This window comes from Carica papaya, chromosome 5 (assembly GCF_054855325.1).
Source record: "Carica papaya isolate Zhongbai chromosome 5, ASM5485532v1, whole genome shotgun sequence".
Lineage (NCBI taxonomy): Eukaryota > Viridiplantae > Streptophyta > Magnoliopsida > Brassicales > Caricaceae > Carica > Carica papaya.
In genome coordinates, this window is record NC_142313.1 from 8,418,873 (window position 1) to 8,551,422 (window position 132,550).

At 37.0% G+C, this 132,550-nt stretch overlaps 7 protein-coding genes across 13 annotated transcripts; 3 read left to right on the forward strand and 4 right to left on the reverse strand.

Annotated features, from left to right (window-relative positions):
* Window positions 1-790: 790 nt before the first annotated feature.
* LOC110826154 (alpha/beta-Hydrolases superfamily protein) lies at window positions 791-17,982 on the forward strand. 3 transcript variants are annotated; one of them, XM_088220682.1, is made up of 7 exons: window positions 791-1,160; window positions 14,898-14,966; window positions 15,050-15,809; window positions 15,895-16,416; window positions 16,600-16,659; window positions 16,783-17,199; window positions 17,358-17,982. In XM_088220682.1, exons 3-7 carry the CDS (start codon window positions 15,129-15,131, stop codon window positions 17,775-17,777), a joined length of 2,100 nt encoding a protein of 699 aa, XP_088076808.1. In that variant the 5' UTR covers window positions 791-1,160; window positions 14,898-14,966; window positions 15,050-15,128; the 3' UTR covers window positions 17,778-17,982. The 3 variants fall into 3 exon arrangements, with proteins under 3 accessions (XP_088076808.1, XP_088076809.1, XP_088076810.1); XM_088220683.1 differs by having other exon boundaries at window positions 14,937-14,966; XM_088220684.1 differs by lacking the exon at window positions 14,898-14,966.
* Window positions 17,983-18,148: 166 nt separating this feature from the next.
* Window positions 18,149-28,049, reverse strand: LOC110826153 (RING/U-box superfamily protein). Its single transcript, XM_022056752.2, has 4 exons — window positions 27,374-28,049; window positions 19,918-20,022; window positions 18,968-19,791; window positions 18,149-18,606 (listed from the first exon to the last, which is right to left on the reverse strand). The coding sequence occupies exons 2-4, from the start codon at window positions 19,973-19,975 to the stop codon at window positions 18,499-18,501; spliced, it is 990 nt and encodes a 329-aa protein (XP_021912444.1). The 5' UTR covers window positions 19,976-20,022; window positions 27,374-28,049; the 3' UTR covers window positions 18,149-18,498.
* Window positions 28,050-28,481: 432 nt separating this feature from the next.
* LOC110824964 (nucleotidyltransferase) lies at window positions 28,482-38,196 on the forward strand. Of its 5 annotated transcripts, XM_088220648.1 has the most exons (10): window positions 28,482-29,652; window positions 30,381-30,569; window positions 30,824-30,916; window positions 31,011-31,193; window positions 31,274-31,376; window positions 31,516-31,701; window positions 32,761-35,225; window positions 36,360-36,696; window positions 36,784-36,952; window positions 37,613-38,196. In XM_088220648.1, exons 1-10 carry the CDS (start codon window positions 29,404-29,406, stop codon window positions 37,752-37,754), a joined length of 4,116 nt encoding a protein of 1,371 aa, XP_088076774.1. In that variant the 5' UTR covers window positions 28,482-29,403; the 3' UTR covers window positions 37,755-38,196. The 5 variants fall into 5 exon arrangements, with proteins under 5 accessions (XP_088076774.1, XP_088076776.1, XP_088076775.1 ...); XM_088220650.1 differs by lacking the exon at window positions 37,613-38,196 and having other exon boundaries at window positions 36,789-36,888; XM_088220649.1 differs by having other exon boundaries at window positions 28,483-29,652; window positions 36,360-36,952; window positions 37,591-38,196.
* A 433-nt stretch (window positions 38,197-38,629) lies between these two features.
* LOC110826159 (DEAD-box ATP-dependent RNA helicase 31) lies at window positions 38,630-43,341 on the reverse strand. Its single transcript, XM_088220652.1, has 10 exons — window positions 42,148-43,341; window positions 41,772-41,878; window positions 41,472-41,527; window positions 40,915-41,139; window positions 40,318-40,524; window positions 40,150-40,236; window positions 39,978-40,073; window positions 39,466-39,681; window positions 39,184-39,366; window positions 38,630-39,042 (listed from the first exon to the last, which is right to left on the reverse strand). Exons 1-10 carry the CDS (start codon window positions 43,161-43,163, stop codon window positions 38,815-38,817), a joined length of 2,421 nt encoding a protein of 806 aa, XP_088076778.1. The 5' UTR covers window positions 43,164-43,341; the 3' UTR covers window positions 38,630-38,814.
* Window positions 43,342-44,280: 939 nt separating this feature from the next.
* LOC110826157 (putative trehalose-phosphate phosphatase C) lies at window positions 44,281-54,460 on the reverse strand. Its single transcript, XM_022056756.2, has 11 exons — window positions 54,395-54,460; window positions 53,663-53,954; window positions 46,508-46,638; window positions 46,257-46,397; window positions 45,799-45,870; window positions 45,552-45,677; window positions 45,360-45,416; window positions 45,135-45,236; window positions 44,938-45,015; window positions 44,646-44,786; window positions 44,281-44,545 (listed from the first exon to the last, which is right to left on the reverse strand). Exons 1-11 carry the CDS (start codon window positions 54,458-54,460, stop codon window positions 44,366-44,368), a joined length of 1,386 nt encoding a protein of 461 aa, XP_021912448.2. The 3' UTR covers window positions 44,281-44,365.
* A 33,687-nt stretch (window positions 54,461-88,147) lies between these two features.
* On the forward strand, window positions 88,148-90,534 carry LOC110826118 (small ribosomal subunit protein uS4y). Its single transcript, XM_088220087.1, has 3 exons — window positions 88,148-88,306; window positions 88,965-89,346; window positions 90,139-90,534. The coding sequence occupies exons 1-3, from the start codon at window positions 88,279-88,281 to the stop codon at window positions 90,320-90,322; spliced, it is 594 nt and encodes a 197-aa protein (XP_088076213.1). The 5' UTR covers window positions 88,148-88,278; the 3' UTR covers window positions 90,323-90,534.
* Window positions 90,535-110,441: 19,907 nt separating this feature from the next.
* LOC110826119 (alcohol dehydrogenase 1) lies at window positions 110,442-113,596 on the reverse strand. The gene is made up of 10 exons (XM_022056716.2): window positions 113,273-113,596; window positions 112,657-112,793; window positions 112,325-112,371; window positions 111,909-112,234; window positions 111,736-111,818; window positions 111,556-111,631; window positions 111,357-111,418; window positions 111,170-111,265; window positions 110,919-111,080; window positions 110,442-110,815 (listed from the first exon to the last, which is right to left on the reverse strand). The coding sequence occupies exons 1-10, from the start codon at window positions 113,307-113,309 to the stop codon at window positions 110,699-110,701; spliced, it is 1,143 nt and encodes a 380-aa protein (XP_021912408.1). The 5' UTR covers window positions 113,310-113,596; the 3' UTR covers window positions 110,442-110,698.
* Window positions 113,597-132,550: the final 18,954 nt, after the last annotated feature.

Below are 132,550 nucleotides of genomic sequence, written 5' to 3' on the forward strand. Positions count from 1 at the left end.
CAAAAGATTTTTAGATATTAATCCAATCATAAATTAAATATTTCAATTAAATATATATATGATTGGAGATGAATAAAATTTTTGTTTATACGTGAAAATATTATATATTATATATTTATATATGACCTATTTATAAAAATATATGTCAAATTTCTCAATATTTTTATACTTTAGGTTTAGATAGAACTGATTTAATAATTTTTTATATAAATTATTGATCCAAAAATTTAAACTTAAATTATCAATAATGTGTTGCCCTAAGTGTATATGAAGTTTAATAATTACATTATTTTTAAAAATAATTTTATTATTTTATTCCTATTATATCTTAATTTATCTTGATGTTTAAAAGCAATCAAAACTCCTACGAATATATCTTATTTGAATAATTCCAAAATTTAGGACCATGATTATGGATTTTGTTTATAGAATTTATTTAAAGATATATTTATTTCAGTAACAAAGAGGTGAAAATTCATTAAAATAATAAAAGTTAAATTTTAAGATAATTTTAAATCAAAGTAAAATAATATGTTTAATTTTTTAAAAATGAATTTAAATTAACAGATATTATTTCAAATATATCTGATAATATTATTTAAGAACTTCACTTCTATAATTTCCTTTTTTTAAAAAAAAAATTATTATCTTATTAATTAAAATATGTATTCAGAATTATCGTCCAAAATAAGTAAATAAATATATAGAGTAAGGACATTTACGTCCGAGAGGAAAAGGAGTTAGTTTTGAAGTTGAGAAGGTTTTATTACACTCTGTAACGTCCAAGTCATAAATTCTCTGGACCCTTCCTCCCAACCTTGATCGATTCAACTTTCTTATTTTACACCTACACCAACACACTACTCTCTTTCCAGTTTCCACCACCAGATCTCACTCCTTTTTCCTTTTCTTCTTTTTCTACACATTCACACACGATCCTCGATAATTTAGAATCTCTGTCCAGAAAAAATAAGCAATCGAATTTGATTGCATTAATCGATATCGCTCTCTTCTCTCGTTTATTTTCTCCATCGCATTTCCGGTTTTCTGTTCGGCATTCGGTGATGTGACTCTCGCAGAGGCAGTGTTTTGTCTTCTGGCGTTCCGGTGCGGTCTCCTCCGTCTGGTTCGTCGACTACAATCGTTGATGAACATCGCAGGTATTGCCATTTTAAAGCAGCGAATCTTTTTTTTTTTTTAATTTTTATTTGGTTTTGATTCTTTGAATTTTTCTTCTTATATTAAGTCGATTGCTCGATCCTTTCTCTTCTTTTTCTCTTTTGCTAGCTAGATAATATCGTCGTTTAAGTTAGAGGTAGATTTTTAAGGCTTTTTTTTTTTAAAAGTTTTAATTTCCTTAACAGCATTGAGTATCCGCCGCTAAATTCCATGTTTAGTTACGAAAATTTATTAGCCTGTTTCTTAGATTAGATCTTTGTGAGGCGCGTATCCTGGTGGTATATCCATTTTCAGTGATGATAGGTACATATAACATAATTAGGTATAAATTTAGGTTTTTGTAATAAGTTTTCTTTCATTATATGCTCGTACAGTTAAATCACCCATCCGAAAAAGCACTTCTTAATTCATAAAATTCAAAGCAACACGAATTAGTAGGAACCTTTTGTCAGAAAATTACATTATTTTAGCATATTCTTTTGGTTTAAAAAAATTAATTCGAATAATTAATTATTTTTTTAAAAAATATAGTCCTGCCGACCAATTTATTTGAGTAAGTTGTTGAAGTTTTAATTTAATTTGATAGTAATTTACAATCATTAATTTAAACTTTTATTATTTTATAAATATATTATATCCCAATTAAAATGGATGATTCAGTTTTGAAACACAATAACAAATATGAAATCATGTTTTGTTTTTTGTTTTTCATTATCCTTTTTGACAACTACAAAGTAGGTTGCACATCACGTTTAGCTCTGCTGAATCCACCTGGCGCACGTGAGGGTAGTAGGGCTTTATTACATGCCTCACGAACCCAATTTGGACTGACCCTCAACCTTTTTTTTTTTTTTGACCAACCTTCAACTTGAAACCTACTGAATTAATAAGGTCTCTTCAACATAAAATTCACTACTTAACTTTAAAAGTATGATAATGAATGTACTTTGACATTGTGATTATCCGATTCATAATTTAGGATGAAAATTTCAATTCTTTTTTAAATTAAAATTGACATACATTGCAATATAATTAAAAAAACCCCCTTAAAAGTATGATTAAATTATTGGCAGTATTCTCATGAAACTTTAAATTTATTTTAAAGAAAAATATTGAATATGCTTGAAATTGTTTATACTAACTATAAGGAACTTCCAGTTTTTTTTTTTTTCTTTTTTAATTTATGTTTAGTAACATAGAATAGGATCAGGATTTTTATTATATTTTAAAATAAGTTTTAAAAGAGAGAAAGTAAGTGCTATATTCTTAAATTTTTAGGTTGTTAGATTTTAAGTTTTATGATTGAAGTAAGAGAAAAGTTTAATTTATTTATGTTTTAAAAGAATTTTTTAGATTTTCATTTATTATGTAATGTTATCTTAAGATTAATAATACACATAAGTAAACTTAATTTTTATTATGTGATAAATTTTTCATTTATTATGTGATAAGGATATATATTTTTATTAATTTTATTTGGAAAAAGTAAATTTCTTTTTTACTATCAATAGTTTATCTAAATGGGTAATCATATTTTTTTTTAAAAAAATAAGAATTTAGATACTTTAATTAATTTAAAATTTTACAATATTTTAAGCATACTCCTTTTAATAATTTTAAATATGCCTGACTAATTTTTTTTTCAAAAACTTTGTATAAAAGTGTTGTACTAATTGATTGAATAAAAAATTAAATAACTTATTGAAGGTGCATAATTTTTTTTTTAAATAAATCCCTTATTCTCGGTGTGAATGGTCTTTTGACAGAAGAAAGAGAAGATCTACTCTCATATACAAAAACTGTAGAATTATGTATAATAATATTATAAAAATCAAGAAATTAAATGTATTTTCTAATAGATAACCATAAAATTATAAATTTATTAAATGTTTTTAAAGGAGTTTGCTTGTACTATTATTAAAATATAAGTAATAGTTTATTATTTCTTAAATTATCAAACCAGTTTAGATTAAAAAATTTATCAAGTTCAGGTATTATTTTCTCTCGGGCTGTAATATTAGTTTTTGAATATTAGGCAACAATATTATATAAGATATTATTATTGTATTAGACATTGGTACATCCGATAACAAGTGTTCTCATTTCCAAATTCCAATGTCCAAGGAGCTTTTTATTTCAACAACGTTGGTTCCAAGTTTTTATTTATTTGTTTAAAAATTTCGGTTATGTCAAGGTGTGGTGGTGTTTCTTAAAACTTGAGAAGATAAACATGAATCGTAACCATTACCGAAAAAGAACATGAATTGTTTACTGTAATGTCCAAGTTTAAGGGTTTTTTTTTTTTTAATTAAGGGTCATAATCTTTTTCGTAAATCAATATCGAATTTAAAACTTTGACCCACCTGTAGGAACACATACCACTAGAGTAAAAAATTATTATAGATTTTTCTTTTTTTTAATTAAGAGTTATAACCTTTGTCGAAAATGAATATTGAACACAAAATTTTGATCCCACATAGAGGAAAACATACCATTAAAGTCAAAACTATTTGTGTCCCAGCTTATAGGTTTAGTGTAGCTGCGACTGGGACAAGAAATTGATCACTAACCTTTTGAAGATTTTTCTTGGTACGGAATTAATTGATTTAGGTTTTTAAGGCATTAAAATGCTATTAAATTACGGTTTGGTTTAGTACAAAAAACTAGTAATAAATTTTATTTATGTTTTCAATGACCTATAAACATATGGTACTTTTAACTAAAAATTAAAAATAATTTTTTCAAATTCAGAAATAATATTTCATTTAGTAAATAAAAAGTTCCTTTTTCAACAACTTATATTTATATAAAAACATGCATATCAGTGTCATACTATATATGTATTATTATAAATATACTTTCAAATATAACCAAACACAAGTAACTATAAAATATTGAAAATATAAATTCTTGTTATTTTTAAATTCATATATTTTTATTTATATTTTCTATTATTTTTTGTTTTCAACTAGTAAACATATTAAGTATTCTTTATAACAAATTGTGATTTGTTTGGATAGTTAGAACATTCATTAAAAAAAAGAAGAATGTATTTTAGTGTAAAATTTTCTCCATTCTTTATATATATATATATATGCACATAGATTACCGTAATAATAATAATAACTGATTTTTTTTTTTCCAATCTTAAAAAATCATATTTGACCGTAGAAAATAACAAATATTTCTGATATTAAAGATAGTTTAATTTTTTATTTTTAATCTCATACTATACTTTTCATTTTGACTTTTAAACATATTTTGTACATATTTATGTGTATTAAATGTGAATTAAAGAATTTGAGTATTTTTCAATATCGCAATGGCAATGTAAAACTATAATTTAGATTATGTTTGAAATAAATATATATATATTTTTATAAAATTCATTTAGAAATTCACAACTACTTAAATTGGAAGGATAAAATCAGTTCGAAGATAATTAGAGAATAAGTTTATAAAAAATTAAATAATATGAGAAGAATATATCCTAAATTGTATTTAATTAAAAATTAGAAAATTTTAAAAAATTATGCCTGAGATTGGCAACATGCTAGGCGGCCTATGGTTATTATACGGTTGGCATTACAAAAAGTTATCATCGTATCACTTGTATAAAGTTAACAAAATATTCTTAATTATTAGTAGAAGACAACTCCATACTCCAAAGTATCATCAGGCATGTCTTGTAATTAATGGTAACGGTAACATGCCCCCACGTGAGGTCTCAAAATAGGATCTTAATCCTAAAAGCATTATTGTGTTTTCCTAAAGATTAGGCTAAATGCATCGTTTGATCAAGTGTTTTATTTTTTATTTTGAGCAATTAAATACATAATGTTTAAATTTTATCCAATGAAATGGTCATACTAACAATTCAATCAACTGTGTTATATCTGGTACTACGTGACAAAAGCATTTGGTAACAGTATTTTTAACATATGAGAAAAATTTTCTATGATGACTTCATAAAGAAAAGAAAAATAAGTTATTCTGTAACGATCCCGGAAATGTGAAAATGAAATGAGTATTTAAACACATAAAATGCGGAAGCGAGATCAAAATTTCAGTTAACATCCCTTACACGAAAACAAAAAACGTACTTAAAATATAAAAGATTAAACTAACTAAAAGAGAAACTCGAAAATAAAACTATGAGTATGACTACAGAGTCTCTAGGCATCCCCTTCGTCGTCCTCCTGCGAAACGGGCTCGGGAACCATGTCTTCCTGATATGAAATGGTTAAATAAGGAGTGAGCTACACTAGCCCAGTAAGAACATCACGATATCTCACCGTCACGGAGGTAAATGTGGGAAGAAAAAACACAAAAGACCAATGGAGCATGATTTACAACAAATCCTTTTATTTATGATAAAACCTTTACCATCCACTTACCTCGGTGGAATTCATGAAAACAATATAAGAAAACAATAACATTATCACAATCATGGAATAATATAAGCTGTAAAACATAGCACTTATCACGCCTTTTGTAATTCAATCATTATACCACATATCCTTTTCTCATTTACCAGCCTACACTATCCATGGGGGTCCCTAAGGGGTCCCGCTACCCGTTAACCTTTAACATTCATAATCAGTTTCCAGGGCCGTCCCCATACCCCGTCCGGTATGAGGGTGAAACGGGCCGTCCCCATACCCCGTCCGGTATGGGCACCAAAACCATAAGATCTCCATACCCCGTCCGGCATGTGAGACCACAATCCCGGTAGGGTTCCCTACGGACCCGGTCCGTCCACCATCTCCCAGGATATCTAGTCAGGCTGACCCCATCATACAATTATCAGTCTACACAATCTTTCATTTTCCTTTTCCTCAATAAGCATCATCAATTCACATTTAAACAAGCAAATCGTAATTCATGTCAAACAGACAACATACAGTATCAGTTCTTCAGTCTTTCAACCCATAATTAATAAAACAGTAATATATGCACTCGAAACTATAAAATGAACACATCAAACCTCATAATGCATTTAAAGCTGTAAAACAGGCCAAATAACAGTAAATCATCAATCACACTAGACTCGGGCTCCATTAGCAAACTTAAGCAATTTCACACATGCGTTAATTCAAGAAATACCGTTTTATCATTTTGAACTTTAATACCGTGATAGGAAATAGGGTGAGGGGTCCTTACTTGTTTTCGGGATCCGAATACGATTCACAGTGCGCCTACAGGCCGTCCCTAATTTTTCCTGAATTTTTCTCGGGGAACTGAAACACACTAACGGTACCTGCACGTGTTCCAAAAAATCTCAAATTAGGCTCAGGGCCCCTTTTTGGCCAATACCACAACTCCGGCACGGCGGCTCCGCCGTGCTCCGGCGACGGCGGCGCCGCTTGCGGCGGCGATTCGCCTCGGGTTGGCTATTTTCGGCCGTTTTCGGCCGAATTCGGCCACACTCGCATCGGTCCCCGCGAGAAAATAACCCTAGGGCCCTCGGGGGGGGGGGGGGGGGGGTAAAAAATCACGGAGAAGCGGAGCTTACCGGCGGCGACGCTCTCGGGTGCGGCGGCTCTCCGGCGAGGTTCGTGGTTTGGTGATTCGTCTCCGGTCAACCTGTAGAGAAAAGAATGGTGATCACGGTTATATAAAAATTGCATCAAACGGAGGCCGGGAAGGGCCTCGTCGGAGGCAAAAACCGAGAGGGGGCATGGCGGCGCCGCTGGTATTCGGCCGCGTATTCCGGCCGTTTGGCCGGGATTTTGGCTTCGATTTGGCCACAGGAGGAATCAGCGTGGAAAAACGAGTCGGGGGTATGAAATATACCTCGATCGGCGGTTGGAAATTTCCCCGGTGCGGCGGCGGGTGGCGGCGGTCGGCCTCTGGTTCGTCTTCTCCGGCGAGCGGCAGGCGGCTAGGGTTTGTGGTCTGGTGTGGGGGTTCTATTTATAACCCCTTGCCTTTTGATCTCAGCCGTCCATTTTGTTTTAATCTGGGCCGTTCGTTTTTGATTGAATCTGGGCCGTCCGTGCGATTGTATCTGGGCCGTCCGATCGCGCGATTGATCTGGGCCGTCCGATCGCGCCCACGCGGATCGCCAACGTGGCCCGTTCCGGAGCGACGTGGTCTTGCCACGTGGCTTCTTTTTTTTTTTTTTTTTTTTTTCCTCCTCGGTCCGGGCGCTACAACTCTCCCCCCCATAAAGAAATTTGGTCCCCAAATTTGCCTCATTACTCTTGATCAAACAGATGGGGATATTGGACCCTAAATTCTGATTCCAGTTCCCAAGTCGCCTCCTTGGGTGTGTGGTTCTGCCACATGACTTTTACAAATGATATTTCCCGGTTGCGGAGTATTCTGCTTTCTCGGTCCGTGATACTGACCGGTACTTCTTCATAAGACAAGTCCTCTCGGAGTGGAAGCGGTTCGTGAGCCAAGACATGAGAAGGGTCCGGATTGTACTTACGTAGCATAGATACATGAAACACATTATGAACCCGGGAGAGCTCAGGAGGCAGTGCAAGTCTGTAGGCAGTGGTACCAATCTTGTCTAAGATTTCAAAGGGTCCAATATATCTGGGGTTTAATTTTCCCCTCCTGCCGAACCTACTAATTCCCTTGAAGGGGGTGACTTTAAGAAACACCCGGTCGCCTTTCTCAAAGGCCAGGTCTCTTCTTCGGGTATCGGCTTAACTCTTCTGCCTACTCTGAGCTGTCTGGATGTTCTTCTTGATCTTAACTATCTTGGACGTGGTTTCTTCTACCAAATCCGGGCCAAACAATCTTCTATCGCCCACTTCCTCCCAACAGATCGGCGACCTGCACGGACGTCCGTATAACGCCTCGTATGGGGCCATGCCGATGCTTGCTTGGTAGCTGTTGTTGTAAGCAAACTCTATCGTACAAATTGTCCTCTCTGATTGTCCATCGGTTTGGGGGTGGAAGGCAGTACTAAGAGACAGCTTTGTTCCCATAGCTTGCTGGAAACTATTCCAAAACCGAGAAGTGAATCTGGGATCCCTGTCGGATACCACTGTTACTGGAACTCCATGTAGTCTGACTACCTCCCGGATATACATTCTTGCCAACTTGTCCAAGGGATCAGTCATTTTGATGGCCAAGAAGTGGGAAGACTTAGTGAGTCGGTCAACAATTACCCATATAGCATCATGTCCCGATCGTGCCTTGGGTAGTCCCGATACGAAGTCCATGGTGATATGTTCCCACTTCCACTCTGGAATCGGTAAAGGCTGAAGTAACCCGCCCGGGCGTTGATGTTCTGCTTTGACCTGCTGACATACCAAGCATTTAGATACAAAGTCAGCTATATCTCTCTTCATCCCATTCCACCAGAACCGAGGTCGCATAGTTTGGTACATTTTCGTACTTCCTGGATGCATGGCGAACCTTGAACTATGGGACTCTGTCATGATGTCTCTTCTTAACTCACTGTCGTCTGGGACACACACTCTGTCCCTGAAACGAATCAATCCGTCGGCGGAGATCTGAAATTCTGAGTTCACTCCCTGTTCTGCATCCTTCTTGCGGGTTACTAGGGCGGGGTCGATTGACTGGGCTTCCTTTATTCTTTGGATTAACTCGGGTTGGACCGCTAGATGGCTCAAACATGTGGCCCTCTTCAGATCTCGCAGTCAAACCTGCTGCGTGGCCCCAATGGACCTGCATTCTGAAACCATCAGATGGGCCAGGGTGCCTGCACTTTTCCTGCTGAGGGCATCGGCTACTACGTTGCCCTTACCTGGATGGTATAGGATGTCACAATCATAGTCCTTGAGGAGTTCCATCAACCTTCTCTGACGCATGTTGAGATCCTTCTGAGTGAAGATGTGCTTCAAACTCTTATGATCGGTGTAGATCTGAAAGGTCTCTCCATACAAATAATGGCGCCAGATTTTCAGGGCGTGTATGATTGCAGCAAGCTCCAAGTCATGGGTAGGATAGTTCTTCTCATGATTCTTTAGCTGTCTAGACCCATATGCTATAACCTTTCCATGCTGCATCAGAACACAACCCAGCCCCAGATAGGAGGCATCGCTATAAACTGTATACCCTCTTGGTCCACTCGGTAGAGCCAGCACGGGTGCAGTAGTCAGTCGCTTCTTCAATTCTGAAAAACTCCTTTCGCAGTTCTCATTCCAATCAAACATTGCATTCTTCTTTGTGAGTTGGGTTAGAGGAGCCGCTAGATTGGAGAACCCTTCGACAAACCGGCGGTAATAACCTGCCATCCCTAGGAAACTGCGAATTTCCTTAACTGTTGTCAGTCTTTCCCAACCAAGTACCGCTTCAACCTTTTCGGGGTTCACTGACACCCCTTCCTTCGATATAACATGTCCTAGGAAGGCGGTTTGCTCGAGCCAAAATCTACACTTGCTCAACTTTGCATACAACTTCTTTTCCCTGAGTACCTGTAGGACTTGGGCAAGATGACGAGCATGTTCTTCTCTACTTTTTGAGTAGACTAAGATATCATCGATGAACACGATGACAAATTGATCCAAGAACTCTCTGAAGATTCTGTTCATTAGATCCATAAAGATGGTCGGGGCGTTGGTTAGCCCAAACGGCATAACCAGGAACTCGTAGTGTCCGTACCTGGTTCGGAATGCCGTCTTGAGGATATCCTCTGCTCTTACCTTTACCTGATGGTAACCTGATCGTAGATCTATTTTAGAAAAGATCTGTGCACCCTGCAACTGATCGAAAAGGTCATCAATCCGAGGAAGAGGATATTTGTTCTTGATTGTTACCTTGTTTATCCTTCTGTAATCAATGCACAGTCTCAACGTTCCATCTCCCTTCCTTGCAAAAGTAACCCCGGCACCCCATGGGGAAACACTGTGCCTAATGAAGCCACTGTCTTGTAGCTCAGTGATCTGTTTCCTTAGTTCTTCCATCTCGATGCGACTCATTCGGTAAGGAGCTACTGAGATGGGATTGGTACCTGGCTGTAAGTCTATGGTGAACTCGACCTCCCTGTCCCTTGGTAGACCGAGCAGTTCATCCGAAAATACGTCTGGAAAGTCTCGGACTACTGGAATCTCTTGGATACAAACTTCTTTCTTGGGTTTACCTAGTTAGAGAAAATACAAGATTAAGGCACTGGAAATCAAGAAAAACTTGCCATTCGGGAAATCAGTACTGAATAATTTTATTAACTTGTAAAAGGCTCCTCGTTGGGAGGATTAAATACAATCTTTTTGTTAAAGCAGTCTATGGTGGCGTGATACGCCGCTAGCCAATCCATTCCTAGGATTACATCAAAATCCCCCGTGTCTAAACTTATCAGGTCTACCCTCAATTCCCTATCTGCTATCTCCACGGCACATGCCCTGTAGACAACCTCTCCTAGCAATGTCTCCCCCCCAGCGGTAGATACAAGCAATAATGAATCAAGTCTATCAGGTGATACACAAATTTTGGAAGCAAGAACATGTGAAATAAAAGAATGTGATGCACCAGTATCAAACAAAACATGAGCAATATGGCCAGAGATAGTATACATACCATGTACCACGTCCGGGTCTGCGTCGGCATCCTTCTGCGTAAGGTTGTAAACTCTGCCCTGGATTGGAGGCATTCTCTGATTCTGGTTCCTGGGGCATTCCCTTGCAAAGTGCTGGGCACTGCCGCATATGCGACAGGTGTTGTTGAGGCGGTAGCAGGGTCGGTCAAGGAAGGAGCGGGGTCCCGAGGTAGAGGGACTGGGGCCGGCTGAGGGTGAACTGGGGGACCCTGTGGTGGCACCTGCTGATGTGGTGGGGGCACTGGAATGTGCTGTGGCGGCACCTGTTGGTACTATGGCTGTGGTACTGGGTCGTACCGCGGCTGTGGTGCCGGGTGGTACTGCGGCTGTGGTACCGGGTGGTACTGTGGAGGAACAGGCTCCTGCCGGGGTGGCTCGGGATCAGCCTGCTGTAGCGGGGGCTCAACCTGCGCTAGCGGAGGAGGTCCGGGTAACTCCCTTCTCTCCTCTTGCCTTTGCTAGGCAGCTACGAGAGCCTCCACCATCTCAAATAGTATGTCTAAATCCTCCCGAAGCGAATTATCTTGGGCCGTTCGGTTTAGTGGGGGCTTTCCTCTCCTCATTCTCGTGTACTTACATTCACAAGAAATGATTGAGTAACGATATAGTGGTGAGTATTACTCTAAGGCACTATTGTGTAAGGGATGGGTCCGAGGAAACGCGGCTCTGATACCAACTGTAACGACCCCGGAAATGTGAAAATGAAATGAGTATTTAAACACATAAAATGCGGAAGCGAGATCAAAATTTCAGTTAACATCCCTTACACGAAAACCAAAAACGTACTTAAAATATAAAGGATTAAACTAACTAAAAGAGAAACTCGAAAATAAAACTATGAGTATGACTACAGAGTCTCTAGGCATCCCCTTCGTCGTCCTCATGCGGAACGGGCTCGGGAACCATGTCTTCCTGATATGAAATGGTTAAATAAGGAGTGAGCTACACTAGCCCAGTAAGAACATCACGATATCTCACCGTCACGAGGTAAATGTGGGTAGAAAAAACACAAAAGACCAATGGAGCATGATTTACAACAAATCCTTTTATTTATGATAAAACCTTTACCATCCACTTACCTCGGTGGAATTCATGAAACAATATAAGAAAACAATAACATTATCACAATCATGGAATAATATAAGCTGTAAAACATAGCACTTATCACGCCTTTTGTAATTCAATCATTATACCACATATCCTTTTCTCATTTACCAGCCTACTAGTATCCATGGGGGTCCCTAAGGGGTCCCGCTACCCGTTAACCTTTAACATTCATAATCAGTTTCCAGGGCCGTCCCCATACCCCGTCCGGTATGGGCGCCAAAACCATAAACCTCAATACCCCGTCCGGTATGAGGGTGAAACGGGCCGTCCCCATACCCCGTCCGGTATGGGCGCCAAAACCATAAGATCTCCATACCCCGTCCGGCATGTGAGACCACAATCCCGGTAGGGTTCCCTACGGACCCGGTCCGTCCACCATCTCCCAGGATATCTAGTCAGGCTGACCCCATCATACAATTATCAGTCTACACAATCTTTCATTTTCCTTTTCCTCAATAAGCATCATCAATTCACATTTAAACAAGCAAATCGTAATTCATGTCAAACAGACAACATACAGTATCAGTTCTTAAGTCTTTCAACCCATAATTAATAAAACAGTAATATATGCACTTGAAACTATAAAATGAACACATCAAACCTCATAATGCATTTAAAGCTGTAAAACAGGCCAAATAACAGTAAATCATCAATCACACTAGACTCGGGCTCCATTAGCAAGCTTAAGCAATTTCACACATGCGTTAATTCAAGAAATACCGTGATAGGAAATAGGGTGAGGGGTCCTTACTTGTTTTCGGGATCCGAATACGATTCACAGTGCGCCTACAGGCCGTCCCTAATTTTTTCTGAATTTTTCCCGGGGAACTGAAACACACTAACGGTACCTGCACGTGTTCCAAAAAATTTCAAATTAGGCTCAGGGCCCCTTTTTGGCCAATACCGCAACTCCGGCACGGCGGCTCCGCCGTGCTCCGGCGACGGCGCCGCCGCTTGCGGCGGCGATTCGCCTCGGGTTGGCTGTTTTCGGCCGAATTCGGCCACACTCGCATCGGTCCCTGCGAGAAAACAACCCTAGGGCCCTCGGGGGGGGGGGGGGGGGGGCAAAAAATCACGGAGAAGCGGAGCTTACCGGCGGCGGCGCTCTCGGGTGCGGCGGCTCTCCGGCGAGGTTCGTGGTTTGGTGATTCGGCTCCGGTCAACCTGTAGAGAAAAGAATGGTGATCACGGTGATATAAAAATTGCATCAAACGGAGGCCGGGAAGGGCCTCGTCGGAGGCAAAAACCGAGAGGGGGCGCGACGGCGCCGCTGGTATTCGGCCGCGTATTCCGGCCGTTTGGCCGGGATTTTGGCTTCGATTTGGCCACAGCAGGAATCAGTGTGGAAAAACGAGTCGGGGGTATGAAATTTACCTCGATCGGCGGTCGGAAATTTCCCCGGTTCGGCGGCGGGTGGCGGCGGTCGGCCTCTGGTTCGTCTTCTCCGGCGAGCGGCAGGCGGCTAGGGTTTGTGGTCTGGTGTGGGGGTTCTATTTATAACCCCTTGCCTTTTGATCTCAGCCGTCCATTTTGTTTTAATCTGGGCCGTTCGTTTTTGATTGAATCTGGGCCGTCCGATCGCGCCCACGCGGATCACCAACGTGGCCCGTTCCGGAGCGACGTGGTCTTGCCACGTGGCAGGCCCCGGTTGGCCGGGACTGCTGACCGGGCCTGCTGACGTGGCTGCCGACGTGGCTTTTTTTTTTTTTTCCTCCTCGGTCCGGGCGCTACATATTCTCTAATTGTCAAAATAAAATGCTAAAATAAAAATGCTTCTGAGTTTATTAAAATCAACTTTAATAAATAAAAAAAAAATTCAAATAATATATTGATATCTTGATACTGCCTGTATATAGTAATAATTTAAAACTTTTGGTATATGAATTCATAAATTTATTTGTACTTTTTCAGCATTCTTACTATAGTGATCAAGAACATAAATTTAATTTTTTAAGATGCTGAAATTGATTTTTTTTTTTTTTTGCCACATGATATACAAAAACCCATCTTGCATGCCATATAGTACCAAATTTAACATCATTAACATGGACAGTTGGTTGAAAATAATCTAAGATATTTAGTACTTAATTGTTCAAAATAAAAAATGAAACAGCCACCTGAATTAAAAAAAAAAAAGTTGATATTTACTAGTACATTTGGCCTAATATATTGCTATATCTAAGGCTTATCCATTACCCATCTTACTTGCATTTTTTCCAACTGGAAACGTGATGATATAAAGTCGTATTAGGCTTGCCAAATCTTGGAATGTATCTCGGATATCTAATCCAAATTACTTGGAAAAAATATTATTATTTCGACTATTGTAAGAAACGTACGGGACATAAGAAACGATTTTGTTGCACATAAAGCAGGACAATTTGCGGCAGATAGGAAAAGCGGACATTCCCAAGAACGTTAAGATACTCATTTTCAAAAATTAAAATATTTGAAAATGAGCACTCCTCTCGAGATCAACAACCAAATTAATTTTACCTTCCTCCCCCCCCCCCCCCCCCCCCAAGGAACCGGTACCAACCAAAATTTTGTTTATATTTTAGACTTGCACCAATTTTGCTCATCATAAAAATCAATCTCGCAGAGATAGATAATATACTTGTAAAAGAGTATATTAATAAATATCATAAATATATTTGATGATTTTATTTTTGCTTCAACTTTGTTAGTAGAATAACTAGTAAATTCTAAAGGATATTCACCAGGTCAAACTTGACGCTACTTTATTTGATGCACTGCCCTAAAATTAATTTAATTCCATACTATAATTAAGTGATAGGTTTATGACCTAAGATCACGGTCACTTCTGGTAAAGAAAACTAGTAACATTACCAAACACTCCAAACATTAAGTTTAATGACCTAAACATCCTTGCTTAGCCTTGTAATCACGTTGCGATGAAGAGCTATTTAAGTAATTTGACTGGTAGAAATCCCTTTGGTGGCACCTTTATGTTATCGTTGTTACCTAGGGAGGTTTAATGTCCTTTACGAAGTTACATGTCCTTTATAAAGTTACTTGTCATATTTTGATTTCTTTATAAGAGCCTTTTGCTGCCTTTTACGTTTGTTTTCAGAAATCCCCCCAAGTTTTTGGTTTACACTTTTTTCCGCAGATTCAAGGAACCACCAAGGAAAAAGTGAAGGTGAGGTTGCATATTTTTCACCAACTCCTCCTAAGTTGGTTATCCCTATTATATATTGACTACCGGGATTTGTTGCTTTTCAGGCCAGCACAGGTGTTATGAAGCCTACCTCTTTTCTATCAGCAACTTTGCTTGGATTTTTATAGCAAAGATCTTACTGCCATGGCATGCACAACAGTAAGTGTTGCTGCAACCCCAGTTGCCACATCAACCAAAGACATCTCCAAAGAACAGAAGGGTCTCCAACAATCCCAGTCTGCCAAAAACCTTGGCAAACAAGCTCGTATTCAGAGGTCTTATTCAGACAACCACCTGTGTCATTCTTTCAATGCTATACGTGCTGAGTCATCAAAACCAAAGCTGAAGAACAGCCATTCAGTTGGGAACTTCCCCTTCCAAATATCTAGTTCCATAATCCCAAACTCACTTAAATCATTCTTGTTCGATCCAGAGATTAGTAAGGATTTGAATCTTGCAGATAAAACAATGAATATTGTGGTAAGCTCAGATGAGGTCGATGAAGAAGATAAGGAGGTGAAAAGGGCAAATTGGGTGGAGAGGTTGCTGGAGATTCGCAGCCATTGGAAGAACAGACAGCCAAAAGGAAATACAGATGCTGATACAGTTTGTGATGAGCAAGATGAAACTGTATATTGTGGTTGTGATGGAGAAGAGAGTGGTGAGTGTGCCGTAGAATATGATTCGGGAGAAGAGACTGGAGAAGAGACATTTGATCTTGAATCGTTCTCCAGGTTATTGGTTCAGGTACCATGGTCTGATACCAAGCAATTTTCTCAGCTGGCCTTCCTATGCAACATGGCCTACGTTATACCAGAGATCAAGGTATGGTGAAGGCAGATTTCACTTACAATGCGAGTCCCTACACTTATCACTAGTTGACATCTAATCTCTTCTTAACCATATGCAGGCTGGTGATCTAAGAAGATACTATGGTCTACATTATGTAACATCTTCCTTGGAAAAGAAAGCAGAGGCTGCCATAACCAAAGCAAAGTTTGATCAGGACTCTACTTCTGTACCTGCTGTCAGTCCAAAGGGAACTGAATCCAGTTCAAAGAAAACCATAGAATCCAAGCAGAAACGTCCAATCCGTTCCTCTGCTGCTTACGAGATAGCTGCTTCAGCTGCATCATACATCCATTCACATGCAAAAGATCTTCTATCCAGCCGCACCGAGCCAGCAAAGGAAAATGGTGTAGATTCCTGTAGGAGAGGAACAGAGCCAAGAGGAGAGGATGAAAATCCAACCCGAGTGCACAAATCAGTGGTTGCGGCTCATGCAGCAGCATCCACAATGACTGCAGTGGTTGCAGCAGGAGAGGAAGAAAAGCAGAAGGCGGCAAAGGACCTTCAGTCACTTCACTCTGCACCCTGTGAGTGGTTTGTGTGTGATGAGACAAGCACCTACACTCGCTGCTTTGTGATCCAGGTAATTCTTTCTAGGCCAAGTAAATTCATGAAGACTCTAATTTTATCTAGCAAATGGAAAACACTCATATGGCAAGCAGTTAATGGAAAAATCAAATCACCTTACAACATTCAGATTTCATTTCTGATCCAAAATGAATAAAGTAGTGATTCTGAATGTGTTCAACTATGTTTCGGGTTACAGGGATCAGATTCTCTGGCATCTTGGCAGGCAAACCTCTTTTTTGAACCCACAAAATTTGAGGTAGGCATTTAGGTTCAATTCCTCAAAATGCACGTACGAATTCCGTAATTCTGAATCTGCATTATATAAAGTGAGAGGAAAAATGAAAAGCAAAACCACTGAGGATATGTTTTTGACTTGCAGGGAACAGATGTAATCGTTCATAGAGGAATCTATGAAGCTGCTAAAGGTATATATGAGCAATTCATACCAGAAATTTTAGACCATCTGAACAAATATGGTGATCTCGCAAGGTTTCAGTTCACTGGTCATTCCCTTGGTGGTAGTCTTTCCCTTCTAGTTAACTTGATGCTTCTGTCTAGGAAGGTTCTAAAGCCTTCAGCAGTTCAGCCAGTTGTCACTTTCGGCTCTCCCTCTGTTTTTTGTGGAGGCCAAAAAATACTCAAAGACCTAGGGCTAGATGAAGATCATGTTCACTGTGTGATGATGCATAGAGACATTGTGCCAAGAGCCTTCTCCTGCAACTATCCTAGCCATGTGGCTCTAGTCCTCAAGCGTTTGAATGGCTCCTTCAGAACACACTCTTGTCTAATTAAAAATGTAAGTATTTGGAAGAATACTTCATCTTTGAAGCTGAAGTTTTAGGTTCTAACTATCAGGCTCACAAAGTAGTGCTATATGCCCACTGAGCCATATGGTTCAGTCATCGTAAGTTTTTGTAATGCTATCTCATCGGTCATGTTCTTTCTTATATGCAGAAACTTTTGTACTCTCCACTCGGAAGACTATTTATTCTCCAACCTAATGAAAAATCATCTCCTCCGCACCCTTTACTTCCTCCAGGAAACGCTCTCTATGTGCTAGACAAGACAAAACGTGGGTACTCAACAGCTGCCCTTCGAGCATTTCTTAATAATCCCCACCCACTAGAAACCCTGAGTGATCCTACAGCCTATGGCTCAGATGGTTCAATTCTGAGAGACCATGACTCAAGCAACTATTTAAAAGCAGTGAATGGGGTCCTAAGGCAGCATACAAAAATGGTAGTAAGAAAAGTGAGAAAACAGAGAAGCATGCTGTGGCCATTACTCACTTCACCATCTCCACACTCGTGGACATATGATAGGAGCTTAGACAGTAGCAGGTTAGCAAGAAAGGAGATGATGACTGGTGTCTAGGGTCTTTCTTGGTACTTCTCTGCAAAAACAGAGAGGATGCTCACAAGACAATAAGTGATGAATGTAAAACATTATAATCTGTCTTTTGCACATCCTTTTCTTGTAAATTGTTGTTATTTCTGTTTATATCTACGCTATTCATTATAATGCTGTCAATAAAATGTCAATGGTTCTGGTAAAATCACAAGTAACTCATTCTTTCGTTCCTACATGGATTAACTCTAACCTAACAATCAAATAGAGTTAAAAACAATCAACTTATTCCAACAGATTTAGTAGAATTATTGATAGCATTTGCTTCCATGATATAGAATCATCTCCTTTCATTTATAGCCAAAACAAAATCATGACTACCAGAGGAGCAGAAACAATTCTGTCAGATAAATATAAAACTTTTCATTTTGAACCAAGGGCCTAATATTACTTCAATATGGCTGTTGGAAGTGTCTGCCAGCACAACATACTACTGAACAAAATCATTTTACACGAACAAACAAGGAAACAAAAGCAAAAAGGACAGCATGAGATAAATCCATATTCCAAAAAATATAATCTACTCATGACTGTAGCCAAGTCCCTCAACCCTCTGAACATTATGCAAGTTATCATAAATATGAAACGGGCACCATGGGTTTAGCTCAAAAACTTCAACTCTACTCCAAATGAATGAGAAAAGTTTTCTGTCTGTGAGATTAGAAAAGATAGTAAAGAAGCAATTGACTTATCGGTTTCGCTCTTCGGCCATCCTTTTCCGTATCTCGTGAGCTGTGTTGAATATGCCAAGAGTAGGTTTGTTGCATACAAAGCACTTTTTGTTCTTTGCGTGGTGCTAAGAACCAAGAAATACAAAACATTACCATTAGCATAAAATAAAAGATAAAATAATTGTAAAGATCTAAAGTTCGGAGCTACACCTAATAAAAAATATCACTATCAAGCTACGTGTATTTTTGAACCCAACTTTCATTGTTAAGATTTCCACGAGAAGTCTGAAAAGAAGTTACAAGAGGGCACAAGTAAACTAGGGTTAACACTAGGAGGTTGCAGCAGCCCCATTGTTTTTGTAAACAATGTGAAATGGAACTCTGATCTTCACTCATTTTGACAGAAATTAAACTTCATTATAGTGAAAATTAACACAATCATTAAACTGATTAGAATAGCAAAAAAATAAGGCATGCGAAGACTACCTTCAAAGCACAATGCTCGCAGAAGTAGTGATTGCATTTAGTCACAACAGGATCCACAAAAGGCTGCCTACAAATGAAACACGCGAAGGGCAAAGAATCATCATCATCATCTTCATCACTCTGTTCTGCACCCTCTTCATTGCCATCATCACCTCCAAAAGCCAAATTTCTCTTCCTTGCCTTCTCTGCTTCATCCCACTCCTTCTCTAACTGCCATCCAGATTTATAGTCCCCTCGATCATGCATAAACTTACATGAATCTCCATATCCACAATATCCAGTCTCTTTGTAATCCTTACATATGTCTGGCTGATAATCGAACCTTGCTGATACTCTAATGTGAGCAGAAGCTCTAAGGGGCCCATGTGCACCACCCGCTTTCTCACTAGAAATTGTTTGTTCCCTCCTGAATCCAGCCTTGTGATCGGTATACCCATGGATTCCCGTATACAACTTTTCCTCAGAGCTCTTATTCTTCCCCTTCAAAGACTCCTCTGCTCGCTTAAGAACTCTCTCACGGATGGCTCGAGAGTCTTTGGTAAACTCTGTCTCAGTCTCCAATGTAGCTGTTGCTTTGCTATCATGTTGAACTTGAATTTCTTTTGATGACTCAAATTGGAAGATTGGTTTATTAATCTCTGGGTCGGTTGAGGAAGAGCTCTTGGATGGTCCAGTAGAAAAATATAGCTTGCTGTCGTGCTTTGGTGCCTTCTTTTGACTATGAAGCAAAGAGCTTTCACTTTTTGAATCTTCATCATCATCTTCATCGACAGTTCTTTTCCTAATGTTCTTGTTCTTTGATGGCTTTCTAAAGAAATTGCAGACTGAGAACGAAAACAGATAGAAAAATGAATTCAATAATGGACATGTAATATTAAAAAGGGAAAAAGGAGGACAAAAAGAGAAGGATGCCAATAAAGAGCAGATTGTACACCAGAAAATATTTTAACCTTGATCAGAAGGTTTAGGTTCCTGCTGCTCAGACTGTTGAGGTTCACCTGAATCCATCAATTTACTTCCAACAGAAACAGAATTTACAGGTTTGTGGTGTGAACCTAGAATTAAAGGACGAAACTCTTAATTAATTTAAACATAGAAGAGAAATCCAAGGTTAAATTATCATTTTAAGTAACAAAACATTAAGTGCAGGAAATACAACCAAAAATTTGGATACTACTAAGAAGATGATCACATAACATAAACTGTGCAACAATTTCAAGGTGGACATATAATTCAGAGCTCCCTAAACTGGAAAGATAAACAGAATAAAAATAGAAAATTGAGGATTGAAATCTACAAAGAGCTTAAAAGAGGAACCCTAGAAATCAAACTATTGCTACAATAGGTCAGCTGAAGTCATGGTCACATTTTAACAAGATCAAATAGACAAAAGTAAAACCAAAATAGAATATAATCCAAGCAAACAATCAGGTAGACTCAAACTAAAACACAGTCATCATGTTAGGTATGATTTTTGATGTAAAAGAAAAAACTAATGTGTTGATCTAAATGAAAAACCAAAACAACAGGCTTTTATGGATCACAAATGTGTCAAGATGACCCAAACAAACCATTTGCCAGGGCAAAAATGTAACCTGAGAGTCTTCAAGAAAACGGAGTAACCTTAGAACAGAATGAATTATCAAGTTCATGAGCAGGTCATGAAAGAAAAATCGAGTAATATTATACAAATACTTCAAATTGGATCAAACATCAGTAACAAATATGTAGAACACATAAACCCAGAGTTTAAAAAATTAACCAGGAAATACAAAAACCTAAAGAATAAAAACAGTAGTTGGTAAAAGTTTGATAGCTATAATATAAAAAATAAAACCATTAAGTGCCATCAAAAGCTGAGAAAACAATCATCTAACCAAAATCCAACTCATGAAACAAGGAGTATCAATACTAAATAAATCTGATATGAGATTAATGTAAAGGAAATATAAATTTTTCAAAACAGCACATAAACCAGAAGTGAGAATATAATTAACAGTGAAACAACAGATGAGCTAAATATTTATATGATAAAGCAGATTGAAAACAAACAGTTAGGCATCAGAATAAATCTGTAAGGCTCATATCCATCATATGAGAATACAAAATAAGATGAAAACTAAGTGGAAGTCAATTGGATAATTAGAAGTGACAGAATCAGAAACATAATAACCAAAAACCCACCTTAATGTGAATGCAAATCCTAGATGAAGATGGGTTAACAATAGCAAGCCCAAATTAATAGATAGTAAACCAGTACATTTAATCCATATGCTTTAGATCACAATTAAAAGCAGAATCAACTTGTAGGTAAAGAGTTCAAGCAGAAGATGCAAGGTGCATAGAATTTTTTGATGTTTTCGTTTGGCCTCTAAGGGTCATTATATGCTGTTTTACATTCAGTGGTTACTAATGATGTTCTTTTCTCTACCTAACAAAATGTATGTTCCTCTATATATATAAATTTATGCTCTTCTCTCTTAGTTCTTTCTATCCTCCTTTCTACCCTCTCCAACTTCACCCTGAATTTATTGAAATCATCTTTGCTTCTACTCTTGATGGTTCTTAAAAATTTCAAGGACGACCGAGCTTTCTCGCTGTCACAACCGTGATGCGAGGGAGCTCAGAAAAATATAATCAAAATTTAGGAGTCACTACCAATTCTATTAAATGCCAAAAAGACAAATATCAAAGTCAAAATGTTTATCAGGTGAGAAGGTATGTTAGGCTCCCACCTTCTGACATCGGCTTATGGCTAAATATTCTCATTAACGTCAAATTTGAAATCATTGTTTCTGTAAAGAGTTAGGAAAGAAAAATACTACATATTTATTATATTTCATTCCATAAGTTTAAGGATATGTATACGTAGGAGAAAAATCTATATATGAAAACATAAATTACCATATTAATACTAGAAAATTAACTAATAATTACATAAAAATATTACTAATATATTTTGTAATATTCTAATATTCTCCCTTAAGCCAAAACATAAATATTAATCATGTCTACCTTGTTACGAAAATATTCAATTCGGATTTCATCTAAAGTCTTTATGAATATATCACCTAATTGTTCCTTTGTTTTCGCATAATTGGTAGAAATCAAGGTCTTCTGAATTTTCTCACGAATGGAGTGACAATCAATCTCGATATGTTTGGTTTTTTTATGGTGCACTGGATTTGAGATAATATGAAGAATAACTTGATTATCACACCAGAAGTTTGCAGGTAGTATGAGATTCAAACTCACTTTCGTTAAAAGATATTGTATTCATAAGATTTTACATGTGAACTGGGTCATAACTTTGTATTCAGACTCTACACTGGAACAGAACACAATAGTCTGCTTCTTACTCCTCCATGATACTAAGTTCTCACTAACAAAAACACAATAACCTGTAATGAATATTCTATCAATTTTAAATCGAGTCCAATCAACATTTACAAAACATTCAATGTGAGTGTGCCAATGATAGCTAAACAATATACCAAGTGCTGAAGCACCTTTTAGATAGTACAAGATCTGTTCCAAAACTTTCCAATGTTTGACTGTAAGTGCAGACATAAATTGACTAACAACACTGACAGGATATGCAATATCTGGACGATTCACTGTGAGATAATTTAGTTTTCCAACAATCATCTGTACCTTTCTGCATCATCAAGGAGGTCACCATCATCTTTAGTAACGTGTACATTAGGTACCATTGGTTTGTTACATGGTTCAACTCCCAACTTTTCAGTTTCTATAAGTAGATCAAGTACATACTTCCTCTGTGACAAGAAAATCCATTTCTTATTTCTTATTACTTATACTCTCAAGAAGTATTTTAACTAATTCAAGTCTTTAGTGTGAAACTTAATATGTAAGAATGATTTGAGAGAGGATATTCCTGCACAGTCATCTCCTGTAATGACAATATCATCAATATAAACAACAAGAAATATAAAACTAATTGCTGACTGTCTATAAAACACTGAGTGGTCACACTTTCTCTTCTTCCACCCAAATTCCAGAGCTACTTTACTAAATTTGCCAAATTACGCATGGGAACTCTGCTTCAAAGCATACAAAGATTTCTTTAAATAACAGACTTTCTCATACTCCCCCTGAGCAACAAATTCAGGTGGTTGCTCTATATGTACTTCTAGGAGATCGCCAGAAAGGAATGCATTTTTGATGTCCGACTGGTGTAAGAACCAATTTTGAGATGTCGCAATAGAGATGAATAAACGGACAAATGTAAATTTAGCCACCAGAGATAAAGTATCAGAATAATCAACTCTATAAATTTGAGCATTACTTTTTGTTGCAAGTCTGTTTTTCAATCTTGCTACTAAGCCATTTGGGTTTACTTTGACTGAAAAGACCCATTTGCACCACACAACCTTTTTTTCTTTGGGTAAATTCACCGAATCCCAAGTATGATTTTCATTAAAAGTACTTATCTCCTCAAGCATCGGATTATGCTAGCTAGGATGATTCAAAATTTTTTTAACTGTCTTGAAAATATAAATCAAATCTATATAAGCAATGAAAGAGGTAGATGAAGAAGACAACTGATCATACGAAGCAAAATTAGCAACGAGATAAGTTGGTTTAGCAATGTTGCACTGACATTTACCTTTACAAAGACCAATAGAAAGATCGAGATCCTGTGAGGTAGAATCAGATGACGATGGATCTGGTGCAATCTGTTGTCTTTTATAATAAACATGAACAATTGGTAGTGGTACTTGGGTCAGAGGCACACTAACATTATCATCAACTTGCTCAAATAGGGCTGGATGTACACCATCTGGAGAAATATTATTATCTGTTTGTTCAGTGGAGGTATTTGGTGTGAAACTATAGATGACCCACTCATCGTCCACCCATTGACTTGTAAACTTGGACAATGAAGAGAAAAACAATGTATTTTTTGAAAAAACATATTAGTTGATATTAAATATTTATTAAGATTTGGAAAGTAGCACTGATATCATTTTTCAATGCGAGAATATCACAAAAATACGCACTTCAAGGCATTTGGGTCTAATTTTGTCATACTAGATTGCACATCTCGAACATAACAGGTGCTACCAAATATCTTAACTTGTACCGAAAATAAAAACTTGTTTGAGAACAGAAGACTGTAAGGAACATCTCCATTAACTACTATAAATGAATACGATTAATCAAGAAACAAGTCGTAAAAATAGCATCGACCCATAATTGCTTAGGGACTTACGTTTGCAACAAGAGGGCTCGAGCTATCTCAAGTAAATGTCTGTTCTTCTTTTTACTGACTCTATTTTGAGATGGTGTATCAACACACGAGTATTGGTGAAGGATCCTATGTTGAGTCATATAGTTCTAAAATGAATCTGACATATATTTCTTGCCATTATCACTCCTCAATACATGCACAGAAACATTGAATTGTGTCTTGACTTCAGCACAAAAAGCACAAAAGTGAAACAATACTTCAAAACAATTCTTCGTAAGATAAATCTAAGTCATTCGAGAGAAATTATCCACAAAGGTAACAAAATACTTAAAATCTGCTTTACACGGAACTGGATAAGAGCCCCAAACATCATAATGAACTAACTCAAAAGGTGACTCAGCTCGTCTATTGACCCTTGGACTGGACAGACTACGATGATGTTTTGCAAACCGACGTGACTCGAAATCCAGTGAAGGTATATCATGAAACTGAGAACATAACTTATTTAACACAAGTAGAAAAGGGTATTCTAATTGACAATGTACTTCAAAAAAAGAGATAACACTATAACAGACAACCGATCGAGATACCCAAGTATCAAGAATATAGAGATCATTTGATATATTTTTTTACCAATAATTTGTTTCGCCATAAGATCTTGAAGAACACAGTGATCAGGAAAGAATGTAATACACAATTCAAATCTTTAGTCAGTTTACTCACAAAAATCAGAATGAAAGCAAGTTTAAATAGACTTAATACAAATGACAGAGTAATAGATGAAGTTGATTTTAGGGTTCTAGAACCCACAACGTTATAGGTCGACCCATCAGTAATGGTTACAGGAAAAGGTGCTTTATGTGATTGAAAACTAGAGAAAATATTATAATTACTTGTCATGTGATATGTAGCACAAGAATCATTACTCATCTGTTCGAGAAGAAGATAAAGAATCATTATTCTCTAATTTAGTAAGAGGAAACAATTTATTTAAAGATCCCTAATACTAAGTGAATTTAGCATATTCGTCAGCTAAAATCATCACAATTCTCTCAAAAGATGAGCTAGTAACAGCAATAACAATATTAATGGTCTATGTCATCCAACTGCGATTTTATAATTTTTTACAATATCGTTTTATATGCCCTCGTTCACGACAGTAACAACAGACAATGTTATCACTCATTTTAATGTGAGAATTACAAAAATGCCACCAAGAATAACCAACACACAGAAGCAAAGACACATGAAAAACATAGCAAATAAATAAGAAATTATGAGAAAACAGAGTATCTCTTATCACACGGAAACCCAAAGAACCACATTGTCACCACTGGAGATTGATCGTCGTTGCATGCGCCGCCGCTGCACGCCAAACAACTTTCCTTCGGCTAGAAATCACCACAGAACCAGAATACACACCTAAATCTGGAATGTAGCTCCCCAAACCGCACTAGAGAATCGTAAAAGGCTTCATGTCACACGATCCACTTAGCCTCGGTTTCCTTTGCTCCGGCCTTTTGGTTTCGTGCTCAGAACCGGCTGATTAAGCTTCCCTTCACCTTCTGACTTCACACAGGACAGACACGATGTCGCGGCTTCAAATTGCGGCGCAAACAATAGGCAAACTCAACTTCGCAACTCCAAATAGCTGCGCAAACTCTTCTTTTGCGTACACCACCATGTTGGCCGCACTCTGAACTGGTCGGAGATCGGTGGTTGACTTCCTCCGGCACTGGAAATGGGTTGTTTAACCCTTCATTGGTATGATGTATTCTGATCCCTAAAACCCTAACCCTAATTCTAACTCTGATATCATGTAAAGAGTTAGGGAAGAAGAATACTAGATATTTCTTGTATTTCATTCTATAAGTTTAGACAATATATTCATACGAGAGAGATTTATATATGAAAATATAAATCACTCTATTAATGTCAGGAAATCAACTAATAATTATATAAAAATATTTTGTAATATATTTTATAATATTTTAATAGTTTCTAATAAATAAAACATATTGCCCAGTGAACCCATGTCAACATAAAAGTTTATAACTTCTTGAAGTCTGTGATTTTGGCATATATGACCATAACGTTTATTCGTGAGAACACTTACAAATGATATAAGAAATGAAAATATGACCAAAAGAAAAACAAGAAGTACAATGGTGAAAACCATAGGGAATGAGGCACCTACCTAGTGGTGTAGACCAATTTAACTAACTTGTGTTCAAGTCTACATGAAATGTGTGATTTTGGCATATATTCACCATAAAGTTTATTTGTGACAACCTTTACAAATCATGTAAAAAATTAAAATATGATCAAAAGAAAAATAAGAAGTAAACCAAAAAAGAGGATAAAACAAAAATCCTATCTAGCTTCTTGCATTTTCCTACTTTCCTTTGTCGGTAAATTTTATGATCAGTTCATCTAATCTATTAATTTACAGCCAGCTAATTTGAGCTACTTTTAATGCTACTACTATCACTGTTTATCCATTTCTGTGATTATTAATACCATCATACTCCGTGTTTTCAATGAATATAAAATTAAACACGTGTAAATGATGCTTATTTATCTCCATCTAAGTTGAATCCCAATACCCAAATAGTAAGCCAAGATTAAATTAACTCTCATTTCTGAATTGATTGCAGTCAAAACAGTAACAGAAATGTGCAGGACTAAACCTCAGTGATCATCAAAGCAGTAGCAGAGTTACCAAATTAACAATTATTCTTTACTTGAAGCAAATCAGCACAGTAAGGAAATGAAGAAAATAAACCTTACTGAAACAGTAAACTAAGAGGAAGAAGAATGTTGCTAGTTAATCCACATTTGACCCAATCAATAACATCAGCATCCAACAGACTACAGCAAGCACAGCGAAGTCCTAAATCGCAAATACAAGTCCTGACTTATAATTATTCTACTCCATAGTTAAGGATGCATGATTCCCAGAGGATAGTGTTTGGGAGAACAATGAACAATCCATACAACATACAACACATACCAATTGTACCCAAAGACCTAAAGAACCTAAATCATCTTGACAATATATAAGTTGGCAATCCTAAAACTTTTCATTCATCCCATGAGTACAACACTGAAAAAAGAAAAAAAAAAGAAACAATTCATTAATTTAAAAAAGTTATACTACTTAGAAAACTAATCCTGAGTGAAAGACATACCTAAGAACCGAAAACCTTGAATGCAGGTTTCTCGAGCTCGTCCTCCCTTTCTCTCTTCGGCCTCTCCCTCTGAAACTCTTCCTCTGCTCTCTCGCTCTTTCCTCTTCTATTTCCCCTCTCAACCTCGTCCGCAGCCGCAATTTTCCTCACGAATCTCCAAAAAAAAATGAAGCTCTCTCCCCTCTCACTCTCTAATCTTCCTCTCGGCTTCAATCTCCCTTCTCTCGGAAGCTCGCCACTCGCCCTCTCTCTCTCAAATGTCTACTGTTTTCCCCCTGTTTCTCTCTCTCCAGGCCCGGATTTAATTACCCTAGCTCTTCTTCCGGTCCGTGTCTTTGGCTCGCGCCTTTTATCCCACGACATCAATCTAAAACCAGGTCCTCAAGTCAACCCTTTTTTTCTCTTTAACTAAGAAGCGTTTCGTCTCCCTCAGTTTCTCTGCTTTCCTCGATCTCCTTAAAGATAAGTCATAGAAACAGCCCTTTTGTTCAAAATATCGTTACTTCCTCTTCTCTTTCTTCCCTCTTCGATGAAAAAGGGCCCGTGAAAAAATCAGAAGTCTGGTCTCTCAGCTTTCCTTTGGTCTGTCTCCACCATCACTCTGCCTGAAGCTCACCTCTCTCTTCCTTCCCTTGCCGCTGCCAGGTTCAGCATCTCTCCCCCTTTTGTTCACATCGTCAAATGGGAAAGTAGAAAATTCTCCCGAAAACGATGACGTATTGCATAAGATGTTTTTTGGGCTGTTTTAGTTTGGGCCGATTAGAGGTTTTTTTGTTTGGGTCAATTTGGGCTATGTTAGTTTATTTGAGGGTTGAAATAATTAAGATTAATGGGTTTTATGGCCTTTTAAAAATATTGCTTTTATGGGTTTTTAACAAAATAAACTTTTTAAACAAAAAATTTGGATTTTGGTTTTAACTACAGACATGGTGCTTTAGTCACGTTCACATTCATGGGCCAGACTTGATCTCAAAAATGAATCGATTTAGCAAGAAGAATGGGAAATGAAACAAGGGTTATCCCAGCAACTAACCAAACAAGGCTTAGCCCAGAAAATTAAAAAAATATTTATATAAAATAATGTTTAATCGCGTACACTCTCTCCTCTCTCTCTCTCTCTCTCTCTCTCTGTGTCTGTCTCTCTCTTTTTCTCTCGCTCGCTCGCTCGCTGTGTTGCCCAGATTCTATCTATTCTCTCTCAATAAATTAAGAAATTCAAAAATCAAAAACCCCTCTATTGCCCAACTCTCTTAACGTCAAGCCTTTCTTTGTCGCCTCCACAATCTTCTTTTCTCATCAGCCAAACCAAACTCTCCCCCTACTCTCTCTGTCGTCAAAAAAACCTAATATTCATTCCGAACCCTCTCCTTCCACTCTATTTAATTTAATGCCCTCAATCTTTCCTCTTCGCATTTGCTATCTGCTCCCTCTTCTGATTTGCCGACATCTTCTCTCCTGGGTTTTTGATTATCTGACTCTTTTCATCGCCTCTCTTGTATTCCTTCTATAGGGTCTTTTTTTTTATCTTATTTATTTTTTCAATCATTTTCTAGGGTTTTTTTCCCCTCTTTGTTAGGTTGCGATTTTCATTTGTCAATTTCAAATCTGTCTTTCGTTTTAGTTGGGGAATTTACGAATTATAAAGTGCCACCTTGAAAATCGTCTGTGTTTTCTGTGATCGTTTTCTGAACATCCAGATTTTTGTAGTACTTGTTGCACTTCCCATTTGTTATTTAAGGGCGGTAATATACTTTTATCATCTCAGATAGTTTCAAAGTTCCCCTCTTCCGCGACAGATTCGGCATAAACCTGCAAATATTGAATTTTTGTTGGAATTCGAATACCCCTATTAACTAAACGACTCTCCATATTTTTGGGTTTTGTTTTTATCTTCTTTAATCCTTGTTTTTGCAATTTTTTTTTTCTTTAGCAGTGGATGGTAGATTATATTTACTTTGAAGTGTTTATTTGGGGACCAGGTGTTTGGGGGTTTTGTTTAAGGGGTTAGTGAAGGGAAAGCCTGGGATTGCATGGGCGAGCATGAGGGGTGGGCGCAGCCACCAAGTGGGCTATTGCCAAATGGACTATTGCCCAACGGACTATTGCCCAACGAAGCCGCTTCTGTGATCCGGGCGCTTGATTCGGAGCGATGGGCAAAGGCAGAGGAGAGAACCGCAGAGCTTATAGCCTGCATTCAGCCCAACCCACCCTCCGAAGACCGTCGGAATGCCGTTGCCGATTATGTACAGCGGCTCATCATGAAGTGTTTTCCGTGTCAGGTGGGGGTTATATGGACGCATATATGTATGTGGATATGGATTTACATGAACTTTCCTTACTGATACTAGTGTTGCCTATGTTTTTAAGTTGGAGACTATTGTTGTGCACGTTAAATATGTGGGTGTACTTTTGTTTGTAGATATTAGTAAAGAGCTTTACCATTAGTTTTGCGAATATACTGTTGGCTGCACCAGTGTATTTTTAGTTTTTAGTGAGTGAAGTGCTCAGCAACGAGTGGTGGTGCGATTATTCAGGCAGGGAAACTTAAAAGATCTTTAGGACTTTAAGGTGAAAGTAGGGAATGATAATGTTTTGACCTATGATTGGATGTACTTGAAATTTTGCATTAAAAGAAGAATAAACTACCGTATCAATTACCTCAGTTTGTAGAAACTGATTTTGATCAAAGATGGCAGTCAAAGGAAATTTTTTTTTATGAATGATTGGTAAAATGATAGACCCATTCCTTATTGGATTTTTTTTTTGCTGTAGTTATAATCATTGGAGGAGAAAGGGAGTCCTACTTGAGAAGAAAGTTTAGATCATGGTTTAACAGATTAATGGGTTGTTGTTTTCTTTCCATTGTACTGCTAGAAAACCAATTACAATTAAGAAATATTCCATACTTTACATGCTTTATTAGTTCAGAACTATTGTTGTTTGTTCCTCAAAAAAGGACGCATTTTGTCTTTATTTATGGCTATCAACTTATTATCTTTATTTGTAGGTGTTTACTTTTGGGTCCGTGCCTCTCAAGACGTATTTGCCTGATGGAGATATTGACTTAACTGCCTTCAGTAAGAATCAAAATTTAAAGGAAACATGGGCTCACCAGGTTCGCGATATGTTAGAAAATGAAGAAAAGAATGAACATGCTGAATTTCATGTGAAAGAAGTTCAGTACATTCAGGCAGAAGTAGGTCCTTCTTGTTTTATTACCCATAAAATGTTTCATATACAAGAGGATCTTTGTCAGTTTTGAACTTTTTTTTTTTGGTTTCTGACTGAGAACATGGTTCAGAAAGTTTGTCTTTCTTTTATATTTTAGGTACTAACATATTCTTTTATTTATCTTACCCTACTATTCAGTTTATTTCCAGCACCTCTATTTTATTTAATTGGTTGGTAAATCTGGTTGGCCATTTTTGCTTGCCTTTCATTTATTTCCAGGTCAAGATAATAAAGTGTCTTGTGGAGAATATTGTCGTAGACATATCATTCAACCAGCTTGGTGGGTTGTGTACCCTTTGTTTTCTCGAGGAGGTTAGTGGCAAATGAGTAACCTTTCATTATCTTCTAAATGATAAGCATGATAATATTGGCTTATCTTTGCCTGAGTGAGCTTTTGCTTTTGTAGGTCGATCATTTAATAAATCAAAATCATTTATTCAAGCGCAGCATCATATTGATAAAAGCCTGGTGTTATTATGAGAGCCGAATATTGGGTGCTCACCATGGACTTATTTCAACTTATGCTCTGGAAACCTTGGTTCTTTACATATTCCATGTTTTCAATAATTCCTTCTTTGGACCACTTGAGGTGGCTACTTTGATCTTTCTCAACTTCATGTTTTGCATTCCGTTATCTATCATTCGTAAGAGTTTTCTTTTGAATTATAGGTTCTCTATCGCTTTCTAGAGTTTTTCAGTAAGTTTGACTGGGACAATTTTTGTGTTAGCCTGTGGGGTCCAGTGCCGATTAGTTCACTTCCAGATGTAACAGGTACAACAAATCACTTGAAGATTTCATGCTAATCCTTGACTTCTCTTTTGAGACAATAATCCGTGAATATTTTGACTTTTATTTTGCTGCTATTTTGCTTCTTTTCTGGTATTAATTATTATTCTTGAAATATATGCAGCGGAACCTCCTCGAAAAGATGCTGGTGAACTACTACTTAGCAAATTGTTTCTTGATGCTTGTAGTTCTGTATATGCCGTTTTCCCTGGTGGCCAAGAAAATCAGGGGCAACCTTTTGTTTCCAAGCACTTCAATGTTATTGATCCTTTGCGTGTAAACAACAACCTTGGACGTAGTGTCAGTAAAGGTACTTGCATTTCTAACTGTGAAGTGGTCAATTTTGGTATTCGGGATGATTTATGTCAATCACTGCTCAGGTTTTCCTATATTTTTTGTAATTTTAGATTTTGTTATTAAATTTTTTCATACTTATCTTGTGACATATATGCTGTTCCTTTTGTTGATTTATTGCCTGGTAGGAATAATAGTTCCTTCTGAACATCCTTTCCCTTTTGATGATAATAAGTTCTCAATCCATGGCAATGGTTTCCATGCAGTTGCAATGCTTTTCATTTAGATTGTTCTCCTAGCATATCATGTAGTTTGTGTTTGTCAGAAACTGCTTCCAGTGAATTTCTTTAATATATGGCTTTAACATGTATTCTAGCTTATATGGGATCATCTAAATAGAAAAAGAGGCAAGTAGGAGACAGTAAGGTAATTTTGTCCCCACTTTAAGTATGTTTGGGAGGTTAACAGGGATTTCTCAGCAAGTAGATTTTCTTTCTTTTGGTCTGCATATCGACCAAATTCATAAATAGACGGCAATTGAAGTTCTTACATGGAGAAGTTGTTCTAGGAATCTAAGAAACATGTACATAAAAAGATTGATGAGCTATATAAAGAGTTCATGCTGTTTGGACTTTGAGAAGTAGTTTTTGTATTTAGAAATTAGGCATATAGATGCAACTATGTGTTTTTGGGTGCAGATCAATGGATAAGAATGTGAGGTTCTTTGATGTATGTTTTGTGTCTCTGATGTGTTTTGTCCTTTTTTGCTTTAGACTCATATTTATGGTCACAAAGCCCAGGGCATGATTTGAACTCACTCTCTTGGAGGGAGGAAAACCAACACCCTGTGCTAGGAGTGGTTGGTGGCTTTTGCTGTGTGCATTTGATGTCATGAGTTTGTTGGCAATAATGTCCTTTATCCACATGCAGTACACCTTATTTTGAATAGCTTTATCTTCATATATAGGCATGGGTGCTTCTTTGATGTATATTTAGTGCCTCTGGTGTGCATTTGATGGCATGAGTTTTTTTGCCAATAATTTCTGTTATCTATATGTAATATACATTATTTCAGGCAACTTCTTTAGGATAAGAAGTGCATTTGCCTTCGGTGCCAAGAAGCTGGCAAGGTTACTTGACTGTCCCAAGGAGGACTTGTATTATGAAGTAAATCAGTTTTTCCTGAATACTTGGGATAGACATGGCAGTGGCCACCGTCCTGATGCACCTAGGAATGACTTGTGGCGTTTGAGATTGTCAAATCCTGAACAACCACATGGGTCCGAAAATCTGAAGAATGCTTCAAGTATTAAAAGGAATGATAATTCTTCTGGCCATGAAATTCAAGGCGAGGGGTTACATAGTTCCCGTAGTGTTCTTCCTCCACATGGTAATTATCCTCTGGGAAGCACATCTAGAGGTAGTGATGTTTCTACCGTGCCCCGTACTCAAAGCCAAAAGAGTTATGTTAATCTGACCAACTCAAGGCCCATTGATCAGACCAGACGGAATATCAGTTCCATTCAGGGTGTTCACAGTGATAGAGGCCAAAAAAGTTCTAAACCAGAGAATGTAGTTAGTGATCTTCAGGGAAGATATCCTTTTGCGAGGACACGTTCAAGTCCTGAGCTTACTGAAACATATGGTGAAGGTCTTTCTCAAACAAGGCGCAATAGAGCCCCCGAAAGTGGAAAAGGACAAAATATTTCTACACGGTTGGATAACAATAGAAGGAAGAACCTGGAATCTGAAACTTTGGCTAGCCACAGTGCCAGGGCTCCAACTGATGATCCTTCACCTGTTGGGCAAACTGTGTCTCGCCAAAGCTGTGACACAAGTGTTGATTCAAATAATGCATTTAATAGTTACCATGATGATTTGGGCTTGAGTCCTATAGGTGAAGATTTTTCTGTTGTGGGAGCACAGGGCATGCTTCAGGAGGAGCAGGATCTTGTCAACATGATGCCAGCTTCGGCAACTCTTGGTTTTAATGGGCAGGTTCATGTTCCACTAAACTTTCCTTCGAGTCATTTACCTCTTCCACTCTCACCTTCAATTCTGGCATCAATGGGATATTCTCAGAGAAAATTGGGGGGAATGGTTCCCACAAGCATCCCCTTAATTGAGACTCCCTGGGGGCCAAATATGCCCTTTCCCCCAGGTTTGGTTCCACCACCATTAAGTCATTATTTCCCTGGTGTCACTTTGGGCTCTAATCCAGAAGATCAAATTGAACATAGTAATGACAATTTTGGCTCTGCTGAAATGAACACAGAGGAGGTTGAACAAGATTTTTGGCATGAACAAGAAAGGGTCTCCCCTGGTAGTTTTGATCTTGAAAACGGCAGTTTTGACATGATTCAGAATGATGAAAAGCAGCAATCAACTTCAGCGGGTTATAACTTTGTTCCTTCATCTCAGGTTGGTGTTACTGGCAGTTCTATGAGAGTGCAACAGAAGTTCAAAGAAGTGCAATCAACTAGAGAAGACCATGGAGATACTTTTCAATACCAAGACAACAGAGCTAACGAGGTATTTTTAGATGAGAGAATGGGGAGTTCAAGGTCCACTACTGCTTTGCATTCTAATTCTCTAAGAAGTAAAACTTCGTCAGAAAGCTCTTGGGAAGGATCCACGGCAAAGGTCTCAAAGTCAAATAGGGAAAAACGTGGTAGGAAAACTGCTTCTTCTGGAGTAGCCCCTGCTGTGCAGGGTAAAGGTAAAAGCATGTCCGAACATTTGCCCTCTCAGACAGATGAAGACAACAGAGATTTGAATCCATCATCAGGTAACGAAATGGCAGAAAGGGGAACAGGACCTCAACCTGTTGCATCTTTGCATTTTCAAAGGCATCAACTACCTGGACTTGAACCGGCTCAGACAAGTGGATCAGATTCACTGATACCCATTGCTCCAGTGTTCTTAGATCCTGGTTCACAGCAAAGAGCTGTGGATAATTCAGGCGTTGTTCCTCTAACATTTTATGCAACTGGGCCGCCCATTCCGTATTTTGTGCTTCCAGTGTACAACTTCCAAGCTGACGCAGGAAACTCAGATGCATCAACCAGTCATTTTTCTGGTGATGACAGGTTGGAGAATAATGATTCTGGTCAAAATTTTGAATTATCGGAAGGAATTGATCAGTCCGAGGTGTTTGCTGCTAATTTGGCAAGAAGAGCTGTTGCTGTTGAGCCACCAGAGCACAAACCTGACATCCTTAACAGTGATTTTGCTAGCCATTGGCAGAATTTGCAATATGGTCGTTTTTGCCAAAACTCAAGATATCCTGCACCCTTGATTTATCCTTCACCGGTTGTAGTTCCACCAGTTTATTTACAGGGTCGTGTTCCATGGGACGGTCCTGGAAGACCTATTTCAGCGAACATGAACCTCTTCTCTCAGCTTATGGGCTATGGGCCTCGACTTGTGCCATTTGCTCCTCTCCAGTCAGTTTCTAATAGACCACCCAATATTTTTCAACGATATGTCGACGACATGCCTAGATATCGTAGTGGGACTGGAACCTACCTGCCAAATCCTGTAAGATGCATCTTATCATGTGTATTCTCTTTTTTCCTCTGTTAATTATCATCATAACTTTCATATTTTTCTTGCATCCCTTATAAGGGGTTCAAGTTCTTTTTCTCCAGTTAGTGTTCCTTGCCTGTTTGGTGTTGAATAATCTCTAGGGTGTTTCTTCTCATGAGCATATGCTCTTTTTCCTTTTTGTTAATTTTCTTCGTTAGTTTACTCATTTGTCTTGAATTTCATAATAAGAAGGATTCAAATTATTTTTCTCTGTTTGTTAGTGTTTGCCTGTTTACTTGTGCCCCTGCTTTAGTTCATCAGCTGGACAATTATTTCCCACAATTGTTCCACAATCGTTCATTTGTCTTTGTATCTGGTGCATTTAAGTGCATCATTGAGTAAATGCCTCCAGGCACAATCCTTTATTTTTCTTTGTATCTGGTGCATTTAAGTGCATCGTTGAGTGAATACTACCTTCAGGCACAGGCTTGATGCAACAGAAATGTTCTCCGATATGTTTTTATTGATACAATGATTCATGAGTTGCTAGTGTAAAGAACCTGTCTCGCAACGGTTATTCTTTTGTAATATAGAGTTTTCACCTAACATTATATCTCACAAACTGCAAATGTAATTTTTTTTTTGTTAGTCCTGATGACTTGCGGTAGTCATGTGATGATCTAATGGTATGCATGTTTATCTGAGGTATACTAATTTCAGACTGTGGTTCACATGTTTTGAACATGTGACCAACGGAACAATTATATTTTCTTTGATGGGTGTCTTGTCATAACTATTTCCCACCTTAACCAAAAAAAAAAAGAAATGTTTTATGAAAGATTTCCTCCATTTAGTTTATGTTTGTCAAACAATACAATTGAACTGTCTGCTCTTTGGTTCTTCTGAATAAAATTTTGGTTTGTATTAGTGGCTATTAGTCTTCAAGTTTTTCCTTTTTTGGCAAAAACCACTCCCCCTCTTGCTGAACAGCATTCAGAAGTTGGTGTTCCTTTTTTTCTTCAATTTTGATAATATTTACTGTTCCTATTGACATTTATTGAGCTGTGCTTGTGGTTTGATTTCTACCTTGTGGAAATCTTATCAGGCATTAAGTATCAATATTTACATTTAGTTTGATTTCTTCAGAAGGTTTCTCTTAGGGAACGGCATTCCACTGGGACAAGGAGGAACTATAACTATGATAGAAGTGATCACCATGGTGATAGAGAAGGGAACTGGAATATCAATTCAAAGGCACGAGCTGGTGGGCGCAGTCACAACCGTGGCCAGGCTGAGAAACCTAGCTATAGGCAGGAGCGCTTGGCAGCCAGTGAGAGTCGAGCTGACAGGCCTTGGGGATCACATAGACATGACTCCTATACTTCGTACCAGTCCCAAAATGGTCCAGTACGGTCAAATCCTTCACAGGGTGGTTCTGCCAATGTGGCTTATAGCATGTATCCGATACCAGCCGTGAACCCCGGTGGGGTGTCTTCAAATGGACCTATCGCTTCATCTGTTGTGATGCTTTATCCTTATGATCATAATACTGGTTATGGTTCTGCTGCAGAACAGCTTGAGTTTGGGTCTCTAGGACCCGTGGGTTTCTCAGCTGCAACTGAAGTATCACATCTGAGTGAGGGAAACAGATCGTGTGGGGCGTTTGAAGAACAAAGATGTCATGGAACCCCTGCTCAACACTCTTCACCAGATCAGCCTTCTTCGCCGCACCTTCAAAGGTAATTAATCATTCCTTACCTCCAAAAGTTTAGCTTTCTAGGTGTAGTAAATCTAAACACTAAGTTTTCTACTGATTGAAGCCAGAGAGCTCCTTGTTCCTTTTTATGTACGCCAGCGCTCCTACCAATTGCTGGTTTTTACTATCGTATAGGTAAAATGGGAATGTCTCATGGGCCACGTGCCCCTGAACCTTAAGTGTTCAATCTGGGACTTCCCTCCCTTGGACTTGCTCTGTCCGTATCAGGAGTGAGATGCTGTTGCTCAAGTTTCATTGGGTTATTTTTGAGAAGAAGAAATTTGACTGGGATTTTGTGTTTTGTTTGGTAAAGAAACTGATTATATGAAACAAAAATGGCGATTATCATTTTAGTTCTGGAAAAAAAATTTGCCATTTTAAATTTACATAGCTTCTGTTAATCTATATTAACAGTATTCTTAATCAGTAACTCTTAATAGAGTGGTTAGTAACTTTTTTCTTGTACCTTGTGGAAATGGGTTCAAGTGATGTCATGTAGCTATGTGCCACTGTAATGAGCTTGGAGCAAAAAGACAACTTATTTGTACTGCTAGTACTTACACTGCTTTTGCTTTTTAAGTGGGATTGGTTCATGATGCTGTTAATTTATTATCTTAACAGGGGGATTTGATTTTATTGCCAGATCAATGGCCAGGAATTATCAATTGAAAGATGAGGATTTCCCACCACTTGCATCTCCAAACCAGGGAGGGGATGATGGTGGGAGAAATTATAATGAGAAAACCTCTCGATACCAGCCTTTTATGTTCTCATCTCACCGATAAAAGAAAAAATGTACTTTCTGATTATTCTTAATGGTTTTCTCGTTCTAAACTCATCTACTCATGCTGGGTTGATTGTATGTATACTACGAAGTTCATCCAAGCTGCTCTCTTTCAAGGGTCCAACAGGGCGGCAGTCAAGGGGAGATGCAGAGTGCAGACTCGGTGATTAGTTTTTGTTTAGGTTGAAAACACATGTAGCCCTTACTGAAGTAGAAAGTACTTTTAGTTGTAGAGTTTAGGGTCCATGTTATTAAACTTTTGCACCAGGAAATTTCGTCCATACAATGTATTAGGGTTTTTGTTTCTCCCTTATTCATTAGCTCATTGTATTATTTTCTTTATGAATTCTCTTGTTTAAAGAAGTCAACAGTGTACCAATAACAAAGCAAAAGATAGAATCTGATGATGCTCTCGCGGAATGAATTTGATACAAACTTTCACATGTTTGTTCCATTATTGATTTTTAAGTTTTGATCACATATTAATGTATATATATGTTCTTTTTCATCCAAGAACATATAAGCTTGCTAACTATACCAGTTGTTTAAATTTTTTTGATAAAATAATTATTACTACGAGTCAGTTAACTTGTTCATGCCGATTATACTGAATGATCTGATATGTATTTTTTTCCTTTGGGTAGAGAGTGATCCAACACAGTTATTAACTCTAAACTGGAACTTCGATTTTGGAAAGGCTTTTGATAAGTTCAGTTTTAACGGTTCTTACATATGCACTTAAGTTATGCATCAACTTGAGCCACATTCTCCAATGAGTTGATAAATCTTGATCAATTAAAAGAAAATAAATGTGAATCTGTCCGTTGCCAAAGATGAGTTGATATGAGAGAAAAAAGTGATGCGGCAGATAGCAGCTTCCTTGGAACAAATCTTAATTTAAATCACTATTTTGTTTAAAATAAGCATCAATATAAAAACTTATCAAAATTCATGCTTGACGATGCAAATTGACTTCCTTGACTATGGTAGCTTTTCCTTTTTCTTTTTGAAAGATAAATACTATAAGAAAAGATGCTTTGAAGCGATAAATGAGGTTGGGTCTATTTGGAACGAAGACCAGGGATATTTCTCAGTCCCATCTTACCAAGAACGAGTTTTGGGATTGCAGGAGGGTTGTCAAGCCCCATGCTGCGGCTGAACTCATTGGCAAGCTCTACAAGCCTATACTTGTCCTTGCCCACAGTCTTGTTAGAATTATAGTAACCAAGCCAGGCCTGGTATGCTGCTTCTTTGTTCTTCATCTCCACATGACAAAGCGCACGTTCCACCTATTAAACAGATGTTAGCACTTGGTATCACTTAAAGAATTTTCATTTCGCATGTATATCATAAGAGATTCACAAGAAAACCACAAATAGGAAAACCTAAAGCAGAAGAATTATTATATGGAAGGGATGAATCAAGCTGACCTTCTTCTCTGTATCTGGATCAATTGAAGGTGCTGGAGTCTTTGATATTGGTAAATCCTTAATGGCAGATAAAAAGAATTCTTCCCATGGTGACAGCAACAGTACTCCTTCCCCTTCTTTACCTTTGCGTCCAGTTCTCCCAAGTCGATGTATATACTGTTGTCTGTCAGCTGGCAAGCCCACCTGGGATTGCAAAGAAACATTTTGTGACAAAAAATTCACAACTGCAAAGAAGTTGCACGCTCACTATGCAAAAATATACAATAGACATTAACCTATTACCTGTATGACAAGGGTAACATCAGGATAGTCAACTCCACGTGCAGATACATCAGAAGTAACAAGAATCAGACCTTTTGATTTCCGGAATTCATCAGAAACCCGAGTCCTGTAACTCTGTGGCTTTCTGGAATGGATCTCCCTAACATTTGAGTTCAGCTCACCAAGAAAGTCAGCAACCAATCTTGTAACCATCGCAGTTGTACAGAATACAAGAACCTGCACAGACCAATGCCTATATCACATATGTTGCATTAAGAATGTTACCAGGTTAAGGAACAAAAGACATTAAGTATTGACTCTTACAGAAACACAAGGAACCAAAAATTCACATGTAAACATTTGAAATCAATATGGAGCAGCATTCCCCAGTTGTTTAGCTACATGTTATATGCATCTGCACGTGACTGTCACGTACTGATTTCAAATAAAGCATTTGAAAGAGCAAAGAAGTCTAAATCAAACAACTTTACAGTAGGTATCTAAAATGCAAGCGTCTGGTCCACAGTGCTTACCTTATAATCAACATCATCAGCTATGTGCTCCTTAAGAAGAACATATAACAGGGAGAAGTGTTTGTCTAGAGGTGCAACAATATGCATTTGTCTGACCTGAAAATACCAAACAGTTTGAGATACCAAGAACATATATCATCAAGCACGTAAGAAACATTAGAATAAGCCATACCTGTGAGTGTGTTTCCCCAGTACCCTCTTGAACAGTATTGATAAATTCATGATCCCTTTTCAAAGCAATATGACATATTTGACGGACCTTGAGACATAGAAATAGATGTCACAATTTCTTCTCTATTCATATGACATGTGAATACAGGCTGAGGAAAAAGAATCAAACCTCCTCAGGAATTGTGGCTGAAAATAGAAGTGTTTGTCGTTGTTTTGGTACTGCAGCAATTATTTTCTCAATGTCTTTACGAAATCCCATGTCCAATAAATGATCAGCCTCATCCAGTACAAGCACTTTTACACCCGTCAACCTTGTTGCAAATCCTGCAGTATTCTCAACATGGTCTCTAAGCCTTCCAGGCGTGGCGACAAGAATCTGAGAGTGTCAGAGTGAAGTTATAGCAATAATCTACAGTAACCAAGTATTGCAGATAAAGTAGGAACCAGCATATCAATGAACACTAGCTGAATTTCCTAGGAAATTAATGGTTGTGGAAGGAACCAACCGATAACCCACTTGATTGAATTAAGAAAATTCCCTTCTTTGGAGCTCAAATCAAGAAGGTAGTTGTGACTAAAATGTTTACTGAAGAAGATAGTAATGACTAATCCAGTAAGTATTCGTAAGAAGATTCAAAACTTCAGCAGCCAACCCCACACCAATCAAAAAGCATCATAAAGGATAGAACAAGATTCTTAAGGGGGTTCATCTAAGATTAAGATGTGTATATATAATGATATTTGCCTTCGATGGTAAGAACCACACCTGACAAGGGTTTGCTTGCATGCGTTTTTGCTCCAATGCAAGTCTGGTGCCTCCTATCACAACTTGAACACCGATAGAAGGATGATACTTCAATAAGGTATTAGCTTCAGCGGCAGCTTGACAAGCAAGCTCTCTAGTTGGGCATATTACAAGCACAAGAATCGGAGGTCGCTTATTATCCCGGCTCACTGGAGGCGACTTCACAACAACTTCAATTGATGGAAGCTGGAAAACAGAATGGCAATATAAGGGCATATCTAACAGTAATGCAGTCAACCTAAAAAAAATGAGTGCTTCCATTTTCCCAACCAAACTAAGAGATTGACAAGCTGCCCACATTAGATTACCTGTAAAAACAATATCCTTTCTAAATAAACAATAAGCTCAATAAGGAGAGAAACTATTAATGACTTTTATCATTTGAGAACCAAAATGCATGCAGAGGGCATTGGCAAACGCCTACAACCCTGAAGGCCCCTTGTAAAGGAAGGCATTCAACAACCATGTTAACAGGCCAAAATGCAATGATGAAATTGTAGAAATGTCAAGAGTCTTACCAAAAATGCTACAGTTTTCCCAGTGCCTGTTTTAGCCTTTGCTAGGACATCCTTACCTGGAATGAAACTAATTATAATATGCATTGCCATTACATTATAGAGCAACATGTGTTAAATACAGTCAACAGAAAAAATCCATTACAAAGAAAAAACTGTAGAGAAAAAACAATCAGTAGAATTCTTCAGGCTTGTGGCAGGCAAAAAACTAAAACACATAATGCCCCTCTTGGTTGGGTAAAGAAACCAGGATATAACAAGGTTATATTTTTATGTCATTAAGGATGTTGGAGAGAAACATACCTTTGAGGATCACAGGAAGAGTTGATTCCTGTACCACTGTCATTTTCTCATAACCAGCATCCTTGATTCCTTTTAATGATAAGGGAGAGATAGGACATTGATCGAAGCTGTAGGCATCACATAACCCAAATGTTTTATAGGAACAACGCCAAAAAGAAACAAAAAGCTATTTACAGAAAACTAGCAATTGAAAAAGAAAGACTCTGTTAAAGTGAAGAATTACAATCCTCTCCTTTTACCTTGTAGTTGTGTGCTTCAACTTTTTCTCTCTATTATAATTCCAAAGAACAACATAAAATATGAAGAAAAAGAGTACTCATAACAAGGTGAAATGAACGTCAACCATATTAAAAGAAAAACCAGAGCAACAAAATACCTGATCTCACTCAAATAAGAATCAGATTTTCCCGGAGAACTTCTAGAGGCATCCTTCTTGTTAACTTCCTTATCCAACCCAAGTGCAGAACTCGCTTTACTTTTAAAGAGAGAATCGTCGCCATCCTCGTCACTCCCTTCTTCACTAAGCAAATCGCCAATGTCACCCATTACTCTTCTTCTCTCCTCATCAAAATCAATAACATCAGCATCATTGTCGTCATGCTCGACATCTTCCTCCTCTATAAAGCGTGTTTCTTTTCTCGAATTGTTCCATTGCTTCTTTAAACCCTCTTGTCTTCCTCCACCTCTCCTAAACCCAGAATACAAATTCTTCTCATTTCTCTTCCCCATCAACGAACCGGCATTCTTCTTCTGATTCTCACGATTCTTCCTGCGTGATAAGAATCCTTCCTCATCCTCCTCCTCTTTCTCCAATTCACCAGCAAATCCCTTACTAAACCGTGAATTCCTCGAGAATAACTCGCCCGAGCTCCGAGTTCTCCTTCTGCTCGACTCATCGAGCTCTTCCACGTCCCTCTCCCTTCTCCTCTTCATTTTATAGGATTCTCTTCTCCTGTCAGTATCTCTATCACGACCTCCATATCTGTCCCTATCCCGATTACGGCCCCTATTTAAGTTCAGTTCCTCGTCGTCACTAGTGAGTCGGCCACGGAACTTGTCAGTTCTCAGCCCACTGACCCAGTCATTGAGTTCAGCCTCGTCCTCGACGAGACTCTTCGAGCCAGGAACCTCTTCTCTGTCGCGGTTACTAGTAAATTCAGAGCTTGTTCCCAGTCTGGATCGAAACGAGCGCGTCGAGAATCTGCGTACACCAAGCTGTTGGGTTACTCGAGAACCCAAGACTACGTATTTGAGCCTGAAAGGAAAGACATGACAGAGACCGGGCCTTGTCCGAGAGGAGTGAAGAAGAGGTCCGGGTTCCATGAGAGGGAAACAGGAGACCCGGAGAGAAGGGCCGAGGAGACGGAAGTGTGGAAAAAGCTTAACGGGCATAGCAAAGCTGTAATCACCGGTTCCCTTTTGCCGTTGTCGGAACGTTAAATAACCCAGAAAATGCGCGGTTATAGCAGTGTAAATTTTTAAGGGTTTATGGTTTCATTCCGGATGCAAGTGCAACGAACAAGATAGGGTTTTAGCAATAAAACACCAACAGTCCCAAAAATTCTCCAATGCGCCTCTTCTTTTTATTACTCTGTGTAAAGTAGCAAAATGGGCGGCTTGCCTGTTGGCCCGCTTATCCATCCAACTAGGTGGAGCTCGGTCTAGCATAGTCAAGATCATTAACGGATTGGATCGGGCCTCAGTCTAAACCTAAAATGATTAAAAGTTAACATAGATAATAAATATAACTAACAATGGAAATAATTATGGAATTAAAATAGAGCTATTAAAATATAATAATAAAATAAAAAATTATTAATTATTAATTATTAATAAAATTAATTAAAAGAATCTAGTCTACAAGTCCAAAAGACCCATCAAGCTTAACACAAGCCTGCTCCCCCATGGTCTGGCCTTTGACCAATGTTGTCTGAGAATTAAAATTTTCTATAAGTATTGGTTCGGCGGTCTGCTCATTCATTTTTATATATATAATTTTTATGTATACATACATACTCTAAAAATATAGTAATGTTATATTTTCCACGTCTTATTGAAAGAAAAAAATATTTAACCTTACTAATGTAAAGTGCAATAATCAAACTGAATCTTGGAGGAGGATTAGATTCTTCAGCTTGACTTAAGGTAGAAAATATGGAAAAGAGAGTATGATGTGTTAAAAAAAATATATATATACATATGCATATATCATATTAATATTTACATAATATAAATCAATCAAAATATCAGAAAACAGAAAATTGACAAAAGGTGTATATAATTAAACTCCAATGTTCAAAGCATCATCAACTATCTCTAATTTTTCACAAAACATAGAGTAGGGATTTAGGGTTTAACCATCCTCATACATACATACATACATACATACATACATATATATATATGGGACTAACAACTCTCCTAGTCATCACATATATTATAAGCTACAGATGCAAGTTTGATCATGCTAATTTCAACAGTAAAACGACTAATTGAGAAAATCCTAGTTGACCATCAACAATGGTGCGGACTCTGAAAGGGAAACAAACTTTTTATTTATACACATATATATTTTTGAATTATAGTTAAGCTAGCTAGTTCTTCTTTTCCATGTCGGAAAGACCATTTGGAGCAGAAGAGCTCTTTCCCCAGTTCGCAAGCTCCATCAGAAAATTCATCACCTCATCTGTGTCCTGCAGCGAGTATAAAGCATTGGTCTCTTTTGGAGTTGAGGAGACGACTATGGGATAACCTCGTCCGATGCTTTTTATAACCTATAATTATCAAACACCAATTCATTTAATAATAATAATAATAAATATTAATTATTTAGCAAAATTTTAAAAAAATATTATATAAAACAAATAAAATTACCTTAAAAGCATCTTCATCAGTTTTGTCATCCCCTATGTACATTGGGAGAAAGTACGTTGAGTTACCGAACCCTAAAGTATCAAGTATATAATCCAAAGCACGACCTTTGTCCCAATCAATCATTGGACGCACCTCCACTACCTATGTATATATACAGAGAATACTGTTATATATATAATGTAAACTTATTTGAGAATTAACCAAGTTTGAAAATATAAAAATAGGTATTAATTAATTGATTGATTGATTACTTAATTAATCAATCAAAAGAGTCAAAATATTTTTGAAGTACCTTTTTACCCTCACTTCTGCAGAAGTTTGGATAAGCATCCATAGTAGATTTCACAATCTCTTTCAAGTTGTCCACCTCCTGAAATTTTTTAAGATCTATTAAAATCAATATATAAAGAATTTGATTAAGCCATATTTTAAGCATGTATATTGATAGGTTTTTTAAGCGATGAAACTAAAATATAGCTCATGTTTTACCTCTTGGTGTACACGACGGTAGTGCACAGAAATGCAAAACTTGTTGTCTTCAATACTAGCTCCTTTTATGTCTTTGATTTTTTCTTGTAAGACCTCCTTGATCTGTACAATATACATGAATGTATCACTGTATATAACAAGAATAAATATATATTAACTGAAACATCTATAATCTACCAATATGCAAAATGCTATTACTTATAAGTGATGATATATATGTAATACCTCTTGAATTTTTGGGAGAAAATCGTGTGCTGGTTGAAAGTTGAAAACTTCGTTACCCTGTAAAATAAAAGTGATCACCATATCCATATATATATATGTATGTCAAGTCAAGTTAATAATATACTAAAATATTAATGTCGTAATGCAATAACTGTAAATGAAGTAAAGAAAAAATTATACAAAGTAATAAACCTTTTCATTGACAGTTTTAGTTTGATTCTTATCATCTCCATACTTCAGAGAGCCTGACGGAGTTGATATATCCATTCCATGACTACCAGCATATATCACATTATCCAGTTGAACGAATCCCTTTACCTATAAATGAAATTTAACAGAATTAAGTATGATAAATACATATATATATACATAAACATATACATACGACGTACATACATACATATACATTAACATATAACATTATGTTTAATGAATTCACCTTCGCCAGGCTTCTTCCGCTAACAATGGCAGTAGGAAAGATTTTAGCAATTTCATGCACTGCAATACGCATCTGTATATATATATATGTTTCAGTTCACAAGACTTAAGTTACTAAACTTGCAAAATACTCACAAAACTAGATAATAGAATTTCCATAATCAAATGCATACGACGTAGCTTTTATGATGAAGACATTAGATGCAATTTTTAAGAGTAAGTAAGACATAATATATTAAATAATTTTTTCAAAAACAATTTATTAGTATTGAAAAAAATGAATTAGTAACCAAATATTTACTCATAATAGATAGTAGGTAGAAAATATTTCAAAATATATAAAGGGTATTTGCGCATAAACACTGCCTTTCATAAGTACGTCACTTCTAAATATATAATATGGATTATTTTACCCATGTAAACATATACATATATATATATGCTTGGTTGACTTTATACCTTTTCAGACATGTAAGCTCGATCCGGGTCCTCTACAATAGGTGAAAGGGTTCCATCATAATCCAAAAACACGACTATTTGTTTGCCTTTTGCTTTTTCCATCATCACTTCAAATGTTGCAATTGCAGATGCATGCTTTTCCTTTAGAAAAATAGTGGCCAACATAAAATTAATTAAACAATTAACTTAGAAGATATATATACATATATATATACACACATATGGATGTGAGTGAGACATGATGAGGTTACCAGCCATGCAATGTAGGAAGGTGAAATAGCATCTCCATTTTGGGCCCAGACTAAAATTGAGATATCAGTACTAGCTGGTTTCTGAGACGATGGTTGATAACCCATTTTTTGAACTTCTTCTTTTTTCTCACCTGCAGATCTATTACCTATAATTACTAATTAACTTCCCTAACAAATAAAGGTACAGTAACTATTGGTAATTATGTATAATTAATAATAATTATATCAATAAGCTACAAACATATTCATTATTAAGCAAACCGTTGAGGAACAAACTAAATTTTTAAGAACTGAAAAGCTTATTAGGCCTACTACAAAATTAGGTCAAATTATAGGTGTTCGTACATCAAAAAGGAAAATCCTCATCGTACAAAATGAAGTAATGGTTTTGTTTTATACCTGATTGGCCTTCAAAACTCTGCTAGGAAGGGAAACATGGCTTTTACTTCCATAATATACATGTATATATGTGTAGAGAGAGAGAGAGAGATGTGCACGTGGAGTCCATCAAATTTTTTCATACGAGACTCACGCAAAGTGTGAAGGCGAAAAAAATATATTAAATTTTTTGTAATATATAATGACTATAATACCCTTAAAATCCAATTCTTTTTTCCTGACAAATCTAGTTAGATAAACTAGTATGTACTACCTAAATTAAATATTTTGAAGCATTTAATTTTTTTCTTTTTAGCGAATCAACTTGTGTTAAAACCCAAGGTAAATAATTAATTATGTTTTAGAAATTAAGAAAAAAGAAAAAGAAAGTCCGTATGTGAGTACTATAGATTGTGATGTAAAGAACCGTTAAAATACAAGGAGCGAAAAAAGGGTACTATTTCGCATTTGCCCTTCTTATTCCCCAATGGTAGAGTCGTGTTAACGTCACGTGTAGGCTAACAGAGAAGTGGCCACTATTAATTTTTTAAAAAAACTTTTGAACGCGACTGTTCTTATTTTTTTTGTCGCATATGGTTTCTCGATTAGTAAAAATCTATTATTTTTACAGCATGTAGAGTTTTCCTCCTCCACTATCATGTCGGTCTCTAGTCTGGTCACCACAAACAATCGATACATGCTCAACACAGAAGAAATCAATGGAAAAAAACAACATACACGAACACAGATAAAGCCGATCGGATTAAAATCATTAAGTAAAAAAATCAGATCACGTTCGAGAAGTGAATAATCATATATCGAGGAAAAAATCAAATTAAACCAGTAAAACAATTCAAAGAGCAACAAGGAAAAGAAAACAAGTAGATACAAACAGATATGTAGTGCATTGAATAGAGAAATCTAAAAGGATTTGAAGAAGAAAAAATCTAGATATGAAAGTAAAGAGAAATGGGATTTATGAATATGCCACGAATGAGTTGTTGAGGAAGGAGTGAAAGAAAAGTTTACCTTTGGATGGAAAGTTAGTAGGAGAAATTGAAGTAGACTTTGGTGCCTGGAGCGAGTGAATTAAGGAAAATTTGTGAGAAATGATTGAGAGAGCTGGAGGGGTTATTTATAGATCTTAGAGATACAGGTTTTAGCAAAAGTAGTCACATTATGCTCGCCCCTCTTTCAAATATAATAATATAATATTAAATATATTGTTAAAACCCCACCATAAAAAAGAACCTTAATTGGTTTTTATTTGTAATTTTTGTTTGGGCAATTACAATAATACTGAAAGATATTGTTGTTTGTAATTAATTGAAAATAAAAAGAAAAAAGTTATAGAAATAATAAGAAAATTTGATATTGTATCAATCGATCAATCATATGTGTATGAGATGTACAGACAAAAATATCAATCGATCGATTATTAGAATTAGTTACCAAAAATTTCTTAAAGGGCCCATGTATCACAACATTCTACATATGGCTATACGACAAATTCTAAAAATTAATGCATACATGAATATTTAATTATTTGATACGTACGGAGAATGCGAATCATATGTACATAATAGGTACGGACAATAATATCAATCGATGAATTATTAGAAATTAGTAATCAAAGTATCAATTATTTGATAAGCAGTAATAATTACAATTTCAACATTATATATCTAACAATTTCAAATAATTGATTAGAAATAATAAAAATTAAAGCAACACATGATTATTAATGTATGTGCCTACCACAAAATAATTTCTCCTGCATTAAATATGATGCAAATATTGAAATAATATGCTTCCATTTTTGTGTAATTACATTAAATTGCATATCCAATTTTAGAAGATTAATTTCCTCATTAATTACTTGCAAATGAATAGTTAATGATTTATATGGGTTAGTAATTAATAATTCAGAATTAAAGAGTAACTTTCAATTTCATTAAATTCTTGGAAAGCAGTTTCCTCGTGGCACTCCATTTACCTACCCACTTAGCAGTTATACAAAATAAACTTCCACGCTGGATAATAAAAAATTTATTTTATTAGTTTCTTTCTACTTTAAAAAATCAAAAAACGTTAAGGCGGTGGTAGACGCCGGAAAAATGTGTTTCGAGAATAAATTAGTAATTTAAGTGGCCTCGAAGAGTGGACAGAGCTTACACTGCCACGAACATTATTCGTCAGGAGTGTTATAACTTCCGCCGGCCGTTACTTATGTTTGTTATTTGTTGTAATTATTATTATTATGTTTTTTCTTCAGTTAACTTATGTTGTTATTTCATTCGTGGGTCAAAACTTATTAAAAATAATAATTACAATTAAAATCAATTTTAGCTAAAATTAAATTTTGATAAATTTAAATAAAAATATTAAAAATCAGCTTCTACTTTTTTACATTATATATTTTTTATATATGATATATATTATTACATATAACAATCACAATGTTTACATTCTTATTAATGTTTTTTTATAATATAACGTTGTATATTATATATGGTTATATACTAAATTCTTGTAAAATATATGTAATTTCGGTATTTATAACTATTTTAATTTAAAGACAATTGTTTTTGCATCAGTTTGTTCTTCTCTTATATTTTGTTTAGTAATTTTATTATTAACCATTAGTTCTATAAAATATAATTTTTATTCTTTAAAATAATAATACATTTTATAATTATTTTTATCAAACACATAATAATATTTTATTAAAAATATTTTCACTAAAAAAATATTTTAACCGTACTTTACAACTACAACATAAGCTACAAACAATTACATTAAATGCACTTAGTTTTTTTTTTTTTTTAGGATTGCATAAATTATTTATTTAATATAATAAAATAATGCTTCACACATATATAAGTTTACAATTATTATTATATGAAGATTACTAATTATACTAGATACTCCTATCTATTTCTATAAATAAATAACAAATTATCAATGTACTATATAAAACTTCTTCACTGTTTTATATGTTTATTATATATTTGTACAAGTATGTTCATCCTTAGATATTAAAGTATCATAATTTAAGTTTGATCCAATTCGAACTTAGCATCTTCATAACTTCAACTTAGTGTCACCTAGATTATAGGCTCTAATTCTAAATAAAATTATAAAGTCAAAGTGATACAAATATATCTAGAAATTAGGTTATCATCTCTAATTTAAAATAATTTTTATTTGGTCAGTAATAATAACATATGTAGATTTTAGACTCCAACATTGAAATATATACTATGTAGATTTTATGTAATTCGTAACTAGTAAAGGAAATAAAATAAGAAAGTAATAAGGAGGACTGAGAACAAATTAATAGAGATAAGAACATGCAAATAAAGATATATGAGAAGAGTATTAGAATACTTAACAAGTTTTCTTGAACTTATTATATGATTGGAATTACTGTATTTTATTGAGTTTTGTTTGCAAATGTTATAACGTTAGGGTAACTTTTATAAATATTGAAAATATTATTTCCCTCTGTATAAATAGCGAAGCTCCTTATTAATAAAGATTGATCGACATTTTCGTTTTTCAATTCCTCTCATCAGCCTATTTTTCCCTTTGAGCTCTTATTCTTGTTTCAAAAATTTCCTTTACATATTTGGCTAAATCTCTCTAAGTTTTTATTCTAGCTTGCATATTTTTAGTTCCTCAGTAAGTTTATGAAAATTACCATGGTATCAGAGCAATGAAGAGATCTTTTAACTTTATATCAATAAATCTTAGAGTTGCGGATCAGCTTGTTTTGTTCGTTCGTGATCTTCGCAGTAGTAATTTCTTTGAAATTTACAAAAATAAAGATGGAGATGACATTCGTGAACTCATAATCTTCGAAGATTGAAGAGATCCTAGCTAATCGTTTCTATCTTCACTCGAACGAGAGTTCGTCCTTGATGCTCACTTCTGTTGTCTTGACAGGTAACAATTTCTATTCCTAGTCAAGATCGATGCGTATGGCATTAATTTTTAAAAAAGAAGTTAAAGTTTGTGAACGGATCAATTCCTGTTCCGAGCGAGGAAGATTCAAATTATGGAGCGTGCGAGCGTTGTAACACCATTGTTCCGTCCTAGATTATGGGAACACTGTCTCCTTCCATAGCTCAGTCCGTCATTTGAATTGATTATGCGAAGGACCTCTGAAAGGATATCCAGGATAGGTTTTCTCAAGGAGATTTGGTAAGGATTCCTGATCTACAAGAGGAGATTTGTTCATTAAAGCAAGGTATGCATTCCGTAAACAAATATTTTACCCAACTGAAGATTTTATGGGATGAGCTGTTAAATTTTAGACCATTTCCTACATGTGAATATAAACCAAACTGTGCATGTAATGTAGTTGCTGTTACAAAGAGACATCAGGAGGAGGACAAAGTGATTAGGTTTCTTAGAGGGTTCAATGAATCTTTTAATGTTGTATGTTATTTATGTCTATATAAATTGTTTCAATTAAATTCTTATAAATTATATAAATTTCAGCATACTATTTAGTTTCAACATAACAATTTTTATATTAGTTTTATTTTCTTTTTTATATTTTGTTTAGAGATTTCACTATCAACTACTAGTTATATATAAATATAACTTTTGTTTTTTATATTGATATCACATTTTATAATTATTTTTATTTAATACATAATTGTTTTTTATTAAAAAATATTTTATCAATATTTTACAACTCACAACAGAAACTATAATTATATTAAATGTACTCTAATTTATTTTTCTGGTTTAGAATTACATAAAATTTTAATTTATATTGTAATAAAATTATCCCCAAAATATAGATAAATATCGTCAAAATTCAAAATATATCAACAAATTTTTCCATTATGTCACGCTCCGATACTCAATATGAGACGTAATTCTTACTCATGTTATTTTCATGCAGTAGGCTCATAAAATATATACATGCGTAGATAAAAAATATAATACAACCTAATGTCCCTTGTGATATGCACAGTAACTATATATACAAAACATTATGTCAGAATTTAAAGTTTAACATAACAAAATAAAACTTTTCAAATATAAAAAAATAAGAACTCTTTTTATAGGTTCTATGCGTCTAGCAACAGTGATGGCTCTTCATTCTCATCTAAAAAAATATTATAGTAAAATTTAATGAGGTTCACCAACTCAATAAGTATTCTCGTTCTCTCAACCCAGATAAAATTTTATATAAAAAATACAATAAGAAACAAAAGTAATTAAAAATGTTTCAGTGAAAAATTCGTATTCTTATTTTCACTATTTCACATGTGTCTGATCAATATTCTGAATTTTATCAAATATCATATACAAATATCAAATGTATATTTTCATATTCTCAAAAGTCATAAATGCACTCAAATATTAATCATAATCTCAAAACATAATCACACACACACACACACAAAAGATTAGAGATATACTTGAACAGTCATTTCTATAGTTTCATCGCGCGATGTCGTTTACGTCATCATAGAAAAAATACGAAATGGACCCCATCGCATGGATAACACACTTACAAATCACACAATGGCTACAGCAGGTATGTTTGCTAAGTAACCCACACTCACACGAATGCCTATTCACGTCTGAATTAGGTTTCAGACTCTATCCTATGCAGGTTCACCATGCCCGCTAAACTTAAGCCACACACACACACTCTCCTCCTCAATTCAGACTAAACGAGAAGGTATTCAGGGTCCTTACCATATTCACTCCTACCCTCTCATTCCAAAATTCTTAATTTGTTTAAATGATAATTTCTTAATCTCAATTATTTCTTTTCCTTTCTATTTTTACCTTTTTTATTTTATTTCTTTTTCCTTTTAAATTTTTCCTTAATTGGAAATTTTTCTTTTCAATTTCATATTTTATCAGTCCAAATAACTCTCAATCCATTGGGTCTGTTTTCTGGTTTCGTCTCCTCATAGGTTTTCAATTGTTTATGTTTACTAATCATAATTTGGATTTTTTTTTTCCATTGAAATTAAGCAAATGTCCGTTCAATTTCAAAGTTCATAATTTTTATAAAATAAATGCACATTTTGAAATTTTACTCAGTTGAAATTTAGAAATACTTACTCTCTTACGTGTCTTTCCGAATCTGTCTTAATATCCAAATTTTTCTGTACACAAGACATAATTAATTAATATACTTCAAAATACTAAAAATTAATTTAATCAAATTATGGGTTCCAACGACCACCCAATGGAATACTTAAAATTATCAGAATCCGTATCCGAAATTCCTTTTGGCTCCCCGTTCGGTGAATTGGATTCGTATTTTTTGAGAAAAATTTTTTAGCTTTCCAGACGACCAACTAATTTTTTATTTCCAGAGGAAGACCTTTCAGCTTTTCAGACGGTGAATCGAAATCCCAAAATGGTGGATTTGGTTCCCATGTTTGGGGAAGACCCTTCGGCTTCCTGAATGGGTCAGCTTTTTCCATTCTCGAGGAAGCCTTCTTGGTCCCCGCGTGGGCAGGTGGCCTGGTCGAGCTCGCGCGACAAACCCAACATCGACCCCATTCCCCGACGCTCAACAACCAACCAAAACACACAAAAAAGCTTTACCTTTCTGGTGTGGGGCGATTCAACCTCGATTTGGATCCCGGTGCTCTCTTCTCAGCCACCCCGCAGCTCTTTAACTTCTTTCGAAGTTTGGACAATGAATTTCACACCTACATGCTGGTTAGTGTGAAATAGGAAAAGGGATTTTCGGAAAATAGAGACGAAAAGGATGAAAAAAACGAAACTTACCGTATTTCTTTTCAGATTCTTCCGTCACACGGTGCTCCTCGGCCGTGATTTCCTTTCTTTCCCCTTCCCTTCGGCTTTCGCCTCCACGATACCTCCTCATATCTTCTTTGGCCGTGTTTCCTTCTCTCCTTCTAGTTCCCTTGCTTGTCTCTCCCTCACGCAGCGTCCCTTCTCCTTCTCGACCTGAATCCTCCTCAATCTCGGCCTCTTCTCTCACTCGATCAGCTCCTCTCCTCTCTCTCTCATTTTTGGCTTCTCTTTCCAAAATGAACAAGGAAACCCTAATTGTTTCCTTAAATACCCACCTTTTTTGCCATTAGATCTTGGAAGGTTCAATCTGAGCCGTCCGTTTCTTTTAAATCTCCTCCATCTTATCTCCTCCATCGGTCCGATCTGTGCTGTCCATTCTCTTAATTTTCTTTGCCCCCTTTCATTTCTTCTTATTTATGTTTTTACCTCCTTTTTTATCCACTTTTATTTAGGTCCCTAAGATTAATTAAAAGCCTCAAATTTTAAAAATTCTGTTCATTTACATCCAAACTCTAAATTTTATTTATTTTTTTATAAACATTTCTTTTGTTTTCTTTAGGTGGATATTACAATTCTCTCATCCTTACAAAAATTTGGTCCTCCAAATTTGATATATCTCTAAAGCAGGTGAGGAAATCGAGTTCGTATCAAATCTTCAGTTTTTCAAGTAGCTTCCGCTAGCAAATGATGTCGCCAGAGTACCTTGACCATCAGAATAGTCTTATTCCTCAATACCAGTTCCTGTTTGTCCAATATTTCTATGGTCATTTCCTGATAGGACATATCTCCTTTAATAAGAATCTCCTCATACTGAATTATATGTGATGGATCAGGATGGTATTTATGTAACATGAACACATCAAATAACATCATAAACGTCAGTCAATTCTGGTAGCAATGTCAATCAATAAACAATAGATCCAATTCTCTCTAATATTTCGAACAGTCCAATGAAGCGATGGCTCAATTTGCCTTTCTTCCCAAATCTCATAAGGCCCATCATTGATGATACTTTCAAGAACACATGATCCCCTGTTTTAAATTCCAAACTCCTTTAACGGTTATCTACATAACTCTTATGTGTACTTTGGGTGGTTTGAAGATTTTTCTTAATTAGGATAATCTTGGAGGTAGTTTCTTCAATTAATTTGGGTCCAATTAATTTCATGTCCCCAATTTCTTCCCAACACATAGGAGATCTACAAGGTCTGCCACAAAGTGTTTCATATGGAGCTGCACTAATACTGGATTGATAGTTATTGTTATAGGCGAATCCAATCCATGGTAGATAGTCGTCCCAATTTCCTCCAATCTCTAGTGCATAAGCTCTAAACATATTTTTTAATGTCTGGATGGTTCTTTCTATTTGGCCATCCATTTATGAGTGAAATGTTGTACTGGATGATAAGGTGGTGCCTAAAGCCTGTTGAAGGTTTGTCCAAAACATAGAGGTAAAACGAGCATCTTGATCTGAAACTACTGATAACGGGATTCCATGAAGTCTAATAACTTCATTAATGTACAATCTGACAAGTTTATCTAGAAGATTTGTGGCTTTTATTGGTAGAAAATGGGTTGACTTTGTTAATAAATCTACTATCACCCAAATAGTATCATGGTTCAATCTAGTCCTAGGCAAACCCATCACAAAGTCCATAGTGATATGTTCCCACTTTCACTCTAAACTTGGTAGAGGTCAGAGTAATTCCCTTAGCCTTTGTGTGATCGACTTTAATCCTCTAACATGTGAGACATTTACTAATAAATTCGGAGATATCTTTCTTCATCCCAATCCACTAATACCGAGGTCATAAACTCCAATATATTTTGGTGATACCTAGGTGTATGCTAAACCTAGAATTATGTGTTTCCTCTAATATGAGTCTCTTCAAGTTAGGGTCATCCGGAACGCATAATTTTCCTCTGGATCGAAGCAACCCATCATTATGAACTCTGAAATCAGACCTTAAACCCTATTCAGTTTCTTTCTTCAAGGTCCCTATAGCAGTGTCAATTTCTTGAGCATCTTTAATTTTTTGAATTAATATTGGCTCGATTCTCAAGCTAGCTATATACATTTTTCGTTTGTGAATACCCCATTATAATTCTTGTAAGGTCTCTAGAGTCTTGCATTCAGAAGCTACTAGTTTTGCAATCATGTCAGAAGTACTGCTACTCAGTGTATCAACCACCACATTTCCTTTTCTCGGATGGTAGGATATCTTGCAATCATAGTCCTTAAGAAGATCCATTCATCTACGCTGATGCATGTTCATTTTCCTCTGCGCGAAGAGATATTTTAGACGCTTGTGATTAGTATAAATCTCAAACATCTCTCCATACAGATAATGACGTTAGATCTTAAGCGCATGAACAATTGCAGCTAATTCTAAGCCATGGGTCGGGTCATTTTGTTCATGATTCCTCAATTGCCTTGACCCGTAGGCGATGACTCTGCTATTTTGCATTAACACACATCCTAAAACCTGGCATGACGCATCAGTATATATTGCATAACCCCCCAATCCACTAGGTAGTGTTAGTATTGAAGCCGTCACAAGTCGGTCTTTGAGTTCTCTAAGCTATTTTCATAGTCTGAGGTCCATTCAAACTTAACATCCTTATTAGTAAGTCGAGTAAGAGGGTTTGCAATCTTAGAGAATCCTTTCACAAATCAGCAGTAGTACCAAGTCATACCCAAAAATTTTCGAACACCTTTTACCGTAGTGGGATGTTCCAATCCCATTATAGGTTCAACTTTTACTGGATCTACAGATACTCTATCTTTAGAAACCACATGACTCAAGAAAGTGATCTATTCGAGCCAGAATGTACATTTATTTCATTTTGCATAAAACTTTTCTTTTCTAAGAGTTTTCATAACTTTCCTTAAGTGTTCAATATGTTTTTCTCGACTCTTTGAGTAAATCAATATATCATCGATGAACACAATAACAAATTGATCTAACCAAGGCTCAAACATCCAATTCATCATGTCCATAAATACCGCCCGGGCATTCGTCAATCTAAAAGCTAAGACCAAGAATTCGTAATGACCATACTTGGTTTTAAAAGCGGTGTTTGAAATATCCTCGGGTTTAATCTTCACTTGATAGTAATCAGATCATAAATCGATCTTGAAAAAAATCTATGCCTCTAGCATTGGTCGGATAGATCATCAATTCTGGACAAAATGTATTTATTCTTGATGGTGACCTGATTTAGTTGTCTATAATCAATACACATTCACTTGGTTCTATCTTTCTTATTGGAAAATGTTATAGGAGCAGCCCAAGGAGAAATACTAGGGCGAATGAATCATTTCTCTCAGAGTTCTATTAATTTCTTCCTTAATTCTTTCATTTAAGCTCTCACTAATCTGTAAGGAGCAATGGGGATTGGTTGGATGCCTAGTTGTAAATCAATGGAAAATTTTATTTTATGGTCCGGAGGTAATCCTAAAAGTTCGTCAGGGAATACATCTAGATACTCATGGACCACCAACACATCATAAAAATCAATCTTCTTATCTTTATCACCTTGAACCACGTCTGGATTTGCTTCAGTATCTACTGCAGTAAGTGTGTACACTCGTCACTGTCTCTGAGTTTCTGGCTGTTCCTTCATAAGTGGGCAGTTACGGATCAGATGTTGTTGGCTACCACACTTAAAATAGGATCGAGTGACATGATGACACGACTAATTACTATGATTCTTACCACAAGTACGGCAGGTCGGTATCTTATCAGGAGTTGATGGTGGTCTAGGAGATACCTCTGTTACCATTTTGGGTCTCTTATCTTGTGAACTAAACCTTGGAATCTATCTTCTCGAAGGTACTGGGGATCTAGAACTGTCTACTCCAGAGTATAAACTCCTCAGTCTACTTTCTACTATTCTGCTTTCGCTTAAACCTCATTATAGGTCTTCAATTCTAGAACTGCAAGAGCATCCTAGATCTTTGGATGTAGCCCTCGCTGAAGTTTTCTCGCCCTCTGCCTTTCATCAGTCAAAATGGCTGGAGCAAAATAGGTCAACTCATTGAATCTTCGAGCATATTCAACCACTAACAAGTTTTCCTTAGTGAGCTACATGAAATCCAACTCTTTTTTGTGTCGGAGTCGTGCTGGAAAGTACTCAGCATTGAACGCCCCCAAAAATCTCTCTCAGGTGATGGGAATAGTTAAGGTAGTCTGTCTTAAGTCCCACCAACGGTCAGCTTCACACACAAGCAAGTACGTAGTTAGGATCACTTTCTGTTCAGAAGTCACCCCCAAAACTCAGAATGTCTTTTCAATTTATTTCAAGCATCCTTCAACTTAAATAAAGTTTTTGATACAAGCAAATGTAGGAGGATGGAGTCTCAGGAAATTTCTGTGACAGTCTGGATCCATAACGACTGGTTCTAGATTGTATAGAGCCGATACTAGAGGAGGGCCAAGTACCCCTTCTCTAGGTTGGTTAACAAGCTTATCTACCATGTGGTATAACCGGTCAATATACTCCTATAAGGACATGTAATCGGGAGGTTGCTCTAGTGGAGTCCGTTCACATCTCATCTTACAACCCTTCATTCAAAAAAGAATGAATTAGAACATTTCAAAATAATGTTTCCTACTTCTCAACACCCAAATAGTTGTAAGATATCATATTTAAACTCTAAATCCTCATGCACAAGGGATGATTCTACGAATGTGGGCTCTGATACCACTTGTCATGCCCCAATACTCGATATGAGGTGCAATTGCTGCTCATGTCATTTTCATGCAGTGGATCCATAAAATATATACATGTGTTGATAAAAAATATAATACAACCTACCATCTAATATGATATGTACAGTAACTGTATATACAAAACATGATATCAGAATTTAGAGTTTAATAAAACAAAATAAATTTTTTTGAATATGCATAAAATATAGAAAAAATAAGAACATTTTTTACAGGTTTTACTCATTTGGCAGTGATGCTGCCTTTTCATTCTCTTCTGAAAAATATCAAGGTAAAATTTAATGAGCTTCATCAACTCAATAAGTATTCTCGTTCTCTCAATTCAGATAAAATTTCATGCAAAACACACAGTAAGAAACAAAAACAATTAAAAATGCTTCAGTGCAAAATTCATATTCTTATTGTCACTATTTCACATGTTTATGATCGTCTTCTGAATTCTCTCAAATATCATATACAAACTTCATATATATATTCTTATACTCTCGAAAGTCATAAATACACTCGAATATCAATTATAATATCAAAACATAATCACACACATAAAAAATCACAGATACACTCGAACAGTCATTTCTGTGATTTCATCGCGTAATGCCATTTATGTTATCATCTAGGAAAGGCGAAATGTATCCCCCCATCGCATAGATAGCACACACACAAATCACATAATGGCCACAGTAGGTACGTTTGCTAGGTGACCCACACTCACACGAATATCTATCCATGTCTGAATTAGGTTTCAGGCTCTATCCATGTGCAGGTTCACCATGCCCGCTGAACTTCAGCCACACACGCACACTCCCCTCCTCGATTCAGACTAAATGAGAAGGTATTCAGGGTTCTTACCCTATTCACTCCTACTATCTCATTTAAAAATTCTTAATTTGTTTAAATGATCATTTCTTAACCTCAATTATTTCTTTTCCTTTCTATTTTTACTTTTTTATTTTATTTTATTTTTTTAAATTTTTCCTTAATTGGGAATTTTTCTTTTCAATTTCATATTTCATCACTCCAAATAACTCTCAGTCCATTGGGCTTGCTTTTTGATTTCGTCTCCTCATAGCATTCCAATTGCTTAGGTTTGCTTATCATAATTTGTGTTCTGTTTTTCCATCAAAATTAGGCCAATGTCCATTTAATTTTAAAATTCATAATTTTTATAAAATGAATGCACATTTCAAAATTTAACCCGATTGAGATTTAAAAATACTTGCATTTTTTCGGATTTGTCTGAACATCCAAATTTTTCTGTATACATGACTAATTAATTAATATACTTCAAAATATTAAAAATTAATTTAATCAAATTACGAGTTCCAATGACCACCCAACAGAATACCCGAATTTATCAAAATCTGTATCCGAAAAACCTTTCGGTTTTCCGTTCGGCGAATTGGATTTACATTTTTTGAGAATAATTTTTCAACTTTCCGGACAGCAAACCGGATTCATGTTTCCCCGAGGAAGACTTTTCAGCTTCCCGGATGACGAATCGAAACCCCAAAATGGTGGATCGGGTTTCCATGCTTGAGGAAGACCCTTCGACTTCCCGAATGGGTTGGCTTTCTCCATTCCCGAGGAAGCATCCTCGGTTCCCGAGTGGGTAGGTGGCCCGGTTGAGCTCGCACGGCCAGCCCAACACTGGTCCTATTCCCCGACGCTCAACAACAAACCAAAACACACAAAAGAAAGCTTTACCTTTCCGGCATGGGCTGATTCGACCTCGGTTTAGATCCCGGTGGTCTCCTCTCAGCCACCCTGCAGCTCTCTAGCTTGCTTCAAAGTTTTGTTAGCGGATTTCACACCTACATGCTGGTTAGTGTGAAATAGGAAAACGGATTTTCAAAAAATAGAGACGAAAAGGATGAAAAGGGCGAAACTTACCGTATTTCTTTTCAGATTTTGCCGTCACACAGTACTCCTTGACTGCGATTTTCTTTTCTTTCCCTTCCTTTCAACTTCCACCTCTGCGATACCTCCTCCTCTCTTCTTTGGCCATGTTTCCTTCTCTCCTTCTAGTTTCCTTCTCCTTCTCGGCCCGAATCCTCCTCAATCTCGGGTTCCTCTCTCACCCGATCAGCTTTTCTTTTCAAAATGAAAAAGGAAACCCTAATTGTTTCCTTAAATACCCACCTTCTTGGACATTGAATCTTGCAAGGTTCAATCTAGGCCATCCATTTTTTTTTTAAATCTCCTTCATCCGATCTCAAGCAATCCGATCTGGGCCGTCCATTCTCCTGATTTCTTTTGCCCTCTCCACTTCTCATTATTTATGTTTTTGCTCCCTTTTTTCCTACCCACTTTCATTTAGGTCTCTGAAATTAATTAAAAATCCCAAAATTTGAAAATTTCTTTCATTTACATCCAAACTTCAAATTTTATTTATTTTATTTATTTACATTTCTTTTGTTTTCTTTAGGTAGATGTTATACATTGGCTTGAATTTTCTCTATCATCAATGGAGCTAACCATCTTGTTGCATTATCTTGTTAACATGCCCCAACTGGGCGCTATTGAGTATCACATACTCTAGCCAAGTTTAGACTGCACTTAAACTTGTTATCTGATCCCTGAACAAAGCGACATTTACCATCAAGTTCTTCACACACAAGACCAATCATATGATCAGCTTCTGAACTCCCTAGTTCCTATAAATCAACTAGTCCTGCAACTGATAAGTTATATGCAACTAGATTCTCATACCCATGTGGTCGTCTAATCTGTCTTCTCTCACTGCCTGTTGCAATACTATATGGTTTTTGTTGATTAGGTGCACTATCACCTTCTTGATTTAGATCATGCACTTCATTCTTTGGACTATTGGACTGAACTTCTAACTTTGTTTGTTCTCTGACACTGTGATTTGATTCTACTATTGTCTTTCTCTTCTAATTGTCTAATGAAGCAAACTCATTAAATGTCACATCTCTGTTGATGATCAACTCTGGAGACTTGGGATCACTACACCATAATCTATAACCTTTCACTCCAAATGCATACCCTAGAAATATGCACTTCTTTGCCTTCGGCTCAAGCTTATCATTCCTAATATGAGCATAAGTAGGACAACCAAACACTCTCAATTAAGAGTAATCAGCATGTGACCCAAACCATATCTCAAAAAGAGTCTTACTCTCAATAGTTGTGGATGGAGATCTATTAACTAAGAAACTAACAGTATTCACAGCTTCCACCTAAAATTCCTGTCCCAAACCTGAATGAGACAACGTGCTTCGTGCCCTATCACAAAGCGTTCTATTCATACATTTTGCAATACCATTCTTTTGTGGTGTCCCAACACAAGTGTGGTATCTCACTATACCTTTCGTACTGTAGAAATCATCAAACTCATTATTGCAAACTTCTAACTCATTGTCAATCCTAAGACACTTGATCTTCCTTTCTGTTTGCTTCTCAATCATGGTCTTCTATATGACAAATATTGAAAATGCCTCTTCCTTGGATTTTAGAAAATACACGCATACCTTTCTAGAGTAATCATCAATCAATGTTATAAAGTACCTGGCACCACTCTTGGAGGAAACTCTATATGGACCCCATAAGTTAGAATGAATATAATGCAACTTAACTCTGGTCTTGTGCATTGCCTTTTGTTGAACTTCACTCTGGTCTGCTTGTCAAACATACAGTGTTCACAGAAACCCAAAACTCCTTTTTTATACCCATTCGACAAACTTTTTCTGCTCAAAACAGATAACCCCTTGTCACTCATATGACCCAAACATAGATGCCACCACTAATTCTGATTACTACTCCCTGATGCTACAACAGCTTCCCCTGAAACTACATTTTCCTAAAGAACAGGCAATCTAGATTCTAAACTACTTTTCATGAGTACCTCAAAGCTTTTACACACTTTAAGAGTACCATTCTCTACATGATATTTGCAACCCTGAGTCGCCAATATAGAGAGAGAAATCAGATTCCTCTTTATCTGAGGAACATGCCAACACTCAATAGTCCTGATGATACCATCAAACATTCTTAATATGATATTACCAATCTCAGGTATAGATAACGAACTATCATCTCCTATATACATGGTACCACTCATCCGCTTGTAAGTAGCAAATCAATGTCTATGTGGATACATGTGGAATATAGCACCAAAATCAAGAATCCAGGAGTTCTTTCTATAATTCGAATTCACAGATAGAAGTACCTCAATACTACTATTATCACTATCATTAGAATTATCTCTGTCAACTATATTAGCAGAACTCTCCTACTCCTTTCCTCTCTTCAGCATAGGACAATCTCTCCTAAAGTAGCCTTTCTCCCTACACTCAAAATAGTTTTCATTTTTACCTATAGATTTTGATTTTCCCTTTCTCTGTGTATTTCCCCTACTTACCAAACATTCTCCTTTTGTTCTATATTCAGTAAAGTTCTTTTGTAACTCTTTCGATTTTAGTACGTTGCTAACATCATCTAGTGAAACACTAGTTTTCCTATACAATAGAGTATCAACAAAAGTTTTATAAGAAGATGGTAATAAACACAGAACAATTAATGTCTGATCTTCATTTTTAATCTTAATATTTATCTTATTCAGGTCCATAATTAAAGAATTAAACTCATTAAGGTGTTGTTTAATGGGCATAGCTTCATTCATTCTGAAATTATATAGCCTTTTCTTCAGATAAAGGCGGTTCGTCAGTGATTTTACGGAGTACAAATCTTCCAGTTTCTTCCACGCAGTTGAAGCTGAAATTTCTTCAGCAATCTCTCGCAAAAGATTTTATCATGCATAATTGCCTTTTTCGACTCTCTTATACCCTCATGATATCTTTCTTCCATTGCCCTCATAAACCTTGTAGTTCCAGAGACGATCTCATTTTAATCTTCCACAAATTAAAATTCGTACCACCATCAAACTTTTTTATCTTATACTTTATAAATGTCATCCCGAATCCCTGGATTGTGCACCAAAAAAACTAAATAGAGAGAAAAAAATACCATAAGAAAGAAAAAACACTCACAAAGAGTCACCACTACACAGAAAACCACCAAACACAACCACCAAAACATAACACGGACCTCTACGCACTGACACACGTGCAACTATCGGAGATGTCACGTGTGACTGCCGGCCGCCTCTTGCAACCGCTGGAAAACACCAAAAGACAGAAATGTGCAGCTCTACAAATTCGCACGGATCTAATGAAAACACATCAAAACATTGTCGGGAACGCAGCAAAATAGGCCTCGAATGAACTGGATGCCCTCGTACTGGTTTGTCTTCTCCAATGTGCGCTCTCCTTATCAGGCCCTAGTTTCATGCACAGACCAGGCTAGACATCGCGAATCTGCCTTCGGTTTCTCTTCTCTGGCCCTCATCTTTGAGCATGTCAGTTTTCTTCGTGTGAGTCGCCGCGCATCTGAGCTTCTCCATTTCAGGTCTGATTTTACCGGTCGCCACTCGCACAACCCAGCTTTCTCCCCTGTCGATCTAGTCAAATGGATCTGACCACGGACCATTTCGTCCATTCAAGTCGTGTCGTCCATCATCTCGGCCTCTCTGCATGGTTCACCTTCTTCAGGTAACAAAAAAAAAATCATATTTAATTTAATTTTTTTTCACTGAGTGACTTGTTTTCTCTCTCTAACCTAGCTGAAACCCGAGCTTTGATACCACTTGTTGGAAAAATTAATCCCTGAAGCATGCACAATCACACCAAGGTAAAAACAGAAAGAAAAGAACACAAGTATTTTACATGATTCGACAGTGTGCCTACATCCACGGGCAAGACCGGTAAGAAAGAATTTCAAAATATAATATGAGAGTACATCACCAATAGATTAGCAAACTTATTTATCGAGAGACTAGCAGAGTTCTTAACAAATAAAAATTCTATAAGATATATATCAAATATTCTCCAAAATAAATACAAAAAAATTCAAATAAATTACCTGTAACACCCCAATTTTTATTATTTTTATTTCTATTTAATTAAATTAAACTAAATTAAAACTATATATTATTACATAATAAATCATTATATTCATATAAAAATTACAAAAAATTAAAATAAAATAATACTAATAATAATAATAAGAATTGGGGTGTTACAACTCTCTCTCCCTTAAAGAAATTTGGTCCCTCAAATTTGTCTCTTACTCTTGATCGAACAAATGGGGGTACTGGGCCCTAAAGTCTGATTCTAGCTCCATGTGGCCTCCCTTGGCGTGTGGTTCTGCCACACGACCTTTACTAAGGATATTTTCCGGTTGCGGAGTAATCTGCTCTTTCAGTCCGTAATACCAACTGATACTTCCTCATAAGATAAGTCATCCAAGAGTGGAAGCAGTTCATGAGTCAAGACATGAGAGGGGTCTGGGTTGTACTTACGTAGCATGGATACATTGAATACATTGTGGACCTTGGAGAGCTCTGGAGGCAGTGCTAGTCTGTAGGTCGCAGTACCGATCCTGTCTAAGACTTCAAATGGTTCAATAAATCGGGAGTTCAGTTTTTTCCTCCTGCCGAACCTACTAATTCTCTTAAAATGGGTGACCTTAAGGAACACCCGGTTGCCTTTCTCAAATGCTAAATCTCTCCTCTGGGTGTTTGCGTAACTCTTCTGCCTGCTCTGAGCCGTCTGAATGTTCCTTCTTATCTTAACTATCTTGGATGTGGTCTCCTCTATTAGTTCCAGGCCGAACAATTTTCTATCGCCCACTTCTTCCCAACAAATCGGCAATCTGCATAGATGCCCATATAACGCCTCATACGGAGCCATACCAATGTTCGCTTGGTAGCTGTTGTTGTAGGCAAATTCTATTAGGGGCAGATGGTCATCCCAATGGCCCCCAGAGTCAAGGACACAAGCTCGAAGCATATCTTCAAGCGTACGGATTGTCCTTTCTGATTGTCCATCAGTATGAGGGTGGAAGGGAGTACTGAGGGACAGCTTCGTTCCCATGACTTGCTGAAAGCTACTCCAAAATTGAGAAGTGAACAGGTCCCTGTCGGACACCACTGTCACTGAAACTCCATGTAATCTGACTATTTTTTGGATATACATTCTTGCCAACTTGTTCAAGGGATCGGTCATTCTAATGGCTAAGAAGAGGAAAGACTTGGTAAGCCGGTCAACAATTACCCAAATGACGTCATGTCCTGCGTGTGCCTTAGGTAACCCTGTCACGAAGTCCATGGCGATATGTTCCCACTTCCAATCCGGAATCGGTAAAGGCTGAAGTAACCCGCCTGGGCGCTGATGCTCTACCTTGACCTGCTGACATATCAAGCACTTAGACACAAAGTCAACTATGTCCCTTTTCATCCCATTCCACCAAAATCGGGGTCACATGCTTTGGTACATTTTGGTACTTTCAGGATGCATGGAAAACTTTGAGCTATGAGGCTCAGTCATAATGTCTCTCTTTAACTCACTGTTATTCGGAATGTACACCCTGTCCTGAAATCGGAGTAACCCATCAGTAGAGACTCAAAATTCTGAACTAACTCCATGTTCTACATTGTTCTTGAGGGCTACTATGGCGGGATCAGCTGACTGAGTTTCACTTATTCTCTGGATCAGCTTAGGCTGGACGGTCAAATGGCTCAAACATGTGGCTCTCCTTAAGTCCTGAAGTTGAACCTGTTATGTAGCCCCAATTGGCATGCATTCTAAGACCATCAAATAGGCTAAGATACCTGCACTTTTCCTACTGAATGCATCGGCTACCACGTTGCCCTTACCCGAGTGGTACAAGATATCACAATCATAGTCTTTAAGAAGTTCTATCCACCTTCTCTAACACATGTTGAGATCCTTCTGAATGAATATATGTTTCAAACTTTTATGATCGGTATAGATTTGAAAGGTCTCTCCGTATAAATAATGACGACAGGTCTTCAAGGCGTGTATGATTGCGGCAAGCTCTAAGTCATGGGTGGGATAATTTTTTTCATGGCTCTTTAACTGTCTAGACCCATTAGCTATGACCTTCCCATGCTGCATTAGGACACAACCCAGGCCTAGATAGGAGGTATCACTGTAAACCGTATATCCCCCCGATCCACTCGGTAAGGCCAGCATAGGTGCAGTAGTCAGGTGCTTCTTCAGTTTTGAAAAACTTCTTTCACAATCCTCATTCCACTCAAACTTGGCATTGTTCTTTGTGAGTCGGGTTAGGGGAGCCGCTAGGCTAGAAAATCCTTCGACGAACCTACGGTAATAGCCTGCCATTCCTAGAAAGCTACGAATTTCTTTAACTGATGTTAATTTCTCCCAGCCGAGCACCGCTTCAACCTTTTTAGGATTCACTGATACTCCATCCTTTGATATGATGTGCCCTAGGAAGGCGGTCTGCTTAAGCCAGAATCCACATTTACTCAACTTTGCATACAATTTCTTTCTTTTGAGAACCTGCAAAACCTGGGCTAGATGGTGAGCATGTTCTTCTCTGCTCTTTGAGTAGACAAGGATGTCATCGATGAATACGATAACAAATTGATCTAGGAATTCTCTGAAGACCCTATTCATCATATCCATGAAGATGGCTGGGGCGTTGGTTAGCCCAAATGGCATGACCAGGAACTCATAGTGTCCATACCTGCTTCGAAAGGCCGTCCTGGGGATGTCTTCTGTTCTTATTTTCACCTTATGGTAACCTGATCACAGGTCTATTTTGGAGAAGACATGTGCATCCTACAACTGATCAAAGAGGTCATCAATTATGGGAAGGGGATACTTGTTCTTGATTGTGACCCTGTTCAATCCTCTGTAATCAATACATAGCCTCAACGTTCCATCTCCCTTCCTGGAAAAAGTGACTCCGGCACCCCAAAGGGACACATTGTGTCTGATAAAACCACTGTCTCGCAATTTAATGATCTGCTTCCTCAGCTCCTCCATCTTAACGCGACTCATGTGGTAAGGAGCAACCGAAATAGGTTAGGTGTCAGGCTGTAGGTCTATGGTGAACTCGACTTCCCTGTCTACTGGTAGTCCGGGCAGCTCATCTAGAAATACATCTGAAAAGTCTCAATCTACCGGGATCTCTTGAATGTAATTCTTTTTCTTGGATTTGCCTAGTTAGAGAAAATAACAAGGTTAAGGCACTCGACAAGTAAGAAAATTGCCATTAAGTAATAAGTACTAAATGATTTTATTCATTTGTAAATGGCTCCTCATTTGAAGGATTGAATACAACCTTTTTTGCTAAAACAATCTATGGTGGCGTGATACGCCGCTAGCCAATTCATCCCTAAAATTACATCAAAATTCCTTGTATCTAATTCTATCAGGTCTACACTCAGTTTCCTATTTACTATCTCTACGGCACAAGTCTTGTATATAACTTCTCCTAGTAATATTGCACTCACAGCAGTAGATACAATTAACATCAAATCAAGTTTATCAAACAATACATTAAATTTGGATGCAAAAACAGGTGAAACAAATGAATGCGATGCACCAGTATCAAACAAAATATGAGCAAAATAGTTACAGATAGTGTACATACCCTGTACTACGTCCAGGTCAGCATTGGCATCCTGTTGGGTGAGATTGTAAACCCTACCCTGGATAGGAGGTCTTTCCTGGTTCTGGTTACTTGAGCACTCTCTCGCATAGTGTTGGGCACTACCACATATACGACAAGTATTGTTGAGGCGGTAACATGGTCGGTCCCCGTGATCTCTGCCGCAATGCTGACAGATCTTACCACACCCTACCACCGGAGCCTGAGGGGGAGCCTGTATCACCGGTCTGGGCCTCTTGTTATGTTGGACAAGCACAGTAGGTGCTGGTCTGCGGAGTGGAGCTGAGGGTCTGTGGTTCCCTGCTGACTGAGGGAAGGTGTGGAGTCTCCTCTCCACTAACTGTGCCTTGGCCAGAACGGCTGAGTATGTCTTGAGCTCCATTACAAATAGGTGCTGTTTGATCTCTAAGCGGAGGCCCCACTGGAACATCCTAGCCTTCTTGCCCTCGTCCATCAATATCTCAGGGGAATATCGGCCCAACTCCAGGAACTTATGGACATATTCTGACACCATCATGTTCCCCTGAACCAACTGAACAAACTCCATCTCTTTAAGATGTCGGATGTGCTCTAGGAGGTACTCTACATGGAAGGCTACTAAGAACTGTTCCCAAGTAACTGGAACAGGTAGGGTGGTCTACTTGAGTTCCCTCCAACGATCTACTTCTCCCACCAGCATGTAGGTAGCAAGTGTGACCCTCTGCTCGGAAGCCACTCCTAAGGTATTGAAAGCCTTCTCTGTCTCCGCCAACCAATACTCGGCATCTTCAAAGGAGGATTCTCCTGCAAAAGTGGATGGGTTTAGTCTCCTGTACCTCTCTACGTAGCCTGGGTCAATCATGGAAGGAGCTGGGTCCCGTGGAAGAGGTACTGGGCCAGGCTGTGGATAAACTAGAGGGCCTTGTGGTGGTACTAGCTTGTATGGTGGGGGCACCGAATTATACTGTGGCGGTGCTGGGCAGTACTGCAGCTGGGGCACCGAATTATACTATGGTGGTGGCACCGGGTGGTACTGTGGAGGAGCAGACTCGTACCAGGGTTGTTTTAGAATTCTCTTGCTGCAGTGGTGGCTCAACTTGTGGTAGTGGGGGAGGGTTGGGTAGTTCCCTTCTCTCCTCTCGACCATGCTGGGCAGCAATGAGCCTCTCCAGCATCTCAAATATTCTGTCAACGTCCTCCCGAAGCGAACCATCCCGAGCTGTTCGATTTAGTGGGGGTCTTCTTCTTCCCATCTCTCTGCACTTGCATTTCACAAGGAATGGTTTAGCAATGATTCATTGGTTTGGTGTTTCTCTAAGTATCATTGTGTAAGGGATGAGTTCGAGGAATGCGGCTCTGATACCAACTGTAACGACCCCGGAAATTTAAAAAGGAAATGTATATAAAGAATATAAGTGCGGAAGCGAAATAAAAGGTTCTGGTTAATATCCTTTATACAATAACTTAAACGTACTAACAATACCGAAAATAAGTCATCTAAAGGAAAATACTGGAAATGAAAGACTTTAAAAGAAATTAATAAACATCTAGGTATCTACTCGCCGTCTTCTTGTAGATCGGGCTCGGGAAGCAAGCCCTCCTGATCTAAAATAGTTAAGTAAGGAATGAGCTACACTAGCCCAGTAAAGACATCACACTATATCACTGTCACAGAAATAAAGGTTGGTAGAAAACCAAAAATAATCAATAGAGCACAAGTTTCAAGTAAATTTATTTATCAATAATCAAACCATTTACCGTCCACTTACCTCAGTGGGATTTATAAAAACGACCCATGAAAACAATAACATCATAGATATCATAAGTTCATACATAATCTGTAACATAGTACATGTCATACTTTTATATTTCAATCATCAAACAACAGTTGCCCATTTTTATCAGCCTACCAGTATCCGTGGGGATCCATAGGGGTCCCCGCTACACGTGAACCATTCTTTTAACAAACTTAATTCTCAAGGTCGTCCCCATACCCCGTCCGGCATGGGTGCCAAATAATAAAATCTCAATACCCCATCCGGTATGAGGGTAAAGCGGGTCGTCCGCATACCCCGTCCGGTATGAGCGCCAAAATATTGAAAGTCTCCATACCCTGTCTGGTATGAGATAACGTTCTCGGTAGGGTTCCCTATGGACTCGATCCGTCCACTATCTCCTAGGATATCTAGTGAGACTGTCAATTTATCCATTTATCAATTCACATACCTTTTCTATTTTTTCCTTAGTTTTCCATTTTTCACATAAACATGAATACTTAAACAAGTAACGAGCATCCAACAAGACAAGCATATCATCGAATTCACAAAATAAAGGCATAATGAAGTAAACAGTGATTCATGCATTCAAAACCATAGAATAAATAAATCAGATACCATACTGCATTTAAACTATAAAATAAATCAAACAGGAACTGACAGAGAAATATGTCCGGTTTGGGCTCTATTAGCAACCGTAATAATTATGTATATCTATTTAATTCATACAAATATAGTTTTTATCATTTATTAGACTTTAACCCCTGTGATAGGAAATTGGGTGAGGGGTTATTACCTGATTTGAAGCCGAATGCTGGATTTTCACTGCACCTACGGGCAGTCCCTAGGTTCTCTAATTCTTTTTTCGGGAACTGAAACGCGCTTACGGTACCTACACATGTCCCAAATAACTCAAAAATCACACCCAAGGCCTATTCGGCCAATTTTGGGATTCCGACACGGCGGCTCTGCCGTTCTCCAGCGATGGCACCGCCGCTTGCAGTGGCGATCCACCTTGGGTTGGCCGTTTTTCGCCGTATTCGGCCAAACTTGCATTGGTTCCTGTGAGAAAACACCCCTAGGGCCCTCAGTGGGTCAAAAAAATACCGAAAATCAAAACTTACCGACGACTCCTCCGGCTCGAGTCGCGATTTGGTGTTTTGCTCTGGTCAACCTGTAGAGGAAGGAACGGTGGTCACAATGGTGTAAAAATTACATCGAACGAGAATCAAGAAGGGCCTCATCGGAAGCAAAAACTGAGAAAACTCGCGACGGCGCCGATGGGCTTCGGCAGCATTTTTCGGCTAATTGACCGGTGTTTTGACACCCCAATTCTTATTAGTATTATTTTATTTTAATTTTTTGTAATTTTTATATGAATATAATGATTTATTATGTAATAATATATAGTTTTAATTTAGTTTAATTTAATTAAATAGAAATAAAAATAAAAATAATAACAAAAAAGGGTAAAATTATTTTAGGGATTTAATTAAAAATAATTTTGGAAAAAAAGGGTGAAAATTTGGGTTATGGGGGTGTTTTTGAAAAGAAAATTGAAAACTGAAGGTCAAAACGCAATTTAGAAAAATTGTGCCACGTTAGCAGCTCGATCAACAGCCCCAGCCAACCAGGACATGCCGCGTGGCAGAGACATTGATGTGGGAGGCCACGTGGAAGAGAGCCACGTGGGCGATCCGCGTGCGCGCGATCAAACAGCTGAGATCCGTTTCCGCGTAAACGGACAACCCAGATCAAAAACGCGAACAGACGGCCCAGATCGTACGCGCATGGACGGCCCAGATTAAATTGTGCACGGACGGCCCATATTAAATCGCGATGGACGGCTCAGATTAAAAGCGGAATGTTATAAATAATCTCATCCACACCCAAACCCTAACCATAGCCACCAGAGGCCTCGCCGGATAAAATAGCCCAGCCACCGGGGAGCTAATCGCCGCCACACTGGAGAACTTTCTGGCCGCCAAACGAGGTAAAAAAAATTTCCCCTTGGCTCAGAATTCGATTCTAAACTCACCTGTGGCCAAATCGGAGCCAAAACACTGGCCAATTGGCCGAAAAAAGCCGTTGAAGCCCAGTGGCGCCGCCGTGAGTTTTCTCGATTTTTTCCTCTCATGAGGCCCTTCCTGATTCCCGTTCGTTGTAATTTTTACACCATTGTGATTACCGTTCCTTCCTCTACAGGTTGAACGGAGCAAAACACCAAATCGCGACTCGAGCCAGAGGAGCTGCTGTACCAGAGAGCCTACTGCCGGTAAGTTTCGATTTTTGGTATTTTTTCGGCCCACCGAGGGCCCTAGGGTATTTTCTCACAGGAACCGATGCAAGTTTAGCTAAATTCGGCCAAAAATACCGTAAACGGCCAACCCGAGGTGGATCGCCGCTGCAAGCGGCGACGCCGTCGCCGGAGCACGGGGAAGCCGCCATGCCAGAATCCCGAAATATGGCCGAATAGGCCTTGGGACTGATTTTTGAGTTATTTGGGACATGTGTAGGTACCGTAAGCGCATTTCAGTTCCCATAAAAAAATTCAGAGAACCCAAGGACTGCCTGTAGGCGCAGTGAAAATCCGACCTTCGGCGTCGAATCAGGTAAGAACCCCTCACCCTATTTCCTCTCACGGGGTTAAAGTCTAATAAATGATAAAAACTGTATTTGTATGAATTAAATTGATATAAATAATAATTACGGTTGCTAATGGAGCCCAAACCGGACATATTTCTCTGTCAGTTCCTGTTTAATTTATTTTATAGTCTAAATGCAGTATGATATCTGATTTATTTATTCTATGATTTTGAATGCATGAATCACTGTTTACTTCATTATGACTTGATTTTGTGAATTCGATGATATGCTTACTTTGTTGGATGCTCGTTACTTGTTTAAGTATTCATGTTTATGTGGGAAACGGAAAACTAAGGAAAAGATAGAAAAGGTATGTGAATTGACAAATGGATAAGTTGACAGCCTCACTAGATATCCTGAGAAATGGTGGACGGACCGGGTCCATAGAGAACCCTATCGAAAACGTTATCTCATACCGGACAGGGTATGGAGACTTTCAATAATTTGGTGTTCATACCGGACGGGGTATGGGGATGGTTCACTTCACCCTCATACCGGACGGGGTATTGAGGTTTTATTAGTTAGCGCACATGCTGGACAGGGTTTGGGGACGACCCTGGGAATTAAGTTTGTTAAAAGAATGGTTCACGTGTAACGGGGGATCCCCACAGATATTGGTAGGCTGATAAAAAGGGGGCAACTATTGTTTGATGATTGAAATATAAAAGTATGACATGTATTATGTTACAGATTATGTATGAACTTATGATATTTATGATGTCATAGTTTCCATGGGTCGTTTTTATAAATCCCACTGAGCTAAGTGGACAGTAAATGGTTTAATTATTGATAAATAAATATACTTGAAACTTATGCTCTATTGGTTGTTTTTGATTTTCTACAAACATTTACTGTAACAGCCCCGGAAATTTATAATGGAATGTATATTAAAAATATCAAAAGCGGAAGCGAAGTCAAAATTTGAATAACATCCCTTACACCAAAACCAAAAACGTTCTCACAAAATATAAAGGATCAAACTACCTAAGGGAGAAAACTCGAAAGTAAAAACTACGAATGTGACTATGGAGTCTTTAGGCGTCCCCTTCGTCGTCCTCCTGCGAAACCGGCTCGGGAACGATGTCCTCTTGATCTGAAATGATTAAATAAGGAATGAGCTACACTAGCCCAGTAAAGACATCACGATATCTCACCGTCACGGAGGTAAAGGTGGGTAGAAAACACAAAAAGACCAATGGAGCATAATTTACAACAAATCCTTTTATCGATAATAAAACCTTTACCATTCACTTACCTCGGTGAAATTCATAAAACAATATACGAAAGCAATAACATCATCATCATCATGAAAACATATATATGAACTGTATAACGTAATACCTATCACACTTTTCGTAATTCAATCGTTACACAACATATTTTCCTAATTCACCAGCCCACTAGTATCCATGGGGATCCATAGGGGTCCCGCTACCCGTTAATCCTTAACACTTGAAATCATATTCCAGGGCCGTCCCCATACCCCGTCCGGTATGGGCGCCAAACCATAGACCTCACTACCCCGTCCGGTATGAGGGTGAAACGGGCCGTCCCCATACCCCGTCCGGTATGGGCGCCAAAACAATAAACCTCATTACCCCGTCTGGTATGAGGGTGAAACGGGCCGTCCCCATACCCCGTCCGGTATGGGCACCAAAACACATAAGATCTCTATACCCCGTCCAGTATGGGAGACCACAATCCCGGTAGGGTTCCCTACGGACCCGGTCCGTCCACCATCTCCCAGGATATCTAGTCAGGCTGAACACATTATACAATTTCCATTCACATAATCTTTCATTCTCCTTTTTCCCTCAGTCAGCATTATCAATCACATACAAACACGCAAAACGATAATTTATGCCAAATAAACAACATACAGCACCAATATCCCGGTCATTCAATCCATAATCAATAAAACAGTAAAATATGCACACGAAACTATAAAACGAAAACATTGAACCTCATGCTGCATTTAAAACTGTAAAACAGGCCAAATAACAGTTAACCGACAAACACACTAGACTCGGGCTCCATTAGCGACCTTAAGCAATTTCACACATTCGTTAGTTCATGAAATACCGTTTTATCATTTATTGAACTTTAATACCGTGATAGGAAATAGGGTGAGGAGTCCTTACTCGTTTCGGGGTCCGAACACGGCTTCACAGTGCGCTTGCAGGCTGTCCCTAATTTTTCCTGAATTTTCCTCGGGGAACTGAAACGCACTACTGGTACCTGCACGTGTTCCAAAAAAAACCCAAATTAGGCCCAGGGCCTCTTTCGGCCCAAATCGCAACTCCGGCGCGGCGGCTCCGCCGTGCTCCGGCGACGGCGCCGCCGCTGGCGGCGGCGAGTCGCCTCGGGTTGGCTGTTTTTGGCCGTTTTCGGCCGAATTCGGCCACACTCGCATCGGTCCTTGTGAGAAAACAACCCTAGGGCCCTCGGGGGGCCAAAAAATCACAGAAAAACGGAGCTTACCGGCGGCGACGCTCTCGGGTGCGGCGGCTCTCCGGCGAGGTTCGTGTTTTGGTGATTCGGCTCCGGTCAACCTGTAGAGAAAAGAATGGTGATCACAGTGATATAAAAATTGCATCAAACGGAGGCCGGGAAGGGCCTCATCGGAGGCAAAAACTGAGAAGGGGCGGGGCGACGCCGCTGGGCTTCGGCTGTTTGGCCGGGATTTTGGCTCCGATTTGGCCACAGGAGGAATCAGCGTGGAAAAACGAGTCGGGGGTACGAAATTTACCTCGATCGGCGGTCAGAAGTTCCTCCGGTGCGGCGGCGGGTGGCGGCGGCCGGCTTCTGGTTCGTCTTCTCCGGCGAGCGGCTGGCGGCTAGGGTTTGTGGTCTGGTGTGGGGGTTCTATTTATAACCCCTTGCCCTTTGATCTCAGCCGTCCATTTTGTTTTAATCTGGGCCGTCCGTTTTTGATTAAATCTGGGCTGTCCGTGCGATTAAATCTGGGCCGTCCGATCGCGCCCACACGGATCGCCAACGTGGCCCTTTTTGAAACGACGTGGTATTGCCACGTGGCAGGTCCTGGTTGGCCGGGACTGCTGACGTGCCTGCTGACGTGACATTTTTATTTTTATTTTTTTTATTATTTTTTTTTTATTTTTTTTATTTTTTTTTATTTTTTTCCTCCTCCTTTCCGGGTGCTACATTTACTTTTGTGACAGTATTATAGTATGATATCTTTACTAGGATAGTGTAGCTCATTCCTTACTTAACTATTTCATATCAGGAGAACTTGGTTCTCGAGTCCGATCTACAAGAAGATGGCGAGTAGATACCTAGATGTTTATTAGTTTCTTTTAAAGTCTTTCATTTTCAGTATTTTTCTTTAGATGACTTATTTTCGGTATTGTTAGTACGTTTAAGTTATTATGTAATGGATATTAACCAGAACCTTTTATTTCGCTTTCGCACTTATATTCTTTATATACATTTCCTTTTTAAATTTACGGGGTCGTTACATTATCCCTAAAATATAGATAAATATCGCCAAAATTTAAGACACATTAACAAATATATATAATTATGAATAAAAATAAGTATAATGCATTTGTCATATAGAACAATCACAATGTTTATATTCTGATTTATATAACATAATGTTGTATGTTATTTATGTCTATATAAATTGTTTCAATTAAATTCTTATAAAATATATAAATTTCGGCATCCATAACTATTTAGTTTCAACATAACAACTTTTATATTGGTTTTATTTTCTTTTTATATTTTGTTTAGAGATTTCAGTATCAACAAATAGTTATATATAAATATAACTTTTGTTTTTTTATATTGATATCACATTTTATAATTATTTTTATTTAATACATAATTTTTTTATTAAAAAATATTTTTTAGTAAAAAATATTTTATCAATATTTTACAACTCACAACAGAAACTATAATTATGTTAAATGTACTCTAATTTACTTTTCTGGTTTAGAATTAAATAAAATTATGTCTATACATATTTTAAGTTTACAATTAATATCATATGAAGATTATTAATTATTTTTTGGTTGAATAATTGATATTTCTAGTTATTTTTATAAATAAATAATAAATTATCAATATAATATATAAAATATTTTTACCGTTTCGTATGTTTATTATATATTTATACAAGTATGGCCGTGTTAGACTAATAAAGTATCATAACTTAAAATTGATTCAACTTGAATTTAACATCTTTATAAACTTAACTAAGTGTCACCCAAATCTTAATTAGATTATTATCTTTAATTTAGAGTCGCTTTTATTTTATGAGTAATAATAGACCACTAAATTTAACATATGTATATTTTAGACTCCAACATTGACATGTATAGCGTGTAGATTTTATTAACTCATAACTAGCAAATGAATAAATAATAAAATAATGATAACTTATTACAAATTAATAAAATTAAGAATATGTAAATAACGATATTAGGGAAGAGACTATTATCAACTAATGAACAATATTCACATGGGTGTTTTCTCACTCGTTATATTTTCTTAATGTATCAAGGATCTAATTTAAAAATAAAGTATATATCTCTCAGTGCAATTATCTAATTTTAAAAAATAATTTGAAATCACAAAAAAATTCAACAAGCAAAAATAACTTATATGAGAGGAATTAATATAAATAAGTGAGATAATAATTTAAAATAATTGATCCACGAATTTTATAATCTATTAATTTGCTTGAAAATTAATATAAATAAGTGAGATAATAATTTAAAATAATTGATCCACGAATTTTATAATCTATTAATTTGCTTGAAAATTGATGACTCTTGGTTGTGATTTGTATTTAGTGATAAACAATATATATTTAAGTATAAAAGTATTTAGTATTTGAGTACAGAAATAATAAACCTGTGATAATATTTGGTTGAACTTTAAATCTCTAAATTTTATCATCTAAAATGAGATTAAGAACTTTATTTATAGAATTAGTAGTTGCTGCAAAATGACCAAATGGTTTCACGATAGATAGATGAGTAAAGATCCTCATAGAATAGTTTGAGTCATAAGTATGTAATCATGAATTTTATGACGAGTAGCATTTGAATTTCTATTATTACTTGGCATGCAGAGTAATTAAATGGTAAAGACCTAAAAAAACATTAATTTCTATAACTATTGAAAAAGTTTATGATTATATGAAAATATATATTTTTTTTTAATAAACAAAAACCCTTAATTAAACAAAAAATTATAAATATAATTAAATCAAAATTTTAAATTTGTGGCACCTAAGTTGTGGTATTATCATTCACAACATTTCATAAGAGTGTTCGATTTCAAACTTTAAAAATAGAGAATTTCTAATTAAATAAAAAACATAATATTACTAGTAAAGAATCCTAATTTTGGAAGCACAAAAAAACAAACATACAAAAACACTTAAAAGGAAGAAACAAAGCCCTCCACTGATAATGATACAAAATGAGGTCTCCCACACGTTGAAACAACTTTTCCTTTTAAAAAAATGGAGACACCACATGGAAGACTTTTGATCTCCTTATTTTCCTTTTGCTCTAATTATAAGGCTTTGAAGCAATAAAGTCCCATAAATAGAAGAAAGCTTGAAGATCTTATATGAAGAATTTTTTGTTTTTACTTTTATGTTTATTTAATTAAGACACTAAAAAAGCTACTATAAATTATTTTCTTATTCCTCTCTTTTCGAACAAACAAATGATATTAATTTTTTTTTTTTTTTGCTATGTGTAACGCCCGGAACTGAAAATGAGATAAAAACATAAAATTGAATGCAGATGCAAAATAATAGAGTCAGAATTTACATTCCTTACACAATAATTTAGAATACCCAATAGGGTTACGGGAATGACCATTCTAAAAGAACAAAAGAAAAATTAAGAAATCAATGAAAAGTAAATAATTACATATCCTAGAACGACCTTCACTAGCCTTTTAAGGGAGTTCAGGTGGTGAACTATTCACAACCCCCTTGTTGATCGGGATTTAGATCTTACTCCTCTTGATCTGAAATGGTTAATAAAAAGGTGAGCTATAATAACCCAGTAAGAATATCACACTACTCACCGATACATAAATGAATGTTGGTAAAAATTATAAAAACAACTAATAGAACTCTTAAATTAAGTAAATTCATTTATATAAATAAAATTATTTATTGCATACTTACCGTAACGAGATTTTTAAAACTGATCTATAGAGGTAATAACACAAACAACATCATAATCTCATATTCAATTAGTCAGAAAAATAACTTTCTCTTTTTATTTATTTATTTGTATCTTTGGGGGTCCATAGGGATGTCCCACCACGTGTGAACCCATAACAAAACTTGTCAACTAACCGGCCATCCCTATACTCCCTCCGGTATGAGCACCAAAAGTATCATCCCTCAATACCACGTCCAGTATGAGGGTGAATCGGGTCGTCTCCATATCCCGTTTGGTATGAGTGTCAAATGTACCATCCCTCAATATCCCGTCTGGTATGAGGGTGAATCAGGCCGTCCCCATGCCCCATCCGATATGAGTGTCAAAAATATCATTCCTCGATACCCCATCCGGTAAGAGGTAACGTTCACGGTAAGATTCTCTATGCACCCGGTCCGTCAACCATCTCCCAAGATATCCAGTAAGACAACTCTTTTATTAATTCACTTAACCAAGCAATTTTCCGTTTACATTTAATTTTCAGTTTCACAATTTAACTGTAAATCACACAAGACAAGCAATTCATGCATCAAGAAAACACAACTGAATCATCTTACCAATTTCAGTATATTATTTAAAATTGCAAACTCAAACAATCAGTTAAAACAAGACAAACATTAATAAATAACTGGTTCCGACTCCATTAGTAACCTGTAATTAATTATCAAAAAGTTTTAAATTATGCAAAATACCGTATTATTTATAATTAGACTTTAATTCCATAATAGAAAATAAGATGAAGGATTCTTACCCGAATCGTTGTTCGAAATACTGAACTTTCTACTGCACCTATTGATGGTCCCCGAGTTTCTTGAATTTTTCTGCGGAGATAAAAACACACTTTATGTAGTTAAAAATAGCCCAAAAAACTCAAAATCGATGTTAAAAATATTTTCTGGCTAATTTTGAAATTCTGGCACAGCGGCATCGCCATGCTCCGGCAACGACACTGTCACCCGCGACAACGATTTGCCTCGGACTGGCTGTTTTCAGCCAGTTTTAGCTAGTTCGATTGGTTTTATACCCATCCCTACAAGAAAACATGTTAAGGGGTCTCGATTGGCAAAAAAAATAAAAAAATAAAAACTTACTAGCGGCAAAATTTTTCGGTGCGACGGCTCCGCTGGCTCAGCGTCGTCGGGCTTTACCCCCAGTTTCTGGCTCATCCACCATTCTTTTTGCTCTGATTTGGCTATGAGGGTGTTCAAAATCAAATTTTGAGCAAATAGAATAATTTTTACTCTTTTTTACGGTCAAGGGTGGCTCCGGAGCGACGACAGGAGGTGGTCGGCTCCTTTATCTGGCAACTGGTTATTATTCTCCAGTGGGGGACTAACGGCTGGGGTTCGGATTCGATGTGAAGTGAGATATTTATACCCGACTCCCTTAAATATGAACCATTCATCGCATTTGATCTCGACCATCCGATTGCGTTTGATCTCGACTGTCCGATCACGTTTAAAGAAAAAATGAATTTAGACCATTCATCGCGATTTGATCTCGACCGCACGATCGTGTTTAAAGAATGAATGAATTTAGACCGTTCATCGCGTTTAATCACGACCGTCTGATCGCCCCTGAGAAGGGAATGAATTTGGCTTGTCTATGCGCGTGGGAACGCATCTGGGCCATCCAATCGCGGGCACACAGATTGTCAGCGTGGCCTCGCACATAGTACCGAGATAGCGTGCCTTGCCACGCAGCGCGCTCCGATTTATCGGAACTGCTGATTGGGCGATCCTACGTGGCACATTTTTTCTTAATTATTTTTTGACCCCCAGTTCTAATTTTTCTTTTAAAAATACCCCCCAAACTTAAATTTTTACCCATTTTTTTCAAAATTATTTTCAATTTCATTCTTTACTTATTTTTTTCTAATTTTACATTAAATAAAAATTTATAAATTTTAAAATTATATTTTTATTAAAATTAATCTCATGCCAAATTTCGGGCTCGAGTATTATAACTCTCCCCCCTAAAAGAAATTTGGTCAGTCAAATTTGTCTCTCTCTCACTCAGTCAAACAGTTGGAGATACTAGCATCTGAAGTTTGATTCTATCTCTCATGTTGCCTTTCTCTGTGTGTAATTCTGCCATAACACCTTAACAAAGGAAATTTTCCATTTGCGGAGTATTTTGCTCTTTCGGTTCATAATGCCTACCGATACCTCCTCATAGGACAGATCCTCCTGAAGTGAGAGGGGCTCATGGGCCAAGATGTGAGAGAGGTCTGAGTTGTACTTGCGTAGCATGGACACATGAAACACATTATGGATCTGAATAGTTCTAGAAGTAATTTCAGTCTGTAGACAGCGGTACCAATTTTGTCTAAGATTTCAAATGACTCAATAAACTGAGAATTTAGTTTCCCCCCCTTGCCAAGTCTACTGATTCTCTTGAAATGAGTGACCTTAAGGAACACTCGATCACCTTTCTCAAATTCTAAATCCCTCCTTTAGGGGTCTGCATAACTCTTCTACCTGCTCTGAGTCATCTGGATGTTTCATTGTAGTCTCCTCCACAAGATATGGGTCGAACAATTTTCTATCACCCACCTCTTCCCAACAGATCGGTGATTTGCATGGGTGACCATATAACACCTCGTATGGAGCCATGCCAATATTTACTTAGTAGCTGTTATTGTAGACGAACTCTATTAAGGGTAAATGATTATCCCAATGGCCCCCGAAGTCAAGAACACAAGCTTGGAGCATATCCTCCAGTGTGCAGATCGTCCTTTCTGATTATTCATCAGTCTGAGGGTGGAATGTGGTACTAAGGGATAGTTTCCTTCTCACAGCTTGCTGAAAACTAGACCAGAACCGAGAAGTGAACCTGGAGACCCTGTCAGATACTATTGTCACTGGCACTCCATGTAACCTTACTATTTTCTGAATATACATTCTTGTTAGCTTGTCCAATGGATCGGTCATCTTGATAGCCAAAAAGTGAAAAGATTTGGTGAGGCAGTCAACAATTACCCAAATGGCATCATGTCCCGAGCATGCCCTAGGCAATCATGTTACGAAATCCATTGTGATATGTTCCCACTTCCACTTCGGAATTGATAATGGCTGAAGTAGCCCGTTTGGACGTTGATACTCTGCCTTGACTTTCTAACATATTAGACAATTAGAAATAAAGTCGGTCACCTCTCTTTTCAGCCCGTTCCACCAAAATTGGGGTCGTATAATTTGATATATCTTAGTGCTTCCGAGATGCATGAAAAACTTTGATTTATAAGCATCTGTCATGATGTCCCTTTTTAGCTCACTGTTAAATAGAACACACACTTTGTCCTAAAATTTGAGCAACCCCTCGATAGAGATTCGAAATTCTAAATTTACTCTCTATTCTACATATTTCTTGAGGGTTGCTAGGGTGGAATCAATGGATTGAACTTCCTTTATTCTCTGAATCAACTCAAGTTGAACAGTCAGGTGGGCCAAGTGTGTAACTCTCTTCAGGTCTTGAAGTCGTACCTGCTGTGCAACCTCTATTATCCTACATTCTGAAACTATTAAGTGAGTTAATATACCTGCACTTTTTCTCCTGAGTGTGTCGACTACCACGTTGTTCTTGCCTGGGTGATATAAGATCTTGCAATCGTAGTCCTTGAGGAGTTATATCCATTGTATCTGATGCATGTTGATATCTTTTTGAGTGAATATATGTTTCAAGCTCTTGTGGTCGGTATAAATCTGAAAACTCTCCTCATACAAGCAATGGCGCCAAGTCTTCAAGACGTGGATAATTACGGCAAGTTTTAAGTCATTGGTAGGGTAGTTTTTCTCATGACTCTTCAACTGTCTGGACCTATAGGCTATGACCTTCCCATACTGTATCAGAACACAACCCAACATAGGTAGGGGGCATCATTATAAATTGTATATCCACCTGTCCCGCTCGGTAAGGCCAACACAGGTGCAGTAGTCAACTGCTTCTTTAGTTCTGAAAAACTCATTTCACAGTTCTCGTTCCACTCAAACTTGACGTTCTTCTTTGTGAGTCAAGTTAAAAGAGCAGCTAGGCTAGAAAATCCTTTCACAAACTTGTGGTAATAACCTATCCCCAGAAAGTTACGAATCTCCTTAACCGAAGTCAATTTTTTCCAGTTAAGAACTGCCTCAACTTTTTCGGAGTTCACTAACACTCCATCCCTTGATATGATGTGCCCTAAGAAGTTATTATGCTCGAGCCAGAATCCACACTCACTCAACTTTGTATACAATTTCTTTTCTCTAAGAACCTGCAAAACCTGATTCAGATGGTGAGCGTGTTCCTCTCTGTTTTTTGAATAGACCAGGATATCATCAATAAATACAATACCGAATTGATCCAGGAATTGTCTGAAAACCCTGTTCATCAAATCCATAAAGATGGTTGGTACATTGATTAGCCCAAATGGCATGATCAGAAACTCATAATGTCCGTACCTAGTTCAAAAAACTATTTTAGAAATGTCTTCTGTCTTGATCTTTACCTGATGGTAACCTGAACGCAGGTTTATTTTGGAGAAGACCTGGGCACGCTACAACTAATCAAAAAGGTCATCAATCATGCGGAGAGAGTACTTGTTCTTGACCATGACGCTATTCAGTCCTCTATAGTCAATACATAACCTTAACATCCCATTCCACTTTCTTGCAAATGTGACTTCAGCACCCCAATAGAACACACTATGTCAGATGAATCCACTATTCAACAATTTTTTGATCTATTTCTTCAACTCTTCTATCTCCACATGACTCATGCAGTAAGAAAAAACTAAGATAGGCTGTATGTCAAACTGAAGGTCTATGGTGAACTCAACTTTCTTGTTCATTGGTAGTCTAGAAAGTTCATCAGGAAACACATTCGGGAAGTCTCAGACTACTAGGATCTCTTGGATGCAAATTTTTTTCTTAAATTTGCCTAGTTAGAGAAAACAACCGAGTTAAAGTGCTATGTAATAAGGAAATTACTATGAGGGAATAATATTCAAAAATTTTATTGGTTTGTAAATGACTCTTCGTTATGAGGCTTAAATATAATTTTTCTTGTAGGAACAATCCATGGTGGCGTGATATGTCGCTAACAAGTTCATCCTTAAAAATACATTAGGGTCCCCCATGTCAATCTCTATCAGGTCCCATGGGTGAAACCGAGTCCCATGGAAGAGTGGCCAGATATTGTTGGGGAGGAACCAGGCGGCCCTGTAACGGTGTCGGATTATACGATGGGGGCTCCGAATTGTATTGTGACGGTGTCAGATGATACGACGGAGGAGCAGGGTTACATCAAGGTAGCGTTAGATCCTCTTGTTGTAGGAGTGGCTCATATTGTGGAAGTGGTAGAGGGTCAAACAGTTCCCTCCTATCTTCTCTAGCCTACTGGGTAGAGATGAGTATCTCTAAAATCTAGACGAGCTGATCGACTTCCTCTCGAAGTGACCCGTATCAGGCTACCTTGTTCAGTAAAAGACATCATCTCCTCGTGTCTTTGTATTCATTTTTCACAAGAAATCATTGGATGATAGTTTGCATTTGGTGTTTTTAAGTTTTTGTGTAAGGAATAGTTACGAGGAACGCGGCTCTGATACCAACTGTAATGTCTGAAACTGAAAAGGAGATAAAGATATAGAATTGAATACAGAAGCGAAATAGTAGAGTTAGAGTTTACATTCCTTACACAATAATTTAGAATAACCAATAGGGTTACAAGAATGACAATTCTAAAAGAACAAGCGAAAAATCAAGAAATAAATGAAAAGTAAATAATTAGATATCCTAGGACGACCTTCACTTCACTAGCCTTTTAAGGGAGTCCGGGTAGTGAACTATTCACAACCCCCTTATTGATCGGGATCTGAATCTTAGTTCTCTTGATCTGAAATGGTGAGCTACACTAGTCTAGTAAGAATATCACACTACTCACTAATACAGAAATGAAGTTTGGTAAAAATCATAAAAACAACTAATTAAGTTTTTAAATTAAGTAAATTCATTTATCATAAATAAAATCATTTATTACATACTTACTGTAACGAAATTTTCAAAACCGATCTATAGAGGCAATAACACAAATAACTTTTTCTTTTTATTTGCTTACTGGTATCCCTGGGGGTCCATAGGAATATCCCACCACGCGTGAACCTATAACAAAATTTGTTCAATTAGCTAGAACAACAACTTTTCCTTTTTATTTGCTTACTGGTATCCCTTGGGATCCATAGGAATATCCCACCACGCATGAACCCATAACAAAATTTGTCAACTAACCGGCCATCCCCATACCCCGTCTAGTATGAGCTCCAAAAGTACTATCCCTCAATACCCCGTCTGGTATGACGGTGAATCAGGTAATCCCCATATTCCATCCGGTATGAGCGCCAAAGATACCATTCCTCAATACCCCATCCGGTATTAGTGTGAATTGGGTCATCCCATATCCCGTCCGGTATGAGTGCCAAAAATATCATTCATCGATACTCCGTCTGGTATGAGGTAACATTCACGGTAGGGTTCTCTATGTACCTGGTCCGTTAGCCATCTCCTAGGATATCCAGTAAGACAACCGTTTTATTAATTCACTTAACCAAGTAATTTTTCATTTACATTTAATTTTTAATTTCATAATTTAACTGTAAATCACGCAAGACAAGCAATACATGCATCAAGGAAATACAACTGAATCATCTTAACAATTCCAGTATATTATCATGCATTTAAAACTGTAAAATCAAACAATCAGTTAAAACAAGACAAACAGTAATAAATAACCAGTTCTGATTCCACTAGTAACATGTAATTAATTATTAAAGTTTTTTAAATTACACAAAATACTGTATTATTTATAATTAGATTTCAATTCCATAATAGGGAATAAAATGAGGGATTCTTATCCAAATCGGTGTCTGAAATACTGAACTTTCTACTGCGCCTACTGGGGATCCTCGAGTTTCCTGAATTTTTCTGTGGAGGTAAAAACACGCTTCACATACCTAAAAATACTCATAAAAATCTAAAATCGGTGTTAAAAACTTTTTCTAGCTAATTTTGGAATTCCAGCACTGTGGCACTGTCACGCTCTTGCGACAACATTGCCACCCACGGCAGCGATTTGTCTCAGCCGGTTTTGGTCGGTTTTATACCCATCCCTACGAAAAAACATGTTAAGGGGCCTCGGTTGGCCGAAAAAAGTCAAAAAATAAAAACTTACCAGCAACAGAATTTTTCGAGGCAGCAGCTCTGCCGATTACCTTCGTGACTGGGCATTTTTCTTCGGTAACCTATAGAAAACAGAATGATGAACAAAATGGTGGAAAAATTATACGAAACGGAAAACGATAAGGGGCTCATTTGAGGAATTTTTTATTTTTTTTTGCGGCGGTGGCGCCATGCTTTACCTACAGTTTCAGCTCATCCATCGTTCCTTTTGCTTCGATTTGGCCATGGGGGTGTTCAAAATCAAATTCCGAGCGAATAGGAGAATTTTTATATTTTTTGGCGGTCGGAGATGGCTCCGGCGCGGGCGGGGGGAGGCGATCGGCTCCCTTCTTTGGCAACTAGTTATTCTTCTTCGGTGGGGGCCTTGTGGCTAAGGTTTGGGTTCAGTGTAAAGTGAGATATTTATACCCGCCTCTCTTAAATATGGGTCGTTCATCGCATTTGATCTCGACCATCTGATCGCATTTAAAGAGAAAATAAATCTGAACCATTCTTCACTATTTGATCTCGATCGTACGATCGCGTTTAAAGATGAAATAAATCTAAACTGTTCATTGCGTTTAATCACGACCGTCAATCACGCCTGAGGAGATAACGGATTCGAACCGTCCACGCGCGCAGGAATGCATCTAGGCTATCCGATTACGGGCACGCGGATTGCCAGTGTGGCCTCTCACGTGGCGCTGAGTCAGCGTGCTTTGCTACGCGGTGCGCTCCGGTTCGTCGGGGCTGCTAATTGGGCAGTCTTACGTGGCACATTTCTTCTTAATTGCGTTTTCACCCTCAGTTTTCGATTTTTTTTTTCAAAAATACCATCGAACCCAAATTTTCACCCATTTTTTATAAAATTATTTTTAATTTCATCATTTACCTATTTTTTTCTAATTTTATATTAAATAAAAATTTATAAATTTTAAAATTATCTATATATATTTATTTAATTTTAAAATTAATTCTGAACTAAATTCTGGATCCGATTATTATATTATGTCTCAGTTATTAACAAAATATTCGTAATCCTCGCTATTCTTAATGAAGTACAATCATATCTTAAATACACACGCGCGCATGCATATTTATAAAGCTGGATATTAGTGTTATTGCATTGAGTCACATTAAATAATTAATACTTGATATTCTTATTTATTTATATAAGATAATATATATTTAAATTTAGAATAATTAATATATACATTTTATATAATCTGAATTATTAGATGTCTAATAATAATTACAATAAATTATTGCAATTGATAATGTTTTAATTTATATAATTTGTTTAGTTGTTGTATAGAAGAACTTGCATTTGGACACATGACTATTAGTAAATCCATCATATATGATATTTTTCACAAAATATTGTATACACAATGGTCTAATTCACGTGATTATTTTTATTTATTCGTATTGAAGGTTTGTGGTTATTGATACATGATATGAAGAAGATGTTTAATAATATTATAAAACTAATTACAGCATTTTAATTTCTTGTATAAAATAACATGAATTTGGATTTGTGAGCACATTATATACAATTATAAATATTTTATAATTAAAAAAATATATTCAATGCCGTGTTGTTAATTACTATTTTAATTATCTCTATAAATTAGAGCTAAGAAGCTCTGTTTAAAAATACCTTTTCTTACAAATAATTTGAATTTATTCCAACAAAAAAGATCCATTATTGAGATATCTTTCTATTTTAAGTTTTATTTATTTATTTATTTATTTATTTAAGAATATAAATAAGTTTTTCTATTTTTATTCAACTACTTTTTGAATTCTTTTTTTTTTCCCTCATAAAAGTATGTAAAATAATTCAAGAGTATGTATTTTTGGTAATTTTAGTATATAATATTTATTCTTTTAATATATATATATATTAATGTAGATGTTAGTCTTATATATTATTGTTTCGAATATGGACTTTGTTACGTACACAATTTAATATCCATTGGCATATAATATAATTGTTTGAAAACTTCTCATCAAACTATTTCTTTAAGCCCCGGCATGGCTATGATAGAACTATAAAATTGATGATTAACTTATATTAGTGATATATATATGTATATTTATTTAATTTTTTGGGAAATTATTTTTTTGAATATTTGACTAATAATTACATTAATGATATATTTCATAAATGTACAAAGAACACACGCATTGCATGTTCGTACAAATTATTATTATTATTATTTTACCTATTAGTATAAATTTCAGAAATATATTAAGAATTTATCTTTAATTAAATCGTATTTACTTTTTTTAAAATCAGGCCGCCAGGGCCTCTTTACGCCCTAAGAAATGCACTTCTCCTGGGCTTCAAATACATTTTAGCTTCATCAGTGGGCTCTGGGCCGCTCTTTAACGCTTTTTATTTTTTATTTTTGAAAATAAATATTTAAGAGCGGTTTTAGGGTTAGAGTTATACGATCTATTTATTGCCTCTTTCTGCTGCATACAACAGCACAACGCTGGGACTGCGAGTGGAGCCGCATCATGGTGAACGTCTCCTTTTACCGCAACCGTAAGCTCAGTTTCTCCTTCTCTGTATGCGATATTGGCTACTTTCTGCTAATGATATATGGATGTGGGTTTTCCATTGGTTATGTTCTTATATGTTGTTGATCTGAACAACGTGATTAGGTTGAACTTATTCTTTGTGTGGCTCGTTCACGATCTTTTAGGAATTTTAGTACTTTTCAATACTTTGACGAATAAATCCGTGTCCTTGATCTGTTTTTTTTTCGGTAGGTTTCTTGCTTGGTACTGTGAAAATCTTAGTATATGGTAGATATTATGGACAACAAGATTTATTTGCGATACCTTTTGAGGAAAAAAAACCTCTTTTTTAATGCTGTTTTTGGTTGCTGGGAAAACTGAGGTTCTGAGTTCTTTGGTTGAGCTTTTAGGTTCTGTTTCGTTGATTTTCTACTAGTCAAGAGATGCATTGAAGAGAGTATAATAGCTGATAACCTCAGTCAGTTATCTTTTCTTATTTGACAGGAATGACTAGTTATTTAGTTTTGTCCATCTGGACCTTTAATTTATAGTGTTCTACTTTCTTTAATGCTATGTGTATCATATAGCTAAATGATGTTTGAACGTGTTCTTTTTTTATCAAATGAAAAAACTGGCTTCTTGTCTGACCTTTGCTCTGTGCTATGAATTCTGAACAAATATAGATGGGAAGACGTTCAAGAAGCCCCGTCGCCCTTATGAGAAGGAACGTTTGGATGCCGAGTTGAAGCTGGTTGGAGAGTACGGGCTGCGATGCAAGAGAGAGCTGTGGAGGGTTCAGTATGCTCTGAGCCGCATCCGGAATGCTGCAAGAGAGCTTCTCACCTTGGATGAGAAGAACCCACGCCGGATCTTTGAAGGTGAGGCACTTCTTCGGAGGATGAACCGCTATGGGCTTTTGGATGAGAGCCAGAACAAGCTTGATTACGTCTTGGCATTGACTGTGGAGAACTTCCTTGAGCGCCGCTTGCAAACCCTTGTTTTCAAGTCTGGTATGGCTAAGTCCATTCATCATGCCCGAGTTCTCATCAGGCAGAAGCATATCAGGTAAGGAACTCTAATTTGCTGCCTGCTGTAGGGATATTTGTAGCTTCTAATTTGATGCTTTTCCACAATAGCGTGTGCTGATTTCAGTAATTTACTTTTGTAAGTTCTAGACATGTTTCAATCAAAATGAAGCGTGTTCCACTTAAAACTACTTAGCCCAAACTTGCATTAGGATGGAACTTGAAAAGACAGAAATTAAGATAAATTTAAGCTGCAAGGCTTCTGAGTTTTAAATGGTACAATTGATAGTGTTTCTATTAATGTAGTCATTTTGTGGAAACATATTAACTATTCAGTAAGTCAATATAGATGGACTTTACTGTGAGATTGGTTGTTGTATTTAACAATTTCTATCACTTGATTTTTGTAAAACCTTCCTGGTTAGTATTGATACAGTCGTGGTAGTTGTACTTCTGAAGGAATGGAAGTGGTTCTTTTGCATCATACCTTTGCCTGCCTTAAGTGTTGATATGGAGAAATGGGTCTGATAAAGGTTACTGGTGTATTGATGTATCAATGCATTTTCTATCTGAACAAATGCTTATCTTTTCACGAAAAAATCATCCACGATAAGAGTTTTTTTCTTTTTTTTTTTTTAATTTTTAATCCTTGGTATAATTTCTGTGAGGAATGGTTTCTGTCTACAACAATCAACCTGTGAATTACGCTGATTTTTTTATGTGATTCCTCCTCTGAAATATGGGCTTCTGAGTTTGCCTTGGTGTCTGAAATTACTATTTTCTACAAAAGATAAGTTTTTTCTTGATACATTGATTTCTCTTGGGTTGGCAGGGTTGGGAGACAGGTTGTGAACGTCCCATCTTTTCTGGTGAGGATTGATTCACAGAAGCATATTGATTTCTCACTCACTAGTCCATTTGGTGGTGGGCGCCCTGGAAGGGTGAAGAGAAAGAACATGAGAGCAGCTGCCAAGAAGGCTGCTGGTGGTGATGGAGATGAAGAGGACGAGGAATGAGTGAGTAGTTTTGATGTTTTGCTGATGAGTAATAGGACTGTGCTCATAATTAGTTTTCAAAACAATTCTATCAACCTAGTTCTGGAATGTGTTCACTGCATTTTAATTTTCTTGGTTTTGATGTTGAAATGTTTTAGAGAAATTTTCTTTGTTATATGATATGGACATGATATGAAGAATTCTATTACATTGAGCTCCAAATGAGGCTGTTACCTGCTGGTCTTTTGTTGTTTTGTTTACACATTCACACTGGTGTTAGTAGTAAAGGGGTGGATTAAATGTTTGCTCACTTTCCTATAAAGTGAGAAATTAAGAATGCACTCAGAAGGATTTACCACTTTTAGAGTTCATGAGAATTGATGGATGATGAATTGACTGATCTGTATAGCCAGAAGAAGGGAAGAAATTGGAAAGCCGAAATTGAATTGGAGAATGAATATATATGGCTCTAGTATAGTGGTTGTCTGGCGGGAGTTGAAGGATTCGTACTACAATATGTTGGGGCAGGTGGCGGAGTAATTCGAGTTTATTTGATTCTTTTCAGAATGGTTAGCAAATTTTTAGTGGGTGATAGAACGCACGTGAGTTCAATAGGTGATAGCGAATCTGCCCGGGACCATCTGCAGGGTCTCATTGGGGTGCTGCGATGAGCTTATGGAGAATTGTGTGTATATACTTATTAATAAACATGCTTGAAGTAAGAATATAGGAAACATAAAAAGAGCATATCCGTTATTATTACTACTGTAGTAAATGATTTTCTAACTTTGGTTTTGAGTTTATTTAAACTACATTTGTACTTATTAGTGGGAAATTGTTATTATGTTTCTAGAAGTGAAAACTGTAGTTGTACCAGACAGTAGGGAAAAATCTTATATTATAAAAAATATAATACAGACTTGAAAAATAAAACAGGAAACTGAAACAAGATGACTCTATAATTATTCCATTAAATAAAAGATTAAAAAAGTAGTAGAATACTTTGAGAAAAGTAAGAAGCAATAACATTTTATGAAATCGCAAAAAAGATCAACTCAACATTCCTATTTACAGGGCTTAAGATTTCATTATTGCCTCATGAATTTCCTCAACCACCTCAGCGTTGTTTTCAATCCACCAGAAATCAAACTGACCGACATCACATCAAGATTTTCAGTCTTTTGAATCGATTTTCACCATTTTTTTTTAAGCCAGTTGATAAATAGTCTTTTTATTACAGTTAAAGAGAAAGAACCACAAGATGATCAAGTGCTTGTTTCAGTATAATTTTCTTCTCTTCATTGTTCTTTTTTTTTTTATTGTTTCAGTTTCCTAATGAGTAGGATAAAGTTGTTTTGGACTCAAATTACAGATATATTTTTAATATTAAATATTACTGTTAGAGAATTATATTATGAAAATAAAAAAATAATAAGTTAAAATGTAATAAAAAAAATAAAACTAACGAAATTATATTATTAAAAAGTAAAACCCATTATTTTTAATTTTCTTTTTTTCAATATATTTTTAACTATTTATATGTCTCATTTAGAGTTTAAATATATATTTAATTATCTATAAAAAAAACCATTATTATAAAAATAAATAAATTTTAATTTAACATGAACTTATTAATAAATGTTTATTTAGAAAGACATTGAATTGCTTATAATTAGGTACATAAAGTATTAATTTGTTTATAATTTTTATGTGAAAATATTAGTATTAACAGAAATAAAATAATATACTAAATCTTTTTTTGGTTAATTGTCAAACTCGTACATATACTTTACACGTCTGTATATTGAATACTAAAATTAATTAAAGAAATACACAACTGTTGATCACTATCCTAATAAAAGACAGAAGTGTGTTGGCTGTTGTTAAATAATATTGAATGAAAAATTAAAATAAACTAAAACACTTGGTAAATTGCAAAGGATGATCTATACGTGTAAATATTATTTAGGGGGTATTTGTTTATTAAGATATTAATAGAAATTATTATATAAAATGATTTCTTTTTTTTTTTCGGCTTTTTAATTGGGATAATTAACTCCGTATTAGCCAATTATAACAAACACATTTCCACTTAATTAATTTTATTTAATTTTAAAAAAGTTAAAGATAAAATTATAATATGAACTATTTTATTATTATTATTATATTAAAATAATTATAGTTGCTTTTCTTTTCACTCATAAAAAGTAATGGCAATATTTTCTTTTTGGTCATTAACATATATATATATATATATATATACACTTTATTTTCATCTTTTAATATTGCAAAGAGAATAAAGGGTTAAAAACATAAAATGTTTATAGATTCTTTTCCTTCTACTGTAAAGAGAACGAGGGAGATTAAGCATAAAATATTTAATGTAACACTCCGGCCTGAAAAAAATAAAATCAAATCCATCCACTTCTTAGAATACGGAAAAGCCAAAACGACGTCTTTTTTATATAAAAAAAATAAAAAGGGAAGGACATCAAACCAACATCGATTTAAGAGCATCAAAACAATGCCATAAACTCAGAGAGCATAAAAATGTCGGATTTAGAGGAGAGCATAAACCCGGACCAATAAGGATTCTAACACTTTTTGATTTGACTGTATGTAAGGGATTGTGTTAGTCTCATTCAGAAACACTCATATTTTTATAAAACTTTATTTTTTAATTTATTTACGGACCTCATAGATTATTTAAGTTTTCTATTGTGATTTCCATGAACTCATAATGTGCGCGCATAAAACCGCATGTGACTGGAGAATTATAAGATATTGTGTATAATTTACAATTATGTATGCATATTGCTACTGATGTGTACACACAGGTCTTATGCATGTCAGCTTATTGACTTGTATTTGTGCATTTATATATATATATATACATTGTACGTACTATAAAGGTATTATATACAATTTGATACTTAGGTGAATGTACGTTGTGGATATGCATGTATATAAAATCACAGGTTTATGAGTGTTTGCATATAGGTATATAGTTATGGATAAATGATGTTTATTTGTGCAAGAAAATAGTGCAGAGTTACTATGTGGTGCATCTTACATTAAATATAGGTAAACAAGTTGTTGAATGTGTGTTGTAGGTATTAGAGTGATGAAATTGATTTACAAAATAATAATAAAAGGATACTTAAAAGATGTAAAAATATGTTAACCAGTATCAATGAGGGAAGGATGTGTGTAGCTATTTTGGCAAATGAAGTATGGTGAACCCTACATGTAGATACGGTCTCAGCCAGACGTGGTTGGAAAGTCTCATACATAACTGTTCTGTGTTCGAGTGTATATGAAAAGTGATAAGTGATACCTAATGCATAGCGGTTCCGTGTTCGGGTGCATTGAAAAAATAATAAATGATAAGTAACAAGTAATAAGTGATGTATCCGCATGGTAGAGGAGATCCTTAGTGCCTTTGTTGATGCTGACGGAAACAACGTCACGTGATGAAACTCTTAAAAGATGTAAAAATGGTAATTGTTAACCTTAATGAAAATATAACTGAAAATAAAAGAGTAACTGAAAAGTGATAAGTGACATTGACATGTATAATGATAAGTGATTTGATGACATGTGTAAGTGCAAGTGTTACAAAATCAATGAATGATATTATTGTGAAATTCTTTGTTTATATGAAGGTGATGTTAGAATATTCGTGATGTTTGGGAACATGTGTGAATGAGGGAATTTTTGAGATTTGTGATATTGTTGTTATCATATTGCTTAAGAATTGGTTTTAAAGAAAATATACATTTATTTGTAAATCTTGTGTGATTAAGTGTGTGCATGTTTTTACTTTGGGCACTGCCCCTCTTTTTTATTGAGTCCGTGAAACTCACTTTAATTCACACCCCCCCCCCCCCCCCCCCACAGTGCATATTAATCTAGATAAAGAACAAGTTCAAGGTCGAGGAAAGATTTTGAATAATCTTTAGTGACAGTGAGAGTTTTGTATTGTAAAGTCGGTTTAATTATATTATAGTGATGTAATGTAAAGAATTTTATAAGCCTCATGATTTAAAATTATGTATAAGAGATGATTGAATCTTAAGTTTTTGCTTGTTGTTGTATAAATTTATCAGGTTATGTGTGTGGAATAACGTTCATATCTCAACAAAGAAAATAGGTCATTACAATTAGTATCATAGCCCTCGTTCCTCGAAACAATCCCTTATATCATGAGGTTTAGGATTCTTATGAGATTTAAAGTCAAAAGAAATTAGTTAATACACTCCTTAAGAAATGTTTTGGAACTTCCTCTAAAATAGCTGCAGGTATGAAGAAGTTATATTATAGTTCCAAAAGCCTAAAAATTTAGAAGTTATAGGGGTTGGAATGTGATAAATCTAGAGATCAAAGAATTAGGGTTTCACTCCAAAGCCAACTGGAGATGGCGAATGAGCAACATGTAACACCCAAAATTTTTATTTTATTTTATTTTAATTTTTATTGGAATTTTATTTAATTTTATTCTATTTTAATATTTAGTTTATAAGGTTTTAATTTAATTTAATTTAATTTAATTTAATTTAATAGAAATAAAAATAAAAATAATAATAAAATAGAATAAAATTATTTTTGGGATTTAATTGAAATTGATTTTGGAAAAAAGAGGTAAAAATTTGGATTCTGGAGGTGTTTTTGAAAAGAAAATCGAAAATCGGGGGTCAAAATGTAATTTAGAAAAAATAGTGCCACGTCGACAGCCCGGTCAGCAGCCCCGGCCAACTAGGACACGCCGCGTGGCAGGGATGCTGACGCGGGAAGCCGCGCAGGACGGAGACACGTGGGCGATCTGCGTGCGCGCGATCAGAAGGCCCAGATCCATTCCCGCGCGCACGGACGGCCTAGATCAAAGGCGCGCGTGGACACCCAGATCTCACGTGTGCGGACGGTCTAAATATGATCACGCACGGACGACCCAGATTTATTTTCAATTTAATCGCGATCGAACGACCCATATTAAATCATGATGGACGGTTCAGATTAAAAGGAAAGGGTTATAAATAATCGCATCCACACCCAACCCCAAACCCTAGCCGCCAGAACCCTCGCCGGAGAAGACGACCCAGCCACCGGAGGAACCTGCCGCCGCCACCCGCCGCCACACCGGAGGATTTTTCGGCTGCCAAACGAGGTAAAATTTCTCTCTTTGGCTCATTTTTCGATGTCGAACCTCCCTGTGGCCAAATCAGAGCCAAACCACTAGCTGATTGGCTGAAAAACACCGCCGAAGTCCAGCAGCGTCGCCGCGAGTTTCCTCAATTTTTGCCTCTGATGAGGCCCTTCCCGTTTCCCATTCGATGTAATTTTTATACCACTGTGACCACCATCGTTTTCTCTACAGGTTGACCAGAGCAAAACACCGAATCGCAACTCGCGCCGGAGGAGCCGCCGTACCCGAGAGCTTCGCCGCCGGTAAGTCTTAGTTTTCTAAAATTTTTTAGCCCACCGAGGGCCCTAGGGGTGTTTTATCACAGGAACTAATGCAAGTTTAGCCAAATTCGGTCGAAAATGGCCAACTGGAGGCGAATCGCCGCCGTCGGTGGAGCCGCCGTGCCGGAATTTTGAAATTGGCCGAAAGGGCCCTGGGTCTAATTTGGGATTTTTTTGGGGCCATGTGCAGGTACTGAAAGTGTGTTTCAATTTTCAGGAAAAAATTCAGGGAATCTAAGGACTGCCCGTAGGTGCAGTGAGAACCCGATTTCAGACTCCGAAACAAGTAAAGATCCCTCACCCTATTTCCTATCACGGTATTAAAGCTTAATAAATGATTAATAGATATGTAATGAATTAATAGATATGTATAATTAATTAAGATTGCTAATGGGGCTCGAACCTGATATATTTGTCGGTCTATTCCTGCTTGATGTATTTTACAGTCTAAATGCAGTATAGTATTTGATTGTTTATTCTGTGGTTACGTGTGCATGAATCACTATTTAATCTATTATAGTTTGAATTATTGTGAACCCGATGTTGTGTTGCCTTGTTTGGTGTTCGTTACTGGTTTACGTATTCATGTTGATTGGGTAATTGAGACTAAGAAAAATAAGGATGGTATATAGATTTATGAACGGATAAGTCGACAGCCTCACTAGATATTCTGGGAGATGGTGGACGGACCAGGTCCATAGGGAACCCTACTAGGAACGTAGTTTCTCATATCGGACGAGGTATGGAGACTTTATGTATTTTGGCGCCCATACTGGACGGGGTATGGGGACGGCCCTAGAATTAAGTTATTAATGTGAATGGTTTACGTGTAGCGGGGACCCCCTATGAATCCCCATGGATACTAATAGGCTAATAAAAGAGGAAAATTGTTGCCTGATGATTGAAATACAAAAGTATGATATGTGTTATGTTACAGAGTGTGCGTGATCTTATGATATTTATGATGTAATTGTATTCATAAATTGTTTTCATGAATCTCACCGAGGTAGGTGGACAGTAAAAGGTTTTATTATTGATAAATGAGTTTGTTATAAATTATGCTCCATTGGTCGTTTTCGTTTTCTACCAACCTTTACTTTTGTGACAGTGAGATAGTGTGATGTCTTTACTAGACTAGTGTAGCTCATTTCTTACTTAACCATTTCAGATCAGGAGGACTTGGTTCCCGAGCCCGTTCTGCAGGAAGATGGCGAGTAGAAGCCAAAGAATTTATTAGTTTTCCTTACAGCATTCATTCATAGTATTTTCTTTAAGTTAGTTTATTCTTTCGTACTTTAATTCATTTTGGTTATTGTGTAAGGGATGTTAATCATAATCTATTTTATTTCGCTTCCGCACTTAGAATAAATATGTATACATTTTCTTTTAATTTCTGGGTCCGTTACAATTGGTATCAGAGCCGCGCTCCTCGGATCTGTCCCTTATACAATAATACTTAGAGGAATACCAAACTGAGAATTATTACTCAACCATTTCTTGTGAAATGCAGGTGCAGAGAGATGAAGAGAGGGAGACCCCCACTAAACCTAGTAACCCGGGATGATTCGCTTTGGGAGGATGTTGACGTAATATTTGAGATGCTCGAAAGGATCATGGCTGCTCAACAAGGTCGAGAGGAGAGAAGGGAATTACCCGAACCTCCCCCACTACCACAGTTTGAGCCACCACTATAGCGGACGGATCCCGAGCCACCCCAGCAAGAGCCTGCTCCTCCATAGTACCACCCGACATCACCGCTGCAGTATAATCCGGTGCCTCAACCACAGTATTGCCCGGCACCGCCACAGTATGATCTGGTGCCCCCACTATATCAGCAGGTGCCATCACAGGGCCCCCCAGTCTATCCTCAGCCCGGCCCAGTCCCTCTTCCATGGGACCCAGCTCCTTCCCTGATTGACCCGGGCTACGTAGAGAGGTACAAGAGACTAAACCCTTCCACTTTTGCAGGGGAGTCCTCTTTCAAAGATGCCCAGTACTGGTTGGTAGAGACAAAGAAGGCTTTCAAGACCTTAGGAGTGGTTCCTGAGCAGAGGGTTACTCTTGCTTCCTACATGCTGGTGGGGGAAGCAGATCGTTGGTGGGACCTCAAGCAGACTACCCTGCCCACACCTGTCACTTGGGAGCAGTTCCTAGCAGCCTTTCATGCTGAGTACCTCCCCGAGCACATCCGACATTTAAAGGAGACGGAGTTTGTTTAGCTGGTTCAGGGAAACATGACAGTGTCGAAATACGCTTGTAAATTCCTAGAGCTGGGCTGATACTCCCCTGAAACATTGATGGATGAGGGAAGAAAGGCCAGGGGTTCCAGTGGGGCCTCCGCCCAGAGATCAAGTGGCATTTATTGGTACTAGAGCTCAAGACATATTCAGCTGTTCTGACAAAGGCACAGATCGTGGAGAGGAGTTTCAACACCCTTTATCAGTCATTAGGGAGTCACAGACCCTCAGTTCTACCCCGCAGATCAGCACCTACTGCGCCTGTCCAACAAAATAAGAGGTCCAGACCGGCAATCCAGGCTCCCCCTCAGGCTCCAGGGGCAGTACATGGCAAGATCTGTCAGCACTGGGGCATGGATCATGGGGACCGACCATGCTATCACCTCAACAACACTTGTCACATATGTGGTAGTGCCCACCACTATGCGAGAGAGTGCCCGAGGAACCATAACCAAGGAAGACCTCATTTTCAGGGCAGGGTTTACAACCTCACCCAGCAGGATGCCGACGCCGATCCGGACGTGGTACTGGGTATGTACATTATCTGTGACCATATTGCTCATGTTATATTTGACATTGGTGCATCGCATTTATTTGTTTTACATGTTTTTGCATCCGTATCACCAGATAAACTTGATTCAATGTTGTTTGTGTCTACTGCTGGGGGTGAAACACTATTAGGGAAAGTTGTCTACAGGGCTTGTGCCGTTGAGATAGCAAATAAAAAACTGAGTGTAGACCTGATAGGGTTAGACACAGGGAATTTTGATATAATTTTAGGGATGGATTGGCTAGTGGCATATCACGCCACCATAGATTGCTTTAACAAGAAGGTTGTATTTAATCCTACTAATGAGGAGCCATTTACAAATTAATAAAATTATTTGATACTTATTCCTTGATAGCAAGTTTTCTTAATTTTCAAGTACTTTAACCTTGCTATTTTCTCTAACTAGGCAAGCCCAAGAAGAAAATTTGTATCCAAGAGATTCCGGTAGTCCGAGACTTCCCAGATGTGTTTCTGGACGAACTGCCCGGACTGCCAGTGGACAGGGAAGTTGAGTTCACTATAGACCTACAACCTAGCACCCAGCCCTTTTTGGTTGCTCCTTACTGCATGAGCCGCGTTGAGATGGAAGAGCTGAGGAAACAAATCACTGAATTACAAGACAATGGTTTTATTAGACACAGTGTGTCTCCTTGGGGTGCCAGAGTCACATTTGCTAAAAAGGGAGATGGAACGTTGAGACTGTGTATTGATTACAGAGAATTGAACAAGATCACAATCAAGAACAAATACCCCCTTCCCAGAATTGACAACCTCTTCGATCAGCTGCAGGGTGTGCAGGTCTTCTCCAAAATAGACCTGCGATCAGGTTACCATCAGGCGAAAATAAGAACATAAGACATCCCCAAAACGGTCTTTCGAACCAGGTACGGGCACTATGAGTTCCTGGTCATGCCATTTGGGCTAACCAACGCCCCGACCATCTTTATGGATCTGATAAACAGGGTCTTCATAGAATTCTTGGATCAATTTGTTATTGTGTTCATCGATGATATCTTAGTCTACTCAAAAAGCAAAGAAAAGCATGCTTACCATCTAGCCCAAGTTTTGCAGGTCCTCAGAAAAAAGAAACTATATGCAAAGTTGAGTAAGTGTGGATTCTGACTTGAGCAGACCGCCTTCCTAGGACACATTATATCGAAGGAAGGAGTATCAGTGAATCCTGAAAAGGTTGAACCGGTACTTGGCTGGGAGAAGTTGACATCAGTTAAGGAGATCAATAGCTTCTTGGGAATGGCAGGTTATTACCGCAGGTTCGTCGAAAGATTCTCTAGTCTAGCGGCTCCCCTAACCCGGCTCACAAAGAAGAATGCCAAGTTTGAGTGGAATGAGGACTGTGAGAGAAGTTTTTCAGAATTAAATGAGCGGCTGACCACTGTACCCGTACTAGCTTTACCGAGTGGATCAGGGGGATAAACAGTTTATAGTGATGCCTCCTATCTAGACCTGAGTTGTGTCCTGATGCAGCATGGGAAGGTCATAACCTATGGGTCTAGACAGTTAAAGAATCATGAGAATAATTACCTCACCCATGACTTGGAACTTGTCATAATCATACACGTCTTGAAAACCTAGCACCATTATTTATACGGAGAGATCTTCCAGATCTATACCGATCATAAGAGTCTGAAGCACATATTCACTCAAATAGATCTCAACATGCGTCAGAGAAGGTGGATGGAACTTCTTAAAGACTATGATTGTGATATCTTATATCATCCGGGTAAGGTCAACGTGGTGGTAAATGCCCTCGGTAGGAAAAGTGCAGGTATCTTAGCCCATTTAATGGTTTCAGAACGCATGCAAATTGGGGACACACAACAGGTTCGGCTTTAGGACCTAAAGAGAGTCACATGTTTAGGTCGTCTGACCGTCCAGCCCGAGTTAATACAGAGAATAAGGGAAGCCCAGTCAGTCAACCCCGCCCTAGTAGCCCGCAAGAATGATGCAGAACAGGGAGTGAGCTCAGAATTCCGAATCTCTGCCGATGGGTTACTCCATTTTCAAGACAAGGTGTGTGTTCCAGACGACAATGAGTTAAAGAGAGACATCATGACAGATTCTCATAGCTCCAAGTTTTCCATGCATCCCAGAAACACCAAAATGTTCCAAAGCATGCGACCCCGGTTTTGGTGGAATGGGATGAAGAGGGACATAGCTGACTTTGTATCTAAATGCTTGGTATGTCAGCAGGTCAAGGCAGTGCATCAACGCCCAGGCGGGTTACTTCAGCCCTTACCGATCCCGGAGTCGAAATGGGAACATATCGCCATGGACTTCGTAACAGGATTACCCAAGACACGTTCAGGATATGACGCCATCTGGGTAATTGTTGATTGGCTTACCAAGTCTTTCCACTTCCTAGCCATCAGGATTACCGATCCCTTGGACAAGTTGGCAAGAATGTATATCCGAGAAATAGTCAGATTGCATGGAGTTCTAGTGACAGTGGTATCCGACAGGGACCCCAGGTTCACTTCTCAGTTTTTGAGTAGCTTTCAGCAGGCCATGGGAACAAAGCTATCTCTCAGTACTGCTTTCCATCCTCAAACTGATGGACAGTCAGAAAGGACAATCCGTACACTTGAAGATATGCTTCGAGCTTGTGTCTTTGACTCTGCGGGCCATTGGGACGACCATCTACCCCTGATAGAATTTGCCTACAACAATAGCTACCAAACGAGCATTGATATGGCTCCGTATGAGGCGTTATATGGGCGCCCATGAAGATCACCAATTTGTTGGGAAAAAGTGGGCGACAGAAAATTGTTCGGTCCGGAGTTGGTGGAGGAGACCACGTCTAAAATAGTTAAAATCAGAAAGAATATTCAGACAGCTCAGAGCAGGCAAAAAAGTTATGCGGACACCCAGAGGAGAGATTTAGCGTTTGGACAAGGCGACCGGGTGTTCCTTAAGGTCACTCCTTTCAAAGGAATTAGTAGGTTCGGTATGAGGAAAAAACTAAACCTCCGATTTATTATACCATATGAAGTCTTAGACATGATTGGAACTACCGCCTACAGACTAGCACTGCCTTCAGAGCTCTCCAAGGTCCACAATGTGTTCCATGTATCCATGCTACATAAGTACAACCTGGACCCTTCTCATGTTTTGGCTCATGAACCGCTTCCACTCCAAGAGCACTTATCTTATGAGGAAGTCCCAGTCGGTATCACAGACCGAAAGAGTAGAATACTCCGCAACCGAAAAATATCATTTGTAAAGGTAGTGTGGCAGAACCACTCGCCAAGGGAGACTACCTGGGAGTTAGAATCAGATTTTAGAGCCTATTATCCCCATTTGTTCGACCAAGAGTAAGAGGTAAATTTGGGGGACCAAATTTCTTTAAGGTGGGGAGAGTTATAACACCCAAAAATTTTATTTTATTTTATTTTTATTTTAATTGGAATTTTGTTTAATTTTATTCTATTTTAATATTTAATTTATAAGGTTTTAATTTAATTTAATTTAATTTAATAGAAATAAAAATAATAATAATAATAAAATATGGTAAAATTATTTTTGGAATTTAATTAAAATTGATTTTGAGAAAAATTGGTGAAAATTTGGATTCTGAGGGTGTTTTTGAAAAGAAAATCGAAAATCGGAGGTCAAAACGTAATTTAAAAAAATAGTACCGCGGCAGCATCTCGGTCAGCAGCCCCGGCCAACCAGGACACGTTGCGTGGCAGGGACGCTGATGCGGGAAGCCACATGGGACGGAGACATGTGGGCGATCCGCGTGCGCGCGATCGGACGGCCCAGATCCGTTCCCGCGTGCACGGACGGCCCAGATCTCACGCGTGCAGACGATTCAGATTTGATCACGCACGGATGGCCCAGATCGCATCGCGATAGACGGTGCAGATTTATTTTTAATTTAATCGCGATCGGATGGCCCAGATTAAATCATGATGGACGGCTCAGATTAAAAGGGGAGGGTTATAAATAATCGCATCCACACCCAGCCCCAAACCTTAGCCACCAAAACCCTCGCCGGAGAAGATGACCCAGCCACCGGAGGAACCGGCCGCTGCCACCTGCCGCCGCACCGGAGGACTTTTCAGTCGCCAAACGAGGTAAAATTTCTCTCCTTGGCTCGTTTTTTGATGCCGAACCTCCCTGTGGCTAAATCAGAGCCAAACCACCAGCCGATTGGCTGAAAAACACCGCCGAAGTCCAATGGCGCCGCCGCAGATTTCTTCGATTTTTGCCTTCGATGAGGCCCTTCTCGTTTCTCGTTCGATGTAATTTTTATACCACTGTGACCACCGTCCTTTTCTCTACAGGTTGACCAGAGAAAAATACCGAATCGTAACTTGCGCTGGAGGAACCACCGTACCCGGAGCTTCGCCGTCGGTAAGTCTCAGTTTTCTGAAATTTTTTGGCCCCACCGAGGGCCCTAGGGGTGTTTTAGCGTAGGAACCAATGCAATTTTGGCCGAATTCGGCCAAAAATAGCCAATTGGAGGCGGATCGCCGTCGTGGGCAATGGCGTCGTTGCCGGAGCACGGCGGAGCCGCTGTGGGCAGTGGCGCCGTCACCGGAGCACGGCGGAGCCGCCGTGCTGGAATTCTGAAATTGGCCAAAATGGCCTTGGGTCTGATTTGGGGTTTTTTTGGGGACATGTCCAGGTACTGGAAGTGTGTTTCAATTTTCGGAAAAAAATTCAGGGAATCTAGGGACTGCCCATAGGCGCAGTGAGAACCCGATTTCAGACTTTGAAACAAGTAAAGATCCCTCACCCTATTTCCTATCATGGCATTAAAGCTTAATAAATAATTAAACGATATTTTATAAATTAATAGATATGTATAATTAATTAATATTGCTAATGGGGCTCGAACCTGATGTATTTGTCGATCTATTCCTATTTGATATATTTTACAGTCTAAATGTAGTATAGTATTTGATTGTTTATTCTATGGTTACATGTGCATGAATCACTGTTTAATCTATTATAGTTTGAATTATTGTGAACCCGATGTTGTGTTGCCTTGTTTGGTGTTCGTTACTGGTTTACGTATTCATGTTGATTGGGTAATTGAGACTAAGAAAAATAAGGATGGTATGTGAATTTATGAACAGATAAGTCGACAGTCTCACTAGATATCCTGGGAGATGGTGGACGGACCGGGTCCATAGAAAATCCTACCGGGAACGTGGTCTCTCATATCGGACGGGGTATGGAGAGTTTATGTGTTTTGGTGCCCATACCAGATGGGGTATGGGGACGGCCCGTTTCACCCTCATACCGGACAGGGTATTGAGGTTTATGGTTTTGGCGCCCATACTGGACGGGGTATGGGGACGGCCCTAGAATTAAGTTATTAATGTGAATGGTTCACGTGTAGCGGGAACCCCCTATGGATCCCCATGGATACTAGTAGGCTGATAAAATAGGAAAATTATTGCCTGATGATTGAAATACAAAAGTATGATATGTGTTATGTTGCAGAGTGTGCGTGATCATATGATATTTATGATGTAATTATTTTCATAAATTATTTTCATGAATCTCACCGAGATAGGTGAACAGTAAAGGGTTTTATTATTGATAAATGAGTTTGTTATAAATTATGCTCCATTGGTCGTTTTCGTTTTCTACCAACCTTTACTTCTGTGACAGTGAGATAGTGTGATGTCTTTACTGGGCTAGTGTAGCTCATTCCTTACTTAACTATTTTAGATCAGGAGGACTCGGTTCCCGAGCCCGTTCTGTAGGAAAACGGCGAGTAGAAGTCAAAGAATTTATTAGTTTTCCTTACAACATTCATTCATAGTATTTCCTTTAAGTTAGTTTATTCTTTCATACTTTAATTCGTTTTGGTTATTGTGTAAGGGATGTTAATCATAATCTATTTTATTTTGTTTCCGCACTTAGAATAAATATGTATACATTTCCTTTTAATTTCTGGGGCGTTACACAACAACCATAATCTATCATATTACATGAAACTATAGAAAGCTTAAATACTACCAAAGAAATTATCTACTATAAGCAAGTGAATAAGTTTTTGGGAAAGACCATGAATTCCCCTCGAGTTGGGAAAGGAATTTTAAAAGGAGAAAATTTCGTAAAGCGAGAAGAAAATCCTCGAATGGGAAAATAATCTTTGGTGAGAGAAAATTCTCCTACGTGGAGGAAAACCTCATAAGTAAGTGGGTCTTAGAAGAGCCCTTTTATGTAATCAGATAATTACTGAAATATTCTAAAGATTCGAAATGATAAGAACCTGCTTTCATCCTTGAAGTCAACTACCTTCACCTTAGGAAGTGTCTAGCTCTTGGACAACGCTAATATGTTCCCAACCATTTCTTTTTAGTAATGTGATAATATGTTTAAAGAGGTAGCTTGAGCTATAATTTGAGGACTTGTTTAGATGCACTTTTGAACCAACTCAAGACATTTGGGCTTAAACTTTTGCCACCATTAAATTTGCTTGTAGCAGTTATGTTATCTAGTCCATTGTTGAACCATGTCTTTTAAGTTTCTTCATCAATGTTTACTTATACACATATTTTTCTTCATAGTTATTTACGATGATTCTTATCTTTCTTAACCACGATATCTAATCACCCAATCAATTCCCAGTTTGCATAGAGAAATTAAATGTAAGATTGCAATTAATGCTACTAGTTATAAACTTGCTATTTTGTGAACTAAAGGACCAGAGAGTTTGTTTTGGTTGATAACATCATGATCTGCATCAAAATCATGACATAATAGAAAGTTTAGATGTCGGGATCATTCTTTCATTTTAGAGAGATTTGATGCAACCTATTTACTTGATTTACTTATCACTTAGATATTATTTGAGTTTTTATCATAGAGGATATTTTTCCAAATTGAGACAGTTTTTAGCATCTTACTTCTCTTACTAGTGTTTTTGTAAATACTTAAGTTCCTAATGCTCCAATATTGTTATCTTTAGAAATAAATATTATTGGGGATATTTTGGTTGGTTTGTAATTTACCTCCAATTGATTCCTCATGAGATGGAATAGCCTCTCCTAAATTTGCTAGAGACCAAAAAGAAAAAGAAATCTTAAAACAATTAGATTCAAAAGAAAGTATCTTGGGAGACCAAATAATTATTTGGTACTTTGATAAAATATAGAATTTCTTGTGAATCTTCTTTATAAAGAGCGAATACCCTAACTATTCCAAATCCTTATTGAGATGTCAAATAAGAGTTATAATGTTGCTTTATAAGCATTTAAGCATTAAATCATCCTATGCTTGATGGGCAGAAAACTTTTATATCGGATAATTAGAGTATGCCTAATTAAAACTCTTCTTTTGAAAGTCTTTATCCCTCCTAAATTAAATTTCCATGGGAGAAAAGGATATCCTGAGGACATGTTTTAAATAAATCATTAATAGTATAATAATAACTCATAATACAGTTCTCTTATACCAAAAGGTAACACAAAAATGATGCAATACACTCAGATAAACCTTTAAAGTAAACACTATTCAGAGTGGTGCAACAGAAGTATGGTATGGACCCATAAACCACCACATATGAAAGATTTCTCTCTAAACCATCTAAGAATCACTATAAGTGAATTAGGCATAATAGAAACCCTATGATTAATCCTACTATTACTACAGACTGACTCCAATACGAGAGTATCCGACCTCTCTACTCTCTCATATAGAAAAGACCTTAAATTTTGCAATCCTTGATAAAAGCATGTTTGGTGAATATGACCAATCATGAAAAAAAAGGAAAGAAGACAATTGTAAATCCAATATCCTACAAGATCGATATTCGATCAAGATACTATAAACCAACCTTCTTAAAAGTACAATTTCTAAATATAATACGACTAATAGTAAATTCATATAACCATAATTAACCTAACCAAACCTGTATTAGTCATTAGTTGTGACGATATTTTTTAATAACAAAACAATTAGTGTGAATAACCCTCACATATTGTTTGCTTATTCTTAAATTAGAATATAAAATTTGTATATTATACAAATATATTAAGATGGATCTTTAAAGTAGACACTCTCAAATTAAAAATTAAACACATGAAGAAATACTTTTCAAGTTAACAAAGACTAAATGAGAATACGACAAACCCACGACTCATCTCGTAGTGTCATACCTAAGAATAATCACTTGCAATATTGGAAAGCGAAAGGTGTAGTATTTAACCATAAAAGGAATGGAATAGGTAGAGAATATAATCAATTTTAGCTAGGCTATTATATGACCCCTCTATCAAAGACTCTTAATAATTTTCAGTAAGAAGTATGAATTTCATAATCACTTAATTAAATGGACTTTAAAAAAAATTCAATCAAGTACCGTGGTGTTTTGGAAATCATTCAAACCTTGATGGGTTAGAAGTACAATTTGACTCAACTAAGAGTAACTTATTTAGGCACCAGATCCGTTGAATAAAGAGGAAGAAGTTTTGGTACTAAAACATTTTTAAAATTTCTAAAGGTAATTTTTGGAAATAAGATAACAAATGAACCTTCTACTAAATGAATCCCTAATGATTGTTAACAATGACCATCCATTCCATAACTCACCATGTATATTCTAAAGGACTTTAGGAATAAGTTGATCAAATATTAAGGTATATTATGAATCAATTAGTCTTTGATTCATTTAGAAGAAGAATACAATGTAGTTAGAGGATAATTCACGTAAATATCAAATCATCATAATAAAAGAGAAAAAGTCTTGAAAACTATAACACCTTACAAAATTATCAAGTTAGGATTTGGAAGTTAGGAAATCCCAAGTTCTTAGGAATGATGCGAATGTTTCAATATTAATACAATTATTAAATATCATATATGGTATATTCCAAGTAACCACATATTAAGTTCTCAAAAGTTGAAAAACAATAATTTAACTTAGACACATGAAATTGGAGAACATTAATAAACTTTGAGGACCACTGTAGCCCTAGATAGCATCCTTTTTTTCTAGAGTAGACGTCCAAAAAAAAACTTTGAATTTATAAGATACACTCTTAGCAACTGTACCTTACTTATGGGAGTTAGAAAAGAATTGACTACAAACTAAAGAGATCTCACTAGTAAAAATATTATACAAAACTATTAGGTTAAAGAGGAAACTTAGAAACGAGTAAGGATGTCTTCAAACCATCTGGTCACTGCAAATTTAGAAGACCAGATTTATTTTAAAGGGGAGAGATTATAACACTCCGGCCTGGCAAAAATAAAATCCAACCCATTTGCTTCTTAGAAGCCGGAAAAGCCAAAACAACATAGTTTTAGGAAACCCCCAAAACAACGCTCTTTTGATATAAAGAACATAAAAAGAGAAGGGGTCAAAACGACGTCGTTTTGAGAGCATTAAAACGACATCATTTTGAGAGCATCAAAATGATGCCATTTTGATGACAAAAAAAGAAAAAAAAAGGGAGTTACAGAGGCGAACACGCTTATACAAAAAGAAGAACATGAGGTGTGCCTTTAAAACTCGCCGGAGAAGGAGAAGGCGAGGCATGGAGGAGTCTTCTTATTCTTGCTTACAAAAGAGAAAAAAAGAAGAAAGAGAAATCGGTTCAATGAGAGAAAGAGAGAGAGAGTCGTGAAGAGAGAAGAGGATGTGGCAGATCTAAGGCATGCGACGAGCAACATGCAACGACCGGTTCTGCGTGTCCAATGGCTGTGTGAATCCAGAGAATGAAGAGTCATGGTGCACGACTAAAAAAGATAGGGATCCGCAGTGGATTTGCCTGAAAAAGTATAACTCACAATGACGGCGGCTAGACGGAAGTGACATAAGTGACAAGTGATAAGTGATGTATCCACATGGTAAAAAGGATCCTTAGCGCCGTCGTTAATGCCGGTAAATGGCATCACGCGATGAAACTTTTAAAAGAAAAAAATTGTAGTTGTGATCCTTAATGAAAATATAACTAAAAATGAAAGAGTAATTGAAAAGTGCTAAGTAAACAATACAAAGTGAAAGTGACGTTGGCATGTGTAATGATAAGTGATTTGATGACAAATCTAAGTGCAAGTGTTACAAAATCAGTGAACGATATTACTGTGAAATTTTTTATTTATGTGAAGGTGATGTTAGAATATTCGTGATGTTTGGGAACATGTGTGAATGAGAAAATTATTGAGATTCGTGATATTGTTATTATCATATTGCTTGAGAATTAGTTTTTTAAAAAAATATGCATTTGTTTATAAATCTTGTGTGATTGAGTAAGTGCATGTCTTTACTTTGGGCACTGGCCATTTTCCTTACTGAGTTTATGAGGCTCACTCCAATTCACACCTTCCGGTGCATATTAGTCTAAATCAAGAGCAAGTTTAAGGTCGATAAAAGATTTTGAAGAACCTTTAGTGACAGTGAGAGTTTTTTCTTGTAAAATTAGCTTAATTATATTATAGCGATTTAATATAAAGAATTTTGTAAAGCTCATGACTTGAAATTCCATATAGGGGATGATTGCATCTTAAGTTTTTGTTTGTTACTGCGTAAATTTATCAGGTTATGTGTGTAAAATAGTACTACTTTTTTTTGGTACAAAGAGAGGCAAAAACAAAAAAAAAAATCAAGAAATCGTCATGCACATCCAGGGCTAAGAGACACTCATGATATCGTCTGTGAGGAGCTGTTGGAGATTATTCGGCACTTGAACATGAGAATGGAGGCTCATCGGTAGAGAGAAGTCATCATTCGCCAACCACTCAGCACATTTATTTCCTTCGCAATAGACATGTTAGATCCGATTATGTCAATCCTGTAGTAGCAAGTGTTTGATCGCACGAACGAAGACGTCATGAACATTAGTACTGTAATCCTCCTTAGTGAGTAACTGCACCGCTAAAACGCTATCCATTTTCAGAATGATACTACGCAACCCAACATTCCAAGCGAGTTGAAGACCATCGAAGGTACCCCAAAGCTCGGCTTGAAGAACAGAGCATCTGCCAATTTTCTATTAAAGCTTCTCAGGCAAACACTATCCTCATCTCTAATAAGTCTGCCACAACAGGCGAGATTAGTTGCAGCATGATAAGCACCATCAGTGTTCACCTTCAATCAACTCCTGAATGGTTTTTGCCAAGTTACAAGTTCTTCCAACCTATATGCTATACATGAAAGAAAACATATATTCATATTATTAGTCATAAAAGTATAATCAGTTATAAAGGACACATCCTTAGCAAGTTTATCAATACTGCTCTCACTCTCTTGGAAAACAAATTTATTTCTATGTTTCCACAAGCTCCAACAAGTAAAATCAAAGGTCACTCTCCAATCCTGAAATGTCTTACACCAGGTTCAATTATTTTTGAGGTTTAGCACGAACCACTCATCTATAGTACCACTGAAGAAAGTTGATTGGGCTTCAGCAGGTATGATCTTCAACCACATTAACTTGGCCACGCTACAATTACAGAGAACTTGATCTACATCCTCAATAGGGTCGTCATACCTATTGCATTTCATAGTAGAGGACATGTGACGTCAGTATCTCTATCAATTCATCAAATGCTTCCCTTAACAGCCGATCAGAGGAACGTATGCACCCGTTGAAAAATAGCTCTTTTTTCTTAACAAAAAAAATGGGTGATTACATTTAAAGATTATTTTCTATTAAAAAGCTTCATCTTTTCATATTCTTAGACTTTAACATAAAATAATTATTCTTGTTTCGTTATTTATATATTTTTTCATAAAATTATATAAATTAATTAAGATAGAAATAATAATTTAAATAAACTAATTTTAGAATATCATTTTTAATATTTTAAAAGATTATTTTTGTTTTATTTGTTTTATAACCAAACAATTCTTGTATATTTTTGTAGATAAATATATATCAATTTAGGACATCAAAATTATTAGTTTCTGTACTGATCACCATGGAAAGAATCATTGAATATTCAAAGCAAAACATCAACTACTTTTGTTCATAGAAGCTACAAATCATTCTCTTATTTTTTATGTACAATGAAGAAGAAGAATTACACTTAACCACCCTGTTCTATAAACACTATTTTGGCAATCTCTTCCCAAGTTTTAAGATCAAAATTTAAATTTTCATTATCAATCCCACCAGAACTTATTCTTCACCTTGCGAACTGCCAAACTTGATCTGGCGATTAAGCATCCATGCGGATTATACAACGAAGGCTCTCGCCTTTAAGCATATACTCAAAGGCCTTATTGATTTCAGAGAAAGGAACTTCATGCGTTATGAATTTCTCAACCTCAAGCTCCTATCAACATTACATACTTGTAAGTGTTTCAGATTATAAACTTCTAATGACAAACATAAAATAAAAAGATTCATGTTAGCAGATAGTAAAGAATTGAGCAAACCTGGGTCATGTATTTCTCTACCACCGAAGGAAGATCAGTACGCGGTTTGTAATTTCCAAAAAAAGTTCCTTTAAGAGTCCTTTCGTTCAAGAGATTCATTGGATGGGTCCTGAAAGCATCATCTCTGTTTGGCACACCAACAAGAACAGCAACACCCCATCCCTGAAATCAAACAGAAAACCAGTTTAAATTTTTGTAAAATGAAGAATAAAAATCTTTCATGTTCATCTTTATTAGTACAAGATGATTACATCATGAACACATTCAAATGCAGAAATCATGGCATTGATATTCCCAGTGCATTCCACACTTCGATCAACTCCCCCTCCGGTCATTTCAGCGAGCACCTGAGAAGACAAATGAGCAGATTTTTAAACAACAAAGTCCACAGACTTACAATCACTTCCCTTCAGATTTATTTGTCAGAATTTTACAAACCTCCTGAACAGGCTTGTTATAGTCTTTTGGATTCACAAACTCAGTGACACCAAATTTCTTGGCTGTAATTACAATAATATAGAAAATAAAAAATTAGAAATTGAACAACTAAAAGCAAACTATATAAAGAAAGAAAGATGAATTATCTTACATTCTGATTCAACATACTGAAAACTTAAAGCCTGAAACTTTCACTCACCTTCTTCAAATCTCTTGGAGTTCAAATCAACCCCGATTATCCTCGAAGCTCCTGCAATTCTAGCCCCTTCAGCAGCCTAATTTACAAAAACATGAATCAATCTTAGAATATCAGAACCAGCAGACAGTAACATTTAGTAATAACAAAACTGTTCTTAGTAAATATAAACAAGTTACTCACAGCAAGGCCTACAGCTCCCAATCCGAAAATGGCAATAGATGACCCTTTTTGGGGCTTTGCAACATTCAAGGTGGCACCAAGACCTGCAATTGAAGCAACTTAGGTTTATATATACAACAGAAAAAGAAAACTAGATCCTTTAAAATAAGGAAACTGAAAGATGTTTCATGAACCTGTTGAGATTCCACAACTGAGAACACAAACTTTATCAAGTGGAGCAGCAGGATTGATTTTGGCAACACAACCAACATGAACCACAGTGTACTCGCTGAAGGTTGAGGTGCCAACAAAATGGTAAATGGGTTTTCCATTGATGGAGAATCTTGACTTGCCATCATTGAGCATTACCCCTCTGTCAGTGTTGATTCTCAGAAGATCACACATGTTACTCTCATCCGATTTACAGTGACGACACTGTTTGCACTCCCCGGTGAACACAGGAAGGACATGATCCCCAGGCTCAAGGTCTGTTACACCCTCACCCACACTCTCAACAATTCTAAAAACACAAAATTAGTACAAAGCATTAATTAGATTTACACGATCTTGAGGCCTAAGTATCAAAATGAGATAACTGCAGTGTTCTTACCCTCCGGCTTCATGACCAAATATGCGAGGAAATAATGGAGCTTGTCCCTGCAATCCGTAATTAAACCATTATTAATGCTTCAAAAGGGAAGAGAGTTTTATTTTCACATATTTTATTAATTATATGACATATATACATAAATTATAAAACTTCTGATGAAAATACATAACAAAATAAAGCTCGACCTGATTCATACTTATTTTATAAATTCAAAAAACAATCACTTATAAAGAGAGTGAAATATGAACCATTCAATTCAATTAAAGAATAACTCGTAAAAGTTAAAATATAGATTGAATTGTTACAAATATGTGAAAAGACAGTTTGGTTACCTTTGCCTCCCAGAAGTAAACATCAGTGTGGCACAAAGAGGTGAAAAGGATCTTCAAACGAACCTCCATTGCCTGGGGTGGTGCCACCTCCACCTCTTCTATTATCAGCGGCTTACCGGCTTCCCATGCCACGGCAGCTACAAGGCACCATTTCCCAAAAAATAAATTTCCAAAAAGTTTTACAAAACATTTTGATCTATCATTTTTTTTTTCATTCTAAAGCCACTGAATGTAATACTTATAATAAATAAGTCTCCGATTTAGATAGACTTATAACTTAGCATGGCAGTGATTATCAATCTAACGGAGACAGAGTTACTGATAAAAAAGGGAAATTGTACCATATGAAAATAAATTCCCTTTCTCCTTTGATTGAGTCTATAGGAGCAACAAGAAAATCACATGACCAAAGGAAAGGCAATTTCCAGAATGATCGCATTGGAAATCAGGATTAGTAATAATGTCAGATTAGTAAAACACATAATAAAACAAATACTTTGTATACGATCGATTCAAAACTGCAACAAGAAGAGCGGAGAAGACGAAAGCAAATGAAGCAAAATGAAATAGCAGACCAAACGAGAATAGATAAATAAACAACAAATTAACTATATACCTTTGCAACGTATAACCTGACCTGCAGTGCTTGACATTTTTCTTGCTACGCTTTCTTTCTCTGCTCTCTTGACTTTTGAGTCGATATCGGTTGTGAAGAGATGAGTGTGATGGTGAGGATATTTATACTACGTGACCGACTGGTTTCCATGGCTAAAACCGCTGGTTGTTTCTGTAGGAGTATCTGCAACCAGCGGCGCCTTTGTAAAGTTTTTGCTGCTTCTCCTTGCTGTTTCCTGTAATCCTGTTGCCGGTTTGATGCGCAGCTGGTTCGAATGTTTTGTTTTATGGTTTTATGCCATCTGTAAAGTTGACTTTTTCCTTTTTGCATCTTTTATTCCTTGATTTTGTTTTGACTCCAGATTTATTTATACTCGGAGACGACAGTTGTTGGATTTTGCCAGGTGATAAATAGGCGGTAGCAGCACGCAGTATAAAAATCTTCTGATAAAGGTGCAGAGCTCGCGATTTAAAGTTACATTTTCATTAATATAAACAAAAATAATTAATAAAATTATTACAAAACAATATTAAATATGTAGTATTCATTTTTATTGAAGCTGAATTTTAATTATTTTAGGAGTAACTTTTCTTATATTGCAGTAAAAATAAGTATAGATTTATAAATAATTTTTTTAAAAAATAATAATTTAAATTTACTTTGTTTTAGTAATATTCTTGTTAGCATATTTATTTTATTTTTTAAAAAAACTAAATCAATCTGCAATAACATTTCATATATATAGAATTAGTTGATTCTATTAAAAATGTCAAGCCATTTTATTTTTCAATAAATAAATGTTTTATGAGAAAAGCATAAATTTGTTAAAAGTGTAGGAATTTCGTAAAATTGATATGAATTTAAATCTAAAATAATTATCATACTCATATCAAATTAAAAATATTTAAATTAAAAATAAAGAAAAAAACTGCACGTCATGCGGTACATATTCTAAAGTAGTACATAATTTTTTAAAATTCTCTTATTTTTTCTATTTCTGGTTATTGGATGTTTCAATAAAAAATTTTACATGTAATTTTGAGACCGTAATCGTATATTTATGGGCAAAGCTATTCATCAATTTTTTTTTTTTTAATTTGACTACTCACAAAATTAAAAATTATACATATAGTCTTTACACACAAAAAAAACTCACACTTTAATTTAATATATTAAAACTTAATATATTATTAACAGTATCCGATTAATTTTAATCGGGTCTAATTAATTTAATAGTATTTTATATACAATAATTCATACACAAAATGTAACGCCCAAACAATTGGGCATTTTTGGGATTTTATTATTAATTTTATTTATTAAGTTTAATTTTTTAAAAAAAAAAGAGTCACGTCAGCGGCCCAGTCAGCAGCCCTGGCCAACCAGGACCTGCCGCGTGGCAAGACCACGTCGACTCGGGGACGGGCCACGTTGGCGATCCTCGTGCGCGCGATCGGACTGCCCAGATGCATCCCCGCGCGCACGGACGACCCAGATCAAGCGTGCGCACGGACGGCCCAGATGCAATCGCACGGACGGCCCTGACGCACGCGCACGGACGGCCCAGATTAAATCAAAATGGACGGCTGAGATCAAAAGGCAAAAGGGTATAAATAGAACCCCCACACTTGACCACAAAAACCCTAGCCACCTGCCCTCGCCGGAGAAGACGAACCAGACGCCAGAGGAGCCGGCTGCCGCCACCCGCCGTCGCACCGGGGAGATTTCCGACCGCCGATCGAGGTAAATTTCATACCCCCGACTCGTTTTTCCACGTTGAATTCTCCTGTGGCCAAATCGGAGCCAAAATCCTAGCCAAACAGCCGGAAAACACGGCCGAAACCCAGCGGCGCCGCCGCGCCCCTCCTCGGTTTTTGCCTCCGATGAGGCCCTTCCCGGCCTCCATTTGATGCAATTTTTATATCACCGTGATCACCATTCTTTTCTCTACAGGTTTATCGGAGCCGAATCACCAAAACACGAACTTCGCCGGAGAGCCGCCGCACCCGAGAGCACCGCCGCCGGTAAGCTTCGGTTTTTCGTAATTTTTTGGCCCCTCGAGGGCCCTAGGGTTGTTTTATCACAGGGACCAATGTAAGTGTGGCCGAATTCGGCCGAAAACGGCCAACCCGAGGCGAATCGCCGCCGAACACGGCGGAGCCGCCGTGCCGGAATTGCGATATTGGTCGAAAGGGGCCCTGGGTCTAATTTGGGATTTTTTAGAACACGTGCAGGTACCAGTAGTGCGTTTCAGTTCCCCGGAAAAAATTCAGAAAAAATTAAGGACAGCCTGTAAGCGCACTGTGAAGCCGTATTCAGACCCCGAAACGAGTAAGGACCCCTCACCCTATTTCCTATCACGGTATTAAAGTTCAATAATGATAAAACGGTATTTCTTGAACCAACGAATGTGTGAAATTGCTTAAGGTCGCTAATGGAGCCCGAGTCTAGTGTGTTTGTCGGTTAACTGTTATTTGGCCTATTTTACAGTTTTAAATGCAGTATGAGGTCTGATGTTTTCATTTCATAATTTCGTGTGCATATTTTACGGTTTTATTGATTATGGGTTGAATGACTGAGAAACCGATGCTGTATGTTGTCTTGTTTTGCATAAATTAATGTTTTGCTTGTTTGTGTGTGAATTGATGATGCTGACTGAAGAAAAGGGGAATGAAAGGTTATGTAAATTGATAATTGTATAATGTGATCAGCCTGACTAGATATCTTGGGAGATGGTGGACGGACCGGGTCCGTAGGGAACCCTACCGTAATTGTGGTCTCTCATACTGGACGGGGTATGGAGACCCTATGTGTTTTGGCGCCCATACCGGACGGGGTATGGGGACGGCCCGTTTCACCCTCATACCGGACGGGGTATTGAGGTTTATAGTTTTGGCGCCCATACCGGACGGGGTATGGGGACGGCCCTGGAATCAGGTTGTAAATGTTAAAAGATCATGGGTAGCGGGACCCCTATGGATCCCCACGGATACTAGTAGGCTGGTAAAAGAGGAAAAATATGTTGTGTAATGATTGAATTACAAAAGTCGTGATAAGTATTATGTTATACAGTTTATATGATTTCATGATGATGATAATGTTATTGCTTTCGTATATTATTTTATGAATTTCACTGAGGTAAGTGGATGGTATAGGTTTTATTATTGATAAAAGGATTTGTGGTAAATTATGCTCCATTGGTCTTTTTGTGTTTTCTACCCACCTTTACCTCCGTGACGGTGAGATATCGTGATGTCTTTACTGGGCTAGTGTAGATCATTCCTTATTTAATCATTTCAGATCAGGAAGACATTGTTCCCGAGCCCGTTCCGCAGGAAGACGACGAAATGGACGCCTAAAGACTCCATAGTCATATTCATAGCTTTTACTTTCGGGTTTCTCTTTTAGTTAGTTTGATATTTTATATTTTGAGCACGTTTTTAATTTTAGTGTAAGGGATGTTAATCGAAATTTTGACTTCGCTTCCGCATTTGACATTTTTAATACACATATTTCATTTTAAATTTCCGGGTCCGTTACACATAAATTTACATGATAAATTTAAACGCAACAAAAAGTACTGATTAAAATTATTCAAACTAATTTTTATACCAGAAATTTTTATTTGGTTGTGTGTAAAAGTTTTGGACTGTATTCAAGTAGCTCTCTCTTAAATAAAAAATATGACTATTTTGTTAATAATTTATTAATTCAATTAGTAAAAATGTAAAAATTCCATCATTTAATTTTATTTTTTTTTAAAAAAAGAAACAAAAATTCCTTAGTCAGTCTTCTCTATTCATTCTTTCATACACTTTTAAATTGGGGAATACAAAATCTAGTTAAAAACCAAAAAGAAAAAAACAAAGATAAAGATGATAAACATTATCGATCAATCATGTTGGCGAAATATAATCTAGTTCTCTAGCACATCTTTTTAATAGAATACATTATATTTATCGAAAACTGTTATAATAATAAAATTTGAGAATTATTAATTTTTTTAAAAAAAATAAATAAATAAAACATAAAAATTAAATTTGAGTTACTATTTTATAAAATGAATATCATATCATATCATATGAATTATAAATGCCTGGTAAAAAAATTATGAGTACTAATTGACTATGTTGGGTTCAATCTAGTGTGGTGAGTAGCCAAATTATTATGTCATAACTCGCTTTTGAACTCATTCTTTTTGTTTTAATCTTCCAAAATCTCTTTTGCTTCTCTAGTTTCTATTATTAAAATTTTAAAATTTATATAAAAAGATAATATTTTACTTTTAGAGATAACAAAATACGATATATATATATTTTTTTTTGTCATTGTCATCTTTTAAGAATCAGTTCATATCTAATTGACTTCTCCTTACATGTGGTTGTATGGTTTGGTCCCCATTATTTTGACAGGAAAACATATGTACGTATGTATGTATGTATGTATGTATTATGAAATAGAAAAAGAAAAGAAATAAGCAAAACACATATCAAAATATCTTAATGATTCATGCAAGTAATTATAAATAGTTATTTTTGTTATTAATTTTGTTAAGTTTTTTTTTAGCATCCAAGTAAAAAACATCAAAAAAAAAAAGAGAGAGAAAATGAAGTATATGTTTTAGAGTGATTGAAAACTAAGAAGGCTATTTATTAGATGTAAGAACTAAACAGAAATGGAGCACATCAAGTTGCAATAATGTCAGAAAAGAGAGATGAAAATTTTTTAAAAATTTTTTTTTATAAAGTTATAAAGAAAAAGTATAATTATTGTATTTTAATAAATAGCATATATGAAACTCACGTGCATTTAACAATATGTAAAAGTCAATAAAATAAAAGATAATTGAATATAATTATGAATTTTAAATGTAATAAATAAATTAATATCTATATATATATTGAGCACATAAATATTTATTGAGATTAAAAAAATAGTTAATTTTTTTTTAAAAAAAATTATTTATGTACAAAAAATGAGTCTGTAAAATTATTCAAGATCATAAAATTATGTAATTGTGAAATTTAAAAGTAGTGAATTATTGCAGAATAAACTATGTGAATTTATTTTAAATTAAGTAAAAAAAATATGAAACTATAATCTATCTTTATAATGATTCACATCCAATCTCCTTTTAAGTAAATATCATATACCTCTTACATATTCTTAAAAATATTACATTATATTCTTAACCTCAAAATTACAATAAATAATGTTAAAAACTAATACACTTCATTATCTCATATCATTCTTAGATTTTTTTTTTTTTTTTTTTAACCTCTTGGTTACAATTTTCGTACGTGTATATATATATATATATATAAAATGACCACCTATTATTCAGTTTTACAAATGTTGAATTGGATGGTTGAATTGTGAAGTTGGGAGGGAGAATTCATTGCTTTACAAAGTATATATATATATATATATATATTAATTTTTTTTTATTTAGTATTGGGTCAGACTAAGACTATGGCAGAATTATTCTTATAACTTACTATTGACATTAAAATAATATTTGCTGTCTGTTCAGTGATATTAGTTTCTTTTAGAATTAATATTAAAATAATATGTACTTTTGTAATGAATTAAATAGTCAAAGGTTTATGTGCCCTAGTTTGAGCCACATGAAGACGGTAGTTGGCAACAATGTTTTAACCTCACAAAATTTTTGTCGCTAATGATGATATTTAATTATGAATAAATGAGAGGAAACATGTGGGCTTCGGCCAAACGCGGTCCTAATTACGCCAAATCTTCCTTCAGATTGTCGCTCTCTTTTCTGCCAAAAAGTGGACACAAAATCCAAATTCTCTAATTAAACTTTCTTTTTAATATCTACTTTTTTTTTTTTTTTTCTGGTTCTCACGTTATGTAATTCTTCGTATCATTTTTAATCATTTATATATATGTATATATATATATATGTATGTACGTATAATTTAATCATTCAATTAAAAGATACTTGGGAAGAGAAATTAAAGAAGGTAGACAAGTTTAAGATTTTCATCCATGTCTTTCGTTAAAAAGAGAAAGAGAAAATAAAATTAAAAGCAAAAAATAGAGGGCCGCAAGATCAAAGGTCAACAAGTGTGCGCCACAAGAAGTGTAATGGTCCCAAAAATTCAAAAAAAAAATACATATAATAATCTGAATGCGGAATCGAAATAAAAAATTAAAGTTAATATCTCTTACACAATAAATTAAAAGTACTAAACAATATCACGGAATAAGTTCTCTAAAAGAAATACAAGAAATCAGAAAAATAAAGAAAACTATAAGGTATTTAGCATCTACTCGCCGTCTTCTTGTGGATCAGACTCGAGAACCAGGTTCTCCTGATATGAAATAATTAAATAAGGAATGAGTTACACTACCCCAGTAAGGATATCACACTAATCACCGTCACAGAAGTAAAAGTTGGTAGAAAATTAAAACAACCAATGGAGCAGTAGATTTAAACAAATTCATTTATCAATAATTAAATTATTTACCGTCCACTTACCGTAGTGAGATTTATAAAAACGACCTATGAAAACAATGACATTGTAAATATCATTAATTCATATATAATCTGTAACATAGCACATATCATACTTTTATATTCAAATCATCAAACAACAATTACCCATTTTTATCAGCCTATTAGTATCCATAGGGATCCATAGGGTTCCCCGCTACACGTGAACCATTCCCCTTAACAAACTTAATTCCAGGACCGTCCCCATACCCCGTCCGATATGAGTGCCAAAATAATATACCTCAATACCCCGTCCGATATGAGTGCCAAAATAATATACCTCAATACCCCATCCGGTATGAGGGTGAAGCGGGCCGTCTCCATACCCCATCCGGTATGAACGCCAAAATAATAAAGTCTTCATACCTGGTCCGGTATGAGACAATGTTCACGGTAGGGTTCCTATGAACCCGTTCCGTCCATCATCTCCCAGGATATCTAGTGAGGTTGTCATCTTATCTATTTATCAAATCACAACCCATTCCTATTTGTCCTTAGTCTCCGTTACCAACTCAAACATGAATACATAAACAAGTAACGTGCATCCAACAAAGCAAATATATCTTAGATTCTCAAAATCAAACAGTAGTGAAGTAAGCAGTGATACATGCATTCAAAATCATATAATAAATAAAACAGATACCATAATACATTTAAACTGTAAAATAAATCAAACAGAAAGTGATAGAGAAATATGTCCGGTTCGGGCTCTATTAGTAACCGTAATAAATTATGCATATCTATTTAATTTGTATAAATACAGTATTATCATTTATTCGAACTTCAATTCCATTATAGGAAATAGGGTAAGGGGTCCTTACTTGATTTGACGCCGAAAACTAGATTTTTACTGCGCCTACGGGCGATCCTTAGATTCCTTGAATTTTTTTTTTCGGGAACTGAAACGCGCTTACAGTACCTACACATGTCCCAAATAACTCAAAAATAAGACCCAGGGCCTCCTCGACCAATTTCAGAATTCTGGCACAGTGGCTCCACCGTGCTCCGGCGACGGCGCTGCCGCAAACGGCGGCGATCCGCCTCGGGTTGGCTGTTTTCGGCCGAATTCAGCCAAACTTGCATCAGTTCTTGTGAGAAAAAACACTTAGGACCCTCGGTGGGCCAAAAAAAACATAGAAAACTGAAACTTACCGGCGGTGGGGCTCTCCGGTGCAGCGGCTCCTCCGACTCACGTCGCGGTTTAGTGTTTTGCTCCAGTCAACCTGTAGAGGAGGAAATGGTGATCACAACGGTGGAAAAATCACATCGAACAGGGATCGAGAAGGGCCTCATTGGAGGCAAAAACTGAGACACCCTGCAGCGGCGCCGCTAGGCTTTGGCGGCATTTTTCGGCCAATTGGCCGGTGTTTCCGCTCTGATTTTTCCATAGGTGGGTTTAGAATCAAATTCTGAGTAAAGAGTAGAATTTTTATCTCGTTTGGCGGCCGAAAATTTCTCCGGTACGGCGGCGGGTGGCGGCAGTCAACTCCCCAGCAACTGGGCTATCTTCTCCGACGAGGGGCTCTAGCGGCTAGGGTTAGAGTTTGGGTGCGGGTGAGGTTATTTATACTCATCCGCTTTTGATCTCAGTCGTCCTTTGCTTTTAATCTGTACTGTTCGATCGCGATTAAATAGAAAATGAATCTGGGCTGTTCATCGCAATTCAATCTGGGCCGTTCGCGCGCGATTCAATCTGGGCCGTCCGTGCACGATGCAATCTGGGCCATCTGTGCAAGTTTTTGATCTAGGCCGTCCGTGCATGCGGGAATGAATCTCAGCCGTTCGATTGCGCGCACGCGGATCGTCCACGTGGTTCCCTTCTGCGTGACCTCCCGCGTCAGCGTCTCTGCCACCTGGCGTGTCTTGGTTGGCCAGGACTGCTGATCGGGCAGCTGACGTAGTACAATTTTTTTAGCATGGACACATGAAACATATTGTGGATCTTGGAAAGCTCTAGAGGTAGTGCTAGTTTGTAGGCGGCGGTACCAATCATGTCTAAGATTTCAAATGGTCCACTAAATCGGAGGTTCAGTTTTCTCCTCCTGCCGAACCTATTAATTCCCTTAAAAGGAGTGACCTTAAGGAATACCCGGTCGCCTTTCTCAAATACTAAATCTCTCCTCCGGGCGTCCGCGTAACTCTTCTACCTGCTCTGAGCCGTCTAAATATTCCTCCTGATCTTAACTATCTTTGATGTGGTCTCCTCTACTAGCTCTGGGCCGAATAATTTTCTATCGCCCACTTCTTCCCAATAAATCGACGATCTGCATGGGCGCCCATATAACGCTTCATACGGAGCCATGCCAATGCTCGCTTGGTAGTTGTTGTTGTAGGCAAACTCTATCAGGGGTAGATGGTCGTCACAATGGCCCCCATAGTCAATGACACAAGCTCGAAACATATCCTCAAGTATACGAATTGTCCTTTCTGATTGTCCATCAGTCTGAGGATGGAAGGCAGTATTGAGGGACAGCTTCATTCCCATGGCTTGCTGAAAGCTACTCCAAAACCGAAAAGTAAACCTGAGGTCCCTTTCGGATACTACTGTCACTGGGACTCCATGCAATCTAACTATTTACTGGATATACATTCTTGCCAACTTGTCTAAGAGATCGATCATCCTGATGGCTAAGAAGTGAGAAGACTTGGTAAGCCAGTCAATAATTACCCAGATGACGTCATGTCCTGAGCGTGCTTTAGGTAACCCTGTCACGAAGTCCATGGTGATATGTTCTCACTTCCACTCTGGGATCGGTAAAGACTGAAGTAACCGGCCTGGGCGCTGATGCTCTGCCTTGACCTGCTGACATACTAAGCATTTATATACAAAGTCAGCTATGTCCCTTTTCATCCTATTCCACCAAAACCAAGGTCGCATGCTTTGGTACATTTTGGTGCTTCCGGGATACATGGCAAACTTTGAGCTATGGGCCTCTGTCATGATGTCTCTCTTTAACTCATTATCACTTGAAACACACACCCTGTCCTGAAATCAGAGTAACCCATCAGCGGAGACTCGGAATTCTGAGCTAACTCCCTGTTCTGCATTGTTCTTGAGGCCTACTAGGGCGAGATCAGCTAACTGAGTTTCCCTTATTCTCTGGATTAACTCAGGCTGAACGGTCAAATGGCCCAAACATGTGACTTTCCTCAAGTCCTGAAGTCGAACCTATTGTGTAGCCCCAATTTGCCTACATTCTAAGATCATCAAATGGGCTAAGATACCTACACTTTTTTTACTGAGTGCATCGGCTACCACATTGCCCTTACCTGGATGGTACAAGATAATACAATCATAGTCCTTAAGAAATTCTATCCACTTTCTCTGATGCATGTTGAGATCCTTTTGAGTGAATATGTGTTTCAAACTCTTGTGATCGGTATAGATCTGAAAGGCCTCTCCATATAAATAATGGTGCAAAGTCTTCAAGGCGTGTATGATTGCGGCAAACTCTAAGTCATGGGTGAGATAATTTTTTTCATGACTTTTTAACTATCTAGACCCATAGGCTATGACATTCCCATACTGCATTAGAATACAATCCAAGCCTAGATAGGAGGCATCACTGTAAACTGTATATCCCCCCGATCCACTTGGTAAGGCCAGCACAGGTGCAGTAGTCAGCCACTTCTTTAGTTCTGAAAAATTTTTTTCACAGTCCTCATTCCACTCAAACTTGGCATTCTTCTTTGTGAGTCGGGTTAGCGGAGCCGCCAAACTAGAAAATCTTTTAATAAACCTGCGGTAATAACCCGCCATTCCCAGAAAGCTACGGATTTCTTTAACTGATGTCAATTTCTCCTAGCCGAGCACCGCTTCAACCTTTTTCGGATTCACTGATACTTCATTCTTTGATATGATATGCCCTAGGAAGGCGGTATGCTCAAACCAGAATCCACACTTACTCAACTTTGTATACAACTACTTTCTTCTGAAAACCTGTAAAACCTGGGCTAGATGGTGAGCATGTTCCTCTCTGCTTTTTTAGTAGACCAGGATATCATCAATGAACACGATAACAAATTGATCTAAGAATTGTTTGAAGACCCTGTTCATCAGATCCATGAAAATGACTGGGGCATTGGTTAGCCCAAATGACATGATCAGGAACTCATAGTGTCCGTACCTGATTCGAAAAGCCGTCTTAGGGATGTCTTCTGTCTTTATTTTCACTTGATGGTAACCTGATCGCAGGTCTACTTTGGAGAAGACCTGCGCACCCTACAACTGATCGAAGAGGTAATTAATCCTGGGAAGAGGATACTTGTTCTTGATTGTGACCCTGTTCAATCCTCTGTAATCAATATATAGTCTCAACGTTCCATCTCCCTTCCTGGCAAAAGTGACTCCAGCACCCCAAGGGGACACACTATGTCTGATAAAACCACTGTCTTGCAATTCAGTGATCTGTTTCCTTAACTCCTCCATCTCAACGCGGCTCATGCGGTAAGGAACAACCGAAATAGGCTGGGTGTCTGGCAGCAGATCTATAGTGAACTTGACTTCTCTGTCCACTGGCAGTCCGGGTAGTTCATCCGGAAACATCTCTGGAAAGTCTCGGACTACCGGAATCTCTTGAATACAATTCTCTTTCTTTGATTTGCCTAGTTAGAGAAAATAGCAAGGTTAAGGTACTCAAAAAATAAGAAAACTTGCTATCAAGGAATAAATACTAAAGGATTTTATTAATTTGTAAATGGCTCCTCATTAGGAGGATTAAATGCAACCTTCTTGGTAAAGCAATCTACGGTGGCGTGATACGCCGCTAGTCAATTCATCCCTAAAATTACATCAAAATCCCCCGTGTCTAATTCTATTAGGTCTACACTCAGTTTTCTATTTGCTATCTCTACGGCATAAGCCCCTAGATAACTTCTCCCAATAGTGTTACACTCCTAGCAGTAGACACAAATAACATTGAATCGAGTTTATCAGGTAATACATTAAATTTGGATGCAAAAACAGGTGAAACAAATGAATGTGATGCACCCGTGTCAAACAAAACATGAGCAAGATGGTTACAAATAGTGTACATGCCTTGTGCCACGTCCGGGTCGGCTTCGGCATCCTGCTGGGTGAGGTTGTAAGCCCTGCCCTATATAAGAGCTCTTCCCTAATTCTGGTTCCTTGGGCACTCTCTCGTATAGTGTTGGGCACTACCACATATGCGACATGTGTTGTTGAGGTAGAAGCATGGTCGGTCCCCATGATCCCTACCACAATACTAACAGATCTTACCACGTCCTGTCACTGGAGCCTGAGGGAGAGCCTGGATCACCGGTCTGGGCCTCTTGTTCTATTGGACAGGCGCAATAGGTGCTTGTATGCTTGGTGAAGCTGAGAGTCTGTGGTTCCTTGCTGACTGATGGAGGGTGTGGAGGCTCCTCTCCACTAACTGTGCCTTGGCTAGAACGGCCAAGTATGTCCTGAGCTTCAGTACAAACAAATGTTGCTTGATCTCTGGGCAGAGGCCCCACTGGAACCTCCTAGCCTTCCTGCCCTCATCCATCAATGTCTCAGGGGAGTATCGGCCCAACTCTAGGAATTTACGAGCATATTCTGATACCGTCATGTTCCCCTAGACCAACTGGACATACTTCATCTCCTTCAGATGTCGGATGTGCTCTGGGAGGTACTCTACTTGAAAGGCTGCTAAGAACTGTTCTCAAGTAACTAGAACAAGCAGGGTGGTCTGCTTGAGTTCCCACCAACGGTCTGCTTCTCCCACCAGCATGTAGGTAGCAAGGGTGACCCTCTGCTCGGGAGTCACTCATAGGGTCTTGAAGGCCTTCTCCGTCTCCGCCAACTAATACTGGCATCTTTAAAAGAAGATTCTCATACAAAAGTAGATGAGTTCAGTCTCTTGTACCTCTATACGTAGCCTAGGTCAATCATGGAAAGAGTTGGGTCCAACGGAAGAGGGACTGGGCCAGGTTGAGGATAGACTGGGGGGCCCTGTGGTGGTACTTGCTAATATGGTGGGGGCACTGAATTATACTGTGACGGTGCCAGGCAGTACTGTGGCTGGGGCACCGGATTATACTGTGGCGGTAGCACCGGGTGGTACTGTAAAGGAGCAGGCTCGTACCGGAGTGGCTCGAGATCCTCTCGCTGCAGTGGTGGCTCAACCTGTGACAGCGGGGGAGGGTTGGGTAGCTCCCTTCTCTCTTCTCGACCTTTCTGGGCAGCAATGAGTCTCTCCAGCATCTCAAATATCCTGTCAATGTCTTCCCAAAGCGAACCATCCTGGGCTGCTCGATTTAGTAGGGGGTCTTCCTCTTCTCATCTCTCTGTACTTGCATTACATAAGGAAGGGTTGAGTAATGATTCATTGGTTTGGTGTTTCTCTAAGTATCATTATGTAAGGGACGAGTTTGAGGAACTTGGCTCTGATATCAACTGTAACAGCCCCAGAAATTTAAAAGGAAATACATATAATAATCTAAGTGTGGAAACGAAATAAAAGATTAAAGTTAATATCCCTTACACAATAACTTAAAAGTACTAAACAATATCACGAAATAAGTTCTCTAAAAGAAATACGAGAAATCAGAAAAATAAAAGAAACTATAAGGTATCTAGCATCTACTCGTTGTCTTCTTGTGGATTGGGCTCGGGAACCAGGTCTTCCTGATCTGAAATGGTTAAATAAGGAATGAGCTACACTACCCTAGTAAGGACATCACACTAATCACCGTCACAGAAGTAAAGGTTGGTAGAAAATTAAAACAATCAATGGAGCAGTAGATTTAAACAAATTCATTTATCAATAATCAAACCATTTATCGTCCACTTACCGTAATGAGATTTATAAAAACGACTTATAGAAATAATAACATTGTAAATATCATGAATTCATATATGATCTATAACATAGCACATATCATACTTTTATATTCAAATCATCAAACAACAATTACCCATTTTTATCAGCCTACTAGTATCCATGGGGATCCATAGGTGTCCCTTCTACACGTGAACCATTCCCCTTAACTAACTTAATTCCAGGGCCGTCCTCATACCCCGTCCGGTATGAGCGCCAAAATAATAGACCTCAATATCCCGTCCGGTATGAAGGTGAAGCGGGCCGTCCCCATACCCCGTCCGGTATGAGTACTAAAATAATAAAATCTCCATACCCCGTCTGGTATGAGACAACGTTCACAGTAGGGCTCTCTATGAACCCAGTCTGTCCATCATCTCCCAAGATATCTAGTAAGGCTGTCATCTTATCCATTTATCAAATCACATCCCATTCATATTTGTCCTTAGTCTCCGTTACCAACTCAAACATGAATACATAAATAAGTAACGTGCATCCAATAAAGCAAGCATATCTTAGATTCCCAAAATTAAATAGTAGTGAAGTAAGTAGTGATACATGCATTCAAAACCATACAATAAATAAAACATATACCATAATACATTTAAACTGTAGAATAAATCAAACAGGAATTGACAGAGAAATATGTCTAGTTCGGGCTCCATTAGCAACCGTAATTAATTATGCATATCTATTTAATTTGTACAAATACAGTATTATCATTTATTCAGACTTCAATTTCATAATAGAAAATAGGGTGAGGGGTCCTTACTTGATTTGACGTTGAAAACTAGATTTTCACTGTGCCTACGGGCGGTCCTTGAATTCCCTGAATTTTTTTTCGAGAACTGAAATGCGCTTACGATACTTACACATATCCCAAATAACTCAAAAATCAGACACAGGACCTGCTCGGCCAATTTCAGAATTCTGGCACGGCAGCTCCACCATGTTCCAGCGACGACGCTGCCGCGAGCGATGGCGATCCGCCTCGGGTTGGCCGTTTTCGACCGTTTTCAGCCGAATTCAGCCAAATTTGTATCGGTTCTTGTGAGAAAACACATTTAGGGCCTTCGGTGAACCGAAAAAACACAGAAAACCAAAACTTACTGACGGTGGGGCTCTCCGGTGCAGCGGCTCATCCAGCTCACGTCGCGGTTTGGTGTTTTGTTCCAGTCAACTTGTAAAGGAGGAAACATTGATCACAACGGTGAAAAAATCACATCGAACAGGAATTGGGAAGGGCCTCATCGGAGGCCAAAATCGAGACATCCTGCAGCAGTGCCGCAAGGCTTCAGTGGCGTTTTTCGGCCAATTGGCCGGTGCTTCTGCTCTGATTTTGCCATAAGTGGGTTTAGAATCAAATTCTAAGCAAAGGGTAGAATTTTTACCTCGTTTGGCGGCCGAAAATTGCTCTGGTACGGCGACGGGTGGCGGCGGTCAACTCCCCAGTGGCTGGGCTGTCTTCTCCGGCGAGGGGCTCTGGCGGCTAGGGTTAAGGTTTGGGTGTGGGTGAGGTTATTTATACTCATCAGCTTTTGATCTCAGTCGTCCATCGCTTTTAATCTAGACCATCCGATTGCGATTAAATAGGGAATGAATCTGGATCGTTCATCGCGATGCGATCTGGGCCGTCTGTGCGCGATTTAATCTGGATCGTCCGTACGTGATGCAATCTGGGCCATCCATGCGAGTTTTTTATCTGGGCCGTCCGTGCGCGCGGGAACGGATCTCAGTCGTTCGATCTTGCGCACGCGGATCACTCACGTGGCTCCCTTCCGCGTGGCCTCCTGCGTCAGCGTCTTTGCCACCTGGTGCGTCCTGGTTGGCCAGAGCTGCTGACCGGGCAGCTAACGTGGCACAATTTTTCTAATTTGTGTTTTGGCCTCCAATTTTCGCTTTTTCTTTCAAAAATACTCACATAACCCAAATTTTCACTTTTTTTCCTTAAAATTTTTTTCAATTAAATCTCTAAATAATTTATATCCCTTATTATTATTATTATTTCTATTAAAATAAATTAAATTATATTAAATTCTATTAGTACTTATTTATATTTATATATAATAAATTAAATTAAAATAAAATAATAATAATAAAAAAGAATTTCTTTGGTGTTACAACCAGCGTCTTGAACGTACTGCCATCATACTGACTCCTAAGTTCATTTGAAGAAGCAGGCAGAATCTTTGTCAAAAAATGCGTAAACTTATTTGTCAACAAACTAATCTTTGCATTAAATATAACAAAGAATTATGATATAATAATAATATTATTATTAATAGTAATAGTAATAGATAATAATAAAATATACAAATAAAAAATAATAATAATAAGATTGACTTTGAAAAACGAAAGTAAAAATATGGGTAGAAAGGAAACAGAGAAGAATTTCGTTATTGTAGTTGAAATTAAGAGTGATTAATAGTGTACGTATCAAAATTCAAAATATTATGTTTGACATTTCAAAAATTTTGGCAAAAAATTGAAGCTCCTTTATAGTTTTTTTTTTTTTTTTTTTGGGAGGTTGCCAAAAGGGACAGTCTTTTTTCAATTTATGTCAGTGATAATGACAATGAAATTACTAAACTACTATTTTTAAAAATAAAAAATAAAAGTAAATTTAATTGCAATGATACCCAAATGTGAAATGCTTTAGTATTTATTAATTTACAATTCACCTTAAATTTATAAAGTTACGTAAATCTATAAATTTATTAGAATTGAAGTTTAAATAGAGAGAAAACAAAGGCGTAGGAATTAAAGAAAGGCATGGTTTGAAAACCGCACAAAAACCAAAAATTGGCAATGAGATATTGTTGGTTGTTGTGAAGAAACATTTCTCAAGGGGGGATGTGGTGTGTAGCCCAATGGGGGGGCGCAAAGCCAAGGCAAGTAGTCTTTGTTAAACTTACGGGAATTATTGAGAGAGGACCACTCCATGTCTATCTCCTTCAACCACTAATACTCCTCCATTCCCTTTTGTCATCAATCTCTTAATTCTTTTTAACCTACTAAATAATAAAAGCTAGGTTTTTGGTTTTTACTTTTTACATTTACTTTTATAACAAAACAAAAGAAACTCCTAAACTTAAAGCATAAAAGTTATTTTATGAAATTTTTAGAAAATGTATTTGGTCTTTACTATAAAATTATATTTAAAATTATTTTTATTTTTTTCAAAATGATAATATTTTTTCAACTAAATTATAAATAAATTTTAACTAAAAATATTTTTAATGAATAATTATGTTAATAATAATTTTAAAAGTTAATAGTTTTTTACAAAACACTTTTACTTAAATATGAGCAAATGAATAAAAAATAATGTGCACCTTACGATGTCTACTAAAACACTAGTTGTTTTTTGCTTTTAATATTCACTAATTTTGATAATTGATTAGTATCATAATAACTACTACTAATTTCTTAAGTAATTTTGTTCTTCAAAATAGATGAGCCATAAAGATAATGGTTGATAAAAGAATCATAAATTATCCAATTGCATTCTATTATATTAAGAATGTTATCAAATTTTTAAATAGATTTAGGTTTTGATGGAGATTACAAAAAAAAAAAAAAAGATAAACTAAATTTTAATATCATTTTAAAGATTAATAACACAAATTTCAACAAAGCCAAACAATCCCTAATTAGTAAATCAACTACGCATTTTATTACACTCAAATTAATTTATTTTCTCAGAATTACACGACTGTCACTACTTATCACATTAATCTTGTTAATTATGTCATATTCTTCATCCACAAGAAGACTCAGCGTGTTAAATTTAAAGTCAACAATGGGGAACCTCGTGTCAAGAAAAATAACCAGACACAAAAATAGTTACATAAAGTTTTTGTTTTTTCAATGCAAGTTATAGATAGAGAAGGGAGATTTATATATCATGCATACGTGTGTGTGTGTGTGTGTGTGTATAAATATATATATATATATATATATATAACATACAAAGGAGCTGAAATTTTGGAAGCGGTTAAATTTTGCCCATAAAGAGAAGGGAGAGACACACACACACACACATATATATATATAAACGAAAGGTGACTACTTACTATGATTGCGGACAGTGGTCCCACCCATTATAAAAAGGCACAGGTATATAAATAGAATATCTACGAGATCTCGTGATGATTCAAGGAAAAAGATGGCTTTTATGGGCAATGCGATCTTCTGAGACTCGAGCAGTCTGATTAAATCGGGCCCACTACCTGTAAGAATTTGAGATGATGATTTAGCTTGTTGTGCAGGAGGAGGATCTAGACAAGAATATGCATTTGAAATAAGAAAATTAAAAAAAAAAGAAAAAAAGAATTGCTTTATTATATCTTTGTGAAACATTTTACATTGATTAGATACTTTAATTTTAAATTAAAAATATAAGCAATTGTATCCAAAAATCAAATTATTTGTTAGTAATAATTTAGAGTTTGGGTTTAGAAAAGGGTAAAACATATCATCACGAGCTTTGGAGTTCCATCTTAAATTCCAATTGGCAAAATTTCTGCTCCCACCAAGTTTACCATTATTTATTTATTTATTTGTTCAATTTTTATATTTATTATGTTATTTAGGCCAATATTTTATTATGTCAACAATTAGTGTATTGCAAAAAATTCACAATGATAAAAGGTGTTAATTGATATTTGATAATTATCTAACAATTGGTAGTATTTATTTTAAAAATAATTAGTATGCAAATTTTATTAACAAAATGATAATCATACAGAGAAAAGGCTCTAAGTTTAAAGAAAATAAATCAATAAAAATTCACGTATTAAAAAAAAAAAAAAATGTTTGAAAGCGATATCTAGAAGTATCACATGCTTTATCTTTGAAGATTTTTCCAATACCTATAGCACCAATATTGGACAATAGAATCATTTACATTGAATTTAAGCAACCTATTATATGAGGGAAGGAACATCTATAACAGAAGAAAAGTTTTGATACTAATAAAATTTATATGTAGAAGTAAAAAGATAATTTCTATATGATAATTTTATTTTTTTTAGCCAAATGGATCATACAATTGCATAAAACAACAAACTTATAGATTGTAACGACCCTAGAAATCCAAAAGGAAATATATAATAATTTAAGTGCAGAAGTGAAATAAAATATTAAGGTTTACATCCCTTACACAATAACTTAAAAGTACTAAACAAATATCATGGAATGAATTTTCTGAAAAAAAAAAAATACGAAAAATGAGAAAAGTAAAGGAAAATATAAAGTATCTAACATCTACTCGCAGTCTTCTTGCGGATCGGGTTCGAGAATCAGGTTCTCTTGATCTGAAATGGTTAAATAAAGGGTGAGCTACATTACCCCAGTAAAGACATCACACTATATCACCGACACAGAATCAAAGTTTGGTAGAAAATAAAAAACAACCAATTGAGCACTAAATTTAAACCAATACATTTATTAAAAGTAAAACCATTTAACCTTTTATTTACCATTGGGGAATTTATGAAAACAAATGATAGAAACAATAATATCATACAGATCACAACTTCATGTACGATCAGTAACATAAAACAGATCATAAATTCATATTTATTAACAATAAACTAAATCATAACCGTTTCTCGTTTCACCAGCCTACTAGTATCCATGGGGATCCATAAGGGTGTCCCCGCTACACGTGAACCATTTTCCTTAACAATCTTAATTACAGAGCCGTCCTCATACTCCGTCCGATATGAGCGCCAAATTACTGAATCTCCATACCCCATCTGGTATGAGACAACATTCACGGTAGGGTTTCCTATGAACCCGGTCAGTCTACCATCTCCTAGGATATCTAGTAAGGCTGTCGTCTTATTTGTTTATTTGATCACACTCATTTCCTGTTTTTCCTTAGTCTCCGTTACCAAATCAAATATAATCACGTAAACAAATAAACAT

Coding starts and splice junctions, on each gene's coding strand:
- LOC110826154 (XM_088220682.1), top strand. CDS start 15,129: ATGGCATGCACAACAGTAAGTGTTGCTGCAACCCCAGTTGCCACATCA. Junction 16,417..16,599: donor CTCGCTGCTTTGTGATCCAG/GTAATTCTTTCT, acceptor TTCGGGTTACAG/GGATCAGATTCTCTGGCATC. Junction 16,660..16,782: donor TTGAACCCACAAAATTTGAG/GTAGGCATTTAG, acceptor TTTGACTTGCAG/GGAACAGATGTAATCGTTCA.
- LOC110826153 (XM_022056752.2), bottom strand. CDS start 19,975: ATGGATTCAGGTGAACCTCAACAGTCTGAGCAGCAGGAACCTAAACCT. Junction 19,792..19,917: donor ACCTAAACCTTCTGATCAAG/GTTAAAATATTT, acceptor TTTCGTTCTCAG/TCTGCAATTTCTTTAGAAAG. Junction 18,607..18,967: donor GCGAGCATTGTGCTTTGAAG/GTAGTCTTCGCA, acceptor CTTGGTTCTTAG/CACCACGCAAAGAACAAAAA.
- LOC110824964 (XM_088220647.1), top strand. CDS start 29,404: ATGGGCGAGCATGAGGGGTGGGCGCAGCCACCAAGTGGGCTATTGCCA. Junction 30,570..30,823: donor TTCAGTACATTCAGGCAGAA/GTAGGTCCTTCT, acceptor ATTTATTTCCAG/GTCAAGATAATAAAGTGTCT. Junction 35,226..36,359: donor GAACCTACCTGCCAAATCCT/GTAAGATGCATC, acceptor TGATTTCTTCAG/AAGGTTTCTCTTAGGGAACG.
- LOC110826159 (XM_088220652.1), bottom strand. CDS start 43,163: ATGCCCGTTAAGCTTTTTCCACACTTCCGTCTCCTCGGCCCTTCTCTC. Junction 41,140..41,471: donor GGAAAACTGTAGCATTTTTG/GTAAGACTCTTG, acceptor TCTGTTTTCCAG/CTTCCATCAATTGAAGTTGT. Junction 40,074..40,149: donor CTGGGGAAACACACTCACAG/GTATGGCTTATT, acceptor TGGTATTTTCAG/GTCAGACAAATGCATATTGT.
- LOC110826157 (XM_022056756.2), bottom strand. CDS start 54,460: ATGACCATAGAAATATTGGACAAACAGGAACTGGTATTGAGGAATAAG. Junction 46,398..46,507: donor CTTCCTACATTGCATGGCTG/GTAACCTCATCA, acceptor ATTTTTCTAAAG/GAAAAGCATGCATCTGCAAT. Junction 45,871..46,256: donor GAGCTTACATGTCTGAAAAG/GTATAAAGTCAA, acceptor ATATATATACAG/ATGCGTATTGCAGTGCATGA.
- LOC110826118 (XM_088220087.1), top strand. CDS start 88,279: ATGGTGAACGTCTCCTTTTACCGCAACC. Junction 88,307..88,964: donor CGTCTCCTTTTACCGCAACC/GTAAGCTCAGTT, acceptor GAACAAATATAG/ATGGGAAGACGTTCAAGAAG. Junction 89,347..90,138: donor ATCAGGCAGAAGCATATCAG/GTAAGGAACTCT, acceptor TTGGGTTGGCAG/GGTTGGGAGACAGGTTGTGA.
- LOC110826119 (XM_022056716.2), bottom strand. CDS start 113,309: ATGTCAAGCACTGCAGGTCAGGTTATACGTTGCAAAG. Junction 112,372..112,656: donor TTTACTTCTGGGAGGCAAAG/GTAACCAAACTG, acceptor TACGGATTGCAG/GGACAAGCTCCATTATTTCC. Junction 111,266..111,356: donor ATAACAAGCCTGTTCAGGAG/GTTTGTAAAATT, acceptor TTGTCTTCTCAG/GTGCTCGCTGAAATGACCGG.